The following is a 144,179-nucleotide window of genomic DNA, read 5'->3' as shown; positions in this document are numbered from 1 at the left end:
GATAATTTCTTGTACTTCTGATATTTGTATTTATGAAGCGAATGCATGAATTAATGAAGTATGCACTTTGGTCATTTCTTTTTAATTCTTTGAACAACATCTCGGTATCAGCTTCATTTTACAGAATGAAAAAGAAAACGATTTACACAAATAAAAATAGACAAGTGAAACAAGGGTACTTTCGTTATTAAAATTATTGTTTTATATCGAAAGGATTTGTAGCATCATATATTGACTTTTTCTATGGAATATGACTGTAATATAGGCCGCTGGACAAACAACTGCTGAAACAAATTGATTGTCAGAATGCGTTAAAGAAGGATTAATTGTAAAGACCTTTAGTGTGATGGATTTAGAAATGGTGTGTCTTAAAAGAAAGAAAATGCTTAATTAGATTGAAGACTATGGGTGACAGGTTAAAGAGGACGAGGCCTGGGTAGGATTATCCAAGAGATACGTGCGGACCTTTCGGACCTTTCGTTTTAAGTCATTACCAAGAGTAAGACTTGTTTTATAAGTATGTTCAAGCTCGTTTACAAACTTCAGGACAACACTTTTTGATATAGGATATATTTTGTTTCTAGGAAAGGGTGTTTTCTGTACATAAAAATTGCAAAATTCCCTACAATGTATCGTGCATTAAAGGTTTGAATGCATCTTTCTGCCAGTGAATAAACATGATATATTTTAAGAAGCAGGATGTTGCTTCCAAGAAGCGATTTGCAAAAACATGAAACCAATATCTACAGAGTAACTTCCCTGCTAAACTAACGTTATAAGGTTTCAGCTCTGGAGTCCCCAGTGAAGACATTAGAATTTTTACGTACAAAAATTGGATGTACAACGTTACAAAATTAAACAAAAAGTTTCAATCTGAAGCACAGCTTGACAAAAAGACGCACATTTACTAATCCTCAACTCCATAAACATACAAATCAGTTATTAAAAACGTCGCACTTTTTAACGAAGAATTTGCCAGATTTTTTTCTTCCGCTTCAAAAAAAACCACAATTTTACGCGATTAACAATTAAATGTGATATGGGGCTAACCTCATTCAGACAGCAACCCAGTGACAAAAATAATCAAAGGAACTGTACATGCACGTATGACGGAAATATAGCAAACAACTGAGGGAATGCAGTAAGACAAACAATATGTAGGTTAGTTGTCTTTAAGAAATTGAAATTAAAGTTAAGTTAAGTTACATATAATATAGTACATCATTTTTCCATCTCCGGCTGTGAGATTTGAACACGGGATCTGTGTGATGACAGTCGATTCATGTTACCTCTACTCCATATGGACCAATGACCAATTTATCAAAATTTAAGAACTTAACTCTACTGTTACTGTAAAGAGATAAAAAGTAAATCCCATAGCTTCTTTCCTTTTAAGAAGTTATAGTGTTGTGCTATTCCCTTGAATGGAAGCAAATAAAGGAGCTACTGATAGTATGTATTTTTTCTTGCTGGTAAATACTGGACATGATCATTTAGCCTTTTTGTTTTCTTTCCATTCTTTTCTCTTTTTCAGTCCGGTCATACTGATAATTTCTTGTACTTCTGATATTTGTATTTATGAAGCGAATGCATGAATTAATGAAGTATGCACTTTGGTCATTTCTTTTTAATTCTTTGAACAACATCTCGGTATCAGCTTCATTTTACAGAATGAAAAAGAAAACGATTTACACAAATAAAAATAGACAAGTGAAACAAGGGTACTTTCGTTATTAAAATTATTGTTTTATATCGAAAGGATTTGTAGCATCATATATTGACTTTTTCTATGGAATATGACTGTAATATAGGCCGCTGGACAAACAACCGCTGAAACAAATTGATTGTCAGAATGCGTTAAAGAAGGATTAATTGTAAAGACCTTTAGTGTGATGGATTTAGAAATGGTGTGTCTTAAAAGAAAGAAAATGCTTAATTAGATTGAAGAGTATGGGTGACAGGTTAGAGAGGACGAGGTTTGGGTAGAATTATCCAAGAGATACGTGCGGACCTTTTGTTTTAAGTCATTACCAACAGTAAGACTTGTTTTATAAGTATGTTCAAGCTCGTTTACAAACTTCAGGACAACACTTTTTGATATAGGATATATTTTGTTTCTAGGAAAGGGTGTTTTCTGTACATAAAAATTGCAAAATTTCCTACAATGTATCGTGCATTAAAGGTTTGAATGCATCTTTCTGCCAGTGAATAAACATGATATATTTTAAGAAGCAGGATGTTGCTTCCACGAAGCGATTTGCAAAAACATGAAACCAATATCTACAGAGTAACTTCCCTGCTAAACTAACGTTATAAGGTTTCAGCTCTGGAGTCCCCAGTGAAGACATTAGAATTTTTACGTACAAAAATTGGATGTACAACGTTACAAAATTAAACAAAAAGTTTCAATCTGAAGCACAGCTTGACAAAAAGACGCACATTTACTAATCCTCAACTCCATAAACATACAAATCAGTTATTAAAAACGTCGCACTTTTTAACGAAGAATTTGCCAGATTTTTTTCTTCCGCTTCAAAAAAAAACACAATTTTACGCGATTAACAATTAAATGTGATATGGGGCTAACCTCATTCAGACAGCAACCCAGTGACAAAAATAATCAAAGGAACTGTACATGCACGTATGACGGAAATATAGCAAACAACTGAGGGAATGCAGTAAGACAAACAATATGTAGGTTAGTTGTCTTTAAGAAATTGAAATTAAAGTTAAGTTAAGTTACATATAATATAGTACATCATTTGTCCATCTCCGGCTGTGAGATTTGAACACGGGATCTGTGTGATGACAGTCGATTCATGTTACCTCTGCTCCATATGGACATTGAAATTTAAGTACTTAACTTTACTGTTGATGTAAGGAGAAAAAAGTACATCACATAGCTTCTTTCCTTTTAAGAAGTTATAGTGTTGTGTTATTCCCTTGAATGGAAGCAAATAAAGGAGCTAATAGTATGTTTTTTTTGTTGCTGGTAAATACTGGACATGATCATTTAGCCTTTTTGTTTTCTTTCCATTCTTTTCTCTTTTTCAGTCCGGTCATACTGATAATTTCTTGTACTTCTGATATTTGTATTTATGAAGCGAATGCATGAATTAATGAAGTATGCACTTTGGTCATTTCTTTTTAATTCTTTGAACAACATCTCGGTATCAGCTTCATTTTACAGAATGAAAAAGAAAACGATTTACACAAATAAAAATAGACAAGTGAAACAAGGGTACTTTCGTTATTAAAATTATTGTTTTATATCGAAAGGATTTGTAGCATCATATATTGACTTTTTCTATGGAATATGACTGTAATATAGGCCGCTGGACAAACAACTGCTGAAACAAATTGATTGTCAGAATGCGTTAAAGAAGGATTAATTGTAAAGACCTTTAGTGTGATGGATTTAGAAATGGTGTGTCTTAAAAGAAAGAAAATGCTTAATTAGATTGAAGACTATGGGTGACAGGTTAAAGAGGACGAGGCCTGGGTAGGATTATCCAAGAGATACGTGCGGACCTTTCGGACCTTTCGTTTTAAGTCATTACCAAGAGTAAGACTTGTTTTATAAGTATGTTCAAGCTCGTTTACAAACTTCAGGACAACACTTTTTGATATAGGATATATTTTGTTTCTAGGAAAGGGTGTTTTCTGTACATAAAAATTGCAAAATTCCCTACAATGTATCGTGCATTAAAGGTTTGAATGCATCTTTCTGCCAGTGAATAAACATGATATATTTTAAGAAGCAGGATGTTGCTTCCAAGAAGCGATTTGCAAAAACATGAAACCAATATCTACAGAGTAACTTCCCTGCTAAACTAACGTTATAAGGTTTCAGCTCTGGAGTCCCCAGTGAAGACATTAGAATTTTTACGTACAAAAATTGGATGTACAACGTTACAAAATTAAACAAAAAGTTTCAATCTGAAGCACAGCTTGACAAAAAGACGCACATTTACTAATCCTCAACTCCATAAACATACAAATCAGTTATTAAAAACGTCGCACTTTTTAACGAAGAATTTGCCAGATTTTTTTCTTCCGCTTCAAAAAAAACCACAATTTTACGCGATTAACAATTAAATGTGATATGGGGCTAACCTCATTCAGACAGCAACCCAGTGACAAAAATAATCAAAGGAACTGTACATGCACGTATGACGGAAATATAGCAAACAACTGAGGGAATGCAGTAAGACAAACAATATGTAGGTTAGTTGTCTTTAAGAAATTGAAATTAAAGTTAAGTTAAGTTACATATAATATAGTACATCATTTTTCCATCTCCGGCTGTGAGATTTGAACACGGGATCTGTGTGATGACAGTCGATTCATGTTACCTCTACTCCATATGGACCAATGACCAATTTATCAAAATTTAAGAACTTAACTCTACTGTTACTGTAAAGAGATAAAAAGTAAATCCCATAGCTTCTTTCCTTTTAAGAAGTTATAGTGTTGTGCTATTCCCTTGAATGGAAGCAAATAAAGGAGCTACTGATAGTATGTATTTTTTCTTGCTGGTAAATACTGGACATGATCATTTAGCCTTTTTGTTTTCTTTCCATTCTTTTCTCTTTTTCAGTCCGGTCATACTGATAATTTCTTGTACTTCTGATATTTGTATTTATGAAGCGAATGCATGAATTAATGAAGTATGCACTTTGGTCATTTCTTTTTAATTCTTTGAACAACATCTCGGTATCAGCTTCATTTTACAGAATGAAAAAGAAAACGATTTACACAAATAAAAATAGACAAGTGAAACAAGGGTACTTTCGTTATTAAAATTATTGTTTTATATCGAAAGGATTTGTAGCATCATATATTGACTTTTTCTATGGAATATGACTGTAATATAGGCCGCTGGACAAACAACCGCTGAAACAAATTGATTGTCAGAATGCGTTAAAGAAGGATTAATTGTAAAGACCTTTAGTGTGATGGATTTAGAAATGGTGTGTCTTAAAAGAAAGAAAATGCTTAATTAGATTGAAGAGTATGGGTGACAGGTTAGAGAGGACGAGGTTTGGGTAGAATTATCCAAGAGATACGTGCGGACCTTTTGTTTTAAGTCATTACCAACAGTAAGACTTGTTTTATAAGTATGTTCAAGCTCGTTTACAAACTTCAGGACAACACTTTTTGATATAGGATATATTTTGTTTCTAGGAAAGGGTGTTTTCTGTACATAAAAATTGCAAAATTCCCTACAATGTATCGTGCATTAAAGGTTTGAATGCATCTTTCTGCCAGTGAATAAACATGATATATTTTAAGAAGCAGGATGTTGCTTCCACGAAGCGATTTGCAAAAACATGAAACCAATATCTACAGAGTAACTTCCCTGCTAAACTAACGTTATAAGGTTTCATCTCTGGAGTCCCCAGTGAAGACATTAGAATTTTTACGTACAAAAATTGGATGTACAACGTTACAAAATTAAACAAAAAGTTTCAATCTGAAGCACAGCTTGACAAAAAGACGCACATTTACTAATCCTCAACTCCATAAACATACAAATCAGTTATTAAAAACGTCGCACTTTTTAACGAAGAATTTGCCAGATTTTTTTCTTCCGCTTCAAAAAAAACCACAATTTTACGCGATTAACAATTTAATGTGATATGGGGCTAACCTCATTCAGACAGCAACCCAGTGACAAAAATAATCAAAGGAACTGTACATGCACGTATGACGGAAATATAGCAAACAACTGAGGGAATGCAGTAAGACAAACAATATGTAGGTTAGTTGTCTTTAAGAAATTGAAATTAAAGTTAAGTTAAGTTACATATAATATAGTACATCATTTTTCCATCTCCGGCTGTGAGATTTGAACACGGGATCTGTGTGAGGACAGTCGATTCATGTTACCTCTGCTCCATATGGACCAATGACCAATTTATCAAAATTTAAGAACTTAACTCTACTGTTACTGTAAAGAGATAAAAAGTAAATCCCATAGCTTCTTTCCTTTTAAGAAGTTATAGTGTTGTGCTATTCCCTTGAATGGAAGCAAATAAAGGAGATACTGATAGTATGTTTTTTTTCTTGCTGGTAAATACTGGACATGATCATTTAGCCTTTTTGTTTTCTTTCCATTCTTTTCTCTTTTTCAGTCCGGTCATACTGATAATTTCTTGTACTTCTGATATTTGTATTTATGAAGCGAATGCATGAATTAATGAAGTATGCACTTTGGTCATTTCTTTTTAATTCTTTGAACAACATCTCGGTATCAGCTTCATTTTACAGACGATTTACACAAATAAAAATAGACAAGTGAAACAAGGTACTTTCGTTATTAAAATTATTGTTTTTAGTGTTGTCAACGATTAACCGGTTAACCGGTTAATCGGTCGAACGACCGAATACCGAATACCAAAAACGCTAACCGGTTAACCGGACTTTTTTTCAATTTCGATAGATTTGATATAAATTTGTGTTGAAAATCAAATCATTAAATAGTTATGTTTTATTTCAAAACTGTCCTCATGGTAATTAGTTTCAACCAGCTTACATGCTGTGTTTGCATATCTGTCCAAGTTTTGTTTTCGTTTTAAATTGGTCGGAAACATGAAAATAACGTAAAATATAAAAACCAGAGACCAAAAGACATAGGACTATTAGGAGTTAACAATAATGTACAGAGGACCTGATGGCTTTCAACAATTAGCAAAACCCATACTGTATAATAAGCTATAAAAAGATTTAATTTGTGTTAAAATGCCCTTCATATTTCCCCAAACGAATGAATATGTTCTACATTCTAATTAAAATATGATTTTCTGCTTTACGATCAGGCGAGCAAGCGAGTTAATATTGATCAGAATTTCAATCAGAATGTCTTTCAAATTAATCTAAACGTTTACAATACTGTTTTGAAACAATGGCAAGATACTGCTTATTTCAAAATTCTCAAGTTAATCATCTCTAGTGGTTAAAAAAATGAATTCACATGTTATCCGTATGACTGTGAATGGTTCCTTCAAAATCGCTCGCGTTGTCCATATGATTGGTGTTAACAGCGACTTGGGCATGTGATCTCTGGCTGCTTGATAAATTGTCGCACGTTTTAGGATCTAAGTTGTATGGCATAGCTTTGTTTGGTGATATATCACAAGATGTATCGTAAGATGGCGTAGAACTGTAATATATGGCAGGTTTTGTTTTTTGCACATTTGGCCCGGACAGTTCACCACTGACTTCGCCATTTGAAATATCACAAATGCCACATGAAAGAAGAAGAGAAACGATTGCTATCACACAACATAACGAAACCACTGATAATGCAACTATGTTTGTCGTGACGAAGTTTTCTGGTAAGGCATCCTTAGTGGCACTATCTGAAATAAAAGTAAATGAAAATTGCAAAAAGATTCAGAATTAGCTTAGTTGCTTCATTTTATAAAGGCTCAAGAATGTTTTACTTGAAAAATTAATAGAACCTATATGCTGGTGACCATTGCCAATATGTGCTTAAAATAAAACCAGTCGTTTTCTTTAGTTATATTTCCGCTGGTGTTTAAAATTCACGTCACCTTGTATATATAGACAATAACTGTTTAGTGTCTTTAGATATCAACTGTATTTGTACGAGGCTAAGAAACCGGTGTAATGCGAACAGCAAACGGATTCTGTTCCACATCTGGCACCTGTCCTGTTTCAAATGAGAAGTACAAATTTGATGTAACAACTTAAACATGACTGAAGAATAAATAAAAAAAATAGAACATGTAAAATGTAGTCAACCATCACATGTTAGCGCACGTTTCATATTCATTATCTAGATCACAGAAACTGTAAATTAGACTTACAGCACATTTCAATCAGTATGTAGCTAATGGTAATATCTTTGGTTAGCTTGCTTGTTAGCTGAACCGTGAAGTCATTGTTAGGTAAGGTAAACTTCCCTCCTTTGATAGCAGACTAGCCCAACAGATAAAAAATCTATCTCTCTGTAGGACTAAGCTACTTTAAAAGGAGGGAAGTTTACCTTACCTAATAATGACTTCACGGTTCAGCTAACAGGCAAGCTAACCAAAGATATTACCATTAGCTACATACTGACTGAAATGTGCTGTAAAGGGGTATGTTGTTTAAAGAAATATGATTTTTTTTTATCAACTTGAAAGACTTTTATCCACTTATGAATAAGTATGTTTTACGTTGTTAGACGTTGTTGTTATATGGAATATAAATAGATAAACAAAACTGAGACATTTAACATAAAATAATAGAAAGAAAAGAAGCAGCAGCAGCTACAATTATAATTTGTAATTTTTAATCAACATAGTCTCGTTATCAAGTTATATTTATTACCTGCCGTAGACCGACACGCCACATATCCAAATTGGATAACACATGTACCTATAGAAATTATTTTTTCCAAACTGCATAATGGCATATTTCTTTTATAGTCGCTGAAAGTAAACAAATAATGAGCCAATCAAACGATAATACTTTCTTAACAAATTCTAAACATTTTGATAACTTTTGTTCCGATCGTTAACCTAGTAAATTACACACAATATTTCATTATAGTCTGACCTAATAATGGTTTGAGGGACAGGTCACAAGACTACGCCGACCAAAATCTCAAATCCAAAAGCACAACACCAACACTTGACTTATCAGAAGAACCAACCATCAACACCAGATTTCTCAGAAGAACTAACCACCAAACTCCTAACTTCTCAGAAGAACCAAACTCCCAACTTTGTAAAAGAACCAAACACCAGCACCCGACTTCTCAGAAGATAAAGACATGGAAATAAAGTTAAACAACAATGTAAAACATTTACTGCAGGTTGCAGATATATTGACTGTATTTCAAAATTGCAGTAGTGTCCTTACATACAAAGTCTATCATTTGGTCTGCAAAATGCTCAATGAAAGCACTTAACTGATTTTAAGCAAACAAACCTGGGCTTCAAACTGTGCATGAGACTGTCTATACTTTAGGAGAATTATGAACAAAAAATGTTTACCAAATAATCACAAGAAATTCTTGTGCAAAACATTTGAAAATTCTCTTAACACAAACAATCTTGATTCTATATATTTAAAGAATACGTCCGCTTCGATTTATAAGAAGGAATGGTCAACATAAACCTTGTGTAAACAATAATTTACGAAAATTTTAGTAACAGACAATTGCAATAACCTTAATCACTAAATATAAATCCATGTTTTTATCAAGAGTTACACCTGTCACTAGTAGAACACAAACTGCTGATCCTTGTGGAGCACCTGAGAATTGAGACTGTTGTTTTTCCTATCGTCCCTTTTTAATTTTTTATTCTTCTTATTGTTTTGTATCCTCCTTTTTAACTCACCAGGCACGAAAGGCCAAGTGAGCTTTTTTCATCACTTGGCGCCTGTCGTCCGTCGTCGGCGTTATTTTTTTACATTTGAACTTCTTCTAGAGAACCACTGAATGGAATGAAACCAAACATGGAATGAATGTTCCTTTTGAGGTGCTGACCAAGTGTTGTACTTTGTAGCTGATCCATTATGCAAGATGGCCGCCAGCGGGGGAATTAGTTTAACAAAGGACCCTACGGGAAATGCATACAAATGACTTCTTTAAGAGAACCATTGAATGGAAAAAACCCAAACATGGCATGGATGTTCCTTATGGGGTGTTGACCAAGTATTGTTACTATGTAGCCGATCTATCATCCAAGGTGGCCGCCAGTGGGGGACTTTGTTAAACATAGGACCAAATGGGTTACATACAAATTTCTTCTTATAGAGAACCACTGAATGGAATGCAGTCACACAGAGCATGAATGTTCCTTATGAGATGCTGACCAAGTTTTGTTACTTTTTGTACGATCCAACATCCAAGATGGCCACCAGTGGTGGACTTGGTTTAACATAGGACCTATGGGAAATACATACAAATTTCCTCTTTTAGAGAACCACTGAATGGAATGAAACCAAACAAAGCATGAATGTTCCTAATGAGATGTCGCCAATCCAACGTCCAAGATGGCTGCCAGTGGTGGGGGGGGGGGGGGGGGGGGGGGGGGGGGCTTGGTTTAACATAGGACCTATGGGAAATACATACAAAGTTCTTCTTTTAGAGAACCACTGAATGGGATGAAACCAAACATAGCATGAATGATTCTGATGAGATGCTGACCAAGTGTTGTTACTAAGTCGCCGAACCAACGTTCAAGATGGCCGCAAAAGGGGGGGGGGGGGGGGGGCTTAGTTTAAAATGGGACACTATGTGAAATACATACAAATCTTTTAGAGAACCACTGAATTGAATGAGACTAAACATAGCATACGTGTTCCTTTCCTAATGAGGTGCTGGCCAAGTGTTGTTACTTTGTAGCCAAATTTATCTTTTTTATATGATTTCAAATCCCCAAGTAGAGTCAGGAGAGCGATACAGGCTCTTGACAACCTCTAGTTTTGCATAAGCACAAAATGTGATTTGTTCAAACCTGTTAGACCTGTACTAAACACACTGGAGTCATATTCATTCAAAGCTATGGTATTCTTTATACAAAATTGATATGTAGTCTATATGTATATCCGTTTTGTAGTTTGGAAAGAATTTCATCAAAAACAGATACGTGTATTATAGTGTATCTTTCTCTTTAAACTGCCTAGTGTAGTGTATGATAAGAAAGTAAACTACCAGAAGGGTGCTTGAAATATAATGCATCGTACACTTTTCAACTACTTACAAACATACAGTATTGCAATAATAAAATAGATAATGGGGATAACGGATCTGTGCCAAAGAGGCAATAACCCGACCAAAGTGCAGAAAACAGCCAATAAGACCACCAAGGGGTCCTCAGTGCAGCGAGAAAATTCTGCACCCGTAGACGGGTTTTAGCTGACACCTAAACAATAACATTTTAAAAACTTAGTTCAAACAAAGGGTTGCCAAACCTAACACCGAACAATACATATATAAACCAAAATTAATACAACAAAAAATGATATTTGAGAACCGGTGCAAATTTGGATTGGTGTTAAACGTGTTTTGTTAGATCTCATCCACCCCAACCCACCTCATCCACCTTAACATCTAGCCAATGTGGACTAAGTAATGTTTCATTTCTAATAACGTGTGTTTACCTTTGTTTAAATATGTTGGTAAAATACGTCATTACTAAATTGAATGTATTTTTTTGGCATAATTTTACGACTTTCGTGTTGATACGTTTTAAGTTTTTAGTTTTTTTTGTCGTAATCTGTATGTACTGTTGCTTGTCTTTTGGTCTTTTATGTCTTTTGTATTTTGTGCCATGTCTTTTTTATATCTGAACTCTTTTTAACCAAGGTTGCATAGGTTTGAATAAACGAAAGAGTAAGTGAATGAATGAACAAACAAACAAACAAACAAACAAACAAACAAACAAACAAACAAATGAATGAATGAATAAATGTATAAAAGAAAGAAAGAAAAAAAGAAACCTGTACCTCGATTTAAGTACTTCCTCCTTTGTAGAAAATTTTCATTCTATTTCCGGAAGAAAATAAATGTTACCTAGATAAAAATAAAATTGCAACATACATAGGTAAATGCTTACCATCCTTAGTAATGTTATCTAAGTATTAATTACTTGACTAACTTGTATTATGTACACAGGTATGACAAAATTCATGTTTATAGGTAAAAATCTAGTAAAGAGGTTTAAATATATATTTTTATCAACGCATTTGTTCAGACTAGAGGCGAGTTGAATGCATGCAACCTCTCTTTTAATACAAAATAATTAGAAAAAAGATATAACAAAATAAGTCCTTTTTATCATTTGCTTTTCATATCATGTCCCGTTGCCGAGTTTTGAAACATACACCACAGTTTACAACAAGGACTAGGATATCTTGATGAATGTTGTTGTTTTTGGTCCATTTTTGACCAGTTAAAGTTCTCAAAAACTTTTAAAAAATAATAATGATTTTATAAGACTCTTACAGATGGCTTATAATTATGCATGTAAAAGATGTATAAAAAGAAAAATGGGGGTCAATGGGCAAATTTTTAAAGGCAAACAAATGGATAAAACCAGAGGATTTAGAAAATTTGACAATAATTCCAAAACAAGCGAAAATCCTTAAAGGTGACATTATATAATCTGATAAAGAAATATTGTGTGATTTCGACTGTTGGGTCAGTGAGTGATGAGGGTATAATGGATTGATATTGTGTGTGTTATCCGCTCATTACTGACTAATACGACTATTATCTTTTAAAGTTATAATAAAACAGAAGTCTTGTGACTTTGTTTCCATTTGAGGTCCGTTACAGGCTAATTAGAACGATTTAGATAACCGATCCCTTAAACGGTCGTCATTCCATTTGACATAACCAAATATGTCAACTTGAGTATTAAACCTTATTACGCAAGAAAGGATTTTGAACTGTTTAAAGCTGTAATTGTGAAAATATTATTTTTAATTTTACTTCTTCATAAAAATCGTTCGAAACCTCTGAATTAATAGAACCGGAAAACAAGTCTTTATATTTCAATAAAATTTAGATTATAAATTCTTTAAATATTTGTCTTTAACCTATTGAATTGAATAATTTAAAACACAATGTGCATATTTGCTTTAGTACAATATCTAAAAGTTAAAAAAAATAGTTCAAATATAAAGGCATATTCGATTATCTTTTTCTTCGAAAGCATCGTGATCCGGTTAATCTGTAATAATTTCATTAGATGTATGTTACTCGCGAGCTTGTGCAAAATAAAATTCTACTCGGGACAATATTTCCCAATAGTCATGCAATAATAATAATACCACTTTATTCCGAAAGCAATGCAGCTTATAGGATACATATACACAATTTTACACCAATATAAGAATTTTAAGCAATAACCCTATAATATAATTTTTGATATTATTTTAAATATAATTTTCAAGCTCAATGTCAAGCACAATGAAAGTTTGACCTGCGTATAACCGAATAAACAATATATTGAATAGACAATGATTTGACGAAATTGTTTTCTGGTGAAAAGCAATTTGATTTTTAAATTATTTCAGTTTAAATATTTTGTTTAAAGGTACAATAAAAGTACTAGATCGCAAACAAGTACAGCTTAATCTTATTTTAATCAAGCCCCCATGTATAATATTGTTTTGTTAAAACTAACAAATTTTATAAAAGTACTTTTAATGTTTAATTTAATCTACAGAATTACACCTACACAAAACAGTTTTCAAACAATTCGCTATCAATTTAATGTATTTGCTAAATCGTAATATTTTCTGAAATAATATATAACAAATACGTGTTTTGTCATCCGACTGGACACCATTATAGCAAAACGCCTTGGGTGTGTAGGTAAAGGTAATATCTAGAACTGTGAAATCATTTTAATGTAAATTATACCATAATCTTTTCTGAGTAGTCCAGTCCTACAGACAGATTGATTAGTTATATGTCTGACTAGATTTCTTTATAAGGAGGGTAGTATACCTAACTTTAAAAAATTTCGAGAAATGATATTCGGATCGTTTAATCTGATACTGCAGCTGTTGGATTTTTGTTGTATTTTATACAGGTGGAGTGCCTGTTAATCGTAAGGGTATACAGTATTGCTTGCTAGTCATACATAGTTCCCCCTCCCCCCCCCCCCCCCGCAACCCATGCAAGAGCCTGCTGAATTAGAGCCTGACTTATAGGATAAATCACTTGGCACAGGAAGGTTTAAGGCTTTTGGGATTACTAAAAGAAAGTATACGGGTGGTTCGGGAAAGATCTAAGATAGATTTTTTTCTTCAATTTGTTTCCAATTTTAGGATAAGGTATGACAATTTGTCAGGATGGTTAGTTAACACTAACGCAACTTTTTTGTTCGCAGTTCTCTCCTTATAATGTTATAGTTCATTCCGGTTGACATTGTGAGCACGAGGAAAACCTCTATCAATCTCTTTATTTTTTATGTGACTGCGAAGCTCTTGAAATCGGTCGGTCACAGTATCATAATGGCATTGGTGGATCAATCCGCTTTATTCTGATAGTCTGGCTGTAGGCAATATTCTCGGAGCAGTAGTCTGCGCGATAACGTAGGAGAGTTTGTCTATGGGCTTGCAATACAAGTCTGAAAATAGGATTCCATTGATTTGTGCAGCAGAGTCAGGAAAAGTGATTTTAGAGGAGGAGATTTCAAAAAGTATACACATATTTCTTAGCGAAACTACCCTTTACACCGAGAGCGCCAATCGTTTTTGGAAATCAAATTGCTTGATCATATTGCTCAACACTGTTTCTAGATAAATTATAAAAAGTGATATTTTTTACAACCAATTTTAAAAGTATTTTTTCACTGAGCTAGTACACATTTTTGTTGAGGGGCCAGCTGAAGTCCGCCTCTAGATGCGGATTTTTCTCGATGTGTTGAAGATAAATTGCTAGTCTTCGGTTGTTTTTTACTCTTTGGTCGGGTTGTTATCTCATCAGTGACATCTTGCGCTTTTCCATTCTCTATTTCATATTTTATTATAAGTTATGAAATGTGAATTAAACACTTCATTTCAACTTGGTTACTATGCATCTTTTACTTTCATTGACTAGCTTGTTTTATTCATACCCTCGCTATTAGTTTATCTATTGAAGGAATGTAGGAATAGGGACAAGGTAAAAGTAAAGGTCGGACGATGAACAGCCACAGATTATAAGCTTTTAAATATGTTTTTGTCACTCTCATATCCTTCTTTTTCACCCTACTTTACTGTCCGTCTTCTTATGCGCCATTAGTAATGGCACCAAACTGTCTCCCTTTTTCTGAATTTGTGAAATATGCATAATTATTGATCATTAAAGTATGTTTATCGTACGGCGATAGCACTTAAATCGAAACTTTATAACAATTAAGTTAACATAAACCTCTTTAAAACAATCAAAGTAATACATGTTTTCGTAAAACTTCTTAAGGCGGTAAAATGAAATGTATACAAAATATCTAAATCTATTACAAAATTCATCACTATCTGTTTCTTACAATGACATCACTTAAAGATACGAGTTTAAATTGGCCATTACCGTTTAGATAGACGTGGTGTTTCGAATTTACAGTCGTTTAAAGTTCAAATTCATCCCAGTGAGGCAACTTTTATAAGAAGTCGGGATAATTTGAGACGTCATTTAATATATTTTCAACCCTTTACCGTCTTTAATGGTTAGGCTATAAAATATTTTGAAAACACCAAAGTTTATGTTATCGTTTTAGTAATGGTTTAGACGAACACTTTCAAGCAGTTGTTTGAAAAACGAAATATATTCAGATATATCAGATTATTTTGTAAGCCGTTCATATTGAGAATTTCTTGTATAAGCGACTATCATGTAAACTTCGAAAGCGTGCGTAGTAGCCAACCCTTAATATTGTAAATCAAATGTAATTATTCGCAGGTTATATTTATTCTTTTATTTAAAACAAGTATGGACACAGACGCAAATTGTCAGTGGGGTTAAAGGTCGTTACAAATGTATTGAAAGCTAGACTGGAAATGTGTATTAACAAATTGAGTTGATGTGTACATGTCTTCATTCAAATGCATTGACTGATGAAAAACGGGGGCTTCAACTTCCATCCCTCTCTATGAATTAGTTGTTTGAGTGTTTGAATATGGAGTTTGTTAATAAATAGCTGCACTGTAAGCGCATGATATGTCTTGATTCCTTTTAAGCTTGCTTAAAGGTAGAACTATTTTGTTTTGTACAATTATTAGTCTATTTGTTTTCTCATTTCATTTGTTTTATATTTGTCATTTTAAGGTCTTTTATAGCTGACTGTGCTGTATGAGCTTTTGTCATTGTTGAAGGCTATTTGGGGACCTGTAGTTGTTAATCTTGTTTTAAATTTTGGAATGTAGCTGAAGTCAACAGACAGACAATTCACCCAAGTTTTATAAAATGATGTGGAAGTGTTTATGTGAATAATTGAGATGGGAAATGAGGAAAGTGTCAAAGTGACAACAACCCAACCATAGAGTAGACAACAGCTGAAGGCCTCCAATGGGTTTTCAATGTAGCCAGAAACTCCTGCACTTATAGGTGTCCAAAAACTATAAAATCCCTTCTTTTTTTTAGCATATATAAAAATTCATAACACAGAAATGTATAATCTGAAATTTATTACAATCAAAAGGGACCTTAGGTCAATAGTGTAAACAATTCACCAAAGTTTAATTAAAGGTGATGGATGCATTTTTGTGTTATTGTTCAAAATTTGAAAATTCTCTCTTTTTTAAGGATAAAATCTCTCTTCATAACATGGAAATGAAAATTCTAAAATTTATAAAATCGATGTGGAGCTTATGTCAATAGATATAAACATTTCAACAAAGTTTCTTGAAAGTAGGGGGACGTGTTTTCTAGTTATTGTCTGAAGTGTGGATGATGGACTGATAGACAACAGTATATTATAATATGTTGTGTGTGAGACATTGGTATAATAAAATGGTTTTGAATGAATAATGATTAGAAACTGTTTAATGCAGTTATTGAGGGAACGACAGTGAAGAAATTGCTGAGATCAATGCGTTTGAATCCTAAGAATTCAATTTTTGTTGAAATGAAACAAAGTTCAATTGTTGACCCTTTGGATCTTAATGTAGACCAATTTGAAAACGGGACAATCCTGTGCAAATGAATATTTCTGGCTATTGGCAATACTGTGCAATTGAAAATTTCTTGCTAGTGTGCAATATTGTGCAATTAGATATTTCTTGTATTTAAAATCAATTCAGCCTTTCATATTGAATGCTCTATGTTTCACCAAGATGTAAATTAGATAGAGCAACATGATCAACGGGGGCATTGTTTTCGAAAGTATTCTAGAATATTGCTACGAAATATCGTAAAACTGTATAAGGGAGCTACCATTTGATTTTTATGGGGGGGGGGGGGGGCAGGATGAGACACTTGCAAAAAAAAAAAGTCAGGATGACAATATATGTAAAAATAGTAAAATAGTCAGGATAAACTAAAAAAATAAAAAGGCAGGACATAGATTACAACTAAAAAAAAATGCAGGACAAAATTTTTCATCCTAGCCCCCCCCCCCCTAAATATGTCATAAGATGGCCAAACAATTTGGTTTTTTTTACAAAATATCGATCAGATATTTTGGATATTACAGCGAACAGTTATTGCTCTTAAAAAAATCATATATTTTAGCCGAAAACTTTTTTAATTGCAAGAGTTATCTCCTCAAACACTGTGAACGTATCTTCTCGGTAACCAAAAAAGATCATGACAAAAATGTCTTCTTATTTGTTCGTTACATCATCAGAAATTATTGGCAGATTTGGATTGGAGCGATTTGGCGAACTTTTATAGGAATTATTTACCGAAAAAATTGTTATGTTTTTAAATTCTTAAACCGTTAGCCATATGAAAAAACTTTATCGTGATGAAGATATGCCATACATTAGGTCTTAAACAATCGAATGGCATCCTATAGGAGTTCTTACCCCTAGAATATTTTATTCTATGGTAAATTGGTTATTTCTTCAAATTGGTACATGGTAAAATCATAAGGTCATTTACAAAATTATGGGTGACATTTGACCTTGAAAAAAATGTCAACTAGAAGTGACCATGAGAGGACCGGTAGTAGTTATTTTTGCACTTATTTCATGGAAAAGTACCTAGAAACCATATTTTTTTAAATGAACATACATTAATCTATCAATTCAGACCGGAAGTGATATTTTCAAAACCAGAAGAAGCATATTATCTCCCTTTTTACAGGCATAAGTATATATACAAACTACTGGTATATACTGTTGGAATCAGTCTAAATAAAGCTATAATAAGAGACTGGAAGTGACATTTCTACACCGGAAGTAGAAAATTATATATATTATTGTGGTATAATTGCCAATGAAACAACTGTCTACAAGTAAAGAGACCAAAATGACACAGACATTAACAAGTATGGGTCATCGTGCAGCTTTCAACAATGGCCAACCCCCATACCGCATAGTCAGCTATAAAATACATCGATATGACATTGTAAAACTATTCAAACGAGAAAACAAACGGCCTTATTTATGTACAAAAACATGATGAACGAAAAACAAATGTGTAACACATAAACAAACGACAAACACTGAATTATAGACTCATTATATACACCATTTATTTTTGGGAATTAGTTTAAATAATACTTGTGTATGAGACCGGGAGTGACATTTTTTAAACCGGTATATGGAAATAGTAATTCGCCCAAAGCTGCAAGTATGGTTCAACATGAATTAATATCTTGCAAGTGAATTATTTGACCTCATTGAATCCGTATTCATGTGACCTTCAATTTAACCCCTAAGCTAGAGATGGCAAATCCTTTGATTGCCTGCTTTGATCCACAAACACTCATTCGAACCATAATAAAAACGATGATTCACATATATGTTTACAGTCAAATAATTTGAGTGTGTAAGTTCAATCAACAATTTTGGTTATATAATGGTTCAGATGGCAAACAAGCTAACCAAAGACACTATCAAGTCATTTGGCTGTAACCGATAATATGAAATTAAACAAACCTAATAAAAAATCAAATTATTTACATCTATACATATGTTTATATCGCTTATATATGACTGTCGGCAGTCCTTGGTGGTCACTTCGACAGTTAGTAAGATGGCATCTAATCCAAAAAAGAAAAACACACAAAATCATGATACATGTACATATTATCGAGCCCATGCATTGTAAATTGTATATTGTAGACTTTTTATAATTTGGTATATACGTTTTATAGATAAAGGAAGATATGGTATGAGTTCCAATGAGAAACTCTCTCCATCCATTAGTTCACACCGAACACCAAGCTATAAAAGGTCCCCTAAATAACTAGTGTAAAATTCAAACGAGAAAACCAACGGTCTAAACTATATATATTTTTTAATCAAATAAAAGGAGTTCCATCCCAGAACAATATGTTAGCTTATTTCGTTCCATAACGAATGCTCCTCCGAGTAAGCGATAGTATCAGTTTTAAAATCCAGATTTCACCAGATTACATCCTACATTCAAAACTCTTCTATTTATTTAACCTTCTATAATTGAGAGTGCCATATTGTTTAATTTCAAATGGACATCCGTTTGTTAAACTTGCCTTCAGGCTGAAATGTAGATCTTTTCATGATACACAAAAGAGCTCTATAACATATCAAAATATATTCATTTCGCTTTCAAAATAAAACATAGTTTATTGTACAGATATATTTATTATATACATAAAATTGATGACGTAATCTATTGTTACATAAAAAGTAACATAATGATATTAGTATGCCTTATAAATAAATATTATATTGTATGCTATAATGAATCGAGTAGTTCAAATAATATGTATATAGAATTTAAAGTTGATTAAAATTAAAGACATTTATAAACAAAATGGTAAGTATAGTGATGTAATAATAATCCCATGATGACTTGGTGTATCAGTGAAAAGGGTAAAATACCACCGAATTAAGGTCTGCCAACTAGCCCCCACGTATAAAAATATTTTGCTTCCTTTAAATATGTTAACTTACTGAGAGTTGGTATCCAGTCGTCTTGGTGTAGGGGTGTGGATCATGGGTTGATATGCTAAATGTCTTCAGTTTGAATCCCAGCATAGATAATGGATTTTTTCTGCATAAGTTTTGAAAGTGTGTCTTTTCTCAATAAATAATACTAAGCCAGTTTTATTGTGGATAAGACATTCCCGCCAAAATGATTAAAAAAAGGAAAGCATGCAAAACAAAGAACAATCTGGCCTTGAAGGCTCTGCTCAGTGCTCGGAGCACAACCATCATGCTCGAAACATGAAATCCAGCAATTTGATTGGTTGATTTTCGAGTCTGAGTACAAAAATCATGCTTGAAAGTTTATGACCGTGAGGCCTGGTAAGGATGATACAGCTGGAAGAACAAAGGAGCTGGGATGTAATGGCTGGGATCGTTGTTTATAGAGTGAATCGGCCACCTTTTTTTTCGAGTGTAGGTCTTTTTTCCAGAGTGAAAAACATGCTATAAGAATAAATAAATGTTATTTCGTTATTAAGATCGTTTTTACATGACTACCCAATTTATTTTGAATACTACAAAATGGATGTTATCTTAAAAAAAATAGCTTATCTTTAAGACATGTTTTTCGATGCTCTGTCTTCTTGATATAATCAACCTTCAGACAACTTTCAAAAATTGTATCCTTAAGACCTTACTAGAGAATATATAAGTCAAAAAATTCTTTCGAAAACCTTGCTAGTGTAAAGTTTTTAACCACTTTAAAATAAATTTAAAAAAAAATAATTCCATGTCCTCATGGCGTTAACTTTCTCTGAAAATAAAACGGTGGACCCATAAAAAAAAGTAGTTGAAATAGTTTGCTTTTTGGTCGGGTTGCTCTCTCTTTGACATATTCCCCATTTCCATTAGATCAATTTTATTATCAATATTTGTGTTTTGTCATTGATCTTTATAACTGAAATTATGAAAATACCAAACTACATTAATTTAACTGTTGCATCTAAGACAAACTTTCAGTTCATTTTTATCAGTGCAAAAGGTCGTTCGAAACGGAGGGTCAAGGCTAATCGATTTTTTCCTTTTAAACAATGTGAAACCCGCTAAAACAACTACTCTGTCATTTAAATGGACGAAAGTCTGTTTTCAAGTTTCCTTACTACACCCCCAGGTTGCTTTTTTTCGTATGACAAGATCTGACAAAGTATTTATGTCAAATCAAGCATACTTAATTGACAAAATTTAGAATTATTTTATAAACATTTAGTTTCAAACAAATTAATTCTTATATCTAAATTTCGGGTTTAAATCTTTATCAAAACATTATTCTTCGCCATCTATTGTTATAAATCCCTTAAATTTAAATGATACCAAAAAGAAAACCAAACCTAGAGGTGAATATATATAACTCAGTCATGCTGTGACTTCACACGTAATTCTTTTTAACTAATTCGAATTAGTTGACATTCGCATTCGAAACGATTTACGTCCGCATCAATTCTAATTCGAATTGCAATGTGCGTCAAATTCGCTTTACTTTCCAAACGGCGTTAACTTTTTAAAATTCGTATCAACAAAAACGTATTTCTAATGCGAATTAGTTAATTCGAATTAATGAAGAGTGTGTGAACGCGATTAGCGAATTCGATTCGAATTCAATTCGGATTAAATGTACGTGTGCACGAGGCATTAGTTTAGATCATTTATATAGTTCGGAGTTAAGTGCGACATCTATTTTCACTGTCAAGTACACAGTTTAGTTTAAAGGGCCACAGGGCTAAAGCCCTCCTCCGAAAGCAGGATTTTCTCGCTGTGTTGAAGACCGATTGATGGCCTTTGGTCGGTCGTTTTTTTTTTACACATTCCTCATTTCATTCTCAATTTTACTAAGTCACATATATTATAACTATTTTTTTCTTCAGTAAAACTTTTGATATAAAATTAAGATAAATGCCATACTTATATATTTCTTCTTGTATTTCAAGGTTTCAAAATGCTAGAATTCTTAGAGGGACAGCCTTTATATAAATGTGTTACAATGCATGAGAGGAAACTAAACAAGGACCGTATGCTCAATGCATTCAAGGATTTGTATAGTAAGACTTCCTATACAAATTCGGCTTGATGTATTTAAAGAAGTCAGGAATCTAAAACCAAAATTGCTACCAATACATAAAAATCCCTTTCTGCGCTAAATTCCTGTTTGAGGCTATCCACTTTCAAACAATTAGGCAGTGGTTCCAATAATCCTAGATAGCAATATAATATGCCATTGGTCCCAGCAACTTCCTTCCCTATATCAACTATCTGTGTAAGTTATATTTCAATCAAGCAAGAGTAACCATAGAAACCATCTGGCAATCATGTGTTTCGACCACACAGACAGGTGAACAGAGTTACAAAGCGGTTGCTTAGTAATATATGCTTTTAATATAAAAAAAAATCAAAAAATCGGAGAGCGTAACAAAAATTTGAGTTTCACTTTTAAATTACCTTAATTTTGATATGATATTAAATATTTCTTTCATTGGAAACAGTTTAGGCAAACTTGATAAGAAAGGGATGCATTGAGCAAATCTTTTTTATTGTCCCCACATACTTTACTCATTCATATCACGAGATGTGAACATAGGAAATTACTATATTTATCTCAAATAAATAAATCTTTTTGTTTTCAAAATCTGGATGTGGTAAGTGAGAGCTTATTCGTCGAACACCTCGAACGAATATGTTTTGTTAGTCAACTTACATGCGATGACTTTTAGTCTTTTTCAGCAAAACAGCTTTCATATAGTATTTTTTCAGTAAACAGCTTTTATATAGTCTTTTTTTTCTCAAAAAAAACCAGGTTTTAAATAGTATTTTTTCAGCAAAACAGCTTTTAAATATAGTATTTTTTTTAGCAAAACAGCTTTTATATAGTATTTTTTCAGCAAAACAGCTTTTATATAGTATTTATTCTGCAATATACCTCATGAACTATAAGGGCAACACAAATATGTAAAAACATCATGAACCATAAAGCCAAGACGAAATTCATCAAATATAAATGAAGAATGGTATTGCTCCGTGCATTGTTCCATTTATGAATTTGAAAATGTGGATTTGGTCATGGACGTCAAAAACTGAGGGAAAATAGCGGAAGGCTCTAAAGTATCTGTTACTCAATCGTATCTTCAACAATGGCCACTCAGTTTGAGTAAAAATCATCTTAAAAGAAGTAACGGACAACTTTGTTCTTATTTATTCAAAGATTTTTGTAAAACTTAGGCAGCAACCATTTGATTTTCTGGGGGTGCTATGGATTTTTTTTCTGGACAAACTTTTTTTTTTCTCGAAAAAGTCGAAAACAATTTTGACAGCTGAGGGTGAAACAAACATTTTTTTCTTCTCAGAATCAAAAACAAATAATTTTTTCTCCAAAAACTGGAAACAAACTTTTTTTTTTAAATCCATAGCCCCCCCCCGAAAATCAAATGGTTGCTGCCATAACAGACGACGACGACTGAAGCCAGGTGATGAGAAAGCTAACTTGGTCCTTTGGTCTAGGTGAGAAAATATCATTTACTATAAGATGTTCCAATCATTCTTGTTTTTGGAAAAGATTTGTCCAATTCCTTTGTGTAAATGTACGTTAAATATTTGTACATTAATGAAATATTTTGAATTGAACTGAATGGCCTAGGTGAGCTTAAAATTGCGCTATATAGTTATGTATATACCGATAATACATGTAGTAACATTTTATATTTAACTTCGAATTAGATTTTCAAAGACAAAACAGATAAAAACTTAATTGCAATAAATATATTCTCACGAGTTGATACACACTGATTGTAACGGACCATCGTAATTGGCCAAGAAAAAAAGAAAGAAAAGTAAATCATGAACAGCAAACGTGATTTTGGTCAGTCTTTTCTTTTGTTGTTACATATTCTTATACATTTTTGGTTTAATCGTCCGTCTCAATTCTTTAACCAACACTATACGCATGGAGTGACATTGGTCACGATTGAAATAATTGACCAGGTATAAAAGTCTTAAACCTGTCCAGCTACAATCAAGAACACCGGTCAAACATAATGAAGTGGACGTTACTATTAGTGGCGCTGTGCGCCTGTGTATTATTGACTGACGCTCATAGTAAGGCAAGTATTCGTCTATATTTTATCTTGTCTTTTATTTGGCTTAAGATTTCTTGTTTGCTTATTGTAAATAGAAAATAAAAACGCTGGACTTGGTTTTTGTTGCTCTTTAATACATGTATTACAAACAAACTTGCGAGTTAAAAATCGTTGCGCATAGTAAAATTTATTACTATTATTTAGTGTTCTGTAATTGTTATCTGTTACTGTGCTCAAAAGGTTTAGTTTGAAAAAAAACATATTTTTTTAAATTAGAATGTAAGTATGATTTTGGTCTGTTTCGTGAAGTCAAGAAATATATAGAAATAAATTTTACTTAAACTCTTTCCTCATTTCAATTAGGGATACATATTTATTCGTATGTGTTACAGCAACTTGACGATTCAATTTTTGTTTTAAATCAAAAATTTAAATGAAATATAACAAAACGTCATTCGGTTTTTACATAATTGTCAGCTAATTAATAATTATACATTATCAATATTTCTTCGCTTATTTTGACAAAATAAACCCATACTGGCTGCTAAAAGCTAATTATTTTTTTCACTATTTCAATTTCATTAATGATTGAAAAACAACTATATTTTACATTTTTATATATCGCGTAGCTAGTGCCCCTTTAATTTTGTATTTTACTTTTTTTTATGCTGTTCTTTTGCTGAAAACATAATTTTCCCAAAAATCTAAACTGAGAACGAATTATGCACACGAAAAAAACCGACATAACAGTGAACATGAATATGAATATTCATTAGGTTGTAAGCGATTTTTGGAGGCTAAGGGGAGCAACTACAACAGTCGATAATTTGTACTATCAAACCTCATGTCGGGCTGTGGTGAAATAAGAAATACAAAGTTTCACAAATTGTAAATACACTTACGATGTAGTTTAGCGTCCTCGCCCAAAACTTCCCCGAAACTATTCAAAGCACAACACGATTTCTGAAGTGTTACCAAATTTATATTTAAGGCAGAGATAATGTGGACCATTGGTCATTGATGCATACTTTCAGAAATTAAAGTTTAAAAAAGGGGGGTTATTTTGACCGAGTGTTAAGTTGTTCTTGATCTAGTAACATAATGTCCTAAAATGTCATAAAACAGGGTATAGGTAGTCTGTCGATGTAGACGCCCTATATTCGGCAGAAAAGAGGCTATAGTTATTCTATCTATTCTCTGATTTTTTCTATTATATGGTATGTAAATGTAGATACAAATGTAGTTGTCATGGTTTTGAGTTTACAGTTGTTTATTTTAGAACTTTGACGAGGAAAGGGAACTAGACAGGATTTTGAAAGAACTAGAACGTATGTATCAATTCGCCGTTTCAGAATCTAATGCATCCTGGGTTATATTTTCAAAAGCGTACACCAAAGCGTTTTGATTGGTTTAAAACATAATAAACAATGCAAATTCAACCAATGACGTAACGTTATTTTCACTTTGGGGTACGAACAATGAAATTACCCATGATGCTTTAGATTCTGAAGAGGCCAATTGTTCTGTGGGGCTGTATGGAAAATAAATAAACAAATTTTGAAAATATTTATTCCTTCTTCAAACAAAGTTTTTATTTTGTATTGTACTAATTGTTGTATACTCTAAATATAGAGTGGTGTGGGCTATTTTCTTGTTGTGTAGCGTCATCGCACAAAACAATGTACACAAAAATATGTCCAAGAACATATGTACAAAACAAAATATACATCTATTTAAATAGGTTATTTTCTCCCTCGCTTCTTTCCTCCGAAAAGAAAGTTTTATTGCAAACAAAACCAAACACAGTATAGGATTGTGAGTTCGCTACAAGATCATCTTTAATTTTAACATCTTGAAAATAAATATATACAATCTGCCAGTTACGTCAATATATCAAATGTCACCATACACAAGCAGATAAGAAATGAGAAAATTATATATAATATATATAGTAATGTAGGGAAGGAGGGTAGCGGATAGTATGTCAAACTAACTTACTACAATCTAATTAAAAACTGATCTCTCATCACTCCCGTTTTCTGATATGTCGCGTGGGAGATCTCCCACGCGACATATCAGAAAACGGCGCTTTGAGAGAACGCGTTTTAATTAGAGTGTCCTTACTTAATAAATAAATACTTATTAGGTCAATTGACCATTTTTGGTCATGTTGACTTGTTTTAAGGTCTTTCTTTTCTGTACATTATTGCTGTTTATAGTTTATCTCTATCTATAATAATATTCAAGATAATAACCAAAAGCTGCAAAATATTCTTAAAATCATCAATTTAGGCGCAGCAACCCAACAACAGATTGCCTGAATGGTCTGAAAATTTCAGGGCAGATAGATCTGGATCTAATGAAATTTTTTATCCCAATCATATTTGATCTAAATCCTTTGGTTTTAGAGATATGAGCCAAAAAACTACATTTTACCCTATCGTTCACAAGAATGAAGGACATTTGAATTGTTTACATTAATTAAGTACACGTGCTATGTCATTGATAAATCTTATAAATAGTTATCATTGATGTAATGCCCTGTTATAATTTTTAATACATCTTTTTTTACCTTAAATGTGGTAAAAAAAATCCATAGCTAGTGAAGGATTTCCAAATATGATTATCAAAAAAAATATATTTTAAGTGAACGTTTACTGTTGTCAATGTCCATTTGAAAATAACATTCATATTTTTCCCATGTTTCTATTGTGGTTATTGTACCTTTGACTATGGGTTAGTGCTTGAAAAAAATCCATTTTTTGTCGTCATAATATTATATCTCGGTGAGAAATTCAAAACTATCAGAGTTATTTTTTATAAATTTTCTAAAACAACTTGGGTTATCTCGCAAAGAAATGTCCAATATTCTTGAACATAGTTAATTTAGATATTTTAGATGGCGACCATATTGGTTGGTTGGACAGGTAACAGGGCACATCTATTACACTAGATACCTAATAATGATTGTTGCCAAGTTTGGTTAATTTGGCCCAGTAGTTTCAGAGGACAAGATTTTTGTAAAAGGTAACGACGACGGACGACGGACCCTTTGGGCCAGATGAGCTAAAACATTATGTAAAACATAGGTACTTAAAGAAATATAAATTCTCAGTCTGGTCAAAATTCTGCCATGCCAATTTGATTTTTTTTGTCTCTGTCAATTCATTTTTACTGGAATTATGAAAAGCATATTGAAAGGAAATACACGGTCACATTTAATAATAAAAAAACTGCATCTTATTTAACGTACACTTATTTGAATAACTTAATTGCATACGTAAATAATAAAACTTAATTGTGCCGCTGTTTTGTTCATTTAATCTGCCATTCTATCTGCCTCTTAGTTTATCTACAAACAGGAAGATTTTCTGATAAACTATCAAATTTCGTGGAAAATGTTCATTTAGCGTTTTACTGAGGTATTCGCAATGTTAATGCTAAAGAAAAATCTTTACATTTTCATCTTCTTGTTTATATGATACATTTGGACTTTCTGAACAAAATGTGAATGTCTTTTTTTTATTAGAAATGCAGACATTCCTTAAGAAATAATTCATGGGGGCTTGAATATATCGTTATTTTACCACGGGTTGGCCCTTTATGACAAATATTTTACCCTGAGCGATAGCGAGGGGTAAAATATCGGCATAAAGGGACAACCCGTGGTAAAATCTAGATATATTCAAGCCCCCATGAATTATTTCGATTCTAATAGGACAAATACGGCAATTTTTTGAATCGAAGCGCTCTAGGTGGAGGCCCTTTTTTGCCGTTCCCATAAATTAACGCACTTTTAGATTGGCGTAAAAGAACAGAGCAAACAGAATAAGTGACATGCTCAAACTATTCACAAAACTTATTTATATACATTTGGATGAATTTTAATGATAACTTATATATTTGTTCTATGCATATAAAAAAATGGGTTTATACCACATTCTAGCATCGTTTGTTAACGTTTCCTTGTTGTGATGTTTTTCGGTATCAAAAGCGTGTATTTTCCCGTAAAATGCTTAAATTATAACGTCATCATTCTATGACGTCGGGTACTTCATTCATAAAAAAACATATGACGTGGGAGTACGATCGGAACAGCCAATGCAATATATTCATATTTTACCACGGGTGTGTACTCAAAGCGTTTGAAGGACGTCATGTTAGAATTATTCATTTATCATTGGTTTGTTATGTAATAAATAAATCACATGAAATTTCTTCGATTAAATTACAGGTGAAGCAGACATAATTAATCGTGATGATGATGATCGCCCAGAGCGTCCACGTCCAACAGGAGGACGCCCAGAAGGTCCACGTCCAACAGCTCTATTTGAAAGAAGGGAACTTCTAACAGGACGCCCAAATCGTCCACGTCCAACAGGAGAACGCCCAAATCGTCCACGTCCAACAGGAGGACGCCCCAATCGTCCACGTCCAACAGGAGATCGTCCAGTGCGTCCACGTCCAACAGGAGGACGCCCAGGGGGTCCACGTCCAGCAGGAGGACGCCCAGGGGGTCCACGTCCAGCAGCTCTATTTGAAAGGGGGGTACATCCAACAGGACTCCCAAATCGTCCACGTCCAACAGGAGGACGCCCAAATCGTCCACGTCCAACAGGAGGACGCCCCAATCGTCCACGTCCAACAGGAGATCGTCCAGTGCGTCCACGTCCAGCAGGAGGACGCCCTGGGGGTCCACGTCCAGCAGCTCTATTTGAAAGGGGGATACATCCGACAGGACTCCCAAATCGTCCACGTCCAACAGGAGGACGCCCAAATCGTCCACGTCCAACAGGAGATCGTCCAGTGCGTCCACGTCCAACAGACGGAGGACCTGGGTCTTTTGCAAACGAAGTATCGAAGATTATGGACTTGATGCAAATGTTTAAAAAAAACAGGGGCTGATCTATTCAAATTTTCGTTAAAAAAATAACTACAAACTGATGATATTGTTGACAAGTGATTTCTGATGCAACATTTATAAAAATGTTAACAACAATGAACGATTTTGAATTGTCAAAATATGTATGTCAAAAATAAACCTGCAAATCAATATTAATTAGTATCTTATCAAAGTGCTGTCGTTTTCACCTTGTACATACTTGGTTACGATTCAGTCCGTCGTAAATACTTCATAGAGAAATCTGTCTGGGTTATCCCGGTAGTTGTATCTGCCATTGATTCGAGTATATGTAATAGTTAAAGATGTTTGCTTTAGGCTTTTATACATATCATACCTAGGTAGCTCACGTTCAGTTCGCGTGATTGACCTTATATGGGGAACGGTTTCCCAACAAAAAGGACATCTTACTAGTCAATCAAAATGTGGCCAATAACAATTGACATGTAAGAGCCTTTATAGTCCTTTGTAATATATAAAGCTCTAAATCCCCGACATTCTTACACATGAAAGGCAAACACTGCTACCATAAAGGAGGCCTCAGTCTAAATGTGTATTTAGATGGGTTACTAAAATAAGGCGATGTAATATGAATCCCAATGAGATAACTATCCACAAAAGTTCAAATAAGTTGATGTAAGCAAAAAGACATAGGCAACCATACGGTCTTCAACAATAACACACCCCTTATCGTATGGTCGGCTAGAAAAGGCCCCAACATGAAAAATATGTGATAATTCAATTGAGAAAAACAAACTATACAATTTATAACTAAATATGACAGACATGAACCAACAACCACCACTGAATAATAAAGAACATGTTTATGAGCGCTCAATCCTTCCCCTAACCTGAGACAGTTGTGTAACAGTACGCCATAAAAAGAAACATAGACAAGACAAGACAATACTTTATTTAAGTCTCACCTTTTCACATAACATCACATCACATAACATAACTCCTTTTTAATGTTTATGTTGATATTGAATAATTTTTGTTGGAAGCAACTGCCAAAACGTATGGCATTTAAAAATATAGCCCCAGTTGGTCCCTGTCTCAAAGGTAAAATTAACACAGACCACGTCTAAAGGAACAGACCTTGTATGAAACTTGAACATTGACCAATGGACCTTTAGAATGTCATTGAGGTCAAAGTCAGATGAACATGTACATCATGATCATATACAGTTTACCTATGGCTTTTTCGAATCTAAAAAAGTCTAGATACATAATATGTAACCCTGAAAACTAATCATTTACTAATGAACCATGAAAAAAAGGTCAAGATCAGATGCACCAAGTAAGACAGATTTTTTTTATTAGTTGTAAGTGGCTTTGAACTCACACGCTGTCAGTGTTTGCGAGTACTCTCAGATCTGTACTTAGTGTCTTTTTGTTGTTGGAATATACAAATACCCGGTCATGTCCGCTCTGTGTAGTATTTGTAATTGTATCCATCTGATGAGTTAAGCCTTTATCAACTGTTTTTTTTATAGTTCGTTCTTATGTTGTACTGTTACACTACTGTCCCAGGTTAGGGGAGGGTTTGGATCCCGCTGACATGCTTAACCCCGCCACATTCTGTATGTATGTGTCTATCCCAAGTCAGGAGCCTGTAATTTATACAGTGGTTGCCGTTTGTTATGTGTTACATATTTGTTTCCGTTCATTATTTTGTACATAAATTAGGCCGTTGGTTTTCTCGTTTGAATTGTTTTATGTTGTCATTTGGGGACCTTTAATAGCTGACTGCGGTATGGGCTTTGTTCATTGTTGTAGGCCGTACGGTGACCAATAGTCGTTAATTTCTGTGTCATTTGGTCTCTTGCGGAGAGTTGTCTCATTGGCAATCACACCATTTTTTTTATATTGTTCATCTTACAATCTTTCCATGCACCATACATAGTTTACTTATTGCTTAAATTTTCTAATGAATAGACAAACACTGAAAACTTTACAATGACCAATGAACCATGAAAATGAGGTCAAGGTCAGATGAAAACTTCTTTACAGATATGTACACCTAAATATCATTCTATACATCAGATAAAGCGGCCGTTTGGCTCAAAACATCTGAGAAAAGTTCTAAACTGGAATAATTTAACATTGTTCAATGAAGCTTCAAAATAGAGGCTTCAAGGAGCCTGTGTCGCTCATCTTATGTTTTTATTCACAATTGATGCTTGAAATGTTGGTTGGCACAAAACTAGATACCCCAATTTTGTTTGTAGGCAATTTTAATTAAATTTGTCTCAGTTGTTTCTTAAGTTACAGATTTTAAAAAAATAAACATTGTTAAATTTGACTTTAAAGGGCAATAACTCCTTATGGGGTCAATTGACCATTTTGCTCATGTTGACTTACTTGTAGATCTTACATTGCTGAACATTATTGCTGGTTACAGTTTATCTCTATCTATAATTATAATATGCAAGATAATAACCAAAAACTGCTGTTTCCAAAAAAATTGTGTATCACAAGGAGTCTTTATTAAATGTATGAAGCATTTAAGACTTCTACCTGTGCACTTTATTGTGGGACCTCGTGTCATCATGAATGAAAAGTTGCATTGTGTAATGCAATTGATTAAGGAATACCACGAGATTGCTAGATAGCCAATCAGAATAACGTATTATTATGAAACATATATCTAATGTAATTATTTCCCTTTAAACAAGCAACATAAAACACAAACTAATACATGTAAACTAAGCAAAAAGTCAATTAACCATTACTTAGGGGGCGGGGTCAAATAATCTCCAAGGTAATGAGATGTGCAAATGCTAATACAACTGCATACCAAATATTATTGACCTTCCACTAGTGGTTCTCCATAAACCGACATAATCACAAACTTATACATGAAAACTAAGCAAAAAAAAGTCAATAGAACATGACCGAGGGAGCGGGGCCAAATAATCTCCATGGAAATGAGATATGTCAGTTCAGTTCAGTTTCTTGTATATTCCTCCATTAATTGTAGAACACTACCCATAGGTTTGATTGTTTGTTAACGTCCAGTGGCAAATAGTTCATGCATGTTCAGGACGACAACAAGTTAGCAATACATACAGTAGGTAGGTCTTGTAATAGAGGCCATCCGGGATGATGGTTGGGAAAATTTTAACTGTCACTGGAAAATGAGGGTATATTGGATAGGGACAGAGATGTTGCCTTGCAACAGACCACGCGACCTTTAAAGAGTTGTTGCAAGGGTTCTAAACGTGCAATGAGCGTGGCACTCTCTTTACACGAGGCACAGGATTTAACGTCTCCATTCTCACCGGATGTGGCTGCAAACTTGACACATCCTGCACAGCCAAACGGACGTCCAACTTTGGCACGCTTTTTATTGCCGGTCGGAAGAAGATCAGGTGATCTTTTTCCTTTTCCCAGTCAACCATAGGGTATAATTGTATCAGATATATATACACACATCGAAACATAAAGAATTTTAATTATTAATTATGTACAGATGGATGACTTTAAGCAATAATAATTGATAGATATTATAATTATTTCATAGGATTGTCATCATAAAATTTCAAAAATGATACTAGTAGTCCAGATGTGCTGAAGGGTAAGAAAAAGTTGAGTACGAACAGGATATATTTACAAATAAGTATATAGAATTTAAATAGTCTCAAGAATGTTCGCTTGTCAAGTGCTATCCTTTTTGTGCGCAGCATGTGCATCTCATAGCACATATTTCTAGCTAGAGTTTCAACGCTTTCATACACAGTTGAGTAACAGTTTAGGTTACAAGGAAGTAATTATTTACATAGGCGACAATGGTAGCCTTATTTGGTCCTGCCTTTTCACTATCAAAGATCCATTGAAAAAAATTTCGAATTCTGAATTATCAACACCTTTGGGTGTAATTGCAGTGGTCAAACACATATGGTGCCGCAGCTTTTTTGATAGAAAAATGGCATTTTTTAAGGGTACTCAACGGTTCCGGAATTTTCGAAATAGTATGAATGAAGAACACCCCTTGCTTAATTTGGCACAGAAAATGTTGCTTGTCTAAGAGAGTTTTCTCTAAATTTCTCGCTATTTCTACACCAATGACCAACACCCATTTCTCACCATTTCAATTTTAATTTCTAATTACCAAGGCAGCAGAAAATAAATTTACTTCTACCTAAGGCAATTTTAATTAAATTTGTCTCAGTTGTTTCTTAAGTTACAGATTTAAAAAAAAAATATTGTTAAATTTGACTTTAAAGGGCAATAACTCCTTATGGGGTCAATTGACCATTTTGCTCATGTTAACTTACTTGTAGATTTTACATTGCTGAACATTATTGCTGGTTACAGTTTATCTCTATCTATAATAATATACAAGATAATAACCCAAAACTGCTGTTTCCAGAAAAATTGTGTATCACAAGGAGTCTTTATTAAATGTATGAAGCATTTAAGACTTCTACCTGTGCACTTTATTGTGGGACCTCGTGTCATCATAAATGAAAAGTTGCATTGTGTAATGCAACTGATTAAGGAATATCACGAGATTGCTAGATAGCCAATCAGAATAACGTATTATTATGAAACATATATCTAATGTAATTATTTCCCTTTAAACAAGCAACATAAAACACAAACTAATACATGTAAACTAAGCAAAAAGTCAATTAACCATTACTGAGGGGGCGGGGTCAAATAATCTCCAAGGTAATGAGATGTGCAAATGCTAATACAACTGCATACCAAATATTATTGACCTTCCACTAGTGGTTCTCCATAAACCGACATAATCACAAACTTATACATGAAAACTAAGCAAAAAAAAGTCAATAGAACATGACCGAGGGAGCGGGGCCAAATAATCTCCATGGAAATGAGATATGTCAGTTCAGTTCAGTTTCTTGTATATTCCTCCATTAATTGTAGAACACTACCCATAGGTTTGATTGTTTGTTAACGTCCAGTGGCAAATAGTTCATGCATGTTCAGGACGACAACAAGTTAGCAATACATACAGTAGGTAGGTCTTGTAATAGAGGCCATCCGGGATGATGGTTGGGAAAATTTTAACTGTCACTGGAAAATGAGGGTATATTGGATAGGGACAGAGATGTTGCCTTGCAACAGACCACGCGACCTTTAAAGAGGTGTTGCAAGGGTTCTAAACGTGCAATGAGCGTGGCACTCTCTTTACACGAGGCACAGGATTTAACGTCTCCATTCTCACCATATGTGGCTGCAAACTTGACACATCCTGCACAGCCAAACGGACGTCCAACTTTGGCACGCTTTTTATTGCCGGTCGGAAGAAGATCAGGTGATCTTTTTCCTTTTCCCAGTCAACCATAGGGTATAATTGTATCAGATATATATACAAACATCGAAACATAAAGAATTTTAATTATTAATTATGTACAGATGGATGACTTTAAGCAATAATAATTGATAGATATTATAATTATTTCATAGGATTGTCATCATAAAATTTCAAAAATGATAATAGTAGTCAAGATGTGCTGAAGGGTAAGAAAAAGTTGAGTACGAACAGGATATATTTACAAATAAGTATATAGAATTTAAATAGTCTCAAGAATGTTCGATTGTCAAGTGTCTATCCTTTTTGTGCGCAGCATGTGCATCTCATAGCACATATTTCTAGCTAGAGTTTCAATGCTTTCATACACAGTTGAGTAACAGTTTATGTCCTTGCTAGTACAGTCCATTATGAGGTGCAGTTAATTCCCTTGTTGTATGATCTTCATTTCGTTCATTTTCTGTTTATTTATTTTTTTAGCAATATTCAGATCTTATTTGCTCCAATTCTTTGCAGTGTAGAATAAAATGTTCTAGATTTTCATTTTATTCTGTTTACAGATTGTACATATAGGGTTAACTTTTGGATCAAACTAGCTCTTTTGGCTTGGAATATGTACGTTTTAGTACTTATTTTTGCTTTTATTTCTCCTGCCTTCACATCTTTACCATTGTTTTTTACGTTTTTCCATATAATGTGAGCTTCATTTAATGATTTGCTGTATCTTTATGTATCGAAGTGATATTTTTTCCCATTTCTTCATTGTGACATTCATTTTTCCAGTATTCCTTGATCTTTATTACTACATGTACTAGCCTTTTCCATTCGATTGTTGAAAGTGTTTTTTCTATGATAATGTAGTAACTACTAGATTTCAGATTGTATTTTGATCGAGTTTTTCCCAAACTCTGTTGATAAAGTCTTTTCCTCTTTGATCTGAAAATGCTATTTGTCGGTGCAAAAATTTCACAATCTATGGTTCCTGAAATTCGAACAATATTCATGAAGAAGTTAGGTAATTTTTGTCTTATGTGATGGCAATAGGTTCTGCTCCTACCAGGGTATAGACAATCATATTTGCTGTATTATTTGGAAGCCCTTGAATTTATCGGAGGATTTTTCTCTCTGCAAGTTCTAGCGTATCCACTTCTTTTGCAAGTGAGTTCATCACCTCAAGTCTGTAGATTCTTCTTGGTATATGTTCTCCATAACTTGTATGCGATCATGGGTGAGAACCCCCTTCTGACATGTAAACCAGCTCCGAGAATGCTGTATATTATTGCCCTGCCGGTTCTTATTCTTTCTGAGATATTTGCCCTTTTTCTAGTTTCTTTTGATACCTAGATGTTTGATTTCGTTGGTTATATTGATGTCATCGTCTTCGAATACAATGTCGATGTGTTTGAGCTTTTTGCATTGTAGATGTAGTTGGATAGATTTTAACGCGATATCTGCTTGTATGGTTCTGTATTATATCTAGCATTTCGTGTGCGTCTACAGTACTATTTGCCAGGACAGCAATGTCATCGGACTATGTGGGTGCGGGGATTTGTACATCACCAAAACATGTTCCAAGTCCACTTTTTTAAAATGCTATCCAGTATGACTTTGTTGTAGCATTTATATAGCGTTGTAGAAAGTTTTGCACCTTGTTGAATTCCTTGTAGCACTATGGCATCTTCTGTACATTGACCTTCCCATTTAATCTTAATGCTCATGTTTTATACAAGTTTCTCAGTAGTATCCAGTTTTTCTTTTATTCCATAATGTTACAGCTTGTTGAATAGGATTTCGTGGTTTAGTTTGTTCCTTTAGTATACTTTTAATATATGTTTTAGTTGCAGTTGTTCATCTATAGCTAAATGGTAATGTTTTGCCTTTTTCTTTCTTTATGATTGGTGTAAGAATCACTGTCTTTAGGAAGATTGGTAAATCCAGATATGTGAAAATTAAATTAGCAAATGTAATATAAAGGGAGTTAACTCAACCAACCCATATTTGTAGTGTTCTGCTGAAACTCTATCCTCATCCGGTGCTGTTCCTGATTTAAGTTTTTCTATGGCTTTATTAACCTCCTTTTCATTGACATGATAATGCCTTTAACTTTTTTCACTTTGTATGTATTCTATCTTATTGTCTTGTATTTCTACAAGCTCTAGCTTTTCAGTGTCAAAATTTTCCTCTAATATGTTGGCGTAGCTAGTTGTTGGAAATGTTCTTACCAAATGTTCATAATGATTGGTCCATCTCCTGCAGTCTTTTCCTTCAGTTTCAGTAGTGTCTGCATTTGAAGCTTTCAAAATTTCCCCCGCTGTTGATTTTATCTGAGAGGCATAAGCTTGTATTTGTGCTTTTCGAATTATTCTTTTTGCAGCTGTCATTTTGATTTTGAGCTCGTTACCTGTTTCTTGATGTGCTCCAAGTTGCCTCCATACTTATTAAATAAGTATGCATTTCTCGATTGCGTTGATGCCTTGTCAATTTGTTCTTTCCAAATCGCCTTTCCCTTTGATTTGATTTTGGTTGTCTTCTATACTTTGGATTGCCGCTTCTCCGGCTTTTTTCTCTCTCTTGCTTTCTTATATCTTGCTCAATGATTCCTTTTGATTTTTGCATAGGGTTTATTAGATCTTTATTGATGATTTACTTAAAGATTTGATGGTCACAGTCATTCCATTTAGGTTTTGTCTTTTCTTTTTCTTTTGTCAGTTGGTTATTCAGTGTCAGAATAACAGGTACATGGTCCGAAGAATTCTGAGGGTCATTATCACTATTATTTCCGAATTACCTTTGAAGAGGAAGTAATCAATTTGTCCTTTCGATTTACCATTCTGGAATTGTTTCTCTTTATGGTTTCTCAGTATTTCCTGTACATTTATCCTTGCAGAAAGCCCGTAGAATGTTATCATGACGTGTAGAGCTTATGAGGAGTGACCTGTTCATGTCTCCACATACTATAATTTCGTGTGTGTTTTTATATTTCTCTATCATTTCATCAATTGGAAACAAGGTGTCTTTGTATTCGATATCTGCATTTTTGTTATCTGATTTCATATAGACATTTATAAGACATATTACTCCACCATGATACGCTGAAGTCAGGGTAATCATTATCATTAACGCTTTTAGCTATATATCCGCTATTTTCAGCAACTTCAGCTATGATTTTCTTTTCCGCATTGAATAGCCAGTGTTCGTTCTTTGTCTATTTGGTTTATATATTATCAGTCTGTTTTGTTTTTTGTAATATATTTTGTCTTTCGATTTCTTCTGCCTGACTCTGTATAGCTATTACTGGCATGCCTGTACTTTTGTCATTGAATATTTTATTGATGTTTCTTTGACTTTGTTCCATTGTCTTTTTCTGTTTTTGACTATATCCTTGGTGATAATAAACTCATCATAGATACCAGGACTAAATTTTGTATATACGCCAGACGCGCGTTTCGTCTACAAAAGACTGATCAGTGACGCTCGAATCCAAAAAAGTTAAAAAGGCCAAATAAAGTACGAAGTTGAAGAGCATTGAGGACCAAAACTCCTAAAAGTTTTGCCAAATCCAGCTAAGGTAATCTATCCCTGAGGTAGAAAAACCTTAGTATTTCAAAAATTCTATAAATTTTGTAAACAGTTAATTTATAAATATAACCATATCAATGATAATTCATGTCAGCACATAATGTATACTTTGTGGTATGGACTGTGGATCTATCCTGTATTGATGTCTATATAAATATGCATTTTGTATCATGTTAGTGTTGATACTGCCAGTTGATATACTTCTATAACCAGTAAATGATGGCTGATTAGGCTATTTGTAGGTATAGCCTTCCTTCTGTTATTGTGGTACAATGGCGCTTGTATATGGCCATGATTTAGATTGCTCTGCTCTGTGAGTATTTGGCTATAGTGTGGAGGTGTCATATGATCCTTGAATATTGGATTGACTTGTTTAGGAATCCTAGATTGCTGATTTGTTAGCTGTAAGCCCGTATGCTGATCACTCATTTTTGGTGTAGATTCTTGTTCCTAGTATTATCCATATTCTGGTTATAAGTATAATATTCATGACTTCCTGGTCTTTGCCACATTCTTAGTTCTCTTTGTAATTCCATTACTAGTATTTGCAGTTTATTTCTTAATTCATTCATTTCCATATGATGTTTAATTCAAAGGTTTCTATATTCCATTTATAGCCTGAAGTTGTTCAGCATCGTATCAACTTTGTTAAAAGTTGCTCCTGTGAGTTGTTGCTACAGTTACAATTTGGCTGATATTATTTGAAATTAACTTTGTCAGAGTTGATTTCTTCTGTTTGCATCCTGAGTATATTGGTTGTATTTCTATAGTCTCTAGTGGAATTTTCCATGATGACTATAGTCTCTAGTGGAATTTTCCATTATGACTATAGTCTCTAGTGGAATTTTCCATTGTGACTATAGTCTCTAGTGGAATTTTCCATTATGACTAGTCCTCCTCTGCATTGTGTAAGTTGATCTTCCAGCTGTTGAATAGTTTCATTTATATTTTTGCACTTGTACTGCCTTTTCAGTTTAGTTTTTTTTATGTCTTTTGCCTCATCTACATTTCTATTTGTTCGTTTCTGACATTCTGTAACATTTGGATAGGCTGTTCATTTCTAATTCTTCTGTGTTTGCATTTCTTGTTTCTTCCTTCGTAATGTCATCTCTATGATGAGTTTATTTCTAAGTGGACCGTTTTTAACTATATGAGCCCGTTTTTAACTATATGGGCTATATTCCTTTGTCGAGCCTTGTTCTTCTAGACTTAATATTGGAATTGTTTCTTCTGTTTCTATAATTGAGTTATTGCTTTTCAGTGATATATTTACCGCGTCCATGTCAATAATAGAGCAACTCCTACATCATACATGAATACTGTTCTTCTTTAGTTTGGCTTATCCGTACAGGATCAATGTTTTCACATGTATAATGAAACAGTTGACCGCATGCAATACAGTCTGTTGATATTTCTGGTTGTGCTGTCCGATTGCCTATAGCACAGTGGTTATGTATAGCAGACACGTGACTGCATTTGTATCTTAACTGGGTGTTAATGGCTCTATTCCAGTTATTTAGAAATTCTTCTTCTGTGTTTCGTATAAATTCTGCCCATTTGGATGCTAGTATTCTATTACTGTGGTTATTTTTAGGCTGATGAGCTTTTGTTTTTACGAGTGACTCATCCTGTTTTGCTTTTATTTCTATATCGGCTTCATTTCTCTTGATTATGTTTATCTGTTCCTCTATCTGTTTGTTGTAGATCTCATAGTTTCCTCTTGATTTCATTCTTTCTTTAACAGGACAGGAAGAATTCCATACCATGGCCATTAACCTCTACTTTTGATGTAGTATGGAATAAATTGATACGGTTAAGTTGTCGGTTAATACTTCTATATCTGACCGAATGTGATATTCTGATGCATTATGCTGGTGTTTTGGCAAGAGCTTGTATGTAGATTGTTGTTCGAATTATATGTCTATATCTCCCTTTAAAACTTAATAAGCAGCTACTGATAGCTCTAGGATGTAGTTTTGATGTTTCTGTTCAATGTTTATGTCCATTGCTCTATTACATGTTCTTAGCTGTTTATCTAAGTCCCTGATTTTAGTTATTCAGACGTTTTCCTATTTAGCTGGTGTTTAGCCCTGTATAGGGCTGAGGTTTGCTCTTGGTTCTTAATGCTCTTTATTATTTCCAATGATTATCAATTATCATTAAATTACCACAAGTGGTTCCCAATAAACTCACAAAATCACAAACTAATACATGACAAGAGTGCACACACTGAAATGTCTCGCCTTCTTTACTAATCATTGATATTATGTTGATAGTCCTAATAATAAAGCTTTATTACAACTGTCACATAAACTAAACATATAAAACCAAGAAAACTAAACATTGACCTTTGAACCATGAAAAATGAGGCAAGGTCAGATGAACGATGCCAGGTAGGCATGTACAGCTAACGATTCTTCCATACAACAAATAAAATTGACTTATTGCTTATAAGTTATAGTTTAAGAAAAACAGACCAAAACACAAAAGCTTAACACTGAACAATGAACCGTAAAAAATGAGGTCAAGGTCAAATAAAACCTGCGTGACTGACATGTAGATCATGAAATATTTCCATACAACAAATATAGTTGACCTATTGCATATAGTATTAGAAAAAAAGGCCAAAACTTAAAAACTTTACTTTGACCACTGAACCATGAAAATGAGGTCAAGGTCATATGACACCTGCAAGTTGAACATGTACACCTTACAGTGCTTCCATACACCGAATATACTAGACCTATTGCTTATAGTATCTCAGATATGGACTTGACCACCAAAACTTAACCTTGTTCACTGATCCATGAAATGAGGTCGAGGTCAAGTGAAAACTACCTGACGGGCAAGAGGACCTTGCAAGGTACGCACATATCAAATATAGTTATCCTATTACTTATAATAAGAGAGAATTTAACATTACAAAAAATCTTAACTTTTTTTTCAAGTACTCACTGAACCATGAAAATGAGGTCAAGGACATTGGACATGTGACTGACGGAAACTTCGTAACATGAGGCATCCATATACAAAGTATGAAGCATCCAGGTCACCCACCTTCTAAAATATAAAGCTTTAAAGAAGAGAGCTAACACCGCCGCCGTAGCTGCCACCGTAGCCGCCGCCGGATCACTATCCCTATGTCGAGCTTTCTGCGACAAAAGTCGCAGGCTCAACAAAAACCAAGCAAAAGTTTCAAAGACATTAGACCAGAACAGAGGGGCCGGGGTCAAATGATCTCCATGGTACTGAGATGTGTCAATACTATTACAACTGCATACCAAATATCTTTGACTTACCACTATTGGTTGACCATAAACTAGACCTTATCACAAACTAATACAGTGTTGGCACCGGAAACAGCACCTTTTTTTTCGCTTTTTTGACTCAGTCAAGAAACAAACAGAAAACGCATAAAAGAACTACAATATGTAGTTTAAATTGCTTGATTCGACTTGTTTTATGTGTGCATATACATTATTGCTTTCTATGTTTAATTTATTTGTGCTTTCGTCAGTTTCGAAATGTTTCTAGAGCTAATCTTGTGCATATCGACTTTAAATAAAGTTTGGTCTTATAGTTCAGAGATGAAAAGTATCAGGATCTGATAGGATTGTTCTACATCAGGTCAATCAGTTATCAAACTTACTTGGTCATACTAATATAGTTTTTGATTTAGAATATGTAAACCACTTTTCTGCACAAAATTAGTCTACTTAAGTAGCTTATGTGGTGCCTGCCCAAAGTCAAGAGCCCTGTATTTCAGTGGTTTTCGTTTGTTTATGTGTTAAATATTTGTTTTTCGTTCATTTTTTTAAATATAATTATTAAAGGCCGTTTGTTATATCGTTTGAATTGTTTTACATTGTCATTTTGGGGCCTTTTATAGCCGACTATGCGGTATGGGATTTACTCATTGTTGAAGGCTGTACGGTTACCTATAGTTGTTAATTTCTGTGTCATTTTGGTCTCTTGTGGACAATTCTCATTGGCAATCATACCACATCTTTTTTATATATTAATCTAGTCCTTTGATGTGTTGGACCTAACAAGAGGCTCTAAAGAGCCTGTGTCGCTCACCTTGGTCTATGTGAATATTAAACAAAGGAAGCAGATGGATTCATGACAAAATTGTGTTTTGGTGATGTGTTTGTACATCTAATTTTACTAAATTCTTGCTGTTTACAATTATCTCTATCTATAATGAACTTGGCCCAGTAGTTTTAGTGGAAAATCTTAGTAAAAATTTACAAATTTTATGAAAATTGTTAAAAATTGACTATGAAGGAGTAACTCCTTAGGGGGTCAATTGACCATTTGGAGTTTGTTGACTTATTTGTAAATCTTACTTTGCTGAACATTATTGCGGTTCTCAGTTTACCTCTATAATAATATTTAAGATAATAACCAAAAACAGCAAATTTTCCTGAAAATTACTTATTCAAATGCAGCAACCGAACATCGGGTTAGATTCATCTGAAAATTTTAGGGCAGATAGATCTTGACGTTATAAACCATTTGATTTGCTCTAAATGCTTTGGTTTTCAAGAATCAAAGTGATGGAAATCACTCATGGAAAGATTAGAAGAGTAGTTTGAATTATTTCATATTAAGGTATGGTTTGGTATTTTTTTTAGTTTGAGGTTTCTTATTACTCTAATTATAGGCCTTACTTGAATACCATTTATATATTCATATTTCATTTTTTTAAAAGATCTTGTTAGTCCATTATTCATTTATCTTTCAGACATAATTTGCAGAATCACTTTATGTAATGTAGATCAAAAGATGTCAAAAGATAAATTTATCATCCTTATATATATCAAACATCTAATATATAATACATTTGTGTATTCAATTATAAGGTCAAAAATTTGTATATTGAATTGTATATTGCTGGGTATGTATAATTATGTAAGACAGACTGAGGTTGAAAGGTAATGTGGTTAATTTGATTGACAGTTTAGGAGGTGGGGCATGGTAATTAAAGGTCTACCTTGTCTCTGATAGTTTGTTGATAATCACAGTTGTCAATCATTAGTACTGTATCAATACCCAATTACCTAATCAAATTGTTTTAAAAAAAAGTGCACATTAACACACCCTAATGACATACATTCTAGAATGAACTGCTCTAAAAATATACCAATTTTGTCAGTTTATATGTGTATTATGTGCACATACATGAGAACTATAGGGAACTATATTTCAGTGTGAATACATTTAGTAATAGTAGGTAACCTGTCATGTTGTTAGGGAGGTCAGTGCCTAAGTAAAGATTTAGAACAAGTTCTAATCTTTCCAAATATACTGCATTTTATCCCCATGTTCTAAGTTTAGCCATAGCGGCCATCTTGGTTGGATGGCTAGGTCACCACACATTTTTTAAACTACATATCCCAAAGATGATTGTGGCCAAGTTTTGTTTAATTTGGCCCAGTTGTTTCAGAGAAGATTTTTGTAAAAGTTTGTGACGACAGACGAGACGCAAACTGATGGGAAAAGCTCACTTGGCTCTTCAGGCCAGGTGAGCTAAAAATCAGTTATATCTTCTTGTTAAAAGAGACCTCAAATCCAAGAAAGGTTGCAATTCCTCGAGAGATTTGATTTTGCACACAAATATTACTTTAAAATTTGCAATAAGTTCAGTACATTTTAAGCAACTTTAACCTTCACAATAGCAACCTCAAATCCAAAAGCTAACTTCCACTCATTATGTGTGACAACAAATCCATGTATTGGTTGAATTCTTATATGAAAAATTGTAGTTGGCATCCAAAAACAAAAATGACCAACAGACCAGTCAGACTTCATAAAGTAAATAAATTGTTGACAGAAATTTCTCAGCATAATAATCAGTAAAAGACAACCTGATGTTAAGTAATTGAAAGTCACCGGACCATAGAAAAAAGCTTGATATTAAAATTGGTATTTAATTGCAAGCAGGGTTTCCCCTGGATCAATTATTTTTTTCGCCACCTCTTTCGCCAAAACAATATATTTTTCGCCACTTTATTATTTTTTTCGCCAAATAACATAACTATATTTTTCGTTTAAAATTTACATTTTTTTTCTACCCCCCCCCCCCCCCCCCCTCTCCCCCCTTTTCCTTAAATAAGATGATTTTGCCCATTGTGTCTATGATTATGCTCTCAAACTTATTTTAGAGTTTACATGTTAATGAATAAACACTAAAAATTTACTTTAAAACAACAGTTTTTTTTAATTTAAAAGGGAAAATTATTCATTGTTTTTTAAACAACTTTTCTAATTGATTGGGCCACTATACTTTTAATAATAAAGAAGATATACGTCCTGGAATATAACAAAATTAATGGACATGTTTTGGTTATATAATACTAGTATAGTTCGTAGGGAAAGTTTCTTCAAAAGAAAAATACTGATGTTCCCTTTTATACTAATAAGGTTTTTTTACAACAAAACAAAAGCTTTTATCACATGAAATTGATCCCTCGTTTCATGTGTAGTCATTACATTGAAGGGCTACTCTCATTCGAGTCAACCTTTTGGTTAGATGTCTTCATAACGACAGTTTTCTTTTCTTGACCATCGTAAATGAAAAAGTTGAGACGTAAAACTAGGCTTGAAACACGTGTGTCACTCAAACGACTTTAAAAACGTCTTCCTAATCAATTACCGATATTTAAGTCAAAGGATAGTTAAAGTTTAAATCCGAGATTTTTCTTGCTTTTGGACATTTTTCGTCACAACAACAGCTTCCTTTTCTAAACTATCTTTAAAAACGGAGGAGACGTCAAAAGTTTGCTTCAAACACGTGCACCGCGTCGCGAAGTGGTAAATAAATTCTGTATGTGACATTTAGCAGAAGCCATTTAACCATATCATTTTGTCAAACAATTCAATCAACACCTTTATTAATATAGTCCTTTGTTGTCGATAGCTATAAAATGCAATCAGCTGATTATTGATTTTCTGTCCAAAACTTAACGAGGTCAAGGTGAATTCCGAGTATTGCCTGATCGGTTAAAGTCCGAGAAACTCGAAAAAAGTAAATAAACAAGATGGAGGAAAATAAATCGTTCTATATATTTCTTTCGCCAAATTCTTTCGCAAATGACGAATTTTTATCGCCACAATTATTATTTTTTCGCAAATTGCGAAAATGGCGACCGCCAGCGGAAACCCTGATTGCAAGTCACTTTACCATTACAGGGCATCAAACTCATAAGTACTGATAGTAATTTTGCTTTAATTCATTTTTCATTTTTATACATCAATCAAGCGTCAAGTTTTCTCATTGGAATTGTTTTACAATTGTCATTTCTGGGCCTTTCATAGCTTACTATGTGGTATGGTGACCTATAGTTGCTAATTTTTGTGTTGTTTAGTCTCTTGTGGAGTTGTCTCATTGGCAAGCATACCACACCTTCTTTTTTTTATATTAAAGTAAATATCATTGATCTATCAAAAAAAGTTCTAACTTTACATTGAAAATTGCTAATTAGTTCAAAGTCACTAGAACATGACCTAGGGTGCAGGCCCTCAAAATAGACTGATAGGAATTGACGGAAATAAAACTTCATACAAAATATCATCGATCTACCACCAGTGGTTTCTTTCATATTAACTTCAGGACAAAAACTTTTGAATACGCCATTGAAGTTGCCATAAATAGCGCTTATATCTTGCCGTCCAAAATCCAACATTCACATGAATAACTTTCTTCTTCAATAGATTTAAAACATTCAATGAACTTTAAAAGACAACAGGGACAGAGTCAAAATAATGGCAGTAGCTAGGACAGTTCCTTATGTGGGAACTAAAAATAACAAAATATTTTTTTATTAGGTTTTTAATCCAATTGACTGATAAAAAGAGGTGACAATCAATTAAAATAGAATATATTCAAAAATATGCATGAAACAATTCTAAGTGGTATTATAATAAAAAGCAATAAAACAATGAAATATTACTTAATTTCTTCTTACAAAGTTGTACCTGAAAGATCAACAAAAAGAAAATCTGTTCATCTGTAAAAATTTCAATTTGTAAAAGTAAATTCACTATTCATAAGGAAGATTTAATTTTAACTATCAAGTAGATTTCTTTTAAATTTCAATACACAATATTATCTCCATTTCAAAAAATCAATGCAATATGAAAATGACTATTTAATCTCAGAAATTTATACAAAAATTTAATTCAACCTTTGAGCATGGTTAATCTTATTGATCAAATAATAAATAGCAAGATGATCTAAAAATTTATATTAAAACAAATGTCATTCATTGATTTTGTTGGACACCAGCAATTCAGGATTAGGAGAAATATATGAATCTCACAACTAGTTCTGTTCCTAATATTGACATATTTTTGTGTGTTAAAAGTGAACAATTTTCAGTGTATATTTAAGGAAATAGACATTTATTTTTAAGTATTATTAATGCAGACAGATGCATTAAATTTTTTTTTAACCTTAACACACCAAGTTCCAAAGACAATGTACACTATTGAAATGGTCACCTCAAATAATTTGAGAAATCCACTTGGGTTACTTTGGAGTTATTGAGGATTGCCTGTAATCATGACCAAACATTTTCAACAACCATCCTCATCTTTGTTAAAAAAAATGTTGCTCACAGCAAGTAGAAAGATCACAATGTGAAGTACTCTGAGGAATTTTTTCTTCTTCAAAATACAGAAGTTTGAAGGCCTTAATCAAATATGCCAGAAAAACATAAGTAAAGTACTTTATTACTGATATCTAATACAATATATTTTGTGTGAACATTATGTTTTTTATGCAAAAAGAATAAAAACTGGATTAACATTCACATTTATCTACAATAAAACACAATCACAGAGTGATATACCTGTATTGTAAGTTTAGGGGTCTACATAGCACTATTGGATCATCCAATCCCTTCATAACTGCTATTCCTTACAATCAAACTTAAAATCCAATCTTCTATTTATATATACTACACTATCTACAACTTTATTTGGTTAGAATAAATTACACGTGTTAAAAACATTCAACTTCATTTCATAGTATTGGTTTTGAAATAAAAAAATTCTAGTTACCTCCCTTTAAAAAAAAAGAGTCTTTGTTTGAATATCTTTCACTTAAATAAAATGAATTTATTCAAGATACTTCAAAAAGGGAGCTAAACACAGGATTGTACAACCAAAATTCTTATTTTATTCAGCAACTTTATTTCTAATAACTTTATTAAAGCAATTGACAGTATTTTGAAATCTTGAGGATATTTAAATTCCACCATTATTTGTAAATACTAAAGAAAAAGTTGTGGGTAAAATTTTAAAAGGGTATGACTACCATTGTTAGGGGGATAATCACAGTTGAACGCCGTCATTGGCAACACAATAACATCTCAAAATTCAATAACTCTCAATGAGGGACTTCTTTTTACAGATACGCTATAAATTTCATGTTTATTTATCTACAAATTACCTAAAAGTCGCTCTAAATTTAACAAGTAGATGGGGATCATCCATAAAATTTACAATGTAATTTCTACCCCACTTATCTGAGAAACTGGAGGTTTTAAATAATAGAAACATATCAATATGGCTTCACATACAATACATTTAACATTCCTAGAGATTACAAAACCTGTTTTACACCTTTTTCACCAACATGTTTATAATTCAGTTAAAATACACATTTATATATCAATTGGTTACAATAAGTTTTCTCTAAAATACAACAAATCAAAAAGTTTAAGAAGATTGTTTTTTTTTTTTTTTTTTAATTGTAAGTGGGATAAGAATATTTCACATATTTTCTAACGTCAACCCAAAAAGTGTTTATAATATATGATTTACAAAGTTTGACAATTTAAATGATTTAAGGAATAAAGTCTAAATAGAAATAATAAATGGTTTAAAACTGGATGTTGTAAAGGTATTTTTTTTTCAAATATTATTATTGGAATAGGAAGGTATGGATTAACAATTTCTATATGGAAATATTTCAATACGTATGAACATCATTTAATATATACACAAGCAATTTCTATATACAATTAACAATTATTGACCTGTTACAGGTCTATGTTTCATGTTCAATATTATTATTCAATTCCAATAAAAAAAAAAGTAGGTCCTGAGAAATTTGATAATAAATTAAATTTCAAGTATAAATAATGTAAATTATGAGATGACACCATACTTTACAACTTTTAAGATGATTTCATACAGAACAAAATGAAAACAATGAAATTTGATAATTGTCCCCCCAATCTTTTTGATACCACATACTCTTAACATATATTGTACCCTCAAACACATCTAGAATAAGCTATATGAAAAATTTATAGTTGCCCAATATCTGGGCAGGTTAGTTTACTCCATTCTGCTATATATAAATTCAAAATAAATTTTGCAATGTTTAAATTCATAGAGCTGCCTCTTGGTAAAAAAAATTTGGTAAAGCAATTATTTCTCTGCAAGCAATTGCTGCCAAAACCTCACTATCATTTGTCCAAGTTTATAACACTCGTATGCAAAAAACAATCAGTATCTTTAAAAATCAATCTTTCATACATTTTCTGTATCATACTTTTATATACATGTTTGTCTTGGAAAATCAGAAAAAATATATGAAGTTGTCGTTTTATTTTGTTCTCTTAAATGCCAATTATAATGTGGCGGTATTATAACATACCAATGACTAGTAATCAATTAAGAAATAAAAATTCTCAATCAAAATAAAAAGGTCCTCTTAAAATACCAAAGCCATTTTGAGTTACATGAGCAATATCAAGTCTTTCTCAAATATATATATTTCATCTTTATACATTCTGAACACAATTGTGAGTACACTAAAACAATGATCTGAATTCATTATAAAACAACAAATGTCTAATGATTAATAACAATCAACAATTAAAACAAATATTTTCTACAATTTTTTGCACCACACTGACAAACAATTCTATATTGATCGGTCAATGACTTTGGAATAAGTTCACTTTTTTGTGTTTCAAGTTTTGGAGGTTCATCAAAGACCTCATCTGACTCGATGGATAGTTCTGGTATATTACTGTCATTACTGTCAGCACTGTCAACACTGTCAGCGTCTCCTGTTTCCTTAACCTCATCAGGCTTTAACTCTGGTAAAGTGTCATTCTCCTCCAGGGTGACTTCTAATGAATCCCCATCACCCTCAGGCATGTCTGGATAAGTCTGTAGCACGGGCGTTTTCAGGAACTCTGCTGCTAAATTCTTTTCTACTTGATCAAGTGTTGGGGGTTGATTTGTAGTATCTCCTGTAATTAACATAAGTTTTTAAAAAAATATGCTTCAATCAAAACTGATAATTAAAGACCAAATTGCAACTACAATTATAAGCTATCAATATTTTTGTGACTTTTTTTTAATGTAAAATATTATGTGTCCTGTTGAGTGTTCAATAATGCTGGATAATTATAATTATAACCTATATTGAAAATACAATTGTTTAACTTTTAGAAGTTCACTTTTGCTCAGTCTTGTCAGAATGTCAATTGTATTTTAGTGCTAAAGATCTTGTATCTTATATTCAAATTGAAGAGGAACATTTACTATCATCCTAAAACAAATGGTTTCAAAGGAAAATTGAGGAATTAACAACAACAAATGCAAACTGCATTGAAGACCTATTGGTTACCTTCTGCTGTCTGTTCTATTGTCCGGTTGTTGTCTCTTTGACACAATCCCCATTTCCATTGTCAATTTTATTAGCTCTTCTTTTTATATATATTTGACCATTGTGTGCAAAAATTTGTAAGGGTTCCGCGGAACCCAGTGTCTCGCCTACTTTTGCTGTAAATCCCAGGCTCAACAAAAATGAGGAAAAAAATCTATAAAAATATTCCTCTTGATACTATCTTATGATTGTAAGAAGCTTCTGTCCAAGTTTGGTAAAAATCTAGGATAGTTAATGAATCTATTAAATGTTTTGAAAACTTTAACTGTAGACTGTATGTAATGTTAACTGGAAGAAAATCTAAGTCCATTTAAAAGTAAAATATAGAAAAAATGGAGTTATTTTTACAAAATTTACTTCTGGATACTATCTTATGATCATAAATAAGCTTCTATCAAAGTTTGGTACAAACCCAGGATATTTTAAGAAAGTTAATTAAATTCTAAAAACTTTAACCACAGAGTGAATGTAATGTTTCACTGCAGAAAAACTAAGTCCATTTAAAAGTGAAATATGGAAAAAATGGATTTATTTTTTTACAAAATTTACTTCTGGATACTATCTTATGATCATAAACAAGCTTCTGTCTAAGTTTGGTACAAACCCAGGATAGTTTAAGAGAGTTATTAAAATTCTAAAAACTTTAACCACAGAGTGAATGTTATGTTTCCCCCCAGAAAAAACTAAGTCCATTTATAAGTAAAATACGGAAAAAATGGAATTTTATTTTTACAAAATATACTTCTGGATACTATCTTATGATCATAAACAGGTTTCTGTCCAAGATTGGTACAAACCCAGGATAGTTTAAGAGAGTTATTAAAATTCTAAAAACTTTAACCACAGAGTGAATGTTATGTTTCCCCGCAGAAAAAACTAAGTCCATTTATAAGTAAAATACGGAAAAAGTGGAATTTTATTATTACAAAATTTACTTCTGGATACTATCTTATGATCATAAACAAGCTTCTGTCCAAGTTTGGTAGAAATCCAGTATAGTTTAAGAAAGTTATTAAAATTTCAAAAACTTTAACCACAGAGTGAATATTTGTGGACGCCGCCGACGACGGAAAGTAGGATCGCTTAGTCTCGCTTTTTCGACTAAAGTCGAAGGCTCGACAAAAATGTGTGTTTTTGTTATACAGGAAGTTGAGAAAAAAAATCTGAAAATTCATCAGACAGTAAAGCATGCATTCACATGGAAGTTTGAAAAAAATGTGCAGAGTTCAAAATGTAGGCAGACATGTTTTGGGCTGAACAATTGACTAAACATACCTGTCATCATGTAATCAAAGGTTAATTCTTCTCCCTTCTCTATGTCTCTCCTTGAAAACAATGCAATCCTTGGTAATGTTGGATCTAACGTATTAATCCACACTCCAAATACTTCCAAATTAGGATCACACTGAAATAGAGAAGTTATTATTTTCAAAGTGGACTTGATTTGTAAATTTCTTTTAAATAATACATTTTCCTCACATAAATACACATATTACATTTGCCATCTTTCCTAGTAATGATTGTCATTCATGTATAACTGGGTTAATTTTTTAAATAGGTTCATTTTGATTTATCCTTTGTGTTGCTCTATTAAAAGGAATTGTGTCATTGATACAGAAGCATTTTGAAAACAAACATATTGACCTACAATCTCTGATGTATAGTAAAAGTCTCTATAGTAGACATAAACACTTTCCATAATGTTTATCAAAGTGTAGACTATATTGAAGCTGCCAATCATTTTTCATAGTGTATAGACTCTATTGTTACTCAAATGGAATTGGAATTGTACAGACTTTCGTTTTTGTGTTTTTGAAATTAAAACTTAAGGATTCGAGCATCCTCAAATAAAGGGTTCATATTATCTAAGGTCTTGGTAATTTCTCCCGTGTGAAAGAGCCAAATCCAATGTTGTGCTAGTCTTTTTGTTTGGCTGCCTAAAATCCATTCAGGTCACTTATCCACACCCTTTTATTTAGTGCAGATCCCAACTTTGCCCATTACTATTAATTCAGAATTATTGCGAGGTTTTAATTATTGCGAAAAAGGTGAGAGAGTTGTAAACTTTTATAAAAATTGAAAAAGAGAAAAGAATTCTCAAAATCGTATTTAAGTCTTAAAATGACAAATCGCAATAACAAATGTACACAATAATTTCAGAATTTACAGTTATTGTCAATTTAGATAGCAAGAGACATTAAATCTCAAAGTATATGGCCTTGAAAGATTGCTCACGTTTTCAATGTCAAAAATGTCTTACCGAATGATTGATAAAGTGGGACACATTTCCATAGTAACCAGCATCAACAGTATATGGACAGTCTCCATCATTATAATCAAGATCAAAGAGGTAGGTTCTTCCAACAGCATCATAATATTTCCCTCGTTTTTCTGCTTCCACATCTGTTATAACCTGCAAAACATCACATTAGTTTAGAAGCCATTACTGTGTATTTCCTCAAGTGAATCATGCAGCTTATCTAGTTCAATTTTACTATTTCTCGTAATATTCATTTTATAGTTTGATTCAAGGGTCACTGATGAGGTGTATGCAGATGAAATGCACATCTGGCATGCCAAATAATGACCCTGGTATCTCTGCAGATATTTTTTTGAATAATTTTTTTTTTTTTTTTAATTTCCCCCGTTTTGAAAATGTCTTTCTGATGTTAAAATGTAGCATGTATGTTTAATTTGATTAGACAGTAGTTTCCTTGAGGTAAATCAACATAAAATTTAGTACAAGATAATTTACATTGTACCCATTAAATTGTAGCAAATGCACACAATTCAGACTAAAAGTTACTTGTATTTTTTTTAACTCAACATGTAAGTTGCATATAGTTTTTTTGTCTAAAGAAACAGCTAAAAACAGTTTGCACTTTAATTTGTTGTCCATCAGCATCATTGGTTCAGTTTGGTATTAAAATATATCTTCAGGCTGAGAGAGCTGTAAGAAAACTTTGCATAAATAAATAAAATAAAAATTCATTTGAGGTCATACATGTATCAGCAGTAGTAAACGTCAGACTTCAATTTTTATTTTCAAATTGTTTCTATATATTATTCAGGAGTTGTTCTTCTAAATGAAAACGTACATTAGCTGAACTTCCAGTGACTAGGTGAAAATGCAGCAATGCATAATAAAAAGTATACTTTACCTCTCCTACGTATTCAACAACAAAAGACCCTTTCTTAATCTTCTGTAGAGTTTTCACACCCCATCCTCTACCATTGATTGTCCGAAATATGCTCAGTTTGCATTTTCTTCCTAACTGAACAACACGATTAGGACACTCTGGACCACATTTACAACGTTTATTACACTCATATATTGGTGTTCCTTTGAGTACTCTTAGTCTCTTGTTTTTGTAGTAGGCAAACTCTGATCCACACTGTGTTACACAGCATTTTTTCTTATTATCTAAACAACTGTCACATTCACATCCTACAAGGGGATCATTTGGTATGATTATTCCTTCCATTGGCTTATAGTCATTGATATATACAAAGTTTTCTGGCGGACCCTCAAGATCTATATTGTTTTCTACAACTATTCCAGCAGGGTCTGTACTGATGGCATTTAAATGAACTTGCCATTCCTTGAGTGCTTTTATAATTTCCACTTTCTTTTGTTTGTATGCTTTGGATCTAGGATTTAATGGTTTTCCTGCTGAAGGTTTATATTTTGGTTTGTATTTTCCACCCGTAGCAATCAGTCCTTTGAAAATAGGTTTCCCACCTTTAACTGGACTACTGACAGAGAGCAACTGAAGAGGGGATATTTTCCCTTTCATTGGCTTAAGTTTCTGAAATATTTCATCTACTCTGCTTCTCTTGGAAATTGGGACGTTATCATCATATTCATACTTTCTCTTGGTACCCCTAACATGAAACTCTTCCAAAAGATCTGTACATTCTAGATTAGCCTTTGGTTCCCAAGAATTGTGTGCATTACTCCAGTCTTTCCATTTGATAAGATAATATTCTTCTCCCTAAAACAATTGTGATTTACAGTTTATTTCAAAATGATGTAAAGGTTCAAACATTTGTTACTAACAAAATTTACAAGTCACCTGCAGTAATTTTTTAAGGTAGCACAAATCCAAAGATTTTATAACTCCAACTCCAAAGTTTTAAAATTCTGTAACTTTCTTAATAATGCTTGGAAATTTATATAAGTGGTAGTTATAGATAGCTTATAGACTACTCTTTCAAATAAATGCAATGTTAGTATTATGCAACAATTATGTAACCAATTATAATGTTAACTATGTCTAAAATATTTTTCACCAAATTTCCACTTTCAATTGAAATTAGCTTCTGCATAGGTATTCCTAGAGGGTTGATTTTATTATATGTTGTTCCTATGGCCATTATCTACAAAAGGGTGTCTCAGATTTCAGATAGAATGTAATGAACAAATTTTACACCTACAATGTAATTGAACATTATCTTCTTTTCAGGGCTCACACTACTTCAGAATTATAGGGAGAAGTGACTTCTCTTTTTGAAACTGATAGGGAGAAGTGGTGAGATTTGTAAGAGAAGTGCTCATTCGCTCGATGCGCTACAATGTTTGGATTTTACTGTTGTATAAATGGTCATTTGTAAATAATATTCTTTTTAAATTGTTCAATTCATATCCGAGTATACAATTAAAGCAACATTTTAAATTAAAAGTTATTTAAATTTTACTAAGATCCCTGTGAGAAACTATCAACTAAATAATTTATTTTTTTTAAAAGGTAAAGAAATTATAATATACAGTCCGCCAAAAGTTAAGCACCACCTGTTTTTATTGCACAGATTTTTTTTCAAATTTAAAAAATCAATTTTTCCATGAAAAAAATAAAACAATCATATAGCAATTTTGCTAATGTATACCATAAAAAAAAACAGAAATGTAATTTAAGTCACTTATGAAGGTTCTATGCATGTAGGTTTTCCGTTCATAGAAATAGTGTAAATTACTGAATTCAGAAACAGAATTTAAGTTTCACTTTGATTTTATTTTTTTACAAAAAATGATCACCCAATATTATTAAAACTTTCTACACATAAGCTTTGGTATGTTTGGCAATTTTAATGACAACATTGTTCTAGCGTTGTCGTCAATGTACACGAGTCTTGGCAATGTAGACGCAAGTTGGGGATTATTAAAATGAGGGACTACAATGTTTTAAGGCTTCAAATATATGTTTGTCTGTCCGTTTATGCTACCCTGCAGAACATGCATACCCAGCTTATAACGGTATAAGAAGTAACCCCATACTGGAACACCTCCGGCACTGAATGCAGTCCTTGTGCAAACATTGTTTTTGGTCATAGGCCGTTTTGTTTCCCCGCGAAATTCGTATTTTGGCGTCTACTGGCAGTAAAGAAACTGACTACCATCTGAACAATGAGTGTTTTGTCAGCTTCTTATGTTCAAGCATAGATAGTAATTATCCCATTAAAACCTGACGGTGGAGTGCCTTCCTGTAAGTACAGGTCTCTATACACCAAGACTTGCTCTTCAGTTGCCTCTGAGAAGTCAACTGACCAATGTACGAACACTTACACGACCACCTGGAGAAACTGTATTTGTAAACGCGCAGATGACATTTGATAAGAGGTTGCTTGACTGCTTTATCGGAGTTCAATCCTTTTGGTCGTAATTGATTTTCTTAGTGTATGTTGAAGGTAATTCATAACACCAAACATTATTATTTTTTTCACAATTTAATTAAAAACTATCTTGTGTATGAAATTCAGTGTTTCTCATCAAAAGATATATAAAGGTAAGCTGGGCCATAATGTACTGATATTAGTGTATAAGTCTAAGAGTTGAAGCAACTTTACAATAGTTTACAACAATCCATATAAATTATAGGGAATTATATACACCAATAAATGATGAGTTTATTTAGATGTAACCAAAAGTCTTTTAATGCGTGTGGAATGTGTAATTTTTCCTTTTGAGATCAATATTATTCTGTCAGGTGTTCCATCCGTGTGTCCGTAGTAATTTTTGTAAAAATACGGATTTCGGTCATAGCTGTTTAGAAATCAATCAATAGCCGTCAATGGAGGACGATTGCAAGAAAATTTACAAAACTAAACGATGTTTGACAAGTTATTTGGAAAGGATCATGACGTTTTTAATGCATTAAATGGATTGAACATTTACTGGAGGCAACTTTTATCACGTTTAAATGAAGTAACAAACTTATTTTGCAGCTGAAAGTTCGGTTGATGTACGCTTTCGAGTAACAAGCACAGGGACTTGCGGAAGTGCAAAAAGTGATAAAAAGTTGTGTTTCTATTAAATAACTTGCTACACACTGCAAAAACGATGCTCCAACCTCTTTTCATAAGATAATCAACCGTTTATGTCTGAATTTCTTTAATTATCAATAAAAAGTTGATGTTTCATCAACTTGGTTAAAATTTAAAATGTCCGATGACGGAAGCGACTGAAAGCGAATATCGTAAACAACAGGGCGACTTGTCTTCGCTTTTGGGGGTCGTGGAAAGCGACTTGTTCGCCCAAGTCGCCTGGTAGCGTGAGCCCTGCTCTTTTATGTGGTAAGGATGTTAACACTAATTAGAGATTTATGAGAGAATGGAATACATGACCATAGGGACAATTTGAGACAACCTTTTGAAGCCCATGATGTGTTGATCAAGATTTCGATAATTTTTTCTTTATAGTTAAAGAGATGATAGAGCTAAATTCATATAAGTGAACTGACGGAGATTTTGCCACTAATTATGTAATAATTGATTACAATGTACGTAATAAAAATGTTGCATCCTTTTGAAAGATTAATCTTTTATCTATCTATATATACATTATGTACCTCTTTTATTATTTTTTATGCATTACACCATTTTAAAGGTAAGTGATTCATTGGAAGAAAAAAAATCTTTGTATTGTGCTACCTTATATCAGAGTGCTTAATAAAAATTGCTTTAAGGTGGTACCCAACACTTTCACTAAAATTAATTTGGCTCGTTTAATTTTCATAAAATTTTGTCAAAGTATTTACTTTGACCCTTTAACACAAATAAAAAAAAAAAAAATTTTTTAACCAACTGTTTTGTCAGAAAAATTACACTGGTTATATAGCAGTTTGACAAGCACCAATTTTGATCATTGAGAAGCTTAATATTCCTTTTACAACACAACGTAATTAAAACGTTTAGTTGACTTTACAGAGTTACATGTACATGTATCTCCCTGTAGTGTTGCGTACCACCTTAATTTATCCCTGATAATTTTTTTAGAAATGTCAATGGATAGATGTTTGGAATGATCAATGCACTATAAATTTTGTGTATCCTAAAAGCAGAAATGATCTTTGGAAAATTTATATTAAGTCAGTACCATAGGGTTTTTGCTTGCATTTCAGTTTCAAAATACAGTAACATTATATTCAAATTTTTAAGGTATATTTTGAGCACATCTTAATTGCCAGCCACTTAAATATTCATTGTATTTGAACATAATTTAACTTAATCTTTAACTTGTCATGGTGTAAATTTAAACTATATAACTAATATCACTCAAAATCTTCAAGCATGACGTAAAAAAGTGTTGAAAACAGATAATTTAAGTGAATTTTCCAAGTCCAAGGTCACTTATAATTAGGACCATATATAACTCTGCACAAAATCATCAGACCAGTACAAAATTTGAACTTCATCTGCAGCTTGTCATGATAAAACAAATATACACCAAATATCAAATCATTATCTTGAAAGTATGAAGAAAAAAGTGGAAAACTGATTTGCCAGACAGGCCCAGACTGATGGATAGGAAGTCAGACAACACCGAGTGCAAACCTAAAGTCGAATAAGACATCATAATCAATGAATCAGACAGCATGATTTTATTCTTTTTTCAATAATATGCAAATAATTTAGAAATTTAGTACTAACTCACTTTTCAAAATGAGATGGCAACATGGTCAATATTATTTTAATGATTCTTTTTTAAATTTCTTCACACAGGCACAATGTTAGAATAGAATCATGCGTTAAGAAAATGTGCACCATTAAAGATGACCTAATTAAGATGACTGGAAACATAACTCTTAAAAATTTTCCCCTATCAAATAATTTTTGCATTTGCACAATGCTGAGCTGAACCAAATTTAACTGGACATTTAGCAATTGTCAGAAGAACTGTTTTCATTGAATTACTAAAGCTAATATAAATTGTGTAAGTTTAGGAAATAAGACATTTTCATACCTCATCTTCACAGTGGTCAATGATCTGTTCAACTTCCCAGTGGCCATCTTCCCAATTTATTTCTCCCTTTTCAACAACTGAAATGAGATAAAAATATTTTTGTTATTTGTTAACAATGGTTGCTGTCTCATTGATTTTATTCATATCCATGTGTACATGTACATATAAATGTATCTTTTGTGTAGTCTTGCATGTTCTTTATCGTAATTATTCAACAGAAAATAATTTATTAATCCAATAATTACATGTACATGTATATGTCTAGCTATTTGAAAGAGGATGAGAAACGTAATTATTTGTAATGACCTTTTAAATTAGCAAATTTGGTTTATATGTATTGTTATAATTCAAGAAGTGTCCTATTGTTGCAATTATTTTTGCAATATATTAAATAACACCAGTGTATTTGCATTGCCATTTAGTGCACAACAAATCAATACCACACTAATCCAAGTAAATATTGTTGAATTTTACCTTTTTAGTCTGACACTCTACATATGAATGTGTACATGATGTATTGATAAATAATACTGAGCACAACATTTGTCAGAAATCTTAAAAACTGAACATTAAAAGTTAAAATCTTTTATTGAAGACTTGTTGGGGCACACTATACTTATAGATTATCGTTGATTATCTCAACGAGATTGATTTTCTCGCTTGAGCTGGTACAGCGAAAGTGAGAAAAGCAATCGAGTTGAGATGACCAATGATAATCTGTTTATCGCTATTTTACCAACGACGACGTCAATTTCACAGGGCTCGACATTAACGTTTGTCCGATTGTCCGGGACAAGTGGACACAGGTGTCGGGCAAGTACATTCACCATACTACTTGTCCGATGGGACAAGTGAAAAATCAAGGTCAGATAAAAATAGATCAAATTCAAGACTTATACATTCCCACAAATATGAATGATTGTTTTATTGATTATACTTAATGAAATAATTATTCATTGATTGAACTAGAGACATATAAAACTTGTATAATATGTCTCTGATTAAGTATTGAACATGCTGGCAGCCATTGACCATGGGGATATAAGTAAGGGGAAAGAAACCAATGTTAATGTATCTAATTAGTATAAGCTTCCTTGAATTAGGAGCACCTCCATGTGGAGTTTTACCTAAACTTTAGTTTAAAATATTAAATTAAAGTATGTTTCATTTGATTTTGCTTTTATGCATAACAATACATTAAAAGAGGTTTTATTTGATAAGATCTATGATATAAAAATTTAAGATGAAACAAAAAAAAAAAAAAAAATTCTAAAAACTAAAGGCAGATTTTTTAGTGAAATGTGTATGTACTTCATGATCATATATCAATGTATATACAAATCAAAATAAATTGTTAAAGCTTGTTTTGACATCATCAATAAATTAAAAAGGTTTACTCATATACATGTTCAAGGTGGCCAGGTGTATTTACATCCTTGGTTTAACCCATACCACTACTAAAGAATGAATAGGTCCATAGGGGAACGTAGTGGTTTGGGAAGAAATGATGATTTAATGATTGACAAATGATAATGACATTGAGTCAGAGAACACAGTCTTGCAAAAAAACTTTCATTCTGAAATAATGAAATGTATTTTGATGCGGTATTCATATAACATTACAAAATGCTCCTTTTATTGGGTACAATCAAAGCCCAAGTGTTATTATTGCATAAATCATCAATATGTTAGATTTTCAATTATGAATTCGGACAAGTAAGTTAAGAGTTCGGACAAGCTGATTTTATTACCACTTGTCCGAAGGGACAAGTTAGAAAAAATGTTAATGTAGAGGCCTGTTTCAATGTCAATTTCGTTAGCAACGCCACGTGGCCTCCTTAGTTTCTAGTGATAATTTTTCCATCTCAAGCGAGAAGCATGATATGAAAATTATCACAAAAAAAGATCAAATGAAAAATAGCGATAATATATAATATCTATGATTCATGAATATGAATTAAACCAAATAACGCAGAACTAGACTGCAAATAAAAAAAAATATTTCTAAATGACTTGCAGAACATAATTCTCAAAACCACCATCTTCCGACAGATCATTCTCATCAAGTTATCATGTATGGAGAAAAGATGCCAACTTAAAAAAATATAGCAAATACTCTTTCATGCTTACAGTCTGCACAAAATTCTTTTCCACTACATGTACTAGTCACAAGACGAATATTCCAACATTTTTTTATTGGTCCAAACAAAATTTGCAAGAACTTACTAGTCCATATAAAATTTTACTAGTCTGGGACATCGGACTAGTGACTAACCGTGCAGACTGCTTGGAGTGGATTGCTGCTCATAAGAGAACGCAATAGAACCTAATGATTTCCTCTTTTTTTAACATCAAAACAAATTGTAAAGATTGTTCAGGACTTTAAATATTCTGAATAAAAGCTAGCTCAAAGACAAACAAGCCATTAAACTTCATTGTATGTTTACATTTTTAAGAAGAAAATATCTGTATCAAAAGTCTGGAATTACTGCAAAAATCTGAATTGATTTGCCACTTGTTCCCACATTTTCTATTAAACTTATAAAACAATAAGTAATATTCCTATAAAAAGGCTACATAGTAGATGTACTAAATTACTAATGGCACACCTCAGAATTTTTGCTCTTTTGATATCATTGCACTTTGAAAATTTCATAATCCACTTGGCTACAAAAGGGACCATAAAACTTATTGCTACTAAAAATGTCAATGCAACAGTTTAAAAAAAAAAAAAGCAGTTGTGTTTAGTTTTATTATATAAACATCATAATTTTCTGCAAGACTTTTCCTGTGGACAACCCGACAAATGGGGAACAATTCCCCAAATGAGTAACAATCCCTCATTTGAGTAATCGTTTCATAATGCTAAAAACTAAATTTTCCAAAATTGGATCTTTATAGGTAAAATGACACAAAGTCATAGAAAATGGAACATCTTCTCCCAAAGAACTATATTTTTATTATAGGTTTTTAAAAAGTTAGAATCCTAGAAAATAGTCAAATTTTCCGATTTTTCATGGGCTTGTATTGTTTCAGTAAATCAAGATAAACTAAAGATAATTATCTTTTGGAAAAATTGCTGCATTTTTTCATGAATATGTGCCATTTGAAAAATAAAGATTCAGTTCAGAAAAAAAACTATTGGCTTTTATTATGTCATAATACAAAAGGGATTTTTTCATAGAACATTTGAATTGTCAACACTAACAGCAGTGTTACCGAACACATAATTTTGATATCTTAAACTCATCGACCCCCTAGAGTCTCTGTGCAAATTATGCATTCTACATGGATTGAAAACAGTTACTTTTCCACAGCATGGAAAAGCTTAAAGCTTAAAATCATGCAGAGTTGTCTGCCGGTTGACAGTTCGAACTTCAAAACTAATAAATATTGCAAATGCAGATGTATTTAAAACTAACAATAAACTTACGTTTGCTGATCAATTTTTGTGCAACGAATGGACCCAATTTTTTCAGTGTCAAATATACCAGATACTGATTTGTTTCGGCTGAAAGTTTTAAATTTTGTTTTTGACACGCTCTTTGCAAATCGATAATTCCTGATAGACAGGACACCTGTGCGTCTTTAATCTCATCTTCCATGGTAGAAAATATAGATATTTTTAGAAGTTGTTTCAAATTTGTTGATCTTTAATGGTTGTTTGAAAATATCCGGCTGTCACCATTTACGATGCCAAGATAAGTTAACCACTGGATCAAACAAATGGCGCGCATTTGAATGTTTCCCGTTTGTGGAGACAGGTGATTGGTCGAACACTTTTGTCCTAGGAGTTGTCCCCCTTATAACTTATTTTCACGCTAACCACCCCCCGCGTTGATAATATTCCTCTTGATACTATTTTTTGATTGCAAGAAGCCTCTGTCCAAGTGGAAAAAATCCAGGATAGTTTATGAACCTATTAAATGTTTTAAAAACAGACTGTATGTAATGTTACCTGGAAGAAAAACTAAGTCCATTTCTAATACAGATAATAATTTCAGATACACAGGTGAAAAAATATTAACAATTTTTTTTTCAAGATACTAGCTTTTAGTAATAAACAAGCTTCTGTCGAAGTTTGATACAAATTAAAAATACTATAAGAAAGTTATTGATTTAAAAAAAAAATAACAACAGACTGTATGTAATGTTAACTGGAAGAAAAACTAAGTCCAGTTTTAATACAGATAATAATTTCAGATACACAGGTGAAAAAATATTAACAATTTTTTTTTCAAGATACTAGCTTTTAGTAATAAACAAGCTTCTGTCGAAGTTTGATACAAATTAAAAATAGTATAAGAAAGTTATTAATTTAAAAAAAAAATTTAACAACAGAGTGAATGTGTCGTTTCCTGGCAGAATATGCCACGGTAAGTCCATTTAAAAGTGAAATACCAAAAACATGGATTTTTTTTTACAAAATTCACTTCTGGATACTATCTTATGATCATAAACAAGCTTCTGCCCAAGTTTGGTACAAACCCAGGATAGTTTAAGAAAGTTATTAGAATTTTATAAACTTTAACTTAAGAGTGAATGTGTTGTTTTCCGCAGAAAATCAAATTCCATGAGTAAAATAGGGAAATAATGAATTTATTTTTTTACAAAATTTACTTCTGGAAACTATCTTATGATCGTAAACAAGCTTCTGTCCAAGTTTAGTACACACCCAGGATAGTTTAAGAAAGTTCTTAAAATTTAAAAAAAACTTTAACCACAGAGTGAATGTAATGTTTCACGCAGAAAAACTGAGTCCATTTATAAGTAAAATACGGAAAAAATGGAATTTTATTTTTACAAAATTTGCTTCTGGATACTATCTTATGATCATAAGCAAGCTTCTGCCCAAGTTTGGTAGAAATCTAGTGCAGTTGAAGAAAGTTATTAAAATTCTAAAACCTTAAACAATAGAGTGAATATTTGTGGACGATGCCGCCGACGACGACACCGACGACGACATCGACGACGACGGAATGTAGGATCGCGTAGTCTCGCTTTTTTGACTAAAAATGATACTAAAACGTTTTTACTAAAAAAAAATCTTGACAAAAAATATAAAATACGGCGACATAAGCGTGAAAGCATACGAACCAATGTTAAAAATCGACATTTTGATTAAAATTTAATAAAAAATATCCTTTAATTTTTGAAACAAAACTTACGCCCAACAACCTCAAACTGCTTTACGAACGTTACAAAACCAGTTACCTGCTTTTTGGTGTTTTTTGTTGAAGTCTGGCACCAGAAAAGTGCTACTGTGACCACTGCAGAAACAATCTGAACATAACAGATTCTTCTGCGTCTGCATCACTTTTGCAAAATTTGCAGATATGTATACATTTCAGTATTCAACATTCATGCATAGAATAAATGCTGTCAATAGCTAGATTTCTATGCATCGTGTGTACAAAAATGAAAGAGAACAAAAATGTAACACATCAAGAAATACCAACCACTGAATACAGGCTCCTGACTTGGGACAGGCACATACATACAGAGTGTTGCGGGGGTAAACATGTTAGCAAGATCCAAACTTTCCCCTAAGCTGTGACAGTGGCCGGTGTAACAGTACAACATAAGGACGAACTATAAAAACAGTTAAAAAAATGCTTAATTCAGTCATACGATGGATACGGCAAATAACAAGTACATACATCGAACAAAAACACAGTGAGTACATATGTAATTAAATGAGTGCAGTTCACCAACGCCGGGAAGGTAATGGCGAACACAATGGGTTATTGACACCTAGCACTCACTTGTGCATAAATAGTTACATTAAAAATATATTTCATATACTAGTAATCTTGACTAAAAATCTGAAATTAGACTGGCAAAATTGCAAAACTCTGTATAAATCGCTATTTTGCCGGAGCATATAAACGAGGGGCAAAAGATACCAGATAGATAGATGGCTGTTTTGCCGGAGCCGGCGATCCGGCAACTGAATAGCCACTGCCTTAATTATAATCCTGGTACCTTTGGTAACTATTTAATTGCTCTAACTCAGCATTAAATATTACAACTACAGTAGTTTAGATACAGTTACTAGTATATAATTTTTATGATGCCACTATATTCTTATTTTCCACGTTAATATAAATTAAAAGACAAAAATTAAAACAAGAGGTCTACTTCGTGCAGAATTATTCAAATTGATATAAGGATTCAAGCGCAGGTCAAATGTAAAAAAAGGGGGATTATTTTCTGTCGTACAGAAAGGAAAATTTTGTATATATGAAAGTATAACAGGGACATGTAATTTTTAATGCATTTTTTTTTTATAAATATAGATAATTCTCAATTATCGTAATTTTTTATCGTTGGTGGAAAAAGATTCCAAGAACACTGAATTGTTGCCTGTTTTGGACCATTTGAGCTTCATGGCTATGGTTGGCATACATATTTCGATTCTATTTGTAAATTTACATAACAGTGCTTGGTAGTTACAAAGTTTCCCCTATTTTATTGAAAACCCAAACTTTCCAATTGTCAACTTCCCATTTCTCATCGGCAACATAGCTCTTGCCAAGAGGCAAATCTAGTCACACAAGTCCGTACACCAATACGAAACTTCAATCGATATCATTTAAAAAACAATTGATCATTGACGTTCAATTAAAAACATTTTATTCAGTTAGTTGAAACAACCTTGATGTCAAGTAATCAAGTCAAGCAAGCTTAATCTGTACAGGATTTTAATAAATACAATTCAGTCAATTTAACCGGCAATTCACCACAGTGTCATTGCTTGCACTGATTTAAGACCTAGAGTTCGATTGATTCATTTTATTGTGCTGTTAGGATTCAAAAAATAATTGTAAGAAGCTAGGTAAATCTCGAAAATATGAAACAGAACAAAAAAAACCCACCTCGTTTGACAAACTACTAAAGCCATTACATGACTTCAGTTGATACATTCAATTCATTCTAATTAATTGATACTTGAAATTCAAATTGACGCGATTGATTCAATTGAAATCCAAAGTTGAATTAATTTAATTGTATAAGGTGTACCGATTCAATTGAACATGTGAAATATAAACGAGAAGACTAGACTAGTGTGACCTCATAACTGGGTCGAGTTCGGGTGATTCGATAGTATAAATTGCATTATACGGATCATTTGAGTCAGTTTTGAAAAATAATCAGGATAGGTTTTGGACATGAAATAATTGACTTGAATTGAATAAATTGATCTCAATTGAATAAAAACGTCAGCTGGGAAAATGATGACTCGTTTGACCTAGCTCTTACGATAATTTGATACGAATCTTTAAAAGGTACTTAAGGCAACAGTAGTATATACCGTTGTTAAAACGAGGGAAACACTTTAACTACAAGAGGAAAATAAAGGAACAAAAGGACAACGGAAGTTCAACTGAAACAAACACCAACATACATAGGAACGATCGAACTAATTGATAAAAACTGTTACATTCCTGACATTTTAAGAAAAAAAGTGGGTTGAACCTGGTTTTATGGCTAGCCAAACCTCCCGCTTTAAATGACTGTGTTACACAAATACAGCACAAAAACACGCACGAACACTTATCACATAGAAACGCACACACAAATAATATAACAGTCGACACAACATGGAAACCACAGAACAACAACAAACATCTTCCATCAACGACAGACACCACAAACAGTGACACACATACTAACGTAACGAACATGTAATCTCGAACTTCATACAATTATTTTCACAAAACAAGTCAAAGCAACATTCATAATAATGAAGGTATTGTTCACAAAGGCAATGATATAATTATTTGGACAACAAACCATAAGACTCTAACCTAACACAGTGTCCAACCGAACCCATAAAAGAAACATAAAAAATAAATACATGAATGTTGGATGTACAAAGTACACTCGGTATACAAGTTATATTCGCGAATAGGTCTCATTCGTTGCTTAGCAGACATAAGACATAGATGTAAAACCACAATCTAAGAAGTGGCAAACATGTCATTAGTTAGTTAAGACACAGACACATATCGAAAAGTTACGTTATAAATTCATTTTCTTAATTTTTTATCATCGGAAAATGCCAGCACTAAGTCAGGAATATGACAGTTGTTTTTCTCTATTTCCGTTGTTTGATGCCGTTTGATTTTGTCAATTTCTATGGACTTCACCTTTTTTGAATTTAACTTGAACTTTTTATCTATCAATTTAACTTTATCTAAAATGAGTGATCGCATGAACTATACACACAGGGTAAGAGTCTCTGCTGTGCATGCATTATACGCCATGCGTCCACAACTCTTTTACAGATGAGACACATATCTGGTATTATTATTTAGTTCTAATACAGGGAAAACTTGAGTTAAGACAGACATACCAGATTAACCAATTGGTGATTGGGAATCTATGTAATAACGATGCGAGTCGTTATTCATCCTAGCTATTCCTCATAGTTGTATTAGGGACACATCTTTGTTGATGAAGTCCGTACAGTGTAAATATGCATGCCTGAAACGTTTCAATTGATAAATGTAAACGCCATGCGAGTGGACAGAGGAGTATATATGTTACCTTTGAGAAATGGGAATTTGGCAACTGGAAATATGATCGCTTATGATCGTTGTATACTAGTATAAGTATATGAAATATCGTGTATGTGAACTGATTAGTAAGACACACCTAACAACCCGTTTCAGTTGATGTAAACGAAAGAACTAATTGACGTTGTGTAAAAATTGAAAAGAAGATAGATTTGACTCAGTTGACATGTAAACTAAATTCATATATACTCTCCTGGGATTACAATTTTGTACACCAGATTCCGTTTTCGTCTTCAGAAGACTCTTCAAAGGCGTTCGGATAAAAAATGTTAACATTAAGTACGAGGTTGAAGATCATTGAGGACACATAATTCCGAAAGGTATTGTCAAACAAAACCGAAGGAATCTATATCTGTGGTAGAAAATCCTCAGTTTTTGAAAAATAATAATTCATGTTAACACAGAAGTGCCAACTACTGGGCTGGTGAAACGCTCGGTGAGAAAACCTAAAATAAAGTCTATATTCATACTGCTATACCAGGATACAATTTAGTACGCCCGACAGGCTCAGTTGCAAAGCCAAATCATTCGTAACAGAAATTATGAAAAGTTGTGACATAGTGAACACTGCTGATACAAAAAAAATAAATAATCAGAGGACAAATACTGACCCTAGGTTAAATTCAAAATGGGAGAAGTCCACAAAAACTGAACAAATCAATCACTAGGCTAGTAGGATACAAACGCACAGAACAAGTGAAAACAACTGCCATATACCGGACTACTTCACTTGGTACAGGCATGCATTTTATGAAGAAAATACTGGGTTACACATTTTTTTATTACTAGCTAGCAAAACCTTCTTATAAAACCCGTTATATCGGGAGAAAAGTTGAGTGGTTAACATAAAGAGACATTGGAGGACAAAATAACATATTCTTATGAAACCACTCTAGATCTTGGAATAGGCAACTACTTTATATAGTCTAACAAAGAAACTAATACATTTCCCTTATGAAAAAATGTCCTTGGACTGTTTTTGCTATTCTTTTTAGGACACTTTTGGTTATATAGTACCTTAATATTATCCCTGCTTTCCAATTGTTTTGGTTTGACCTTTCCAGAAGAAAGACAATCCTTGAAAATGATTCAGATGCAACATATTTATCAAGTGTGAATTATTGACTAGCACTAGGTCAATTGCATTGCTGGTTGCCTGTTGGTTCCATTACACCTGGCTTTCCTAATTAGATGATTCATAATATCCTGAATCCACGACATTTTTTAAATATATTTTAAAGTAGCCAAGGTTGCAATTCCCTCAGCCTAGGTTGATCATAACTAATCTTTGCAACTAGTATTCCTTTAGGCCTATTTTCAATTTGTCATATACTAATGGGTCAACAAGTATTTATATTACATTGGCTTTCCAATTAATGTTTAGTTTTGCAGATTCCTGGTTAAGGAAAATCTTGTAAAGCAATTCAGAAACAATAAATTTATAATTTATAAACAGTTATTCTATTTATATTCAATTTAGAAAGTCAAGGCAAATCAAGTTTACATATCGCATGATCATATAATATACCAGATACAATAAATATTCTGCTCTATTATACTTTCAAATGTTATGCAATGGTGTGACCTTGGCCTTGACTAATGACAAATAATTTGTCTGAATGAGATTAGATATAATTGAATTCAGGGCTAAATTTTCCATTCTGATATGATGAAACATACACAAATAAGTTACAAAAATACCTTCGTCATATATTCCCTGCAGTGACATTATAATTGAGCCTACCCTCGCATGCATAACCTAAGAGTGTTACTTGCATCTTCGCTCACAACTATTGGAGTTATTAAGTTATTATTCGTTTTTTTAACTTGATTTGTATATAGATATATATATATATATTTATATACAATAAATTATAGAGGTTGAAACATTGATGAATTACTGCTTCTTTTCAATTACTTCTTTATATTTGTTGCCAAATCCTGACTTTTCTTACAAGATTGTATCAAGCCTTTTCTGTACTTTGCATCCTGTGGTTTCAATTTCTTTAGATCCATTTGTTTTTGTAGAACTAAGGTAGTGTCTAACAAATCAAGCTTGATGTATATTCTTTGATAAATGCAGTTATAAGTCAAATGTCATTGTTAAACAAATCAAGGGCTATGAATTTCTTGAATAGCATTAGTGGAAATTGTTAAATCAAACTTGAACTCAACTTTATCAAAAAGTTATCAAAGGTACCAAACAATATATTGAAATTTGAAAATATTAGGTAGAACACTTAGTGATTAGGATTACAACACAACATTTACTGCTGTATCCCTATTTTTCACATTTTTACCTTTGTCTGTTTGTTTTGTTCATACTTTGTTGTCAATATAATGATTTTTTTTGTGACTGATATTGAGTGAGAGGTGAGGCTAGTTATATAACCAGGTTTGATCCACCATTTTCTGCATAAGGAAATAAGGAATAAAACAGTATTTGATAAGAGACTTTTCATTTTAAATTTTCCTCGGAGTTCAGGTATTTTTGTAATTTTACTTTTTTCAAGTTAAAGGTCTTAACGACTAGATTGTGTAATTTTTCAACTTTAAACCAAGGACAAAATGGCAACAGTGAAAATTGTCAAAATCCATATTGTCATTAGAAATAACATATACAATTCTAAAAAAAACTAACCAAGTTTTTCTCAAAGTATTTGCACACAAGGGTTATCATATGAATCAGTATTTTTCAAGTAATGAAGAACCACAATTCCTAAAAGTGAAAGTCATCTTGAACATCAAACCTGTCCTGATTTTCATTTGGAGGAACAGTTTAAAAAAGAAAATGATTGGCTTGATTTTTCTTGTGCTAAGACAAGGAAATTGCTTGATATTGCTACCTGTCTGACATACTATCATAACCAGATATTCTTTTTGGAAATCACATTCATTAAAGAAGGAGAGAAAAAATATCAAGGGGGACAATACAAAAATCACTAAACATCACTGCCATAAAAAAGACAAAACCACAACACAGAAAAATAATAATTAACAACTCTGACCATTTCCAGAAAATCTGTGGTGACACAACTCCACATAAAAGGAAAGCATTTCATATTACACTAGTGACACACATCATACATTTTACATCATTATCTGTTGATAAGTCAAACCTGATGATTTAATTAATAAGGATCAACGGACAGAGTCTCTGCAACAATTGGATTACAGCTGTTCAGTCATCTATGACCCGTGACATAGATTTTCCAAGCAGTTGAATAAAACAAATACTGATGGTATCTACAAAACTTTTAAATAGAAAGTAAAACATCAAATTATTAAGGTGTATATAAATATAAATTTAATTCATATCTAAATAGTAAACAAAAAAAATATAACACATTCTGTTTAACATTACGCATTGATACACGTTCAATACCTTATAGGCAATACAAATGAAAAATTCAATCACTAGTTTTTCAAGGAGGCAAATACAGATACATGTATATGCTAGAAAAAGTTCGCAACTATTTATCCCCTACAAACATTACTTGAGGTAGCAAATGTTAAAATAAATGCTGGTATAATTTTGCTATTTGCCACATAACCCAGTTGTATTACTATAAACCAATTTCTCTTTCAGGACTGATACAAGAAGCAGAGAAAAGGAATGCTTACATAAAACTACTGAATATGCCAAACTTGGAGCTTCACTCATATAAATCCATCAGAATTAAGTCACTAGAGCATGTATAGGTATTAAGGTAAGGAATATATGTAAAACTCAACTATATTTTTATTATGTAACAGAGCATGTAGTTTTGATTTATTTGTGTATAATGTATTTAATTCTACCAAGGAAACAGATTAATATAAGCAATTGTTGCTTGTTTCTGGATCCTTATTGTGTATGTGTTTATAATTTATACTTGTATTTACCATAATAAAAATATTGTTTACACCAAAACTCAACTAATATTACAACCATGGTACCATAGATTTCCTTTGCAGTGTTAAACAACAATTTTACACTAGCATATCCACTACTCTATCATTCAATTGACCTTGAAATCCCATGAGGTTGATGTATATTCTCATGTTTTGTCTGCTCTTTTTTTTAGGTTTTAAATTTTTTGTGACATCTGACTGTCAAAATGAATAGTTTGTCAAGTAAAGTCTTCAATAATATTTGAGCCTGTTTAAAAAACTTCCTAATCTGATTATAAGAACACACTGACCTGAGGTAAACTGCAAAGGTAAAAGGTTTAAACAACTGCATACAAGTTTTCTAAGCTTTCACATTAAAATGCAAGGTGATACTATATTTTAAACATTTGAATTGATACATAATGCAAAATTTAAAATTGTTAAATCACATACTAATATAACTCTGTATGATCGAACAATAATAAATAAGTATTCACACTTTGATCTTGAATTTAACATACACTATTTAAAAGAGCAAATAAAGAAATCAAATCCATATATTAAATAAATATTTTTCTCTCTGTATCAATGACAAACAGATAAAAAAAATATGGTCCCTTCACTTGCTGATTAATAAGGATTTTCCTTAAAGAAATAAATTGATCCTATCATCTTCACTATCATTATGATGATTGTCTTGGTATTCTTCCATGGAATATTTCATAGATGTCATCTAAACTTTCACTTAGACATTTTATAAAGTCTTGTACATTTGTGTCAGGAGGATAACTGGTGACATTGTATCCTATTCTATTGTCTTCTATTGAATAACCTGAAAGTTAAAACATCAGTAAATTAACTCATCATAGATACAAGGATTAAAATTTTGTTGCTAGACTAGTGTTTTTGTCTACAAAATACCCATCAGTAATATATGAATTCAAAAAGTTAAAACAACGTAAGAGATTGAAGAGCATTAAGGACCAAAATTCTGATAGAGTTTGCCAGCTGAGGTAATAATCTATTTTAGGGGTAGAACATTCTTAGAATTTGAAAATTCGAAGCTTAGTAAACAATTAATATATTTTAATTACAAACATATCAATGATAACTCATGTCAACAGAGAAGTGCTGACTATTTGGCTGATAAATTATAATAGAAATACTAAAATTTGACTTTAATTTTCACAAAGTATTTCACACAGATATAAGAGAGACATTGTAAGTTTGTAACACAATAAGCTATCACTTCAGTTCAAACTATATACTACCCAAACAAAATGACAAAAATTATAGTTCCTTTGTGCATTTTGTAACTGATATTAAGATGCTGTTTTCCACAAAATAATTTCATGAATCCTTTACTTATTATCAGCTAGAGTATACCAACAACTTTTCATTGGCTCTTAATTGCAGTTTCACTTTGTATTTGTTTGTGATCATGCATATTTAACAGTTTAAAGAACTATCCACTTGCTTTTTAAAGGAAAATAGCACATACACAAATCCCACAAGATTTACTCACCTGCTCCATATCCATCCCTAATAACAGAAGCAAAGCCTCCTATATTAATAGCAGGATAAGATTTACTCACCTACTCCATAGCCATCTCTAACAACAGGAGCAAAGCCTCCTATATTAAAAGCAGGACAAGATTTACTCACCTACTCCATAGCCATCTCTAACAACAGGAGCAAAGCCTCCTATATTAAAAGCAGGACAAGATTTACTCACCTACTCCATAGCCATCTCTAACAACAGGAGCAAAGCCTCCTATGTTAATAGCAGGACAAGATTTACTCACCTACTCCATAGCCATCTCTAACAACAGGAGCAAAGCCTCCTATGTTAATAGCAGGACAAGATTTACTCACCTACTCCATAGCAATCTCTAATAACAGAAGCAAAGCCTCCTATATTAATAGCAGGACAAGATTTACTCACCTACTCCATAGCCATCTCTAACTACAGGAGCAAAGCCTCCTATGTTAATAGCAGGACAAGATTTACTCACCTACTCCATATCCATCCCTAATAACAGAAGCAAAGCCTCCTATATTAATAGCAGGACAAGATTTACTCACCTACTCCATAGCCATCTCTAACAACAGGAGCAAAGCCTCCTATATTAATAGCAGGACAAGATTTACTCACCTACTCCATAGCCATCTCTAACAACAGGAGAAAAGCCTCCTATGTAAATAGCAGGACAAGATTTACTCACCTACTCCATAGCCATCTCTAACAACAGGAGCAAAGCCTCCTATGTTTATAGCAGGACAAGATTTACTCACCTACTCCATAGCCATCTCTAACAACAGGAGCAAAGCCTCCTATGTTAATAGCAGGACAAGATTTACTCACCTACTCCATGTCCTTCCCTAATAACAGAAGCAAAGCCTCCTATATTAATAGCAGGACAATATTTACTCACCTACTCCATATCCATTCATAATAACAGAAGCAAAGCCTCCTATATTAATAGCAGGACAAAATTTACTCACCTACTCCATAGCCATCTCTAACAACAGGAGCAAAGCCTCCTATGTTAATAGCAGGACAAGATTTACTCACCTGCTCCATAGCCATCTCTAACAACAGGAGCAAAGCCTCCTATGTTAATAGCAGGACAAGATTTACTCACCTACTCCATAGCCATCTCTAACAACAGGAGCAAAGCCTCCTATATTAATAGCAGGACAAGATTTACTCACCTACTCCATAGCCATCTCTAACAACAGGAGCAAAGCCTCCTATGTTAATAGCAGGACAAGATTTACTCACCTACTCCATAGCCATCTCTAACAACAGGAGCAAAGCCTCCTATGTTAATAGCAGGACAAGATTTACCCACCTACTCCAAAGCCATCTCTAACAACAGGAGCAAAGCCTCCTATATTAATAGCAGGACAAGATTTACTCACCTACTCCATAGCCATCTCTAACAACAGGAGCAAAGCCTCCTATGTTAATAGCAGGACAAGATTTACTCACCTACTCCATAGCCATCTCTAACAACAGGAGCAAAGCCTCTTATATTAATAGCAGGACAAGATTTACTCACCTACTCCATAGCCATCTCTAACAACAGGAGCAAAGCCTCCTATGTTAATAGCAGGACAAGATTTACTCACCTACTCCATAGCCATCTCTAACAACAGGAGCAAAGCCTCCTATATTAATAGCAGGACAAGATTTACTCACCTACTCCATAGCCATCTCTAACAACAGGAGAAAAGCCTCCTATGTTAATAGCAGGACAAGATTTACTCACCTACTCCATAGCCATCTCTAACAACAGGAGCAAAGCCTCCTATATTAATAGCAGGACAAGATTTACTCACCTACTCCATAGCCATCTCTAACAACAGGAGAAAAGCCTCCTATGTAAATAGCAGGACAAGATTTACTCACCTACTCCATAGCCACCTCTAACAACCAGAGTTGGGGTAATTGTAATCGTTAATCAGCTGTAATTGATTACAATTCTTCAAGTAATCATTGTAATCATTAATCAGCCAAAAATCTGATTACATGTAATTTAATTTAATCAATTACTTTTCAAAATACCCTGTAATCCTGATTACTTTATGATTACATTCTGATTACAATGAAAAAAATCTTTCACTTTGTTTATGGTCAATAAAGGAAACTTTTTGTTATTCTTATTCAATTTATATTGAACATTTTAAGACAGTTTGGTTTCCTTCATTTTTTGATAAAGTGCAATGGGTCATAACCAGTGACACAATGTTCATGTATGTATGAAGTGAACTTTTGAGGTTTATTAAATAGATGAAGTTTGAAGTTATCATTTTCTAATATAGAAAACACAATGCTTTCGAAAAAATGCTATAGTTATATATTAAACGTTTATTCATTCACATCATGCAAACTGTTTTTTTTTTAATTCATTGTAATCAGATGTAATCATGATTACTTTGCCAATGTAATCATTAATTTAATCAGACACTTTCAGAAATGATGTAATCATTAATTTAATTTAATCGTACAAATGACAAAGTAATTGTAATTTAATCAATTACATTGAAAGTAATCGGACCCATCTCTGCTAACAACAGGAGAAAAGCCTCCTATGTTAATAGCAGGACAAGATTTACTCACCTACTCCATAGCCATCTCTAACAACAGGAGCAAAGCCTCCTATGTTAATAGCAGGACAAGATTTACTCACCTACACCAAAGCCATCCCTAATAACAGAAGCAAAGCCTCCTATATTAATAGCAGGACAAGATTTACTCACCTACTCCATAGCCATCTCTAACAACAGGAGAAAAGCCTCCTATGTAAATAGCAGGACAAGATTTACTCACCTACTCCATAGCCATCTCTAACAACAGGAGAAAAGCCTCCTATGTTAATAGCAGGACAAGATTTACTCACCTACTCCATAGCCATCTCTAACAACAGGAGCAAAGCCTCCTATGTTAATAGCAGGACAAGATTTACTCACCTACTCCATAGCCATCCCTAATAACAGAAGCAAAGCCTCCTATATTAATAGCAGGACAAGATTTACTCACCTACTCCATAGCCATCTCTAACAACAGGAGCAAAGCCTCCTATGTTAATAGCAGGACAAGATTTACTCACCTACTCCATAGCCATCCCTAATAACAGAAGCAAAGCCTCCTATATTAATAGCAGGACAAGATTTACTCACCTACTCCATAGCCATCTCTAACAACAGGAGCAAAGCCTCCTATATTAATAGCAGGACAAGATTTACTCACCTACTCCATATCCATCTCTAACAACAGGAGCAAAGCCTCCTATGTTAATAGCAGGACAAGATTTACTCACCTACTCCATAGCCATCTCTAACAACAGGAGCAAAGCCTCCTATATAAATAGCAGGACAAGATTTACTCACCTACTCCATAGCCATCTCTAACAACAGGAGCAAAGCCTCCTATATTGATAGCAGGACTACCTACAGTAGAAGTTGACAGGATAATATGGTTGATCTTTGCGTAATTTTTATCTGAAAACATTTCTGTTTTAGTGCCATTTTTTTCAGCTAGGTTCCTTAAAGCAAACAGATGTCGATCAAAGCCATTACCTACAACAGAAAAATATTAAACCTACATGTAATAATGTTAATCAAGAAGATGACAAGAAAGCAATACAGAGATGGAAAAATTGGAGGATGGTTATCCTCCCATACATAAAAAATTCAGTTAGAAATATGAGTGCATGAAGTACAATTTTGAAATAACATAAAATATGAAGACTGAAGATCAGTGTAATGGTCCGAGAACACAATTAATTCGTAGTGCATTTCTTTTAGAACATAAATGAAAATTTAAAAAATCCCACCTGCCCTTTCCCAATGAAATTTTTACAGTGTGTTGTACTACTTTTGGGACATATTATATCAAAATTATAGAAAACTTCATCGCCTCAAACTCAAAATATGGACAATTTTGTGTTTAGGATGTCTTGAAATCTTTTGACAGCTTCCGAAGTGCTAAATTTTAACCTTTTTCAGCTGGACCAAATCACTACTTTCCTGTAAAATTCTGGACCCAAATTTTTTTACAGTGTAATTTCACCCCCCTACTTACAATTTGAGGCATTAAACATGGAGAAATAAATTTGGAAGGGGTATAAAAATTATTGGCAAGTAACCCACTGTTAACACTAGGGACTATATTCGTGAACAACGAAAATCAAGGGACGACAATTGTGGTCTCGGACCTAATAGGATAGAAAGAGTTGACAAATCTTAAACAAACTTGGTATGACCAAAGCCTAATAAATTATAACACTGCTTGCAAAGTTTCATAACAATAGGATATATATTATAGACAATATGATAAATTCTGTACTCATCTTTGCGTGTTAAATTTTGACATTAAAATTGAATAAAATTGAGAATGGAAATGGGGAATGTGTCAAAGAGACAACAACCCGACCAAAATAAAAAAACACAACAGCAGAAGGTCACCAACAGGTCTTCAATGTAGCGAGAAATTCCCGCACCCGGAGGCGTCCTTCAGCTGGCTCCTAAACAATTATATACTAGTTCAGTGATAATGAACGCCATACTAATTTCCAAATTGTACACAAGAAACTAAAATTTAAATAATACAAGACTAACAAAGGCCAGAGGCTCCTGACTTGGGACAGGCGCAAAAATGCGGCGGGGTTAAACATGTTTGTGAGATCTCAACCCTCCCCCTATACCTCTAACCAGTGTAGAAAAGTAAAAGCATAACAATACGCACATTAAAATTCAGTTCAAGAGAAGTCCGAGTCTGATGTCAGAAGATGTAACCAAAGAAAATAATTTCAACTATCAACATTTTCGGCTTTGAAAATTAAAATATTGCAAAAAAAAACTTTTTAAATGCTCTAATATATCATTTATTATGTACTAAAAGCAATAGAGTACTCATTTGATTTATCAGACTTAGCATAGTTATTCAAAAGTCAAATTTATATCAGACTGGGCCTAAACATTGAGGTTTTTCAATGAAAGGGGGCCTTACATGAAGATGTAATATTTTTCAGCAATTTTAAATTTGTGAAGCTTTTTGGTTATAAATAATCTTTACATATGTATTGAATGTACTTTAAATAGAAAGAAAAGTCACAAATAACATATCATATTAGTTTAAAAGGGTCTTAAGCCAAGTAAGACTGGAAAAAAATAAGGGTCAATTTAGGCTGTGCCACATATTTACATTAAAAAATGCATATTGAGGCTATAAGAAATAAAGAATTGTGTCTTTTTTATCATTTCTATACTCATGTGACATGATACAACAAATCTGAGCACAAAAAGGCTCTTGCAATTAACTTTTCTTACAGACAGTATGGTCTGATACAAAGATTTTTGCCTTTTTAATGAAAAACTTGAATGCAATTTTAGTCTCAACAGGCTTATATTTAAACCACTTGCTATCCTACAGAAGAATAGAAAGATATTATGTGAGATGGAACAGGTACAATAGACATTGTAAAGTGCTTTTGATACAAATTTAGTGAGGTCTTTATTGTGGACTTCAAATTTTATGTACAAAGAACCCCACTTTTGACTTCATCCAAACAGGGCGTTAGACAAGGGTCATTTATACAACACATTTTGTACATATTGTCTGAAATAATCTTCTTTTCTGTAGATTCTGAATTCATAAACAAGTAAAAGAACTAGATAAAGGCATAGAAACACAAGAATTGACACATGAAAACCTGTCAGATAGAAAGTCAGGATGTCATGTATGCATTAATATTGAAAAAGCCTTAAAATGCCTATTTTGACCATAAAATGCCAAAATTGGTCATTTTTGCAGAAATTCTATAAAATAAAAGTTTAAATCCTTTAGTTTCTTGCTATTTGACAAATTAAAACCACCAAATCATTTAGGGAAGTTGCCAAAGTACAGATTCTATATTTACAGACTTCACCTCTTAGGTCCGAGAACACAATTAATTCGTAGTGCATTTCTTTTAGAACATAAATGAAAATTAAAAAAATCCCACCTGTGCTTTCCCAATGAAATTTTTACAGTGTGTTGTACTACTTTTGGGACATATATCAAAATTATAGAAAACTTCATCGCCTCAAACTCAAAATATGGACAATTTTGTGTTTAGGGTGTCTTGAAATCTTTTGACAGCTTCCGAAGTGCTAAATTTTAACCTTTTTCAGCTGGACCAAATCACTACTTTCCTGTAAAATTCTGGACCCAAATTTTTTTACAGTGTAATTTCACCCCCCTACTTACAATTTGAGGCATTAAACATGGAGAAATAAATTTGGAAGGGGTATAAAAATTATTGGCAAGTAACCCACTGTTAACACTAGGGACTATATTCGTGAACAACGAAAATCAAGGGACGAAAATTGTGGTCTCGGACCTAATGGGTTCAATTGTCCTCTCCACACATTCACCAGTAGCAGGTAATGGTCTTGTTATTATAATTCCTGAGAAGACTAGCATTGCCCTTCTTATTGCAAATTCTTTCCATTTCCATTAATAATCAAAATTGATGAATAACTGTCACAGGATCTTAGTCAATCAAACGATGTCTTTTAATTTGACTCTTAAACACATTTTTATTGTTACAAATTTAAACCAATAATTTAAGAAGAACACATGTTTTTTCCCAGATTAATATTAATTGACCTCATACAAAGGCTTTATTTGTTATATTACCAAATTCCGACCATATTTGTATTTGAATTTTATGCATATTGTATTGTCTCCGGGACAATAACAAAATATTAGTTGTTATTTCAATTGCTTTTTTGTTTTTGTTTGTCATCTTATGTATTTGAAGATTTTTTCGTCAAATAATCAATCACATATATCATTTGTTTCAAAACATTTAAGATCTTTTAACTATATCCTGAAATTCATTACATGACGTCACAGAGTATATCTGTTTTTAGCTCACCTGGCCTAAAAGGCCAAGAGAGCTTTTCTCATCACTTGGCATCTGTCGTCGTGTCTGTCATCGTTAACTTTTACAAAAATCTTCTCCTCTGAAACAACTCGGTCAAATTTAACAATACTTGGCCACAATCATCATTGGGGTATCTAGCTTAAAAAATTTGTGGCGTGACCCAGCCAACCAACCAAGATGGCCACCATGCAGTTTTTGGTTATTATCTTGAATATTATCATAGAATGAGATAAACTGCAAACAGCATTAATGATCAGCAAAGTAAGATCTACAAATAAGTCAACAAGACAAAAATGGTCAGTTGACCCCTAAAGGAGTTATTGACCTTTATAGTCATTTTTTACCAATTTTTTCGTAAATTTTTGTAATCTATTACAAAAATCTTCTCTGAAGCTACTGGGCCAAATTTAGCAATACTTGGCCACAATCATCATTGGGGTATATAGTTTGTAAAATGAGTGGCGTGACCCGGCCAACCAACCAAGACTGCCACCATGGCTAAAAATAGAACTTAGGGGTAAAATGTAGATTTTGGTTTATAACTCTGAAACCAAAGCATTTAGAGCAAGTCTGACATGGGGTTAAATTGTTTATCAAGTTAAAATCTATCTGACCTACAATTTTCAGACGAATAGGACATCTGGTTGTTGGGGTGCTGCCCCTGAATTGGTAATTTTTAAGGAAATTTGGCCTTTTTGGTTATTATCTTATATATAACTGAAAATAGAGATAAACTGTAAACTGCAATAATGTCCAGCAAAGTAAGATCTACAAATAAATCAAAATGGTCAGTTGACCCCTTAAGGTGTTACAGCCCTTTACAGTCAATTTTCATAAATTTTGTAAATTTTTGTATATTTTTAACAAAATATTTTCCTCTGTAACTAATGAGCCAAGTTCATCAAAAGTGAAGATAATTGTTAAGTAAAAAAGAATGTTCAGTAAAGTAAGATGTACAAACACATCACCATCACCAAAACACAATTTTGTCATTAATCCATATGTGTCTTTTGTTGAATATGCACATAGACCAAGGTGACGACACAGGCTCTTAAGAGCCTCTAGTTAGATATTCTAAAAATAACCATGCAATATGCTTTTTGCTATCTGCCGTATTCTCTCTACCTTCGAAAATATAATAATATATCAAAATATTATAAATATATTACCCATTGCTGCATCCTTTGTTAGTTTGTTATGAAGATCAGAACAATTCATTAATGCTTTTCCTAATTCTAATTGACTTGCTGTGATATTTTGTTTACATATCATCTCAACAGCTTGTTTAGTGTACATTGTTGCTGGTCTCATTGTTTCTGTTCGGCCATGTTTAAATGCTGCTGTACTGCAAGATTCATATGTAGCTACAAATTTACCACATTGTTTGTAGTAGGCCATCTGAAAAAGAACATGTATTGATACATAGATGCAAATTTTCCATTTTTTGTGTAGTATGTTACAAATGTTATGACAAATATGGACAATGGACATAGATATTTCTTGCACAGCTGTTTTGAATAGATAAGATTCAAAATATCTGTAGAAACAATCAGGTCTTACCAGTACACAATATTCTTCAGAAAAATAACCTAAACCAAGTCCCTTAAAAATTAGTCTCCATAAAAACGTTTTGGTAAATAAAGTAACTGTTAAGCTACATCACAGACCTTTGTATTTTATGTTGGAAAATAATGGGTATGTTTTTCATTTGCATTCTAATATGACATTCTTCTTTCGCTTTGGATACAAAGCCATGTTTTAATTCCAATAAAATTGAAAATGAGCAAAGAGCATGGTATGAAAGAATTAATTTTCAATCAGATAATAATCTACACATTGCTATAAAGTATCTAAATATAAAGAAACCGTGCTTTTTATTGCCGTTCATCATAGGACTATTGAAGGAATGTCTTCATATGACATAACTCTGTACTTATACATCCTGTCGTTGTGTTATTATGCCATGGTTAATGTTTGTTTACATTTTTGTTGGTTTTTATATTGATTAACATAATAACACAATGTTGACTGATGTACTGATATTTTGACATTTTTACCTATTATGTGTTTTATTCACACATCATTATCAATATAATGGAAATTTATGCAACTGCCTTACACATGAGAGGTTTAGCTAGCATTAAAACAGGGTTTAATCCACCATTTTCTAAGTCAGAAAATGCCTGTACCAAGTCAGGAATATGACAGTTGTTATCCATTCGTTTGATGTGTTTGAGCTTTTGATTTTGCCATTTGCTTAGGGACTTTCCATTTTTGAATTTTCCTTGAAGTTTATTATTTTTGTGATTCTCCTTTTTTTCTATCTGTCATTGTTGGTTGTGTGATTATGATCAAACATATTTTTCAATAAAATAAACATACCTGTATAGCTAACTGCATAAGAGCATCAGGACTCATGCGGAATTCTTTAGCTGTCTTTTTTGTTATTTTAAAATACTCTAAATGATGTTGATCTAAAGCACCCACATGTTTATCAAAATTGATCTTGGCTGTTTTTATAGCCTCTTTCACATTATTATCTAGTGAGAAATCTATAGAAATAATGAGATAATATAGAAAATTATCATGGTGAGATTTATGAAACTCCCAGTATCAAGCGCTTAAAGGTAAAATTGAATTGCATGCATTTTAAGTTAAATGAAATTTTATGCTTTAGGCAAATAAAAAAACCCAAAAGAACAAAATTTGCTCTTAAGTGTTTATGCCAATTGTACATATATTCACTTAATTAACATAAAAAATGATTTCTTGTCTAAAATATATATGTCAACAAGAAATTATTTCTTTGCTTGTAAAATAAAAAAAAACTAACAGACCAAGTATTTTCAACTGATGATGAGCAAATTAATAATGTTCTCTGCTCTAAACCTGTCAACATTGTGTTTGGCCTATGCTTATCCTATTATCAAAAACATATAGTTTTATATTTTAGGTCATGGTAAAGAAATTCACAATATTATTATCTTTTTTTCAGATAATATTCTTCAAAACAGGATATTAGGTTTAATCCGGGTTGAATCCACCATTTTCTACTTTTGGAAAACACATGTACCAAATCAGGAATATGACAGTTGTCCATTCTTTTGATGTGTTTTAGGGTTATGATTTTGCCTTTTGATTAGGAACTTTCCATTTTGATTTTTCCTCGGTGTTCAGTATTTCTTGTGATTTTACTTTTTGCACATGCACATTTTGTTTATCAATTCACATAATTTTTTTTACCTAAACACTGTACAATTTGAGAAGAATCAACAGTTGCTGGCTTAGTGTCAGGGTGTACTTTAGGATTCTCTGTTGAATCCTTGTATATCTCGTTTATATATCGGACTACAGCCACACCATCTCCCCATGAATGTTCAAAGTTCACACAAGCAACACCTTCCTTATCAAATATCAATGAAAAACTCTTGTCAAACCATCTGAAAGAAATAAAAATCAATAAAGTACTATAAACATGATAAATTCTGAAATTTTGTAAAGTTTTCTTAGGCCACGTTTTTTTAATTTGTTGGTTTACAGATTTTCTCCATGAAAAATCTGGGTGGGTCAGTCAGGAAAAAAAAAAGAAAAAAAAATATCTTTCAAGACAGAAAACTGATATGCGAAATAAAAATATATTACACCTTTCTAATAATATGTTTGTCATACTATTTTGTCATCATTCTTAAATTTTAGTTCGATGAAATATTATTGCTCTGCTGTAAACATCGCATGACATAGTCTAATAATTTCCTGTAAAAAAAAGGGGATACACAGACAAAGACGAATTTAAATCATCATTTCACAAACAAGAAAAACAGATTCACGTCAGTAGCTCTTAATCAAAACTTGGTGAATAATAAAAAGCACGAAAACTGATAAAGAAAAAAAATGTAAAAACATTGTAAGAAAATAATTTTAAACACACGTGTCAAAAACGTAATAGACTCATCTACTGGAAAAACGAGAATATCGAGTAAATCTGTTGTCATGCATTCCCGTTTTTTATCCAAATGGACGATATTTTTTAATTATCTATGAAACAAGAAAATATCAAATGATTTGTTAAAATTCAGTACTTTAACTTGATGTCATGAACTTCCACCTGTCCACATTTGGACAAGTCTATTTCTATGAGAACATGCATCTTACGGACTGGTGACAGATAAGGGAAACAAACTTATTGTGTAATTGGTTTTAAACACAGGTTTCTTTCCGCAAAATTGTTTGTGCAAACGACATTTCAAGGTCATTAATAATTGATTTGTCTATTTTTAGGAACGTAAACTGGAAGTTTCATTTTTTCACAACAGAAAGTGTCATCACTTCTGTTAGTGATTAATGCATTTCATTTAAAAAAAAATGGATATTTGAATTATTTTTCAGGAATAATGCATTTGTTAGGGTCAGCCGAAAAAAAAAGCCTGAAAAGTCAATTTTAGGTTTATTCTGGAAATCAGCAAAATCAGGTTGGCAGATCCGTAAACCAACAAATTAAAAAGTCCTGGCCTTATCGTAACACAATAGAAGTTGCAAAAATAAAAAAAAGTCTTAATTTTGATAGCATTTTTTGTACACAGTTTTATTTGAAATTACAACCAGATGCTCTGCAGGGCGTAGCTTTATACGACCGCAGAGGTTGAACCCTGAACGGTTGGGGCAAGTATGGACACAACATTCAAGCTGGATTCAGCTCTAAATTTGGATTGTAATTAAATAGTTGACACAGCATATAGGTTTCTGACACAGAATGAATGTGTTCTAATGAACTTAAAATTTTTGTTTCTCTTACAGCAATTCACTATGCTGTTGAATATTAATCCTCTCAAATGAGAAAATTGAACCCAATTTTTTTAATCACATCCCCCTTTCCCTTATTCCAAAACTAATCTCAATTAAAATTTCTAATGGAGTTTGCAACAATAACTACTCATTTAAATACATCATAAAATATTAAGATGTAAAAAAACTGCTTGTTATCACTGAATGGTAAAGATTATTTTAATTTATCAGTTGGTAGTAAAAAGTGAATATACATTGTATATTGTATATAACAAAGATTTAAGTTGATTCTGGACAAAGAAAGATAACTCCAATTAAAAAAAAATCTTGCAATTGCACAATATTGTGCAATTAGATATTTCTTGCTTACTATTCTGGACAAAGAAAGATAACTCTAATTATTTTTTTTTTGCTATTTCACAATATTGTGTAATTAGATATTTCTTGCAATTGTGCAATTGCAAAGACTTGCTATTGCACAATACTTAATATAATAATTTTAGATCCTAATTTAGACCAACTTGAAAACTGGGCCCATAATCAAAAATCTAAGTACATATTTTGATTCAGCATATCAAAGAACCCCAAGATTTCAATTTTTGTTAAAATCAAACTAAGTTTAATTTTGGACCCTTTGGACTTTAATGTAGACCAATTTGAAAACAAGACCAACCAGATGCTCCGCAGGGCGTAGCTTTATACGACCGCAGAGGTTGAACCCTGAACGGTTGGGGCAAGTACGGACACAACATTCAAGCTGGATTCAGCTCTAAATTTGGATTGTGATTAAATAGTTGACACAGCATAGGTTTCTGACACAGAATGAATGTGTTCTAATGAACTTAAAATTTTTGTTTTCTCTTAGAGCAATTCACTATGCTGTTGAATATTAATCCTCTCAAAAAAATGTTTGAAGAAATTTTCTTTTTATTTATGAAATTTCAAATGAGAAAAATTGAACCAAATTTTTTTAATCACATCCCCCTTTCCCTTATTCCAAAACTAATCTCAATTAAAATTTCTAATGGAGTTTGCAACAATAACTACTCATTTAAATACATCATAATATATTAAGATGTAAAAAAAACTGATTGTTATCACTGAATGGTAAAGATTATTTTAATTTATCAGTTGGTAGTAAAAAGTGAATATACATTGTATATTGTATATAACAAAGATTTAAGTTGATTCTGGACAAAGAAAGATAACTCCAATTAAAAAAAATTCTTGCTATTGCACAATATTGTGAAATTAGATATTTCTTGTTGATTCTGGACAAAGAAAGATAACTCCAATTAAAAAAAAATCTTGCTATTGCACAATATTGTGAAATTAGATATTTCTTGCAAACTATTCTGGACAAAGAAAGATAACTCTAATTAAAAAAAAAATGCTATTTCACAATATTGTGCAATTAGATATTTCTTGCCATTGCGCAATACTGTGCAATTGAAAAGACTTGCTATTGCACAATACTTAATATAATAATTTTAGATCCTGATTTGGACCAACTGGAAAACTGGGCCCATAATCAAATCTAAGAACATGTTTGGATTCAGCATATCAAAGAACCCCAAGATTTCAATTTTTGTTAAAATCAAACTAAGTTTAATTTTGGACCCTTTGAACTTTAATGTAGACCAATTTGAAAACAGGACCAAAAATGAAGAATCTACATACACAGTTAGATTTGGCATATCAAAGAACCTCATATATTCAATTTTTGATGAAATCAAACAAAGTTTAATTTTGGACCCCGATTTGGACCAACTTGAAAACAGGGCCAATAATCAAGAATCTAAGTACATTTTTAGATTCAGCATATCAAAGAACCCAACCGATTCATTTTTTGTCAAAATCAAACTAAGTTTAATTTTGGACCCTTTGGACCTAAATGTAAACCAATTTGAAAACGGGACCAAAAGTTAAGAATTTACATACACAGTTAGATTCAGCATATCAAAGAACCCCAATTATTCAATTTTGATGAAATCAAGCAAAGTTTAATTTTGGACCCTTTGGGCCCCTCATTTCTAAACTGTTGGGACCAAATCTCCCAAAATCAATACCAACCTTCCTTTTATGGTCATAAACCTTGTGTTTAAATTTCATAGATTTCTATTTACTTATACTAACGTTATGGTGCAAAAACCAAGAAAAATGCTTATTTGGGCCCTTTTTTGGCCCCTAATTCCTAAACTGTTGAATCCCAAACTCCCAAAATCAATCCCAACCTTTCTTTTGTGGTCATAAACCTTGTGTCAAAATTTCATAGATTTCTATTAGCTTAAACTAAAGTTATAGTGCGAAAACCAAGAAAATGCTTATTTGGGCCCTTTTTGGCCCCTAATTCCTAAAATGTTGGGACCAAAACTCCCAAAATCAATACAACCTTCCTTTTGTGGTCATAAACCTTGTGTTAAAATTTCATAGATTTCTATTCACTTTTACTAAAGTTAGAGTGCGAAAACTAAAAGTATTCGGACAACGACGATGACGACGCAGACGACGCCGCCAGTATGATAGCAATATACGACGAAAATTTTTCAAATTTTGCGGTCGTATAAAAATGAAGAATCTACATACACAGCATATCAAAGAACCCAACCGATTCATTTTTTGTCTAAATCAAACTAAGTTTAATTTTGGACCCTTTGGACCTTAATGTAGACCAATTTGAAAATGGGACCAAAAGTTAAGAATCTACATACACAGTTAGATTCGGCATATCAAAGAACCCCAATTATTCAATTTTGATGAAATCAAACAAAGTTTAATTTTGGACCCTTTGGGCCCCTTATTCCTAAACTGTTGGGACTTAAACTCCCAAAATCAATACCAACCTTCCTTTTGTGGTCATAAACATTGTGTTTAAATTTCATTGATTTCTATTTATTTAAACTAAAGTTATTGTGTGAAAACCAAGAATAATGCTTATTTGGGCCCTTTTTTGGCCCCTAAGGTAGCAATACACAGTTAGGAGTTTAGTTTCGCATTATGGCCCCTGTGAATTTTTCAAATAGGAAAGTTATTGTGTAATAAAATTCATTTTTAGACAGATGAGTGCTAATATAGCCTTCATAGGTGGTTTATAAGAGCATCAAGATTATTTTTTACATGTTTTATGGGCTGTTTTCTGTTTGATAGTCCGTATTTTCATAGCTAGACCGGCCATCGGCCCAGAAATTAATGTACTGTTTACAAACACTCTTTTTCTACACGAAGTTTTTGACGCAATTTTACAAAATAATGAGACGAAAGACATATGATTTTCATTGGATTTGCTGAATGATATATGTACACAAGTTCAGAAAAGGTATTACTTCAAGCGATTGAAATTCTACTTTTAGCCAAATTTTGGGGAAATATGTGACATCTTTCCCCCCCTTTTTTGCAATATTTCATAACAAATAAATGCAGATTGTTGCCATGGATACACCAAAAAGAAATTATATTTTACCATTTTATATACTGGAAATAAAATCTATGGAAGATTCTGATTACATACATATGCACATATATGACACAAACAGTAAGCTTGATATTGCAAGAAAGCAATGAAAAGGGAATTGTTTAAATTCATAAGGGCAAATTTTAGTATTTTTTCCTAACTGTTTATTGCTACCTAATTCCTAAAATGTTGAAACCAAAACTCCCAAAATCAATCCCAACCTTTCTTTTGTTGTCATAAACCTTGTGTCAAAATTTCAAAGATTTCTATTAACCTAAACTACAGTTATAGTGCGAAAACCAAGAAAATGCTTATTTGGGCCCTTTTTGGCCCCTAATTCCTAAAATGTTGGGACCAAAACTCCCAAAATCAATACCAACCTTTCTTTTTTGGTCATAAACCTTGTGTTAAAATTTCATAGATTTCTTTTCACTTTTACTAAAGTTAGAGTGCGAAAACTAAAAGTATTCGGACGACGACGACGACGACGACGCCAACGTGATAGCAATATACGAAGAATTTTTTTTCAAATTTTGCAGTCGTATAAAAATTTAACTTGCATTCATGTTGATTGTTCAACAATCACAAAAAATAAAGAATACAATAATTTCTGAATTTACAGTTCTTTCTATTTCCTATAATGGAATTGAACATATGGTCTTGTTCAATGGAATGCTTCTTGGGGAGTTTTTAAAAACAAAAGTTTTAAAACAAAAGTTATCTATGCATTCAACTTATGCTGCTACTGGCTGAGTGTCAATTAAACAGCAAATGTACAATAAGTGTCTTTTTAATGGATGATAGGTGTGTAATTGTAGTATAGGAGAACCTGTTTTTTCCATCTCCATGTAAAAAGATTTTAGTGATATCATTAGGATCTGTAGGAGCACAATCATCTAATGTCAACACAAAAGCTGCACTGTCTATCAGCTGGAGGGTATTTTCATTGCCTGAAAAAAAAGAAAGAAGATATTGACATTACAATTGATTGATTTATGATCCTTATTTTAAACGAAAAACAAAATTGCTGTGAGATATATATATGTATTTTTTTACCTTCTTTAACTTTGAACAATTTTGCTGCACCGTATAGCAAAATGTCCACTACAGCTTTTATCAATAGACAACATAGTAGTTTTATGTATGAAGACAACTAAAATAATGCCTACCAACACATGTTCTTGATGAAACATTAACTTGATTTACTTTAACACTGAATGTTTTTTTTCTTGCAATTTTCATTTTAATATGGAAACTGTATTGAAATGTGAAACTCTGCTTAATGTCAAACAATTCTTTTAAGTATGACCTCACTGACTGATGAAACTATTACAATCTATGGCATGATGTGCTGGAGGACAAAAGTATAATTTGAATTACCAAAATGTTGCATAATTCTGGAATTTTTTATGCATGCAAGATTTTTTTCTAAAAAAATATTCTACATCAAAATCTAATGTGGACAAATCCCAAAATTAAATCAATTAATCAACCAAACTACCTATTCAAGAATCTATAAGTTGCCTAATTTTGGTCATGGCATTGTTCAGACAAAACGCACATAAATACCTGAATTTAAGAGTTGTTGTCGAATTGTAGCCCATGTATCACGGTTTTCAGAAGTGAGGACTCCCACAGGATATTCAGGAGCTGGACGACTGTCTTGTAGGATATAATTTAGATGGGCCATTATAACATCAGGTGCTAAAACCATTCCTGCAAGAAATAAATTTAATCAAATGTCAATATCAAACGAGTGAAGAAGATTCATATACATTTATGGCTCACTAAAGTTTTTTTTTCTCTTCAAAATAAAGTTCCTTTATCAACAATAAAACCTTGTTGATATTGACATTGTTTAAAGATTTTTTTTTATTGAAATCTCAAATTTTATATTAACACGATGCATCGCTAAAATCTGTTTTTTTTTTTTTTACTTATAATCATCAACAAGAGGCTGTCACAACGACAGCAAACTGGATTAATTAGCATTTATTTGTGTCATGGCAATATCACAAGAACCATTACTGATGATTGTTGAAAGTGAAAATAGTCAATATCAAATTTGACCTCTATTTTATCATCAGTATCAACATATTAAAATTTGAAAAGCTTAGATTGAATGGTTCTTGAGTAAATGCAACAAAGTGAATGGAAACACCATTTTACGATCTTTCAAGAACCATAACTCCTGAACGGTAAAGGTCAAAATCGTCATTATTGAACTTGACCTCCATTTAGTCATCAGTAACAATATATCAAAATTTGGGAAGCTTTGGTAGAACAGTTCATGCGTAAATGCACGGACACGACTGGAAACGCCATTTTTCAATCTTTCAAGAACCATAACTCCTGAATGGTAAAAGTCAAAATCGCCATTATTAAACTAGACCTTCATTTAGTTGTAAGTAACAACATATTAAAATTTTAAAAGCTTTGGTTCATGAGTTAATGCACGGACAACATTTGATTGCCGCCCGCCCGCTTGCCAAGCATCCCCAAATCAATAACCAACATTTTTGTCACAAAATCCGGTTAAAAATGATAACTTATAATTAACCTCAGGAAACTGTACTCAAATTTCTTTTTCATTCATTTAGAAGATTTCAAAACACCCTGATGGAACCTACATCTTGACAGCTTTCATATCAATCAATATTTTTAAAAGCTAAAAGTGTCCAAAATATAGCATATCCATGCCCACACAGGAAAAAATCCATCACATTTCCACACTCAGTCATAGCTGTTCTGAATCAACATTTATTATCATATGCAATAATAATGATTTTGTTTCTTACCATCTCTATCAAAAACATCAAAGATATAATAATTTCCGTTCCTCATCACAAGAACATGCTTAGCTGATTCATCTGTAAATAGTTCATCTTTACCATGTCTACAAATTATACAACATAGCCATATAATTATAATTTTATCTTCAAATAACATTATACAAAAAATTCATAATTAAAGTTCATATCAAGCTGATTTTTTTTTAACTAGAAATGTGTCTCTATAGAAAAAATCTGGCAAATTTAATTATCTCCATTTGGTATCATCAAAAATAGAATGGAAATGACAAAATCTTTCAAACATAAATTGACTCGGTGACATAGCATTTTTTACCCATGGCAGCAGTGAGAACTTTAGAAATAGAAAAGTTTAAATTTCTTTTTTGGTCAGACAAATCATAAAATAGATTGGCACAGACTGGCAGACATTGTCTAACCAATTTGTTAATGAATCACTATCAACAGGCAGTCTTAGTAAAAGTTGCAAAGGACTAATGTTTTTTTCTTATGTTACAGTCTGTAGAGGGTACAGCCATTGATTTGGTTTGTAGCACAAACATCCAAGTATTCACTGATATCCCATATCTATGAGTTTAATCATAAGAGGTGCAATTCAAGTTCCTTCAATCTTTGATGTAGATAAAAGTTGTTTCCTTGCAAGTTTTCTATCAACTACAGTGTATTTGTTATTCTTACTTTGGTATTCTTGTAGAGTTGAATAGTCTAGAATATTGACTCATATCTAATGGAAATGCTTTGTACCAGTAAGCACCATACCAGGAAATTGACTCAGGTAACCTTCTACAAAGAAAGGAAATAACAGACTGAGTACGGATCCTGGACTGTGATGTCAGAGGGTTTTTTCCAATTAGATTTCAACATTTTAATTCAAATTGCAATTATTTCATTGTAGGTAATTGATCATTTATACCTATCATCTTTAAAGAAGATTTGTAGTATCTACTACAGTTACCTTGTTTTATTCAATTTCTCTCTCTGCCAGTTGAAAAAAATGTTACCAGAATACTGTTGACTTTTGAGAAAACCTGTTGGGAGTTTTGTTGATGATTTTCACTAAGTATGTTTCTGATTGAGTGTTTCAAGATAAGTGAAAAAAGGGGAATGAACACACATTGAATTGGTTTAACCCCATTACATTCCGTTCCTGAACTAAGTGATGATATCTAGAATTCTAGACTATACATGTATTATTTGTTGTTGTGTGTACCTCCATTTCACTGAAGAGTCTAGAGTTGATGGTTGGTGTGGACTATTGTATTGTCAAATATTCTTTTTAATTTCTTTTTTTTACATGATTTAATATGTAATATGATTATTAAAGTCTGTGATAGCAACTTCCATCCTACAACACTAACTAAATCATACCCTTTGTATTATAAATGTCAGTTGTAAAAAGGGGTATAAATATTTTATGTACAGCAATTCATATTTTATCAAATATCTACATTGTATCCTAGTAGTGCTTAACCTAACTGTAATACCAATTCAAATAATACAATTAATTAATGTAAAAGGAATAGGAGATCCTACTGGGGAAAAACAATGTATGATGAAATCTTTCTTTAATTAAGTAACAATCTAATATCCCCCCTTCCCCCCCCCCCCCCCCCCCCCCAAAAAAAAGAAGAAAAAAAGTTGCCTTAAAACAATAAGCATGACATACCTTACAAAATTTCTAAATTTCAAATTATCACTTTTACCAGGATTCAGATGGAAAACTTCTGGTTCTAAAACCTTTGATCTATATGTCTTCAGATATTTCATGGATGACACTAACATGTTTGTGGCTCTAAGCAACTAAAATTCAAATGTTTATTTTCATAAATGCAAAATTCACATCATTGTTCAATGTGATAACTACAGTCATGTTCAGTAGTGTTTAATTTTAGGATCTTTTATTTGTCATATTGGTCTGATCAGATTTTATTGTCAAAATGCATATCTGGTGTAGTTAAATTAGTAATGGTAATGTTATTATTCGCAATTGGCCATATTTAAGTAAAATCAAATTGCTAACAAACAGCTTTGACAAAAATGCCATAAAAATATAATATATAAACTAAATTGTCAGGACTGATATTTTCCCCATTTTATAGTTTTATAGCTTACTTTACAGAATGTATTTAAATTATTGTTGTATGCTTCAATGTAACCTTTCGAGGTTGTTCAGATCCTCATCCTTCGGTTTGTGACATTGCTGTAGGCTTCAATGTAACCTTTCGAGGTTGTTCAGATCCTCATCCTTCGGTTTGTGACATTGCTGTATGCTTCAATGTAACCTTTTGAGGTTGTCCAGATTCTCATCCTTCGGTTTGTGATGTTGTTGTCTCTGAGGCAATCACATATGATTTTTTTTTTATAGAACTACATTTGTACCTTTTTCTCTATAATTAAATTAAACCAAAGAATTTTTTTTCACCATACCATCTGCTCAAAGTTGATGCAAAACATCCATGGCAAAAAATAAAATACATTATATATCATATTTTTACCTGATTCTGATATTCTGGTTTAGGATCATTATGGAACACTATAAATGGATTATAGTTCAGCACTACTGATTCTCTGGCTTTCAGATACATATCAAACCAAGCCTCTATTCAACAAAACAGAAAAGGGAAAACAATAAATATTAAGATATCAATTTAAAGAATTCAAAGTACATGTATGTTTAAATACTGATTACTCTCTTTAAGAAATATAAAATTCTTTATAAAGGAAAGACATATATAACATAACTTTTTGCCCGATCTAACTTCTGCGTTCCTTTTTTGTCTAAGTTGTTACTGATGTCCAGTAGATCAAGTTCGATTATAATCAAAAGTTGGTCATTTGAAGATGCTCATACATAAAAACTATTGCTTCGTTTTCTTTCCTCTATCTAGTGTAAATATCAAGGGTCCGGAAACGGTCATATTTGCCAGTCATGTCCTAAACTGAAACTATAATGTCCTAAACTTTTAATTGGGATTTAGGTCAAATTTTATTTTTTAAACCATAATAATTTCTCTCTTGATACAAATAATGATTTACCAGGTAGGGTTTCTAGCTGCCATTTTTTACATAAACTATTTCACTATTTCACTTGATTTTCCTCTTACAAAATGCGTGTTTGTTTAACTTGTATACTCCTTCTGACATTATGTGATTTATATTATTGTCCTTTTTTTTTTTATCATAAAAGTAAATTAAACTATATTTATCAATTTTTCCCAAAATTATATTGTGTGTGTTTTTTTCTTGCCTTACCTGTCACATAGCTGGTATGTTTGTTTTTCTTATCTTCAGCAATCAAAATGTTATTCAGTTCTAAAACATAAAAAAAACATTTAATTACTTCTGGCAGTAAGATTTCAACAAATATGAAATAAAATTATATGGTATGATGCCTAAACAGTCAGAATACCCAGAGGGGCAACACAAAAGTTTAACTAGTTGAATAGATATCAACAGCAACAATAGAAAATAGATGTAATGATCAACACTAACCCATCTAAAAATCAGGAGCCATGTACCCTTGGAATTTAAAGAGACTGGTTTTAGTACAAAATTATTAAAAAAGTCTTTATTTTACTAAAACTTTTATGATAATATCTTAGAGTGGTATAATCAGACTTTTTAGGCACAAATAAGAAATACTAGCTGGTTTTATTTGTACTGATTCTAAACTCCATTTGCACATAAATCTCAACGTCATAAGTAGCGTGACGTTACAATACATACATAGCGGTACCGTGAACGTCTAATGAACACAGTCCTGAACATCCTGGGGGGCCGCGAATGAAAATTTAAGCAATAAATAAAGAAAAAACTTTAAAATGAAATAACTATTGTCTCTCAAATGAAATAAAACTTTAACTGTTTACACTTAAACAGTCTTTATGCTTTACGGAACGGTTGAATCCAACTTTTGATTTTCTCCTTAGCATCAGTTTTTGCTTTTCTGGTTGAAGTAATAGTGTTGTCAACTTGTCACTTGAATCACACGGACTATCTGTTGATAAGAGTTCAAGTGGATATAGCTTACTTATTGGTCTAGACGTCGTTCCATTTTTAGTGCGTAAAATAGCAGACCTACAAAGTCCATCTCTCCCATAAACTAACTTAACGATAATCGCTATATTCCACACTGTCCTTGGGGTATCATCATGAATCTGTACAATGTCGCCCACTTTAATGATTTGAGTGTTAATTCCGGTGTTTCTATGTTGTTCCCTAAGTGAAGTGAGGTATTCTCGTCGCCATCTGTCGTGAATAATGTGTTTTTGAACACTTGATTGTCTATTTGCTGTGTAATGTGTTAAGTTTTGTACGTTCTTCTCACTGCTGAAATTAATTGTTCCTGAATACGGTAAAGTTTTAACCCGTCTTCCATAGAGAAGATGAGACGGTGTAAGCGGTTCATCATCGGTAAGGTCCGTTGATACGTGGGTTAATGGACGATCATTTAATATAGCCTCTATCTCGATCACAATTGTCTCTAGCACTCTAAAAGTAACTAGTGCTCGTCCTAACACTTTCTTTATGCAATTCTTGGTCAAGCCGATCAATCGTTCCCACCAACCACCATACCATGGTGCACGCTTCGGAATAAATTTCCACTGAGTTCCATATATGTTGAGTTGTTCCTGAATAGTAGTAGATTTTGTAAGCATTTCAATTTCCTTTGCTGCTGCGGTATATGTTGTACAATTATCAGACATCATGATTTTTGGTAACGATTTGCGGCTGGTGAATCTCCTAAACGCTAGAATGAATGTTTGTTCTGTAAGGTCTTCAACGATTTCCAAATGCACAGCTCTAGTGTTAGCGCAGGTGAATAGACAAATATATGCTTTACTAATACTGTTGCTTTTTGTTCTCACATTCAATGCTCCTGTGAAGTCGACACCGGTTACGGTAAACGGTGGTGAATCATTAAGTCTGTCGGACGGCAGTGGTGGTGGGTCGGGTGTATGATATGGTCTTCCGGTAATTTTACGGCAAGTAACGCAATTACGGAGTATTGATTTCACACATTGTCGAATCGACGGAATCCATTAAGACTGGCGAATAAATGTCACTGTACTTTCTAATCCAGAGTGAAAATTCTTTGCGTGTGCATCCATCACAATTAATTTACAAAATCTGTCTTTGTTCGGTATTAGTACTGGAAATTTAGCTGATTCATCAATAGGTGCATTGTTAATTCTCCCGCCACAACGGATAATGTTCATTTTATCCATGTACAATCTAAGTTGCTTCACTAGCGCATTTTTCTCTGATTTGTTGTTTAAACTCTCAATAACATCCGGGTATTTACGTAGTTGCGAATCTCGAATCCATGAAGTCGAAGCAGTCTGATTTTCATTGACACTAAGATTTCCTGTTAGTTTGTCATTATTTCTACAGTTGTTTATGAATCGGTACATGTATGCAGTTATACGCAAAAGTTTTTGGTATGAGCTGTAGCGTTGTATATCCATAATTTTACTTATTCCTTCATAAGATCTGATTTTCTGTTGCGGTTCACTATTTGATTGTCCTTGCTCAATGGTAGTGCTACAAAAGATGTGTGATTCTTTATTCTTCCACTGTGGCCAGTTTGATTTGTCAGAGAGCCATTCGGGTCCTTTCATCCAAAGATCCAATTCTAGGAATTTGGTTGCAGTTACTCCTCTCGATAGCATATCTGCCGGATTTGAATCTGTCGGACAGTACTTCCATGTGTATTCTTGCGTTATTTCGTTAATTTCCTTCACTCAATTACTTACGAAAACGGGTAATTGTTTCTCAGTAGTAAGCCAACTTAAAGTTATCTGACTGTCACTCCATAATGTTACGCTTGTAACATCCAAGTGCGATTTCAAATGCTTGACGAGTCTTGCGCCTATCAAAGCTGCACTGAGTTCTAACTTCGGAATTGTTAACTGTTTCAGTGGTGTCACTCGATTCTATGACATGATAAGTACGGTTTCTTTTCCACTGACTAAATATGCGCATGCTCCATAGGCTTTCAAGCTTGCATCCGTAAACACATGTAATTCTACATTGTCTGATTTTTCTTTGAAATACGGTCTATTAATTTCCAAATGTGAACATTCATTAATATCTTTTAGTACACACTTCCATTCTGTTGTAATTTCAGATGTAAGAGGTTCATCCCAATTTAATCCTTTCTCCCACAAAGTCTGCATAAGCATCTTACTACGCACAGTAACTGGACCAATAAGTCCGAGTGGATCATAGATTTTAGACGATTGTCTTAAAATCTCTCGTTTTGTCATACGTGTTTCTTCAATATCGGTGTATTCCGGTTTGGCGAAAGTAAGTGTGTCGTTACAAGTGTTCCATCTCAATCCAAGCACTTTTATGAGTTCATCTTTGTCTAATACGCTGTGTGAATTTGCGCGGTCTCGCAAAAGTTGAGAATTTGAAGCCCATGAGCGCAAGTTAAATCCTGCTCTAATGAATAAGTCTCTTGATGTATCAAAATATTTCAGTAATGCACTCTCTGTAGGAAAACTCGACAGTATATTATCAACATACAAATCGTTCTTTAAAGTGTCAGTATATTCACAACGGTTCTCTCTCAAGTGTTTTTGTAGAACGGAATTCAGTATGAATGGAATTAAGTGGCTCCAAATAATACAGACTTAAATCGGTAAGTTGATAGTGGAGTTGATGGGTCTGTTGGTGTATCGAACCTAAAGAAACGTGTGACATCTCTATCCTGTGTCTCTAGTCCCACGTTCAAGAACGCCTTCTCTATATCAGTAGTAACGGCAAATCGGTGTAAACGAAATCTTAAAAGAATGCCGACTAAGTCATTTAAATTGGGTGGAGTAGTCATCAAACAATCATTAAGACTAAACGATTCTGGTGTTGCTATACAACTGCAGTCGAATACGACCCTGATTGGTGTTGTTGTTGAATCTTTCCTCACAGCATGATGCGGAATATAGTGTATTTTGCTCTTTTCATCGGCCTCATTAGTAGTATCCACTTTCTCTATGAAGCCCCTTTTCTGATCTCCTGCTCAGCCATTATTTCTCCATATTTTTCCAGTAGTTTGGGTTCTTTGCTAAGTCTTCTTACTACACTTTCCGTCCTTCGTTGTGCAATGGCTTTATTTGTCGGTAACGTAGGGTGATCCTCTTTCCATGGTAACGTTACAAAATATCTGTTGTCATGGTAACGAATTTGTTTCTCTTCATAAGTCTTTTGAATATCCATCTGTTCTTCTAACTTTGTAGTGTCAATTTTCTCGGTAGCCAGTGACTCTATTTTCCAAAATTTCTCCAAGTCGTACTCATCGGTTTTTGTTGCGATCATCACGTTCATCATTGAAGCTCTCTTGTATCCATCTGTGTCAGAGTTGTGTGAATGTAGCGTTCCAGACAACAGGTATCTGATTTTTGATTGAACAGCTGTCGGTCCTTCGCCTCGGATAATATCATTCTGAACAATTGACCAGAAGTAATCAGCTCCAATTAGAATAGAAATTTCAAAGTTTTCATCTGCTGTTACTGGGTGAGCTAATTTGATTCCTGACAAATTGTAAGTTTTGCTGCTTGGCGTACATAGGTTCTCATCGGTACTGCGATCTCTGGAACGATCAAGACTCGAATCGGAAGTTTACCCTCTGTAGTTATGAGATATACCAATCCTGTACTCAAATGGCGAATTTTAGTACTATTTGCATTGTCTCCAAATCCGGATAGGTTAACGCTTTCAGTTCCAATTTTTCGGCTAATTCCTCTGTGATAAATGAGCGCTGTGCGCCTTCGTCAAACAATATTTTTGCATCAAGTATTTCATGTTCTGCACTTACTGGGTTAATTGCTGTCTTCAAAAGTACACGATCTGTCGATTGCAAGTGTAAAACAGTGTCTGGTTCCTCCGCGTTGTGTTGAATTGTGCCTACGGTTATATCCCCTGTTGGTTTGTTGTCTTCATTTGTTTTAACATTGTCTTTGCAAATGCTGGTGTGATGACGTTTGTGACACTTGTTGCAAGTTTTTGTAGATTTACATGCGGACAAGCTATGGTGTCCTAGACAGTTAAAGCATAAACGATCTTTTTTCACGATTGACATCCGGCCATTGTAATCAGATACTTTAGTGCAATTAACAGACGAGTGTGGCTCCTTACAGTACGCACAGAGTGGCTTGGGTTTAGTGTTAGTTGCGTTTGTATTCTTGTTACCTCTATTTCGATTACTATAATTTGTATTTGTCAGAAAGGCGGCGGTAGCTGTAGGGTGTTCTAACTGTTCTGAAGTTTTGCCTGCATCCATAATATAAAGTTCATCGAAAATTCCACGTTGTAATTCATTCAGTTGTAAATCTGTAGATCTATATTGTCTGGCAAGATTTCTGCGGATTTCACCGGGTAGTTTGTTCATAATAATGGGCACTAAAAACGCTCCATATGTGTCTTCACTTTGACCTAATGACTCCAATCCTCTAATGTGTATCTCAATTTCATCGTAGTAGTTTTTCATGCTAGATATCGTGTATTTAGGGGCTGGTATATCAACTAGTGCTTGCATATACTTCTGTCTTATTACATGCAATTGTCCATATCTTTCTTGCAGTAAAGAAATAGATTTCTCATAATTTGCATGTGTAAGCGCAAACCCTGTGACGGTTTTCAATGCCTCATCATGGAGTAGTGACTTCAAATAATTAAATTTCTGAACGTTTCCAAGAGTAGTGTTTTCGTGAACGGATGTCTCGTATGAATCCCAAAATGACTGCCACTGCATAATATTACCATCAAAGGTAGGAAGATTCAATTTGGGCAACTTGTTGTACTCATTTAATCTAGTGTTACTACGTGAAAACTGAGTTTCCGGTACACGGAAGTTTGAATTACATGTATTCTGTTTATTGTATATCTCGGGTTGAGCATAACTTTGTTGATCATGAGCAGGTTGAGCATAACTTGGTTGATCATGAGCGGGTTGAGCAGAGGCGGAATGTGAAGGGTCGCTATAACTGACAAAATCTTTTGCATTTGTTCTGAGTGTGGATGTATTGACAAGAATGAGCTTTTGTATTTGCGTTATTTTCCCATCTAATGTGTAAGCATACTCATCTGAATCGACGATCTCGGCTTCTACTTCTCCTTCATCAAGATTTTCTAGAATGTCCTCATTAAGTTTTTCTAGTATCTCTTGTTTCTTCAACAGATTGTTCACAATTTTAGTTAACTCTTCAGTGTTCACGGGCTTGTCCCGTCGTCTCGGATGTCCTCAAATTTCTTCAAAAGTCGGGAAATAACGCTTCTGTGTCCTGCACGTATAGAACGTAGTTTGGAACTCATCTTGGTCCTACGGCACCAATATCTTAGAGTGGTATAATCAGACTTTTTAGGCACAAATAAGAAATACTAGCTGGTTTTACTTGTATTGATTCTAAACTCCATTTGCACATAAATCTCAACGTCATAAGTAGCGTGACGTTACAATACATACATAGCGGTACCGCAAACGTCTAATGAACACAGTCCTGAACAGATAAGTTCAAAATGTCTAGGCCCCAATTCTATTATCTTCTTTGCTGCTTATGACATCATTGAATGCCACTTGACACCAGATTTTGAATTGTCTTGATCAACAGGTTAGGTGCCACTAGTGGAGAAGAAGCTGCTTAAACTTTTGTTGTATCCCTTGCTGGGTTAGTGTAGTTAAATCTTTAGTTCTCTGTGTTGTATTTTAATCACTTGTCTGTCTTACTTGAAATTTTAACTTTTATTACTTCTTTGGTATCTCCTAAATCAATTTAACTTCAGTAAGAGCATATCAGTAGTATGTTTATCCAAAAATATATGCAACTGACCCTTTACATTACAGTGAAGTCAAATATTCTCATTCTCTTAAAAATTCAGTGACATACCTCATTTTAGCTATTAATGATCTAAAGAATTTGGGAATATGGTAAGATTAAAGAAAATTATAAAAAAATGTGTATGTTTTTATAAACAGAATTTCATTTGCACTTCACTTGGTGATAGAAATTATCGATTCAATAATAAATATATGCAATAATTTCTGAATTTACAGTATCTGATCAGTGACAAACCTTGCCCATCATGGTTTTTGAAGTAATTTGTTATAACTGCTGTGTTCTTAAGCTCCTCAGGAGTAAGTATAACCTCTTGTGCTGCAAGATATCTTTCACATGTTTTCTCTAATGGTGGAATTGGGAGACGAGGCAAACTTTTCTGGAAATGTTCTGTTGGCACAATACTTTCATGAAGAAAGTCAGGATCTGACAAGGTACTGTAAAAATGATGAAAAAATTATCATTGATGTACAAAACCTTACCCTATGCCATATCATATCATTAACATATGTACTGTGAATTAATTTATTTTGGTAGGAATCAATTTTCGTGAACTTTTTTTGTCGATACATGTATTTGATTTCGTGGTTTTTGTCGATCACCTAATACAAATGTACAAAGCTAAAGTTTACAGATTGTCACTTAGTAAACAATTAAAAAAGAAGCATAGATATTCAGGTAAGCACATGAATAATATGTACAATAAGATATAGTTTATATCTTTAATGGAGCTATATTTAAGTTTGTTGACTCTCTTTGCAAATTTTGTTTTTCCTTTCGCACTTGCACATATTGTGATCATAGGATTTATACAAAAATATCATGCTGAGGTACATTTTAATTGCACACTGAAAACATGTTGGCAAATTGTTGTCTGGGAAGCCAACATTTACAAACAAATATTTTTTAGATTGGACAAATTAAAGAATTTTCTTCATAAAAATGTATATGTACACAAGTTTTATAATAAAAACTAGCCATTTAGTTATAAAAAACATATGCATCCATTTTTATTTTTTTTGAAGTTTCATACATGTACATTTTGTACATGTATGACTTTAACCCATATTACATGTATTAACTCGGTAGACATGCAAATGACTTGGTTAGATATATTCATAAAGTTCTGAGTATATAATAAAACTCATCTTTTTGAATGGCCTATGTATATCATTTTAATCAACAATGGATTAGAAAATAAAGCATGTACAAATTTTATCTGAACTGTTTTACACATTTACCTGTAGTGATTTGCCTGTGGAATCCTGTTAACTATATCTTTACACAATTTCTGAAATAAGACACAAACTATAAATGAAGGCTCTTATGTGTTTATCAATCTTCACATTAATCCAAACAGATTAATCTGTTTATGTCTATAGGTGTGATACATGAATCAGCCTTTTGCCTGATGGGCTACCACATTAAAATTCAATCTTATAAAGTATTAATCTATTGTTGCATATACATGTACTGATTGTACTTTCAATTTCTTAATTATCAAACATCTTTTTTTCTTTTACATCTGTCTTCTTGTTTTGGTTAACTAATTTTGCAGAAATGTTATACTTCTGTGTACATGTTATCATAATTTTATTTGAAATACATTTTTACAAATGATGCAGGTCTTTTATACTTGTACAAAAAAATCACTTTTTGTCTTCTTCAATTTGTACTGATCATGACTTAAAAAATTAATCACAAGCATGACAAGAATTTGAGAAGAAAAAAATAGATTCTTTTCTTTTTACAAAAATATTATAGGTATAAACTTATCATAATCATTTTCAAAGTTGTTAACTAAACAACTAAAACTGTCTGATGTTGTTTTGGCTAATTAAAATTCAAAACTATATGGATCAATTATGAGTACATGTACTGTACTTTGACAAACATGTATGATGGTTTACTGTTACAAATTGGGATATGGATGGAGAGTTGTATGCTCATGCCACATCTATATATATCTAGTTTTAATGCTGATTGCAAAGTAATTTTATTTATTAACAATTAAAGGACCTAAGTGAGCACACTCACATACCCCACAATGTCAATTGAGAAATAAAATATCTTTAAGAAAAAAAAATTGTATAAGAAAAAAAAATGGATCATAATTTCCTGTCATTATGCTCATCTACATGTATATAGTCTGTCCTTATTATCTACAAAGTTTCATAAAATTCTGTTGTGTGGTTTTAGAGGAGTTGCGATGACAAACTCAGTGTTGCAGATGTACATGTATATTGAAGCAAATAAGTTCAAAGGGTGTAACTCCTAGAAAAAAAATTGAATAGTAATTTCTTATGGATATGCACATCTACATAGTTTGTCCTTATTATCTAAAAAGGTTTCATGAAGTTCTGTTGTGTGGTTTCAGAGGAGTTGTAATGACTAACTGTTGCAGTACTATATTGAGGCAAATAAATTCAAAGGGATTAATCACAAGCATGACAAGAATTTTGAAAAGAAAACAACTAGATTCTTTCCTTTTTACAAAAATATTATCATTACAAATATAAACTTATCATGATAATTTTCAAAGTTGTTTATTTATAAACAACTAAAGCTGTCTGACATGTTGTTTTGGCTAATTAAAATTCAATACTACATGTATATGGATTAATTACGAGTACTGTACTTTGACAAACATGAATGATGGTTTACTGTTACAAATTGGGATATGGATGGAGAGTTGTCTCATCATGCTCATGCCACATATTTATACATGTATATCTAGTTTTAATGTTGATTGCAAAGAAACTTTATTTATTAACAATTAAAGGATCGTAGCGTGCGCACTCACATACCCCACATTGTCACTTAAAAAATAACTTTAAGAAAAAAAAATTGTATTAGAAAAAAAATTGAATCGTAATTTCCGGTCAATATGCACATCTGCATAGTTATCCTTATTATTTAAAAAGGTTTCATGAAATTCTGTTGTGTGGTTTCAGAGAAGTTGCAAAGACAAACTGTTGCAGTATAATATTGTAGCAAATAGGTTCAAAGGGGCGTACAAATGTAGTTCCTAGAAAAAAAATTGAATCATAATTTCCTGTTGATATGCATGTCTTCATAGTATGTCCTTATTATCCAAAAAGGTTTTATGACGTTCTGTTGTGTGGTTTCATATGAGTTGTGATAACAAACTGTTGCAGTATTATATTGTACAAGTAACATGTTGTAGCAAATAAGTTCAAAGGGGCATAAAGGGCATAAAGGGCCAGCTGAAGGACGCCTCCGGGTGCGGGAATTTCTCGCTACATTGAAGACCTGTTGGTGACCTTCTGCTGTTGTATTTTATTTTTTTTACATTTCTGTATTTGGTCGGGTTGTTGTCTCTTTGACACATTACCCATTTCCATTCTCAATTTTATAACTCCTAGAAAAAAAATTGAATAGTAATTTCTTATGGATATGCACATCTACATAGTTTGTCCTTATTATCTAAAAAGGTGTCATGAAGTTCTGTTGTGTGGTTTCAGAGGAGTTGTAATGACTAACTGTTGCAGTACTATATTGAGGCAGAGTTCGCGAAAAGTGTCAGTCCTCAGGATTTCACCTCCAAAATTTTGCATAGGACTGACAGAATTTTAGTATTTTTCAATAGATTAATAGTGAGGATCAGCTGATTTTCTTCAAGGACCACCAGGGGGAAAAAGATTTTGCGAACTCTGTTGAGGCAAATAAATTCAAAGGGATTAATCACAAGCATGACAAGAATTTGAAAAGAAAACAACTAGATTCTTTCCTTTTTACAAAAATATTATCATTACAAATATAAACTTATCATGATAATTTTCAAAGTTGTTTATTTATAAACAACTAAAGCTGTCTGACATGTTGTTTTGGCTAATTAAAATTCAATACTACATGTATATGGATTAATTACGAGTACTGTACTTTGACAAACATGAATGATGGTTTACTGTTACAAATTGGGATATGGATGGAGAGTTGTCTCATCATGCTCATGCCACATATTTATACATGTATATCTAGTTTTAATGTTGATTGCAAAGAAACTTTATTTATTAACAATTAAAGGATCGTAGCGTGCGCACTCACATACCCCACATTGTCACTTAAAAAATAACTTTAAGAAAAAAAAATTGTATTAGAAAAAAAATTGAATCGTAATTTCCGGTCAATATGCACATCTGCATAGTTATCCTTATTATTTAAAAAGGTTTCATGAAATTCTGTTGTGTGGTTTCAGAGAAGTTGCAAAGACAAACTGTTGCAGTATAATATTGTAGCAAATAGGTTCAAAGGGGCGTACAAATGTAGTTCCTAGAAAAAAAATTGAATCATAATTTCCTGTTGATATGCATGTCTTCATAGTATGTCCTTATTATCCAAAAAGGTTTTATGACGTTCTGTTGTGTGGTTTCATATGAGTTGTGATAACAAACTGTTGCAGTATTATATTGTACAAGTAACATGTTGTAGCAAATAAGTTCAAAGGGGCATAAAGGGCATAAAGGGCCAGCTGAAGGACGCCTCCGGGTGCGGGAATTTCTCGCTACATTAAAGACCTGTTGGTGACCTTCTGCTGTTGTATTTTATTTTTTTTACATTTCTGTATTTGGTCGGGTTGTTGTCTCTTTGACACATTACCCATTTCCATTCTCAATTTTATAACTCCTAGAAAAAAAATTGAATAGTAATTTCTTATGGATATGCACATCTACATAGTTTGTCCTTATTATCTAAAAAGGTGTCATGAAGTTCTGTTGTGTGGTTTCAGAGGAGTTGTAATGACTAACTGTTGCAGTACTATATTGAGGCAGAGTTCGCGAAAAGTGTCAGTCCTCAGGATTTCACCTCCAAAATTTTGCATAGGACTGACAGAATTTTAGTATTTTTCAATAGATTAATAGTGAGGATCAGCTGATTTTCTTCAAGGACCACCAGGGGGAAAAAGATTTTGCGAACTCTGTTGAGGCAAATAAATTCAAAGGGATTAATCACAAGCATGACAAGAATTTGAAAAGAAAACAACTAGATTCTTTCCTTTTTACAAAAATATTATCATTACAAATATAAACTTATCATGATAATTTTCAAAGTTGTTTATTTATAAACAACTAAAGCTGTCTGACATGTTGTTTTGGCTAATTAAAATTCAATACTACATGTATATGGATTAATTACGAGTACTGTACTTTGACAAACATGTATGATGGTTTACTGTTACAAATTGGGATATGGATGGAGAGTTGTCTCATCATGCTCCTGCCACATATTTATACATGTATATCTAGTTTTAATGTTGATTGCAAAGAAACTTTATTTATTAACAATTAAAGGATCGTAGCGTGCGCACTCACATACCCCACATTGTCACTTAAAAAATAACTTTAAGAAAAAAAAATTGTATTAGAAAAAAAATTGAATCGTAATTTCCGGTCAATATGCACATCTGCATAGTTATCCTTATTATTTAAAAAGGTTTCATGAAATTCTGTTGTGTGGTTTTAGAGGAGTTGCAAAGACAAACTGTTGCAGTATAATATTGTAGCAAATAGGTTCAAAGGGGCGTACAAATGTAGTTCCTAGAAAAAAAATTGAATCATAATTTCCTGTTGATATGCATGTCTTCATAGTATGTCCTTATTATCCAAAAAGGTTTTATGACGTTCTGTTGTGTGGTTTCATATGAGTTGTGATAACAAACTGTTGCAGTATTATATTGTACAAGTAACATGTTGTAGCAAATAAGTTCAAAGGGGCATAAAGGGCATAAAGGGCCAGCTGAAGGACGCCTCCGGGTGCGGGAATTTCTCGCTACATTGAAGACCTGTTGGTGACCTTCTGCTGTTGTATTTTTTTTTTTTACATTTCTGTATTTGGTCGGGTTGTTGTCTCTTTGACACATTACCCATTTCCATTCTCAATTTTATAACTCCTAGAAAAAAATTGAATCGTAATTTCCTATCAATATGCACATCTACATAGTATGTCCTTATTATCTAAAAAGGTGTCATGAAATTCTGTTGTGTGGTTTAAGAGGAGTTGCGATAACAAGAAACAGGACTGACTGACAGACAGACGGGTCAAAAACATTATACCCTCCACCTCCACAACTTCGTTGCATGGGGTATAATTAAACTACTAAAAAGGCAATAGAAAATCTATAAAGAATAGTTTGTATTAGCATACACCTTTATCACTATTTGTACGCTATAAGTAGACATAAAAAGGTTCCCATAAAATTTAAGTGTCATAATAAAAAAAATACATGAAGCCAAATGTAAACATGTAAAAATGGTTGTTGTATGATGTAAATAGTTCAAGTGGGGCAGTTTCTCTGGTAAAAGCAGGACAGATTTCCTGGCGATATAAAGATGTACTAGAACAATCTCATATTCTCTATGTAGACAGAATTACTCAATTAGTCTTGCTGACTTTTGGAGATAAAATTCCACTTTGCTTGGACTTAAAAAATATGGCTTATGTTTGTATTGCGTCAGTAGGTATAGTATAGAAAACAATTGTCTATCAAATGATGGTGGGTCAAAACAGTTATAAGTTCATCATGTTCTATAAAACTAAAACTGTAAAAGTTGACAAATTATTTGAGTTTCATATCACTTCAATAACAAGATAGACAACCTTTCTCTGTTTAAGGCATGATGACTGCAAGTAGTTTCTCCCAACTAAAATTTTGCTTTGTAACATAATGTTACAATCTAAGATCGGTTGCTGTAGTAAAACTTTGGTTTCTTTGGCTTTTTTTAGTTGAAACTTTGCACCGGTCGGCAACGGAAGTTTGAAAATGATTCTAATTTCTCACGAAAGAGGGTAATGATTCCGGAACTATGAATGATATTTTTTAAAGAAATGATGAAGCCGTGAAAATAAATGGACATTGAAATGACTAGACAAAACTATATGGCATAATTTGTTTGTATTTTAATGTTTAGTGGACAGCTGCATTTTACTTATATCATAAAAAAATATTTTGTATATCAATCGCTGAGTTCCGGTTTCTAAAAATATCACGCAGTGAAGATCAAGTATGGCAGACACTGGAAAAGAAATTTTGAAATACAAGATAAAAAATTGGTCAAGTTTTTCATACAACTATTTACCAGAGTATGTGTCACAAATATTTTTCATTGTGTTAATGTTGAAAATGATAGGAAAAGATTGATGTAATTAGAAACACTAAACATGAGCAAATTATTTACCAAAATGACACAACATATAAACATGATCACCTGCAACTGGACGATCTGATCCTACAAAAATCTGCCTCAATCCTCAATCTTGAGGCCTGTTGGCACGAATTGTCCCAATGTGCGGTTTTTCCTCTCTGGTGCGTTTTCCTCAACGTATTTTCTTCTTGTGGTATGCGCTGGTTAAGATTAGGATTGAGGAACAGCAGTATTAAATCTGCCCGTTCTGTCAACGTAATGTGCTACTGTTTGTAATTTGGCTTTTGTCTCTTCTGTGTTCTCGCCGTCCAGTCTCGTTAGCATAGTAGCTAAATTCAAGTTTCTCGGACCCTGACCTCTTTGGATATTTGGTATATCTGTAGACAAAGAACCCAATTTATATTTTAATGCAATGAAAACTGGGTGTTATGTTCTTTCTGCTTCTGCCAGATAATGGCCACAATCAACGAACTGATTATACTGCCATGGTTTGGTGCGCATATTTGATCACCCCCCTCCCCAAAAATTTTTTAAATTTAATTCAGCTTGTGGCATCAAGGCCTTAAAGACAAATGGTTGAACCTTGGACTATACACCTTATCGTTGTTTCCGGCTGACCAGAGAATCTGTGCTGTTTGAACTATTGACGTCATTAGGCCTCGACAATAACGCTTGTCCGATTGTCCGGTACCAGAGGGAAAAAAGGTTGGACAAGTGAAAGCTGTATCAAACTTGTCTGTCGGGACAGTACAATTACTCTGCTGAAATTAAATTTAATCCAGCATTGATGATCAAAGTAATTATAAACAAAAAAAATTAAAACAAATATTAATATGACATGTTTCTGTATTCTGTTTATTCAAATGCAAAACCTTTTTCTTCAACATGTTAACTTGCAATTGATAATTTTTAACTGGTTTCTTGTCAGGTACCTTTTAAATAATGATGCGCTTTGTAGATAAGGTAACTTTACAGGACAGAGGTAACGTTACAGGACAGTTCTCACCTGGCAGGTTTAGCTCAAAGTTTAATAGACAGTTTGGCACTGTGGGAGACATATTTGGTAGACATGATTGATAGATAGTTTGGCAAGGCAGGAGACATTTCCGGACCAAGACAAATCAGTACCTCATTTTGCTACCTTATTCTGTTCATTATAATGAATACCATACCTGTAATTCTTTTACAATTTTTTTTTTTTTTATTTACCATAAAATTCACAAAATCATCATGATCATATTCGATCATAAGTAGAAAAAAGCAATACTTGCAATATGGTGACCTATAGTCATGATAGTTGTAAATTTCTGTGTCATTTGGTCTCTTACAGAGAGTTGTCTCATTGGCAATCAAACCTTATCTTTTTATTTATTGCATTTGAATAAAGTTTTTTCAACTTCAAAAATAAACTGGATACAAATCCAATGAGTGTACAGGCCTATCAGATGGTGCCTCATGTGCAGAGTCTGATGAGACTAGCATTGATGAAAACTAGAACCCTAGTCCTGTGATATGACTAGATCCAGTCACTTGACTCATATTTTTGAAAAATATTTCAAAAGAAATATATCAAATTCTGTTCTATCATTGTTTTAATTCGTTGTGTTCCTTTAATCAACTTAAGATGCAAAAAGGTTATTTTTAATAAAAAAAATTTGGACAAGTAACAATTTCATTCGAACAAGTAAGTTTTGGTATGTACGTACTGGACAAGTTGAAAAAAAAGTTACATGTATTGTAGAGGCCTTGTCATACAACAATCACTTTTCCATAGTAGTGTCAGATATTTTGTATTATGACATCAAATTTTACAGAAACCTGTATGATGTCCAGTAATGGCAAACAAATAGCGATAAGGTGTATTAATCACAGGCACTTGTCTCTGTTCTCATGCCCAGCAAGTGGTTAGAAAAATAGGGGAAAATATTATGCTATATTGCATTATTTACTCAGAAAAAAAATACTTATAATTGACAATCAGCACTGCTATTATTACGGAATTGTGATTACCTATGACTTCCGCATTCACAATTTTTTTTCAGTAACTACATGTATCAAATAACAGAAGAGTCAAACTTGTAAACAATGTTAAAAGTAAGGAAATTCAAATTTGCATTTCTTATAACATGTTTAAAGCACATGTACATTTGTATATATATATGTAAGCCGACTATATGTAATCCGACAGAACATTGGCAATGATTCCAATGTTTTGATTTTGAGTATTTTGAGTATTTTTCATCATCCTCATCATGATAAAAATATAAGGATTAGAGGCATTGTTGATGATGTAAACAACAACAGGCGATTGATTGCATGTATGGCCTTCAACAATAGCAAAATCAATCATGTATGTTTTTGGAATGACAATGCTACAAAGATTTAGTTGCTTGTACATGTCGTACAATTATTGGTAGACAAAGTGGTGCTAAACTAAGCCCATTTGACCTGCTGTGCTGATAATTTAATTGAATCATTATCTCCATTACATGCATTTAAATGGTAACCTTTGGAACCATGAAAATTATATAGTATTCTATTTGTTGTAGAAATATTTACCTTGATAAGCCAACAGACCAGTCATCTAGGTGGTCATCAGATTCTAATCATCCACCACAGGTCAGTGATTACTCACATCTCTTGAATGTTGTTACAAAAACTGTACTGGTACATTTATATGTGATTTATTCTAAAAAAAAACATCAATATTTTGAAGGTAAGCATGATATGAAGGGACATGAGATTTTAATTGTCCATGAAAATGTACTTTTATTAGACCGTTGGTTTTCCCGTTGGTTTTCCCGTTTGAATGGTTTTACACTAGTAATTTTGAGGCCCTTTATAGCTTGTTGTTTGGTGTGAGCCAAGGCTCCGTGTTGAAGGCCGTACTTTAACCTATAATGGTTTACTTTTTCAAATCGTTATTTGGATGCAGAGTTGTTTCATTGGCACTCACACCACATCTTCCTATATCTATTTTATGAAAAGTTAGGACATCTACAAATGTATATATGACACTCACAGACAATTTATATCAAACATTCAATTATTGCAATGCTGTCCATGTATGCAAAAGAACTTAAAGAAAAGAAGATAAATGACTGTTTTACTCATTGAAACAACTCTTGATCAAAAACACCAATGTTCCCTTCAATTTTGATCAAAAACTATATGTTCAGTGATGTTTTAGAAATTTTAACATTTGCTCCATTAACTGTTATGTTATAATGCATTTAAGTTTATTTTCTCATTTATCTTTTCATTTCAGTTTCTTATATTAAAATTAGACAAACCAAGCATTGTACAGACTATAACATTTGGGAAATATGAAAAGACACATGTATGTAATTTGAAGAAGTTTAAGATATTTGGTGGAATATCAGAAAGTCACATGCTCCAGCTACTAGAAAAGTGAGTACTTTCTTTTATGTTGAAGGATATGTACTGAATACTGTAGACCGATAAGACATTCAATTACAGGTAATTCACAGGTCAGAAGTTTACAGTACTCCAGAACTTTTATTAATGTTCCCTACTTCTACTCTTTACCATGTTGGGAAAATATAAATGCTAATCCATTTTGAAACCTGATCCATGTGAGGTAATCCTTTGCCGGCAGGATGATAAAATTGTCATATCAGTGCCAAGAGAAATTCTATTAAGTTCACAAAGATGGATGGGAATGAGTTTAACCCTGTAAAAGTTTCCAAATACACTCAGTTGCACATTATACAAGATTTAAACACAACTATATGCTTTTCTAACTTCCTAATTAAACTGCAATCTGGTTGAATCCAATCCTTGAGGATATCAGTTCTCTGTTGATAAGGTAACAGATGACACAAACAGATTGCTATAGAAGTAACAAGGGTTAGCACTTGTACTGTGTAGATGAGAAGTAGAAACACCAAACATACTTACAAATATGCTAGTTTTGTGTAGATAAACTCATTATAGATACCAGAATTAAATTTTGTATAAACGCTAGACGTGCGTTTCGTATACAAAAGACTCATCAGTGACGCTTGAATCTAAAAAAGTTAAAAAGACCAAATAAAGTACGAAGTTGAAGAGCATTGATGACTAAAATTCCTAAAAGTTATGCCAAACACAACTATTAAAGGTAATCTACTCCTTAGGTAGAAAAGCCTTAGTATTTAAAAAATTCAAAAATTGTGTAAACCGTTTATTTAAAAATATGTAGATGGGAGGTTAATTATCATACATTTGCGTTTAGTTCCATGTAGATGAGAACTTCAGAAGTATAAATGAGAACACACATGTCATGAAAATTCATCCATTTGTACAATGTATAGCATAAAGTTTTAGTATTTATTAACTGTTTTGATCTTTAATTAGAACAAAATCATTATTGGGGTAAAAAGATTAGCTGGGGCCCAATATTCCAGGTTCCTAAATTTTCATTAAAACATCCATAATCTTCCTGTGTTGTGGCAGGTTTTGTCCTAGATAGAATATGCTTTTCAGTACACCTGTAATAAAATAGAAATTAAATGTAAAAAATTGTTGCACCAAAAACCATACTTTTGCTTTAATATTTTTAACTATTTAAATTACGTTTATATGATTAGTTTCATTTTTTTACAGTGGATTAAAGAATGACCATATACCAGAATCCTTTCCAATAAAACATGAAATAGATGGGAATCACTTTCCATGTAAATACCTCAAAATAGGTAAGATAGAAAAGATTTCGTCAGTGTTAGAAGGTTTTTCGAAACTGCAAGTTGACTGATTCCAATCCTGGAGGGAATCAGACACCATACATTTATTTGAAAAATTCTGTCCATTAAACTTTTGGGTCTGTGAGTTCCCATTAAAGATACAAATAAGAAATGAACATCAAAAATAGTTTTCCAGATGCATAATATTTATTCGTGCTTGTTTCATTTCATAATCTGATGAAATAAAGTAGTAAAACTAGAAGGTTCATATCAAAGTTGTTTTTATTTTATCCTCCAAATAGCTTGACTTGTCTCTTATTATCATGATTGTTTGCTTTAAGGATATCTGTTCAAGGACTTTCAAATATATCTGTTGATTATATCAAACTTTGTTTTATTATATATTTACTGCCATTATTGAATTGATACTGCAACTTGATAATTTATAGTTGACTAGCATCATTACATGAGCATAAACACATTCTGATAATTTGCAAGTTGACTGGTTCCAATCCTGGAGGGAATCAGACAGTAAATGTTTCTGTTGTCATGGTAACAGTTGACACACACAACTTGCTATATAAAGTAATTATGGTGTAACAGGTCTTGCTACATACAAGTACAGTGTAGATGAGAAGTATAAGCACCATACATTTATTTTACAAAACTTCTGTTTTGTGACAATTCACCTAGACCCTTTATTGGAGATTTTTAGTGTATAAAAGGATAATAAACAATGACTATTTCTTTTGAAAGTTTTATTAACCGGATTTTTGTGACAAAAATGTCGGTTATTAAATTGGGGATGCTCGGTGGGCGGGCGGTCGGGCGGCAATCAAATGTTGTCCGTGCATTAACTCATGAACCGTTCAACCAAAGCTTTTAAAATTTTAATATGTTGTTACTGACAACTAAATGAAGGTCAAGTTCAATAATGGCCATTTTGACTTTTACCGTTCAGGAGTTATGGTTCTTGAAAGATTGAAAAATGGCTTTTCCAGTCGTGTCCGTGCATTTACGCATGAACAGTTCAACCAAAGCTTCCCAAATTTTAATATGTTGTTACTGGTGACAAAATGGAGGTCAAGTTCAATAATGACGATTTTGACTTTTACCGTTCAGGAGTTATGGTTCTTGAAAGATTGAAAAATGGCGTTTCCAGTCGTGTCCATGCATTTACGCTTGAACTGTTCCTCCAAAGCTTCCCAAATTTTAATATGTTGTTACTGGTGACAAAATGGAGGTCAAGTTCAATAATGACGATTTTGACTTTTACCGTTCAGGAGTTATGGTTCTTGAAAGATTGAAAAATGGTGTTTCCAGTCGTGTCCATGCATTTTCTCATGAACCATTCAACCAAAGCTTTTCAAATTTTAATATGTTGTTACTGATGACAAAATAGAAGTCAAGTTCAATAATGACGATTTTGACTTTTACCGTTCAGGAGTTATGGTTCTTGAAAGATCGTAAAATGGTGTTTCCATTCACGTTATTGCATTTACTCACAAATCATTCAATTAATTATAAGCTTTTCAAATTTTAATATGTTGATACTGATGACAAAATAGAGGTCAAATTTGATATTGACAATTTTCACTTTCACCAATCATCAGTAACGGTTCTTGTGACATTGCCAGGACACAAATAAATGCTAATAAATCCGGTTTGCTGTCGTTGTGACAGCCTCTTGTTTTGGTTTTCTATTTGGTCGTTTTATCACTGGTAAGGTTGATTTGCTTCTAAATAAAATATAAATTGAACAGGCATATTTTTACAAATATGGTCATTAATGTAGATTTCTTTAAAGTTTCTTAATTCAAAACTGTCTGCCTTTTCATCAAAAGAGCAAAAACATTTTCTGATAATTTGCAAGTTGACTGATTCCAATCCTGGAGGGAATCAAATAGTAAATGTCTCTGTTGTCATGGTAACAGTTGACCTACACAACTTGCTATATAAAGTAATTATGGTGTAACAGGTCTTGCTACATACAAGTACAGTGTAGACGAGAAGTATAAGCACCATACATTTATTTTACAAACTTTTGTTTTCAAACTTTTTACAAGACTGTTTATGTCAAATAAACAGTTCATAAACTATTGTTTCATTGTTAATTAGGCTTTAGTGAGCATGTGTAAGCTTTAAGGAACTATGTTCCAAATCTTTCGAATAGAGTTAAGAATAAGTCTTATGATAAACAGAATTGCGGATCTTAGAACAATTGCTATCTGCAACAATTCAATTATTATATTGGCCAAACCAGTAAATTATGGACACCACTAGTTTTAAGTGTTGTAGTTTTCCTTGTTTACATTATTTTGACAAAAATGGTCATGGAGGGGGAAAAAAAATCAAAATTAAAAAGTTTTTATTTCATGAGCATAAACACATTCTTACAAACTGCAAGTTGACTGGTTCCAATCCTGGAGGGAATCAGACAGTAAATGTTTCTGTTGTCATGGTAACAGTTGACACACACAACTTGCTATATAAAGTAATTATGGTGTAACAGGTCTTGCTACATACAAGTACAGTGTAGATGAGAAGTATAAGCACTATACATTTATTTTCAAAACTTCTGTCCATTAAACTTTTGGGTCTGTGAGTTCCCATAAAAGGTACAAATAAAAAATGAACATCAAATTTTTTTTCCAAATGCACAATTTTTATTCGTGCTTGTTTCATTTCATAATCTGATGAAATAATGTAGTAAAACTAGAAGGTTCATATCAAAGTTGTTTTTATTTTATCCTCCAAATAGCTTGACTTGTCTCTTATTATCATGATTGTTTGCCTTAAGGATATCTGTTCAAGGACTTTCAAATATATCTGTTGATTATATCAAACTTAGTTTTATTATATATTTACTGCCATTATTGAATTGATACTGCAACTTGATAATTTATAGTTGACTAGCGTCATTTCATGAGCATAAACACATTCTGATAATTTGCAAGTTGACTGGTTCCAATCCTGGAGGGAATCAGACAGTAAATGTTTCTGTTGTCATGGTAACAGTTGACACACACAACTTGCTATATAAAGTAATTATGGTGTAACAGGTCTTGCTGCATACTAGTACAGTGTAGATGAGAAGTATAAGCACCATACATTTATTTTACAAAACTTCTGTTTTGTGACAATTCACATAGACCCTTTATTGGAGATTTTTAGTGTATAAAAGGATAATAAACACTGACCATTTTTTTTGAAAGTTTTATTTTGGTTTTCTGTTTGGTGGTTTTATCACTGGTAAGGTTGATTTACTTCTAAATAAAATATAAATTGAACAGGCATATTTTAACAAATATGGTCATGAATGGAGATTTCTTTAAAGTTTCTTAATTCAAAACTGTCTGCCTTTTCATCAAAAGAGCAAAAACGTTTTCTGATAATTTGCAAGTTGACTGATTCCAATCCTGGAGGGAATCAGATAGTAAATGTCTCTGTTGTCATGGTAACAGTTGACACTAACAACTTGCTATATAAAGTAATTATGGTGTAACAGGTCTAGCTACATACTAGAACAGTGTAGATGAGAAGTATAAGCACCATACAGTTTTTTTTTACAAATTATACTGGTACATATAATTTCAGTACTTCAATTATTACATGATTGACTTGACTCTTTTACTGCAGATCTATAGCTCATGACATAATTGAATATATATATTGTTTTCCTCTATACACTTCCAGTTCAAGACCAAGTCCCCTTTAAAGGATTTTTTCCTAGTACTACATTTGTAAAAAGTGATTTACAGATACAAAAATTGGTGACCACAAATTTGTTTCAGTAATTATCTGGAGATCTTGGTTTTAGTTTGATTTTCGATTATGAAATTTCATGGTACAAACATATATGGCTGAATTTGAAATGAAACAATCTATCCTCCTTCCAGCCTGGTACCTGAAATCACATAAAACAAATCAGAATCAGAAACTAAAAGTCAAAATTTTAGTGCACATTTTGCATTTAGAAATTATTAGAAACTTTTTATTCATCATCAAAGGCAAAGTTTACCATACATGCAGATTTGGCTATTTATTTTAGATTTCTTTTTTGTCATATAGCTCAAGTCTTTGAGTTTTTTTTACATACTGTGAAAGTACTTTTATTCGTGGGGTACCAATTTTCGTGGTTTTCGTGGATGACTTTATCCACGAATTTAAGTGTCCAATGAAATAAAACAACCATTGTCTAAATCAAGACATCGAAAGATCCCCATCGGTAGGTTTGACAACTGATGATATGATCTAGAGAATATATTGAATAACGCAAAATCTGAGAATACTTTAAGAGCAGTCACAGAAATACAACCGCATGCAGAATTATACCCATTTAATCTTTCATGACCCTAACTGTAAAACTTTTGATCCTTTAATTCTCATTAAAAATATTTTTGATCGATGAAAGTCAGATTTCCGGTATTGATATGCTTGTATGATAAAGTGTTCATTTAATATCCTTATAGTTCTCGTACATATTTTCATGCTGGGCTTGATTTTGTTAAGAATTATTTGACAATTCAAGATACGTTTATAGCATCTGTTTATGTTACTATTTTCAATAGGTGACATGTTTTTGGCCTAATTAACACCTGATGGTCTTTAATCTGTTGATCACTTTATCATGGGGTTAATTAGTGTAATCACTACGATTTACATGGGTCAATGTTTACTTTGCAATTTCCTTTAATCCAGACTATTTGTAACCTTCGATTCTAAAGGCTTTAATTATCAATTTGTTTTAGAAAACTAAAATCCACGAATTTAAAAACCCACGAACATGTAAATGATGCTCAATCCACGAAAATTGATACCCACGAATTAAAGTACTTTCACAGTACTTGGCTTTACAGCTTTTGGGTTTGAGGGTTCCTGGTAAAGGTTTATAAAAATAGTTCTTCAAATGCACAATATTTATATAAAGTCAGTTTAATTTCATATTTGTCATTAGGTATAACTAGAAGTTTCATATTAAAGGTAGTGACTTCAGATAGTTGAAGCTATTATCCATTGGATTGATACTGCAACTTGATCATGTTGATAATTGGTAGACTTGTAGTTGATTGGCATCATTTAGGAGCATAAACATGTCTTGAAATCTGCAAGTTGACTGGTTCCAATCCTGGAGGGAATCAGACAGTAAATGTCTCTGTTGTCATGGTAACAGTTGACCTACACAACTTGCTATATAAAGTAATTATGGTGTGACTGGTCTTGCTACATACAAGTACAGTGTAGATAAGAAGTATAAGCACCATACATTTATATTACAAACTTTTGTTTTCAATCTTTTTACAAGACTGTTTATGTCAAATATATAGTTCATAAACTATTGTTTCATTGTTAATTAGGCTTTAGTGAGCATGTGTAAGCTTTAAGGAACTATGTTCCAAATCTTTCGAATAGAGTTAAGAAAAAGTCTTATGATAATCAGAATTGTGGATCTTAGAACATTTGCTATCTGCAACAATTCAATTATTATATTGGCCAAACCAGTAAATTATGGACACCACTAGTTCTAAGTGTTGTAGTTTTCCTTGTTTACATTATTTTGACAAAAATGGTCATGGAGGGGAAAAAAAAAATCAAAATTCAAAAGTTTTTATTTCATGAGCATAAACACATTCTTACAAACTGCAAGTTGACTGGTTCCAATCCTGGAGGGAATCAGACAGTAAATGTTTCTGTTGTCATGGTAACAGTTGACACTCACAACTTGCTATATAAAGTAATAATGGTGTAACAGGTCTTGCTACATACAAGTACAGTGTAGACGAGAAGTATAAGCACCATACATTTATTTTCAAAACTTCTGTCCATCAAACTTTTGGGTTTGCGAGTTCCCATAAAAGGTACAAATAAAAAAATGAACATCAAAAATATTTTTCCAAATGCACAATATTTATTTGTGCTTGTTTCATTTCATAATCTGATGAAATAATGTAGTAAAACTAGAAGGTTCATATCAAAGTTGTTTTTATTTTATCCTCCAAATAGCTTGACTTGTCTCTTATTATCATGATTGTTTGCTTTAATGATATCTGTTCAAGGACTTTCAAATATATCTGTTGATTATATCAAACTTAGTTTTATTATATATTTACTGCCATTATTGAATTGATACTGCAACTTGATAATTTATAGTTGACTAGCGCCATTTCATGAGTATAAACACATTCTGATAATTTGCAAGTTGACTGGTTCCAATCCTGGAGGGAATCAGACAGTAAATGTTTCTGTTGTCATGGTAACAGTTGACACACACAACTTGCTATATAAAGTAATTATGGTGTAACAGGTCTTGCTACATACAAGTACAGTGTAGACGAGAAGTATAAGCACCATACATTTATTTTACAAAACTTCTGTTTTGTGACAATTCACCTAGACCCTTTATTGGAGATTTTTAGTGTATAAAAGGATAATAAACAATGACCATTTCTTTTGAAAGTTTTATTTTGGTTTTCTGTTTGGTCGTTTTATCACTGGTAAGGTTGATTTGCTTCTAAATAAAATATAAATTGAACAGGCATATTTTAACAAATATGGTCATGAATGGATATTTCTTTAAAGTTTCTTAATTCAAAACTGTCTGCCTTTTCATCAAAAGAGCAAAAACATTTTCTGATAATTTGCAAGTTGACAGATTCCAATCCTGGAGGGAATCAGATAGTAAATGTCTCTGTTGTCATGGTAACAGTTGACACACACAACTTGCTATATAAAGTAAATATGGTGTGACAGGTCTTACTACATACTAGTACAGTGTAGACGAGAAGTATAAGCACCATACATTTATTTTACAAACTTTTGTTTTCAAACTTTTTACAAGACTGTTTATGTCAAATATATAGTTCATAAACTATTGTTTCATTGATAATTAGGCTTTAGTGAGCATGTGTAAGCTTTAAGGAACTATGTTCCAAATCTTTCGAATAAAGTTAAGAATAAGTCTTATGATAATCAGAATTGCGGATCTTAGAACATTTGCTATCTGCAACAATTCAATTATTATATTGGCCAAACCAGTAAATTATGGACACCACTAGTTCTAAGTGTTGTAGTTTTCCTTGTTTACATTATTTTGACAAAAATGGTCATGGAGGGGGAAAAAAAATCAAAATTCAAAAGTTTTTATTTCATGAGCATAAACACATTCTTACAAACTGCAAGTTGACTGGTTCCAATCCTGGAGGGAATCAGACAGTAAATGTTTCTGTTGTCATGGTAACAGTTGACCTACACAACTTGCTATATAAAGTAATTATGGTGTAACAGGTCTTGCTACATACTAGAACAGTGTAGATGAGAAGTATAAGCACCATACATTTATTTTACAAATTGTACTGGTACATATAAATTCAGTACTTCAATTATTACATGATTGACTTGACTCTTTTACTGCAGATCTATAGCTCATGACATAATTGAATATATATATTATTTTCCTCTATACACTGCCAGTTCAAGACAAAGTCCCCTTTAAAGGATTTTTTCCTAGTACTACATTTGTAAAAAGTGATTTACAGATACAAAAATTGGTGACCACAAATTTGTTTCAGTAATTATCTGGAGATCTTGGTTTTAGTTTGATCTTCGATTATGAAATTTCATGGTACAAACATATATGGCTGAATTTGAAATAAAACAATCTATCCTCCTTCCAGCTTGGTACCTGAAATCACATAAAACAAATCAGAATCAGAAACTAAAAGTCAAAATTTTAGTGCACATTTTGCATTTAGAAATTATTAGAAACTTTTTATCATCATCAAAGGCAAAGTTTACCATACATGCAGATTTGGCTATTTATTTTAGATTTCTTTTTTGTCATATAGCTCAAGTCTTTGAGTATTTTTACATACTTGGCTTTACAGCTTTTGGGTTTGGGGGTTCCTGGTAAAGGTTTATAAAAGTAGTTCTTCAAATGCACAATATTTATATAGAGTCAGTTTAATTTCATATTTGTCATTAGGTATAACTAGAAGTTTCATATTAAAGGTAGTGACTTTAGATAGTTGAAGCTATTATCCATTGGATTGATACTGCAACTTGATCATGTTGATAATTGGTAGACTTGTAGTTGATTGGCATCATTTATGAGCATAAACATGTCTTGAAATCTGCAAGTTGACTGGTTCCAATCCTGGAGGGAATCAGATAGTAAATGTCTCTGTTGTCATGGTAACAGTTGACCTACACAACTTGCTATATAAAGTAATTATGGTGTGACAGGTCTTTCTACATACAAGTACAGTGTAGATGAGAAGTATAAGCACCATACATTTATTTTACAAAACTTCTGTTTTGTGACAATTCACCTGGAGTCCTGGACCATTTATTGGAGATTTTTAGTGTATAAAAGGATAATAAACAATGACCATTTCTTTTGAAAGTTTTATTTTGGTTTTCTGTTTTGTCGTTTTATAACTGGTAAGGTTGATTTGCTTCTAAATAAAATATAAATTGAACAGGCATATTTTAACAAATATGGTCATGAATGGAGATTTCTTTAAAGTTTCTTAATTCAAAACTGTCTGCCTTTTCATCAAAAGAGCAAAAACACTTTCTTACAAACTGCAAGTTGACTGGTTCCAATCCTGGAGGGAATCAGACAGTAAATGTTTCAGTTGTCATGGTAACAGTTGACCTACACAACTTGCTATATAAAGTAATTATGGTGTAACAGGTCTTACTACATACAAGTACAGTGTAGACGAGAAGTATAAGCACCATACATTTATATTACAAACTTTTGTTTTCAAACTTTTTACAAGACTGTTTATGTCAAATATATAGTTCATAAACTATTGTTTCATTGTTAATTAGGCTTTAGTGAGCATGTGTAAGCTTTAAGGAACTGTGTTCCAAATCTTTCGAATAGAGTTAAGAATAAGTCTTATGACAATCAGAATTGCAGATCTTAGAACATTTGCTATCTGCAACAATTCAATTATTATATTGGCCAAACCAGTAAATTATGGACACCACTAGTTCTAAGTGTTGTAGTTTTCCTTGTTTACATTATTTTGACAAAAATGGTCATGGAGGGGGGGGAAAAATCAAAATTCAAAAGTTTTTATTACATGAGCATAAACACATTCTTACAAACTACAAATTGACTGGTTCCAATCCTGTAGGGAATCAGACAGTAAATGTTTCTGTTGTCATGGTAACAGTTGACCTACACAACTTGCTATATAAAGTAATTATGGTGTGACAGGTCTTACTACATACAAGTACAGTGTAGATAAGAAGTATAAGCACCATACATTTATTTTCAAAACTTCTGTCCATCAAACTTTTGGGTTTGCGAGTTCCCATAAAAGGTACAAATAAAAAATGAACATCAAAAATATTTTTTCCAAATGCACAATATTTATTCCTGCTTGTTTCATTTCATAATCTGATGAAATAATGTAGTAAAACTAGAAGGTTCATATCAAAGTTGTTTTTATTTTATCCTCCAAATAGCTTGACTTGTCTCTTATTGTCATGATTGTTTGCTTTAATGATAACTGTTCAAGGACTTTCAAATATATCTGTTGATTATATCAAACTTAGTTTTATTATATATTTACTGCCATTATTGAATTGATACTGCAACTTGATAATTTATAGTTGACTAGCGTCATTTCATGAGCAGAAACACATTCTGATAATTTGCAAGTTGACTGGTTCCAATCCTGGAGGGAATCAGACAGTAAATGTCTCTGTTGTCATGGTAACAGTTGACCTACACAACTTGCTATATAAAGTAATTATGGTGTAACAGGTCTTGCTACATACAAGTACAGTGTAGATGAGAAGTATAAGTCCCATACATTTATATTACAAAACTTCTGTTTTGTGACAATTCACCTAGACCCTTTATTGGAGATTTTTAGTGTATAAAAGGATAATAAACAATGACCATTTCATTTGAAAGTTTTATTTTGGTTTTCTGTTTGGTCGTTTTATCACTGGTAATGTTGATTTTCTTCTAAATAAAATATAAATTGAACAGGCATATTTTAACAAATATGGTCATGAATGGAGATTTCTTTAAAGTTTCTTAATTCAAAACTGTCTGCCTTTTCATCAAAAGAGCAAAAACATTTTCTGATAATTTGCAAGTTGACTAATTCCAATCCTGGAGGGAATCAGACAGTAAATGTCTCTGTTGTCATGATAACAGTTGACACACACAACTTGCTATAAAGTAATTATGGTGTAACAGGTCTGGCTACATACAAGTACAGTGTAGAGGAGAAGTATAAGCACCATACATTTATTTTACAAATTATACTGGTACATATAAATTCAGTACTTCAATTATTACATGATTGACTTGACTCTTTTACTGCAGATCTATAGCTCATGACATAATTGAATATATATATTGTTTTCCTCTTTACACTGCCAGTTCAAGACAAAGTCCCCTTTAAAGGATTTTTTCCTAGTACATATGTACTACATTTGTAAAAAGTGATTTACAGATACAAAAATTGGTGACCACAAATTTGTTTCAGTAATTATCTGGAGATCTTGGTTTTAGATTGATCTTCGATTATGAAATTTCATGGTACAAACATATATGGCTGAATTTGAAATAAAACAATCTATCCTTCTTCCAGCCTGGTACCTGAAATCACATAAAACAAATCAGAATCAGAAACTAAAAGTCAAAATTTTAGTGCACATTTTGCACCATACATTTATATTACAAACTTTTGTTTTCAAACTTTTTACAAGACTGTTTATGTCAAATATATAGTTCATAAACTATTGTTTCATTGTTAATTAGGCTTTAGTGAGCATGTGTAAGCTTTAATGAACTATGTTCCAAATCTTTCGAATAGAGTATAGAATAAGTCTTATGATAATCAGAATTGCGGATCTTAGAACATTTGCCATCTGCAACAATTCAATTATTATATTGGCCAAACCAGTAAATTATGGACACCACTAGTTCTAAGTGTTGTAGTTTTCCTTGTTTACATTATTTTGACAAAAATGGTCATGGAGGGGGGAAAAAATCAAAATTCAAAAGTTTTTATTTCATGAGCATAAACACATTCTTACAAACTGCAAGTTGACTGGTTCCAATCCTGGAGGGAATCAGACAGTAAATGTCTCTGTTGTCATGGTAACAGTTGACCTACACAACTTGCTATATAAAGTAATTATGGTGTAACAGGTCTTGCTACATACAAGTACAGTGTAGATGAGAAGTATAAGCACCATACATTTATTTTACAAAACTTCTGTTTTGTGACAATTCACCTAGACCCTTTATTGGAGATTTTTAGTGTATAAAAGGATAATAAATAATGACCATTTCTTTTAAAAGTTTTATTTTGGTTTTCTGTTTGGTCGTTTTATCACTGGTAAGGTTGATTTGCTTCTAAAAAAATACAAATTAAACAGGCATATTTTAACAAATATGGTCATGAATGGAGATTTTTTTAAAGTTTCTTAATTCAAAACTGTCTGCCTTTTCATCAAAAGAGCAAAAACATTTTCTGATAATTTGCAAGTTGACTGATTCCAATCCTGGAGGGAATCAGACAGTAAATGTTTCTGTTGTCATGGTAACAGTTGACCTACACAACTTGCTATATAAAGTAATTATGGTGTGACAGGTCTTTCTACATACAAGTACAGTGTAAATGAGAAGTATAAGCACCATACAGTTTTTTTACAAATTATACTGGTACATATAAATTCAGTACTTCAATTATTACATGATTGACTTGACTCTTTTACTGCAGATCTATAGCTCATGACATAATTGAATATATATATACTGTTTTCTTCTATACACTGCCAGTTCAAGACAAAGTCCCCTTTAAAGGATTTTTTCCTAGTACTACATTTGTAAAAAGTGATTCACAGATACAAAAATTGGTGACCACAAATGTGTTTCAGTAATTATCTTGAGATCTTGGTTTTAGTTTGATTTTCGATTATGAAATTTCATGGTACAAACATATATGGCTGAATTTGAAATAAAACAATCTATGCTCCTTCCAGCCTGGTACCTGGAATCACATAAAACAAATCAGAATCAGAAACTAAAAGTCAAAATTTTAGTGCACATTTTGCATTTAGAAATTATGAAAAATTTTTATTCATCATCAAAGGCAAAGTTTACCATACATGCAGATTTGGCTATTTATTTTAGATTTCTTTTTTGTCATATAACTCAAGTCTTTGTGTATTTTTACATACTTGGCTTTACAGCATTTGGGTTTGAGGGTTCCTGGTAAAGGTTTATAAAAATAGTTCTTTAAATGCACAATATTTATATAGAGTCAGTTTATTTCATATTTGTCATTAGGTATAACTAGAAGTTTCATATTAAAGGTAGTGACTTTAGATAGTTGAAGCTATTATCTATTGGATTGATACTGCAACTTGATCATGTTGATAATTGGTAGACTTGTAGTTGATTGGCATCATTTATGAGCATAAACATGTCTTGCAATCTGCAAGTTGACTGGTTCCAATCCTGGAGGGAATCAGACAGTAAATGTCTCTGTTGTCATGGTGACAGTTGACCTACACAACTTGCTATATAAAGTAATTATGGTGTGACAGGTCTTACTACATACAAGTACAGTGTAGATGAGAAGTATAAGCACCATACATTTATATTACAAACTTTTGTTTTCAAACTTTTTACAAGACTGTTTATGTCAAATATATAGTTCATAAACTATTGTTTCATTGTTAATTAGGCTTTAGTGAGCATGTGTAAGCTTTAAGGAACTATGTTCCAAATCTTTCGAACAGAGTTAAGAATAAGTCTTATGATAATCAGAATTGCGGATCTTAGAACATTTGCTATCTGCAACAATTCAATTATTATATTGGCCAAACCAGTAAATTATGGACACCACTAGTTCTAAGTGTTGTAGTTTTCCTTGTTTACATTATTTTGACAAAAATGGTCATGGAGGGGGGGGGGGGGGGATCAAAATTCAAAAGTTTTTATTTCATGAGCATAAACACATTCTTACAAACTGCAAGTTGACTGGTTCCAATCCTGGAGGGAATCAGACAGTAAATGTTTCTGTTGTCATGGTAACAGTTGACCTACACAACTTGCTATATAAAGTAATTATGGTGTGACAGGTCTTGCTAGATACTAGTACAGTGTAGATGAGAAGTATAAGCACCATACATTTATTTTACAAACTTCTGTTTAGTTATTATTTACTTGATACCTTTTCTTCCAAATCAATGTACTATGAACTTATTCTTGTTTTTGTTATGGTTTTTAATTGTAAATATTCATGGTAGAAACTGCATGAATGACCAAAGTTGGAAATGAAAAAAAACGAATCACTCTCCAGTTTTTTTCACATTTTTCATGCAATGAGTGAGGGGGAAACTTAAATTGTTAATAGAAACCTCTTTATATGGTGTTATTGTTATTTTCTAGCATTTGTTTTAAAGCAGGGCTTTCAAAAAATATTTGAGCCAGCCGGACATTTTATATCTGATCCCGATTTCAATCCCTTAAGACTTGGTCAAAAAAGACAATTACGGTAATCAGATAATTGACATTACATTAAAAAAAAAAAAAGGTTTATAAACTTTTAAAACTTTAATATGAATTTGATTTTCGAATATAAACTGTTATATTGGGGTGTTGCTGAATGGCAGAAAGGGAAAACAGAACGGAACTTGTAAAGAAGTGCTGTTGGATTGCTAGTCTGCTAGGGTATTCAATTTCTCAGTAGTTGGTGATTAGACTTGCATGTTTTATAACATAACTTTCATCAATTTCTCCCTTTATGAATATTTGGAGAAATAATTAGAAATCTATGCTTTTTTCAACTCTCTCAGGCAAAATTGACCTAAGAGGGATTTGTCTATTATCTCTATGTCTCTTGTGGTCATAATGCTCCGCAATTATTGTGTAGTAAAACAATAGGATTCATCTCAAGTTGTAATTGATCTTACATGGTTTAATGTGTTTCCTGTGGAATTATTTTTATACAACAATTTTTTCGTCGTATATTGCTATCACGTTGGCGTCGTCGTCTGTGTCGGTGTCCGATTACTTTTAGTTTTCGCACTCTAACTTCAGTAAAAGTGAATAGAAATCTATGAAATTTTAATACAAGGTTTATGACCACAAAAGGAAGGTTGGGATTGATTTTGGGAGATTTTATCCCAACATTTTAGGAATTAGGGGCCAAAAAGGGGCCCAAATAAGCATTTTTCTTGGTTTTCGCACCATAACTTTAGTATAAGTAAATAGAAATCAATGAAATTTAAACACAAGGTTTATGACCATAAAAGGAAGGTTGGTATTTATTTTGGGAGTTTTGGTTTTAACAGTTTAGGAATAAGGGGCCCAAAGGGTCCAAAATTAAACTTTGTTTGATTTCATCAAAAATTGAATAATTTGGGATCTTTGATAAGCCAAATCTAACTTTGTATGTAGATTCTTAATTTTTGGTCCCGTTTTCAAATTGGTGTACATTAAGGTCCAAAGGGTCCAAAATTAAACTTTAGTTTGATTTTGACAAAAATTGAATCCTTGGGGTTCTTTGATATGCTGAATCTAAAAATGTACTTAGCTTTTTGATTATTGGTTCAGTTTTCAAGTTGGTCCAAAATTAAACTTTGTTTGATTTCATCAAAATTGAATAAATGGGGTTCTTTGATATGCCAAATCCAACTGTGTATGTAGATTCTTAATTTGTGGCCCTGTTTTCAAATTGGTCTACATTAAAGTCCAAAGGGTTCAAAATTTAACTTAGTTTGATTTTAACAAAAATTCAATTCTTGGGATTCTTTGATATGCTGAATCCAAACATGTACCTAGATTTTTGATTATGGGCCCAGTTTTCAAGTTGGTCCAAATCAGGATCCAAAATTATTTTATTAAGTATTGTGCAATAGCAAGAAATTTCAATTGCACAGAACTCAGCAATAACAAGAAATCTTCTATTGCACAGTATTGTGCAATAGCAAGAAATTTTCAATTGCACAGTATTGCGCAATAGCAAGAAATCTTCAATTGCACAGTATTGTGCAATAGCAAGTATTTTCAATTGCACAGTTTTGCACAATAGCAAGAAATATCTAATTGCACAATTTCAATTGAAGTTATCTTTCTTTGTCCAGAATAGTAGTTGAATCAACTTAAATCATTGTTTTATACAATATACAATGTATATTCACTTTTACTTCCAACTGATAAATTAAAACAATGTTTACCATTCAGTGATAACAAGCACTTTTTTTTACATTTTAACATTTTATGATGTATTTAAATGAGTAATTATTGTTGCAAACTTCATTAGAAATTTGAATTGAGATCGGTTTTGGAATAAAGGAAAAGGGGATGTGAAAAAAAATTGAGGGGGGGTTCAATTTTTCTCATTTGAAATTTCATAAAAAAAAGAAAATTTCTTCAAACATTTTTTTGAGAGGATTAATATTCAACAGCATAGTAAATTGCTCTAAGGCAAAACAAAACTTTTAAGTTTATAAGACCATGCTGTGTCAACTATTTAATCACAATCCAAATTTAGAGCTGAATCCAGCTTGAATGTTGTGTCTGTACTTGCCCCAACCGTTCAGGGTTCAACCTCTGCGGTCGTATAAAGCTGCGCCCTGCGGAGCATCTGCTTCAGTTTATAATCTTCAAACAACTTTTTCAAGGTGTCCACATGTTTGATTTGAGGATATCTATTCAAGGACTTGCAGTGAATATATGTTGTTAGTATCAAATTGAATATTTTTCTATATTTACTACAATCATTGAATTGATACTGCATCTTGTTAATTGATAAATAATAGACTGATGGAATGTCATGAGCATTAATATATTCTAACAAACTGCAAGTTGACTGATTCCAATCCTGGAGGGAATCAGATAGTAAATGTCTCTGTTGTCATGGTAACAGTTGACCTACACACAACTTGCTATATAAAGTAATTATGGTGTAACAGGTCTTGCTACATACTAGAACAGTGTAGATGAGAAGTATAAGCACCATACATTTATTTTACAAACTTCTGTTTTGGAATTTTTTTTCTTGACCTTTGATGACAAATAAATAGGTCATTAAATGACAGAAAAGGATTTTGTTAGTTTTGTTGTCGAGGTTTCTTAAGGTTTCAACTGTCACTTTCAACCACTTTTAAGATACTTCTAAAAGGCATTTAAAGTGAACTGACATAAGAACTACTTGAACAGAATATAAAATATTGATTGGAAAATACTTGGGCTCAGTTTTTAGGCTAATGTTAGCATTTTTTTTTTTTTTATTTCATGAGCATAAACATATTCTTATAACTTGCAAGTTGACTGGTTCCAATCCTGGAGGGAATCAGACAGTAAATGTTTCTGTTGTCATGGTAACAGTTGACCTACACAACTTGCTATATAAAGTAATTATGGTGTAACAGGTCTTACTACATACTAGTACAGTGTAGATGAGAAGTATAAGCACCATACATTTAGTTTCCAAACTTTTGTTTTGTGATTATTACCTCACACAGTTGTACTGCACACTCATTAAAACAAATATATGGATTTTATTAAACTAAAACAGAACATTCAATACATAATTATACTTTTAATGTTTATTTATTCAGTTGATGAGACTTGTATGAATTTCAACACTGTACATGTACCTAGTTGTTGACTGTTATTGTTCATAGTAAATGTACCTAGTTGTTGACTGTTATTGTTCATAGTGTTTCATATTTTTCAGTTCCAATTCAGTCATGGGGACCTAGTTTTAATTTCAGTATTTGGTATGTAGAACTACAAGGAATCTCAGACTGGAATATTGTAAAACCAACAATGCATTGGTACAATAATGTAAGTTACAACCATAGTACATGTATATGACATAATTATAATTTATTACTTGATATCTTAATCTTGCAAGGTTTATCAGTACCTTTCAGATACACAAAATGTTGTGTATTGATCATAACATTCTATATGTCCTATCTGTGAAAATTTCCAGAAATTTATCAAGTGGATGCTCAGATATTCAAGCAAAAATGATGTTGTTGTCAAGAAAAGTACAAAAAACTTTTGCAAGGAGCAGGATTCAATTTCACAAAAATACTTTTCGACTAAATCAAATTGCAAAATCAAAAGCTCAAACACATAAAACGAATGGATAAAAACTGTCCATTCCTGACTTGGTACAGGCATTTTCACATGTAGAAAATGGTGGATTGAACCTGTTTTATAGCCAGCTGAACCCCTCACTTGTACAGCACCCAGATATAATTTCATTATATTGGAACCAATGTATGAACAAAACAAACAGACATAATAGTAAAAATGTCGAAAACTGGGGTACGGCAGTCAGCATTGTGTTATAACTTAATTACCTTAAAAACAAACAAATATGTAACAAATAAGCACATAAAAGGCAGAATTAAAACACTGTCAAGCGCTTTGATTTTTTGGTCAATTAACATTTATGATTACTTTACTTTTCAACAAATATGTAACAAATAAGCACAAAAAGGCAGAATTAAAACACTGTCAAGCGCTTTGATTTTTTGGTCAATTAACATTTATGATTACTTTACTTTTCAACAAATATGTAACAAATAAGCACAAAAAGGCAGAATTAAAACACTGTCAAGCGTTTGATTTTTTGGTCAATTAATATTGATGATTACTTTACTTTCAGTTTAGAGAAAGAGAAGCCATAAGATTGTGTTTAAAACACTTTAGACAGAGACAGTATTTAGAAGCTTATGAAGCCTTAGAAAAGAAAACAAAAATAGTATTAGAGCATCCTATATTGACCGAGTTACATACAAAATTGGTAATATATTAATATAAGATAGATATTACAAGTTGTGGTATGAGTGCCAATGAGACAACTCTCCATCCATGTCACAATTAATAAAAGTAAATCATTATAGGTCAAAGTAAGATCTTTAACACAAAGCCTTGGCTCACGGAACAGCAAGCTATAAAAGTACCCAAAAGTAACTAGCGTAAAACTATTCAAACAGGAAAAGCAACGGTCCAATCTATATAAGAAACAAGAAACACTTTTAAACCACATCAACAAAGACAAATTCTGAACATCAGATTCCTGACTTAGGACAGGTGCTAACAATTGCAGCAGATTTAAACGTTTTGATGGTACCAAACCTTCACCCTTATCTGAAATAATATTGTAACATCACAACATAAAAAGACACACTATAAAATATTAATTGAAATGGCTAAACTCAATAAAAAAACATATAACTACAAGTGAAAATACACTGAAAGAGCATCCTTTATAAGCGCAGAAGATTGTTTGGTACTCCAACATGTTCAATGTCCTTTAGAAACTCTAAATTTCAGCCTTAATATTTCAAAGCAATCACTTAGGGTAATGGTAGTGTTGAGCAATATCAGCATTTTCACCAGTGAGTACGAAAGTCCAACACAGTATTCCAGTAAAGACTGGTAATGGTTAACAAAATAAAAATATAAAATTCATGTTAAAGATCTCATACAGAAAACAAAACTGAACAGTACTGACAATAGCAAAATTAAAACGCCTTGAAATGACAAATTTCCAATTACCTCTAGATTTCAAGTCTGTACTATGTTATGTGAATAACAGTATGAACTTTATTGCCCTATATCAGCTAGTAAATTAAATATATTCATGTAATTTCAGGTAAAAGATGGTGATTTTGATGCATGTGAACATTTAGTGTATAGAGCTTGTGAAGGTTTGTAATACTTTGTTTACACACCTTATAAATAGGAATCCATTATCACTGTAAAGTCATACAAGAGAAATTTAATAGCTTTATTAAAAACTAAAAAAGCAAACATGATGTGACACATAAGTCTAAATTTATTGGATTTGAAAAAAAAATAATGATCGAATACAAAAAAATATTTATGGGCAGGTACCTCATATTTTCAGATGAAAATAACTATCTCAAAAGAAACGATAACTTAAAAATTTCTTCCTCAGAAATTAATAGCTAACTTACAAAAAGTTTTGTCACTCGTGACTTCATTCATAATGAGTTATTCTGTTTGACAACAGAATGAACCATTACTAAATGTTTGATAACCATTAAGCCATTCTAATGAAATCTGCATTTGCATTAACACCAGAAGACTGAGATTGTTTTACTTTTCTTCTTTCCTTTCCATTTCTCTTTGTTTCTAGTTTAGTATAATGTATTGCTTTTTGTACTTCCAGAAGGGTTATTTCTTCATTATATCAGTTTACAAGATTATAAACCATTATGGTCACCCATTGAGCCAGTAATAAAAAGTAAGTATTTTTGTAAACATCTATTACAGCTTTTCTTATGAAGCTTGTAAAATGTTATACACTGTAAAGTTGTTGAATGGATAGTGCTATTTCAATATAAACACATGCATTATGAATCAATAATGAGATAGACACAAGATTTCCAAAATTTAGGTCATTAAATTAAAAACACAGGATTCTATCACATTCTTCAATAGTATTCAGGCTTTCAGATTTTGATTGGTTATAATCTAGTATAAAATATCAATGAGTGTAAGAATACAACTGATAAAAGAAAAAAGTTGGTCAAATGAATAATCTATATATGTATTCTGTTCTTTCCAATGTTTCATCACTTTGTTAATTCTTTACTTTTGATATTAAATGTTTCATGAACAATGTAAGGTATGATTTATATAGGTATCCAGGACTTGCAATTAAGATTGATAACTTTCCAATGGTAATAAATTATGAATTTATTATTTTTCTCATGTGCAGAGTGATTTTATTTTAGATTAAACTTAATAATGATGTTTGTGAAAACTAATTATTCCAATGTATGCTGTTTTAATAAGTAATGGATATTTTCACTTTAAGCAAATGACAGTTTAGTAGATAGTAGGCCTGGTATGAGAGGTGGACATCAGATGTGTGTGGATGTTTTAAGTGGTAAGGACATATTTGTTTCCTCTAAGTCAGACTAAGCTAGAGTTAACTAATTTATATTGTAAAATTAAGAATGGAAATGGGGAATCTGTCAAAGAGACAACAACATGACCATAGAAAAAACAATAGCAGAATTGTGTTTACCTCACCTCAACAAAAGTAGTATTATATAAAAACTATCTTCTTGTGATTTTTTTTCCAAAATTCTTTATTTCCTAGTCACATTGTAGTACTTTTCCATGTATAATTAAAAAAAAACAATATAATTTGCAATCTGTTGCTTGAAAATGTGCTTTCCACACTGGTGGATAATTGTCTCATTGACAACCATATCACATCTCCTTATCTTTACATTTTTGGAAATATCTTTTAATGCAAACCATACCTTTGCAAACTATAAATATTTAAACCTTTTTTTTATGTACACAGGACCATCTCAAAAGGCTCAAATGAATTATTGTCATATTTTGGCATCTTTGTAACTTTAAATATAATGCAGATGTAGTTTAATCTTGAACTTGCCACTGCAACTTTATATATCTAATTATTAAATGAAGTGATTTTTTTGTTAAAGAAAATTCATTGAATATAGTGATTATCTATAATCTTTGTTATATATATTATTTACCTTTGTCTGATGTCATTTCAGAAACTTTATATTTATTTGGTGGTTGGGATGGTAACCATGATTTAGCGGACTTGTGGATGTATCATGTACCATCTCGTGAATGGACGTGTTTATCTAGAAATACACAATTAGAGGTAGGTAACTAATCATACCCGTAGCCAGGGGGGTTCGGGGGGTTTGGACGAATCCCCCCTTGAAAACAAATAAGCACTGTTAAAGTCGATGTTCTGTTCGAATTGTGACTGTTAAAGTCGAGTTTGTGAGTCAAACGAAACCCCCTTTGGAAATTCCTGGCTACGGGCCTGCTAATAACTATGCTGAATTAAAAAAAATGCTATTTCTGCTTTCAAAATATTGAAAACTTTAGAATAATTCCAAACATCTCTTAAACATCCTGTAAGAGTCAAATGAGCTTTTCTCATCACAACTGTTGTTCCTATTTGCATCTCAACACATTAACATATAAAAAATCACTTAGACCAAAAAGTACAAGGACAAAAATGTTTTTTTATTGATTCTCACAGGAATAGTTCAAATTGTCATGTAGCAGGAAAATTGGTATAATGATCATTACTTTTTTGACAGAAAGCATAAAAATTCTTTAATTTCTAGTCTGACAGAAGTACATTTCCCTGTATAATAAAAAAAGATTAGAATTTGCACAATTTATTGTTTGGTTACAGAGCCAGTAAATGGTTCTGATTCACTTCTAAGAAATAATCTGATGATCTTAAACTTTAATGATGCGCTTTAGAAAAATATACAGTTGTCTTTTATTTGATGTACATGTATAAATCAAAGGTATGGTGAAAATTTAAAAAAAAAAAACCATATTGACTTTATGTAAATTTAATTCTTTTAAAAGATTGCCAGTTAATAATTTGATGTTATAAATAATTTTTCAGGGTGGTCCTGGTGCTAGATCATGTCATAAAATTTGTATTGATTATGAGAGAAAACAAATATTCACTCTTGGTAGATATTTAGACTCAGCTATGAGAACAACAGAAAATCTAAAGGTAAGTTCTATGGTTCATAGATAATTATAGAATAACTTGTCCAGACATACAAATCTGGAAAAATATTCAACAAATGACTAAACAACACCTAATTTCTTAATTGTTTTTCAGTAAATAAAAAAGGTCTTGACAATATTTATTGGTGTATGCAGTCAAGAGTAGGGAAATTGTCAGATTTACTTTACATTCATTAAGAACCAAAATAAAACTTTAAGTGATCAATATAACTGTAGTTTTATGTATTGAAGCTACTGTAAGATTGGAACATTTTTCTTGTGTCTAATTCTTGCTGTGTTTGCAGTAGGTATTTTGCCTTGGAATTATCCCTAAGCAAACATTTCACTCATTCGCTGTCCATTTTGATGCATAGTACAAGGGGATGAAATGATTTCAATGATCATGGCAAATATTTAACTGCCCTTTCTAAGACTCAAACTAAGAACAACTATTTATACATCCCCATTCTAAATTTTTATTTGGCTTTTGAGCATTTCTGATGAAAATAAAAACAAAAAAGATTTGGCCACACCATATTTAAAAGTATTATTTTCATTTTGTTATTTTATTCATATAATTTGTAGACTTTGTGAATTTAGTGCTTGACATTTAGTTTAATACCTGTTTATTAATATTTTTAGAAAGCCTTTGTTGACCCCTTCAAAGTCTCCAATAATTGAAAAAAATAGCTGTAGGAATACATATTTTTTTTCACTGAAGAATTTAGCTTTTTCAGATTTGCTTTATATAAAAATATATTTTGTTTTCAGAGTGACTTTTATATGTATGATATTGGTTCTGGAAAATGGACATTGATAACAGAAGATACACATGCCATGGGTGGACCAAGGCTAGTCTTTGACCATCAGATGGCAATAGATGTTGAAAGGAGAACATTGTTTGTGTTTGGTGGGCGAGTGTTACTAAGGTAAGATATACAAAATTGTTGTCTAAGCCTAAAAAAGTGTAAATGGAAATTGAAATGCCATCATGTTTCAAAACCATTTCCAAAAAACAATCAGTTTACTCCTTGAATTCCTACACCCTTTGATCAGCCAACAAAGGTAAGTATGTTGGCATTTAAGGAATAGTGTCTGTAAATTCATTTCTAAAGCAACAGCCGTTCACCATAAACTGCATTTACATAAATTCAATCTGTTATGTAAGCATTCCAGGAAGAAATATTTTATCAAATGTAGGCATTTCAGGGAGATTCTAACAGTCATGGGCAAAGTTTCTGACTTCTAACAGATGCTTTTAGGTGTAGCAGGATGAAAATAGTTTTGTTAGTATATCTTCCGTTATTATTTCAATATTATATTTTTTAATGAAACATGTGACATACATCTTCCTATATCTATGAATATAAAATCATTAATATGCCATGGTTGTTAATTTCAAATTTAAAACATGCAATTAAATTCAGTCATTCCAAAAGTAAAATTGTATATTATAAATTTCTGTGTTTTGTTTTCAGTCCAAGTGAAGGTGGAGAAAGGGGAAGTGAACCAATATTTAGTGGTTTATTTGCCTACCATATACCTACAAATACATGGAAACTGGTGATGGAAGATTGTGAACAACTTAGATCTAGAATAGGACATTCTATGTTGTTCCATCCAGTAAGTTAGTCCATATACCAGTTATATTATATATTATTGCCAGATTAATGCTGTGATCAAATTTCAGAATTTCCTCTTGAAATTTAAATTCTATGAAAATTGCTTTATAAGCACTTGCAAACATATTTTGCATCCTTTTGATCATGAAATAAACATGCTAGTTTAAAAGTTGCAATAAATTTTCTAAACTTTATCTTTTTAATTAATTCATGCATGAGAAAAAAAATTGCTGTTGTTTTCATGACAGATCATATTTCATTTTCAGAGAAAGAGATGTTTATATATCTTTGCTGGTCAAAGATCAAAAGAGTTTCTGAATGATTTTCTAACATACAACATAGACACAGGTCAGATAGATATGATTGTGGATGGAACCAAAAAGGACGCTCAAGGGGGTACGGTATCATCACAATCCATATTATTTGATCAGCCAGTTCATCATCCATATTACCGTCATGTCTTGAAAGACTTCGTCAAGACTTCTGGTGAGAATTGGGTCATCACAAAGTTTGAACGTTTTAGTGTTTTCAACTGTACACTATCACAAAGTACATGTATCTCTGCACATCTAATATGTTTTTGACTGATTACCTTTTAGATCATTCAGTTCAACAGTAGAATCCAAAGTAGGGATCCAGTTGAAAATAACCGTGCTCTGCAGTCATATATGTTACAAAGAATAGACGTTTTTTTTATGATTGGATATTTTATCTGAATATTCTTCAAAAGACCCTAAATCTGTCTCTGAATAATCTTCAGTCATCATACATCAACCTTAATTACGAAGTCAAATGTTTTGAATTGTGATGGGAAAAAATATTGAAAAATGTTTGACTTTTTTAAAAGTAATGACAGTCAAATTTTCTTATAAGTAATAATACTTCTATTAAATTCTAGTAAAGTATTTCTATTGTTGGAATGATCTGATCTCAACTGGTTTCCAGATAGCTGCAATAATGGTGTACAGGGATATAGGATGACTATGCACTAACATTTGGTGGTTGGGTTTTAATTTCTTTGCTGTGATTCTTTTTCATCATACCTTTCATCATAACATATTTGTTTTATCATCTTTTGAGTCTTTATATGTTTATAACCTAAACATGGGCACTTTAATTATACATGTACAGGAGGTAAGGATATAATAATTAACTTGGATAACTTGTGATTTTGTACAATATTGTATGGAAGACCATATTTTAGCTAAATGAAAAGGATTATAATACAAATAGAAGATTGGTTCTGTTGGCTAACTTCTTAAATCATTTCTAATCAGTCATTATACAAACACAAGTTCATGTTGATATTTGTATATATTATAACTTTTACCTTTATATTTAAAAAAAAAAACCCACAAAGGATGGTTGTTTATAATAGTATTTTAATAAGTGTTGAAACTAAATGCTTTTCTTTCACAGTTTTCATAGTTTTGCATCACTCTTCCACAACAAACTAAACATAAATGAGTTATTTTTGTACATAACTGACATAACATCAAATTTAAGCGACCCCTTTAATTTTATAGCAGCAGTTGCAATGTCAGTTTAAAGTTAAACCATATATGGCCAAATAGTTTCTTGTGGACTTAAGCTTGTAGTGTTCTTGAAAATGAGAGATTCTATATCTCTACAAAATTATCCCACTTTGTCAGATTTGAAGTATAATGCTTTACATCCATATTCAGATTTTATAAAGAAATGGTTGTCAAACAGACATACTTTTAATTGGAACTATTTTCCCTGGGAAAGTACTATTAAAAACTACTTAAATTACTATTAAAGTATTTCTATATTTACAGTACCAGCAGCAGGATTTACACAGAGAGCTACTATAGATCCTGATAAAGATGAAATACATGTATTGTCTGTAAGTAACAGGTTTGAATTTTAAATTCTGAAATTGTTTGTGCATAAATATTTTATAACAGAAGTTATCTTATTTTATGATTCCGCCCTTAAATGACAAACCTGATAAAAGTGAATACATTTCAACAACGAACAAATTCTACAGTTTCATTGGCGTTCAGTGTCATCAGATTTCAATACATATTTAGTGCCTTTAGAAATATGAGCTCTTGTCATATATTTCGTAACATTATACATAATCTTTTTTCAGGGTTTAAGTAAAGATAAAGACAGAAGGGACAATGTAAAAAATTCTCTATGGGTGTATGATATTAATAAAAATAAATGGTAAGATTATTTATAAAAGTAAATAAAAATGAAAAAAAATCTACATTATTGTATGTATGATATTCATAAAAGTAAATGGTCAAATCGTAAAATAATATAGATTGGTAGACTAAACCCTTATCTGTATATCTGTAGGTTAGGCATAGCCTTTTTTCCTGACGCATCCATTTTTGGGTTTCAAAAATAGTGTGGTTACAATAATGACAGCAAATGTTTAGAATCCTGACATAAACAAAGCAACTTGAATCCTAGAAAGCAAAGTTACAATGGTGGCAGGGGAAGCACCTATTGTTTAACTATTTGGCATTCAGTGAAATTGCTTGTGCATAGATAATTTCTAGCAGAAGCAAACATTCATATATTTCTGCCCTCAGAAAAGAAATTCCTTTCTTATATTTGAAATTCACATTGATCAGTTAATGTCATTAGCCAACCATTGCAGCAACTGAAACTCAGCCTTATTCATGTCTACATTTAAAAGTAACTGTTGATACCCGGTATAAGTGAATGATTTAATAACAGATTGAAAATAGTAATTGTTGAATTGTGTCTATTTACCCGGTAAACATTTAAGGTATGTATGTCATCTTCCTATCTTTTATATATATTTTTTAGGTCATGCATTTATAAAAATGAAAATTCTGGTCAACAATACTGGACGAAAATGCAGCATTTAGAACCTGTTCCAAGGTTTGCACATCAACTAGTATTTGATCATATTAAAAAGGTATAATAATTGAATACCAAGTTTTATTATATAGACTGATTTATTTTTAGAGCCAAACAATAGAATATACATTGCTCTTGTTCTTTTGAACTAATGCTATCTGTTCTCATTTATTGTCTTTAATATCATTGCTTGCATTGATGTACACTAACTTTGATGAAATTGATGATAATGATGGGTTGTTTTAGTGTCAAAACTATACTTTATGAGGGTAAAAGAAGTATGTTTGGACTTTTAAGAAATCCTGAACATATTTGAAAATGCCAATATTTCATTCATTTAATAGTACAAAGTTTGCACAAGTTAACAGTTTTATATTTAAAACGAACTTTAAAAATTTAATTTTTCATTGCATTGGCATTCATGCATCTTGGGTTTAAATAGATACTGAAATTATGAAACACATAGCTTTAAATTATGAAATATTGTTAAATATGAATACAAGATTTGTATATATGATCCCTTGAAATATCAATACATACTAGAACACACACACTAAATCACAGGTATTAAGAGCGTGGTCGAAAGTATGTAAAGTGTTGTAGGATGAATTTTGTAAAAGATTTAATAACTGGAGAATTTCAGGAAAGGTATCAAAAGTCATAGGTTGTTGGGGAAATTACAATTGTTCTCCCCTACAAAAAAATTGGAATTTTGGGGAAAAAACGGAAGAGGGAGGAGGCTCCTTTTTCCCCCCAAAATTCCAATATTTTTGTTTTCTATTAATTTTAATATGAACATACATTTAGTATATTATGAACATTCATTACTATACAAAAAGATATTTGCTCTTTACTATCAATTCTCAGTTTACCAATCAATGAATTTTTGTAACAGATTCAATCTTTTACGAAAATTTATAAAGTTTATGACTGGAGAATTTCAGAAAAGGTATCAAAAGTCATAGGTACTTTGGGACAGGACAATTGTTTTTCTAGCCCGGATCCTTGATTTTTCCATATTGTTTGGTTTTCTATATATTTTAATAACACAGGAATAATTTTAGCGGTTATCTGTATATTATGTTCATTCATTCCTATATATAAAGTGTATTAATTGACAATTATCAGTTTACTAATCGATCCACGGCGGTCATTGATATATTATAAAGACCCTCTCTATTTAATAGACTATGCAACTTCCGTGGATAGTAAACTTGAAAATGATAGCAGATAGCAAATACACTGTATTCGTAGTATGTTCAATGTATATAGAAAAAAGCAAATCGGAAGTCTAGTCCGACTTAAAACTTCGCCCTATGACGGAAACAATATCCGGATGCCTTTTTTCCAGTTTTCTCCAAAAATAGCTCAATCTGAAAAATCTTAAAAATAATAACAAATGAGACTATGCACTCTACCTATAGGACACAGAGGCATGATGTTTAATTTATTGTGGAAGGAAGAGAAGTGACACACAAAATGAGGTCTTCTCGTTTAATAGTATAGATGTATATTTTTGTAGTATTATTAAAGGTAATAATCATTTACATAAACTCAAATTTCAGTGTATTCAAATCTGTTGCTATTTTGCATGAAAACAATCAGTTACATCTTATAGTTGTATTTTAGGTGCATTATTTATTTGGTGGAAATCCTGGGAAGGAAAGCTTACCTAAAATGAGACTAGATGATTTTTGGTCATTAAAAGTAAGTAACAACTTGATCATTTATTATGTTCATTTTTGTACTTCTCAGCTCAAATGAAATTAGATTATGTTTACTTACAAGTACAAAATTCCTTTATTCTAATATTATAATATGATTGTGCTGAAGTTGAAAATTACAAAAAAGAAATATATGACATCAAAGCTTTTTGAAGCTGCCAAAAAAATGATGTTTATGAAATTGAGTTGTTGGTAGTAAAATCTTTCTTCTTTTGTTCTATAAACTTGTATTGCAATGAGTATCTGTCCTTTCACTCAAAGTTTATACATTATCTCCATCTGTTAGCAATCACTTTACTATGCACTACAATTCCTCAAAAAGAAGAAAAACAAGAATGTGTTCATAGTACAGTTATGCCCCACTCCCACTATCATTTTCTATGTTCAGTGTACTGTGAAATTGGGGTAAAAACTTTAATTTGGCATTAGAATTAAAGAGATCACATCATAGGGAAGATGTGTACTAAGTTTCAAGTTGAATGGAATACAACTTCATCAAAAACTTTCCTTGAACAGAAAACTTTGCCTGAAGACGAACTTGTGGATGCACAGACCTAAAATCATGGTGCCCTTAAGTGTAGCATAACAATCAGCATGCAAAACTAATGCTATATACACCCATTTTCACAAAATAAAGAAGTTACCATGTTCTAATTTATATTTTAGTTAGGAAGACCTTCTGCAGAAAACTTATTACGACGATGTCAGTATTTAATAAGGAAGCATCGATATCAGGAAATGGCGGAGCGATATCCAAAAGCTGCCATGGAATATTTACAAAAAGATTTAGCACAGATAGTGGATCATAGAAGTGAAGAAGAAAAACAAGAGGTCTGTTAGATGTTATAAATTAAATATTAGATTTCTCATGTTTTATTTAGATATAATTTAATTTTGGATGTAACACGTCTTCTGATTGGCTGACGTTATTTTGTTATGAGCCAATAGACATAATGTAGTCATGTGACAGTGACGTCATCAACGGTTTTTTTATGGTTTTCTACGGTTTAAAATGGAATTTAGAATTAAATTATAAGAAATGACTAATATTTTTTTCTGTCTATTCGAAATAACATAAAAAATGTGGTGCACACTGTTAAATAACCTGCTACGCGCGTTATTCAGTGTGCACCACATTTTTTATGTTATTTCTTCATAGACAGAAAAAATATTACAGTCATTCCTTAAATGGAGCTAAGTACTGGAGTTTTATTTTACAAATGTTACAGTATGCCAAACATAGCACTTCAAACTTTTATAGTTATTTCTAAACTTTCAATAGATATTTCAAAATAAAAACAAGATCCTACATTGAGTCAAGACAAACGTGTATTTTTTCTCCATATCGTACTGAAATAGATTTCATTGATTAGACATACATGTATTGTAATTACAGTTTCATCAGCTGGCATCAACATTATTTAAAACTGATGATGAAGATGAAGAAATGTTTGATGGTGAGTTGAGAATTTTTCGTTATAACTTGATACAATATTATTAACTGATTTCCAAAAAAATGTTCCATGGGGATTTCTACATGCGCTGATATTAAAATGTTTGTTGGCCCTGTTGTTATTAATGATATTTCCAATAAAAAAAAACTAAAATTTAAATACCATTTAAAAGAGAGGCAGAAGATACCAAAGGGCCATTCCAACTCATAAGTTGAAAATAAACTGACAACGCCATTACTAAGAAAGAACAACAAACAAACAACAGTTCACAAAACACAACATAGAAAACTAAGACTGAATGATTAATAGATTATATCTGTTATCAGTTTATTTGTTTCTTGGACATGAATGCAAGTGATGCAGAATAGCTTAAACTTATTGCTTAAAAATTTACAGGTCTCTTTGTCTTCTTTTGATTTAAGATGTACAAAGTTTGCATTTAATTCTTCTAGTTATAGTAAAATTAAACCTGTAAAATTTAAGTTAGTAAATTGTAATTATAAAATGAAAGAATGATAAAAAAAATCAGAAGTTTTAATTTGACCACATCAGATTAACCTGTTGTTATGCCCCACCTACGATAGTAGAGGGGCATTATGTTTTCTGGTCTGTGGCCCCATTCTTTCGTCCGTCTGTGTGTCCGTTCGTCTGTTCAGGTTAAAGTTTTTGGTCAAGGTAGTTTTTGATGAAGCTGAAGTCCAATCAACTTGAAACTTAGTACACTTGTTGCTTATGATATGATCTTTCTAATTTTAAAGCCAAATTAGACTTTTGACTCCAATTTCATGGTCCACTGAACATGTAAAATGAAAGTGGGAGTTTCAGGTTAAAGTTTTTGGTCAAGGTAGTTTTTGATGAAGCTGAAGTCCAATCAACTTGAAACTTAGTACATATGTTCCCTATAGTATGATCTTTCTAATTTTAATGCCAAATTAGATTATTACCCAATTTCATGGTCATTGGAACATGGAAAAGGATAGTGCAAGTGGGGCATCCATGTACTTTGGACACATTCTTGTTTACAGTGTATTGATAGTGGCATATGGTTAGGGGTTTTCACTTCCTAGGAAAGTTTGTAACAGTATCACATGGTAATTATTGGAATAAATGTACTATAACTATAACTATGATCTTTTGGAAACAAAAAATGATATTTACAAAAAGTATTGTAATGATTTCTTGTTTTTTTAATTTTTCAGACTCTATAACAGTAATGAGTGACCATTACCAAAGTCGGACTAATTTGTTTGATGAACTTGTGGCATTTTTCCCTGATGATATGACACAGCCTAAAGAAAATCTTGTTGATATGATACCGATTTGTTAAAAGTGGCATTTTTAATAACATCCTGGATGTACGCAATTGAGGTGTCTAAATAGATACCAGTTAAATGGTGTCTGAGTGGATACCAGTTTAATGATGTCTAACTGGATACCAATTTCATGGTGTCTGAATGAATACCAGTTTAATGGTGTCTGAATGAATACCAGTTTAATGGTGTCTAACTAGATACCAGTTTAATGGTGTCTAACTAGATACCAGTTTAATGGTGTCTAACTGGATACCAGTTTAATGGTGTCTAAATGGATACCAGTTTATATATGGCATTTGACCTTGGATATTTGAATTCTGTTATGGAATATGAAACCCTTATACTGTGATACTGTGTTTTAAAGTACTAAAAAATTATAAAAAAGAAATTGGTGCTGGACTACTGAATGAATACAATTATAAAAGAATTAATATTTGTTTGTATTATTTGTCTGATATGACAGGTGTGATTGCATTAATAATGCAAGACATTGCAATTATTTGACAGCATGTGTGACATTTATATTTCATCAAAAGCAACAGCAAGTTATTGAAATAAACTATTAAACAACAAGTTATTATAAAAATCTAGAAAATAATTACCAGCAGCAGTTTAGTGTTGTTCATGATTCCTTACTACATGTAGGCTTTTCTAATACAAACAACTATATAGGTTCTTATCTTTACTTTGCATCCAGCCATTATTTCAAATCTTCACTTTAAATCTATCTGAACTGAAAAATTTACCAAAACGTACAATATTTAACCACTTGAAAAACGAGTTCAATTAAAAATATTTCCACATGAAGAGGAGTAAAATTTACCAAAGAGATATGCAAGTTGATAAGTCAAAGACAAACTGAATGCCATGGCAACAAACAAACAAAAAAACAACAACAAATAAATAACTAAATAATAAGCAACATGAACCCCAACAAAACCTTGTATGAAGTCAGGTGCTCTGGAAGGGTAAGCAGATCCTGCTCCATATGAGGCACCTGTTGTGTTGCTCATGCAAGAACATCAATACAAGTACAACATTAAGAATATGTCTATACAAATGGTTCCATCAATGAGCCTTAAAAAGCTTGTCTTACTCATTATTCATGTCTTTTAAATTAAGAACAGCAAAAGTACAATGTCCTCCAACATAAATTAATTAGCTTCAATGTCAATGCACATAAAATTTCCATTCAACTACAATATCCTTGCACATGAAGAACAACACAAGTAACAAAGAACAGGAAAACAAGTACAATGTCTCTCAATGTAGAACAGAAAAAAGTACAATGTCATTCTTAATGAAGAACAGCTATTCAAGTCCAATGACCTTCCAAATGAAGAACAGCAATTCAAACAAATTATGTTTGAGGATGAACAGCATATCAAGCATAATGTACTTCCAAATGAAGAATACAATTACAATGTCTTTCTCAATAAAGAACAGCAATGCAATTTCAATCTTCCAATTAAAGAACAGAATACAAAATAATGTTGTTTTTTTTATTAATAAAGAACAGAAATTCATGCCCAATGTTCTGCCAAATATAAAACAGCAATACAAAAAAAATAATTTCAAAATGAAGAACAGCAATACAAAAAAAATTATTTCAAAATGAAGAACAGCAATACAAAAAAAAAAAAAAAATGTTCTGAGAACAATTGAAAGTCTGCACATCAAAGAAATTTTGAAAAGAAGCTAGTTTCTTCAGACTGATGCGATAAATAAAAAACTTTGATATGCTTAAAAGTGAACTAAAGGAGATAATGTGCTTCTTCTGGTAAATGTTACTTCTCGTCTCATAGGATAGCCTCTTTCACACTGATTCAAAAAATATATAAGTTTCTATAAACTGTAATGAAAAAGATATTAAGCCACTTCCGGTTGATCAAAAGTGTCTTCAAATCCAAAGTTTATGTATCTAAATTACAAAATATATGTATTATGAGTACTCTTTCATGAACAAGTTCAAAAAAGGCAACTTCCGGTTGTCTCAAGGTCACTTCCGGTTGTCACTTTTCAAAGTCATATGTCACTTCACCTGTTGTCAAAGGTCATATGGCTTTATAATGAACCAAGTTGAAGAAAAAATCAATTAACCTTATGATTAGACATGTCAGGAGTACTTACTCCTATAAGATGTCTTTAGACCGTATTACACCAAATGTCACATATTTTCATAACCATAGAGCAATCATTATGCACTTTTTCTTTTATACATGTCTTTTTAAGTGTTGGAGAAAATGCCAAAACAAGAAAAAGTCACAATTGAGAACTTGACCTTGACCTTTGATCTCATTTTTAACCGGATTTTTGTGACAAAAATGTCGGTTATTAAATTGGGGATGCTCGTCGGGCGGGCGGGCGGGCGGTCGGTCGATCGGGCGGGCGGCAATCAAATGTTGTCCGTGCATTAACTCAAGAACCGTTCATCCAAAGCTTTTAAAATTTTAATATGTTGTTACTGACAACTAAATGAAGGTCAAGTTCAATAATGGTCATTTTGACTTTTACCGTTCAGGAGTTATGGTTCTTGAAAGATTGAAAAATGGTGTTTCCAGTCGTATCCGTACATTTACGCATGAACAGTTCTACCAAAGCTTCCCAAATTTTAATATGTTGTTACTGGTGACAAAATGGAGATCAAGTTCAATAATGACGATTT

General features: G+C 32.3%; 4 protein-coding genes across 5 annotated transcripts; 1 reads left to right on the top strand and 3 right to left on the bottom strand.

Annotated features, from left to right (window-relative positions):
• Nucleotides 1-6,529: 6,529 nt before the first annotated feature.
• LOC134709084 (uncharacterized) lies at nt 6,530-11,601 on the bottom strand. Its single transcript, XM_063569337.1, has 3 exons — nt 11,564-11,601; nt 8,341-8,441; nt 6,530-7,364 (listed from the first exon to the last, which is right to left on the bottom strand). The coding sequence occupies exons 2-3, from the start codon at nt 8,423-8,425 to the stop codon at nt 6,973-6,975; spliced, it is 477 nt and encodes a 158-aa protein (XP_063425407.1). The 5' UTR covers nt 8,426-8,441; nt 11,564-11,601; the 3' UTR covers nt 6,530-6,972.
• Nucleotides 11,602-46,133: 34,532 nt separating this feature from the next.
• Nucleotides 46,134-61,115, bottom strand: LOC134728106 (histone-lysine N-methyltransferase SUV39H2-like). Its single transcript, XM_063592538.1, has 6 exons — nt 60,785-61,115; nt 57,352-57,428; nt 52,274-53,107; nt 51,373-51,525; nt 50,388-50,517; nt 46,134-48,693 (listed from the first exon to the last, which is right to left on the bottom strand). Exons 1-6 carry the CDS (start codon nt 60,954-60,956, stop codon nt 48,311-48,313), a joined length of 1,749 nt encoding a protein of 582 aa, XP_063448608.1. The 5' UTR covers nt 60,957-61,115; the 3' UTR covers nt 46,134-48,310.
• Nucleotides 61,116-69,776: 8,661 nt separating this feature from the next.
• On the bottom strand, nt 69,777-105,951 carry LOC134728100 (carnitine O-palmitoyltransferase 2, mitochondrial-like). Its single transcript, XM_063592523.1, has 15 exons — nt 105,739-105,951; nt 100,362-100,411; nt 99,358-99,557; nt 92,540-92,599; nt 91,783-91,886; nt 90,954-91,087; nt 89,966-90,070; nt 89,276-89,373; nt 88,047-88,193; nt 87,307-87,427; nt 81,488-81,684; nt 80,627-80,796; nt 79,414-79,642; nt 74,703-74,891; nt 69,777-70,638 (listed from the first exon to the last, which is right to left on the bottom strand). Exons 1-15 carry the CDS (start codon nt 105,802-105,804, stop codon nt 70,490-70,492), a joined length of 2,019 nt encoding a protein of 672 aa, XP_063448593.1. The 5' UTR covers nt 105,805-105,951; the 3' UTR covers nt 69,777-70,489.
• Nucleotides 105,952-105,955: 4 nt separating this feature from the next.
• Nucleotides 105,956-141,945, top strand: LOC134728091 (muskelin-like). 2 transcript variants are annotated; one of them, XM_063592510.1, is made up of 21 exons: nt 105,956-106,221; nt 108,833-108,902; nt 109,552-109,694; nt 110,892-110,980; nt 127,699-127,808; nt 128,644-128,781; nt 129,637-129,691; nt 130,177-130,251; nt 130,828-130,899; nt 131,546-131,658; nt 132,430-132,543; nt 133,311-133,468; nt 134,018-134,162; nt 134,428-134,557; nt 135,961-136,028; nt 136,278-136,354; nt 136,970-137,081; nt 138,653-138,730; nt 139,414-139,578; nt 140,144-140,204; nt 141,401-141,945. In XM_063592510.1, the coding sequence occupies exons 1-21, from the start codon at nt 106,145-106,147 to the stop codon at nt 141,526-141,528; spliced, it is 2,178 nt and encodes a 725-aa protein (XP_063448580.1). In that variant the 5' UTR covers nt 105,956-106,144; the 3' UTR covers nt 141,529-141,945. The 2 variants fall into 2 exon arrangements, with proteins under 2 accessions (XP_063448580.1, XP_063448571.1); XM_063592501.1 differs by having other exon boundaries at nt 134,428-134,647.
• Nucleotides 141,946-144,179: the final 2,234 nt, after the last annotated feature.

The sequence above is a fragment of the Mytilus trossulus genome, chromosome 1 (genome assembly GCF_036588685.1).
Source record: "Mytilus trossulus isolate FHL-02 chromosome 1, PNRI_Mtr1.1.1.hap1, whole genome shotgun sequence".
In the NCBI taxonomy this organism is placed as follows: domain Eukaryota; kingdom Metazoa; phylum Mollusca; class Bivalvia; order Mytilida; family Mytilidae; genus Mytilus; species Mytilus trossulus.
Note: the sequence above shows the minus strand (reverse complement) of the source record. Positions and strands in the feature narration are given on the sequence as shown.

Excerpts from the sequence above, each read along its gene's own strand:
- LOC134709084 (XM_063569337.1), bottom strand. The coding sequence starts at position 8,425 with ATGCCATTATGCAGTTTGGAAAAAATAATTTCTATAGGTACATGTGTT. Across the intron at positions 7,365-8,340 it reads GGCGTGTCGGTCTACGGCAG|ATAGTGCCACTAAGGATGCC; the intron begins GTAATAAATATA and ends CTTTTATTTCAG.
- LOC134728106 (XM_063592538.1), bottom strand. The coding sequence starts at position 60,956 with ATGGAAGATGAGATTAAAGACGCACAGGTGTCCTGTCTATCAGGAATT. Across the intron at positions 57,429-60,784 it reads ACAAAAATTGATCAGCAAAC|TTGTTGAAAAGGGAGAAATA; the intron begins GTAAGTTTATTG and ends ATCTCATTTCAG. Across the intron at positions 50,518-51,372 it reads CCCACTTTATCAATCATTCG|TGTGATCCTAATTTGGAAGT; the intron begins GTAAGACATTTT and ends TCTCTATTTCAG.
- LOC134728100 (XM_063592523.1), bottom strand. The coding sequence starts at position 105,804 with ATGTTACAAAGCAAAATTTTAGTTGGGAGAAACTACTTGCAGTCATCA. Across the intron at positions 99,558-100,361 it reads CCACAGGCAAATCACTACAG|TACCTTGTCAGATCCTGACT; the intron begins GTAAATGTGTAA and ends TCATTTTTACAG. Across the intron at positions 70,639-74,702 it reads TAGAGATGGCTATGGAGTAG|GTTATTCAATAGAAGACAAT; the intron begins GTGAGTAAATCT and ends TTTAACTTTCAG.
- LOC134728091 (XM_063592501.1), top strand. The coding sequence starts at position 106,145 with ATGGCAGACACTGGAAAAGAAATTTTGAAATACAAGATAAAAAATTGG. Across the intron at positions 109,695-110,891 it reads ATGCTCCAGCTACTAGAAAA|TGGATTAAAGAATGACCATA; the intron begins GTGAGTACTTTC and ends ATTTTTTTACAG. Across the intron at positions 136,355-136,969 it reads GATATTAATAAAAATAAATG|GTCATGCATTTATAAAAATG; the intron begins GTAAGATTATTT and ends TATATTTTTTAG.